Raw genomic sequence first — 114,090 nt, 5'->3', positions numbered from 1 at the left:
CATTATTTTTAAAAATAGGACCAGAAAAAAAGATGCAGACCCTCTAGTAAGGAGATGGGATCAGGAGTGATTCCATGGTTAATTTAACCCACATAAACAACTAATCGTAAGTATGGTATGAGCATTTATGTAAAGACTGTGGCAACAGGAAATATCTGTCTTTGAACCAAAGGTTATCTAACCAGCACACCAATGGTGAAAGATTAACTTTGTCAGAAACCAGGAACCATGAAGCAGAGGTCACTGTTTCCAACCTGTGTGTTTTCCACGGTAATTGGCAGCCTCCCACTCCTAAGTTTATACCCAAGGGAAATTAAAACATATGTCCACACAGAAATTTGAATGCAAATGTTCATAGCAGCATTACTCATAATAGCCCAAAGTTGAAACAGCCCCAATGTTCCACAGTGGATGAATCGATGAACAAAATATAGTGCATCCACAGAATGGAATACAAAGAAAGAAAGCGTGGACACATGCTGCAACATGGATGAACCTTGAAAATATTGTGCCAGGGGAAAGAAACCAGAGACAAAGAGCCACATGTTGTAGGATTCCATGTATATGAAATGTCCTAATAAGCAAACTCATAAAGACAAGAAGCAGATTAGTGGTCACTTAGGGCTAGGGTGAGGAGTGACGGTTAGTGGGTACTGAGTTTCTCTGGGGGGAACTGAATTAGATAGTGGTGGTGATTGCACAATTCTGTGAATAGACTAAAAACCACTGGACTGTAAGAGGGTGAATTTTTTGGTATATGAATTACATCTCAATAAAGCTGTTACTTAAAACGTGGAAAAAATAATAAGCAGTCACTAGCTATTCTCAATAAAACAGAAACCACATAGGTAAGACCAATATTGTCACATTTTGGTTTTGGCTGAGAATGGGGCAAGTGAGCATAGTCACCCTTGCCATAGGATTTACCATTTACAAATAAAAGTTTCTGTGGAATGACAACCTTTTACTGTGTGCCAGGTACTGTGCTAAGCACTTTGTATATACCGATTCATGTAATCCTTGTGACAGCCCCGTGATGCCCCTTTTTAGATGGGGAGATTGAGGTTAGGAGAGTTGAATAACTTGCCCATAGCTGCACAGCTTCCAAGTTACAGAGACAGGATTTTCACCGAGTCTTATTACAAACTGCCTCATATTGTGTGGACTGGAAATTCTATGTTGAGGTTAATTTATTCATTTGTTGTTTAGTTCTTTTCATCATTGTTGAGTTACCAATGGCAGTTCCAGAGGATTTATCATTTACCCCAAAGCTACTGCAAATCTAAGAAAAAACAATGTTCTTGCTGCTAAAATTTAATGTACAGAAAGGTAAAATCATGACTGTCTTGCAAATAAAACATGAACATGTATCCAAGCTTTTAACTCACTGATTAATAAGGAAACCAGTAAGACGTCAAAACCAGTTCAAATGGGAATTTGATGTACAGAAATTTATATTCTAACAATTTATTTAGTTCACTATAACAAATCATTTGCTTTGGCAGATTAGGCACTCAGCAGAAGCACCAGCCAGCTCAGCCTTTGGAGGGAGAATTACATGTTGTTGGACCCATACATATCCTCTGTCCCTGCTGCCAAGAGCTCTTTGTTCATCAGCCCGTTGAGCAGACACCACAGCAGCTGCATAGAGAGGCTGGCTGACAGCCACAGAGCATGTAATTCTGTCCATCTGATTCAGGGTCTTCTCTGCAGTGGATGCCCTTTGGTGGGCATTCAGGTGAGATGCAAATATCTTCAGTCTGCCCATTCGGAGGGATTCAGCCACATATCTCTTTCCAAGATTTTCTTGTCACCAATCTTCCAGTCCTGTTCTTTTTAAGGTCCTGACCATCCAGCTAAACCATCAGCAACTGTCCATGATTCAATTTAGGTCTGTATTCTGGCCATCTCTCACTCCAGACATAGTGGACAGCCTTGAATTTCTGCTCACTGGAAGGATTCTCCTTCACCACTGCCCTTCACAGTCACCCCTGAGTGAGCGTGAGTGAATGCTGCAGCTGTTCTCTTTCATGTGGTACCAGCACATCATATAGACCCATCTATAATCCAGGCTGGAGGTTTTTCTCCCTCAGTCAACTGGACATAGGAAGCATCCCAAGAAGCCATAGTTGTAGAATGAGGGAGAGGAGGCAAAACAACAGGAGTTGATGTTGGAAGAGTCTGAGCCGCCTGCTCATACAATTTACTTATACCTTCTGAACCTGCCTGGGCTGTTTCTAATACGCCATTTCCATTTGATGATAGGTGGCTGCTGTATACATCCAATTTTATGGCTACGTAGGTCAGATGACATCCAGTTCATGATGGGAGCTCAAGCTTCATGGTCAGGCATTCTGCCTCTATCAAGGCAGAACCTGCTTCTCAGAAGGAGAGTAGTTATCTTCAGAAGAGGTTTTAGATTTACTTTAGAATTCTAGAGGTCTGTACTCTCTCCTGTTAGTGCTTGCCAGAAACCCCGTTTCCACTAAACAATCCAAAAAAATTAGCCAGGTATGGTGACGGGCGCCTGTAGTCCCAGCTACTCCGGAGGCTGAGGCAGGAGAACGGTGTGAACCTGGGAGGTGGAGCTTGCAGTGAACCGAGATCGCGCCACTGGAGCTAAATAACCCAGTCTCACAGTGCATCTAATTGCTACGCGAACACGTGTGCACCACCAGGCCTTGCCTTGGGGACTGGAACAGGTACAGGTGGGATTCCCATCAAAGGCTCTTCTCTCAATCCTGAAAAACAATATACCGGGGGCTGGGGGCCGGGGGCCGGGGGCCGGGGGCCGGGGCGGGGCACGGCAGCCCTACCCTGGGGGAGGCGCGGCCGGGCCAAGAAAACCAGCGAAGGCCCGGCGCCCCAGCAGAGGCCGGACCATGGTTGACCAGTGGCGGGAGCGCACCACCATGGCCGACCCGCTGCGGGAGCGCACCGAGCGGTTGCTGGCCGACTACCTGGGGTACTGCGCCCGGGAACCCGGCACCCCCGAGCCGACGCCGTCCACGCCCGAGGCCGCCGTGCTGCGCTCCGCGGCCGCCAGGTTACGGCAGATTCACCGGTCCTTCTTCTCCGCCTACCTCGGCTACCCCGGGAACCGCTTCGAGCTGGTGGCGCTGATGGCGGATTCCGTGCTCTCCGACAGCCCCGGCCCCACCTGGGGCAGAGTGGTGACGCTCGTGACCTTCGCAGGGACGCTGCTGGAGAGAGGGCCGCTGGTGACCGCCCGGTGGAAGAAGTGGGGCTTCCAGCCGCGGCTAAAGGAGCAGGAGGGCGACGTCGCCCGGGACTGCCAGCGCCTGGTGGCCTTGCTGAGCTCGCGGCTCATGGGGCAGCACCGCGCCTGGCTGCAGGCTCAGGGCGGCTGGGTGAGCACGCGGCGGACACCGGGACACGGGGCGGGACGGGCAGCCGGGAAGAGCCCACGAGGCTGGCACGATGAGGAACCCACCGCGCCAGGCCCCTGGAACGAGGTTTCGTGAAAGCAGAAAGGCTCGTTCCAGCGGGCCTGGAACGTTCGGTGTGAAGTCTGGGGTTTCTCCTCCCCTGGCAGAAAGGCCGGCAGAAATCGGCCTTGTTACACGGCTATGAACCGTTCCGAAGCAGCTGCGCAGGCTTAGGTCTGCTCACTTGGACCTTGCCCTGGCCTTAGCCGTCGGGGACTTTTAGGGGGGCACCCACGTTAGGTCTGAACGTTTTGCTCATATAGAAATCCCCAACCAATGAAGTCAGCAATGGCGGGGCCCCGGCCAGGTGGGGTGTTTTTCTCCTTCGCCTATTAAATGCGCCTTTGGAGAGACTCAGGCCCATTGATCACAACCCCCTACGCCTCTCAGCCTGGCCAGAGAGGTTGTGGAGTGTGGTGGTCGCCCAGTGGTGGCGCTGACCCAGGGTTCCTTAACTTCTAGTCCTCTGCACCCAGTCCTCGGTGAGAACGTTCTAGGCCCCTGGCTTTCAGCTGCAAGCCTTCATCTCTGTGGTCAAGGTTAGAGGGACAGGCCCTTGCCCTGCAGTTGATGATCGAGGAAAGCCACCTGGTGATGAGCCCACCGCATGCCTCTGGGGCTCTGAGATAGACCCCATTTCTTTCCCCACAACCTTATTGGCGTTGATTCAATGACTGAAGTGGCCCATGTTATCGGATACCTATAGCCAAACTATTAAAACCAGCAAGTTTTTTGATCCGAAATGTAGCCTCCTGGGGGCAGTTTCCATTTAGACCTTTTTCTTTTTTTCTTTGAGGCGGAGTCTCGCTCTGTGGCCAGGCTGGAGTGCAGTGGTGGATCCCAGCTCACTGCAACCTCTGCCTCCCGGGTTCAAGGATTCTCCTGTCTCAGCCTCCGGAGTAGCTGGGACTACAGGCGCGCCCCACCAAGCCTGGCTGTGTGTGTGTGTGTGTGTGTGTGTGTGTGTGTGTGTGTGTGTGTGTGTGTGTGTGTGTGTGTGTGTGTGTTTTCAGTAGAGATGGGCTTTCACCATGTTGGTGAAGATCTCGATCTCTTGACCTCGTGATCTGTCTGCCTCAGCCTCCCAAAGTGCTGGGATTACAGACGTGAGCCACCTCACCTGGCCCCCATTTAGACTTTCTATAGTGACAAGTTGGGTTCTATCTGAGAAGGGAAAGGGAGTGGGAGATGTGTTAGCAGGAACTCCTGCCTTGTTCATAATGTTAGTGTTGGTCTTCAACCCTCTGAGCCGGTGAACTCCCTTCAGCTGCGTGCCTAAGAGCCTCACCTGAGCCCTGTCTCAATACAGCATCTGGCCCCTCCAGGCTCTCTGTACCTGAAGAAGAGATTAGAATTGGAAAGGGGCCGTTGAAGCCTTTTTTTGTTTGTTTTTGGCTAATCACTGTTGATGAAAGAATAATCTTGTAATACCAAGGAGCTGAAATTCTTGGCTGGGTGCAGTGGCTCGCACCTGTAATCCCAGCACTTTGGGAGGCCAAGGCAGGTGGATCACCTGAGGCCAGGAGTTCAAGACTAGCCTGACCAACATGGTGAAACCCCCTCTCTACTAAAAATACAAAATTAGCCAAGCACGGTGGCAGGTGCATGTAATCCCAGCTACTAGGGAGGCTGAGCAAGGAGAATCGCTGAGCAGGAGGTGGAGATTGCAGTGAGTTGAGATCTTGCCATTGCACTCCAGCCTGGGCACCAAGAGCGAAACTCTGTCTCAAAAAAAAAAAAAAGCTGAAATTCTCAAATTGGGTAAACATAGTTCACCCTTGTCTCTGCCCATTGCAGTTAAAATGCCACAGCCTGGAGTTCAATTCCCTTCCTAAATGGGGTTGGTGCTTGCTGTAGTCTCAGGTGATAACTTTTCAATCTAGTGACTTGACAGTTTCCCAAAGGGCATCTCTTCTTTGCTCAGAAAGAGCATAATAAGCTACCTTCCTCTTGGTTTTGAGTCAAGATATGAGTGTTCCTGCACCAAGTGACAAAGTTAAATGCTTGCTTCTGTTCACTCTGTTAGACTTACCAATCCTCACTCCTCAAGGGCTCCTCATTACTGGATGTGTATTGGTCAGAATTTCCTTTCCTTTTACTTTTTAAATCCAAACTTTACTTTGCTGTTTAATCTGGAAGTTCCTGCGTGTTTTGAGTGAGGTTTTCAGCATCATGAGGCAATCTAACTTTTCTCTCTCCCCCCTGTAGGATGGCTTTTGTCACTTCTTCAGGACCCCCTTTCCGCTGGCTTTTTGGAGAAAACAGCTGGTCCAGGCTTTTCTGTCATGCTTGTTAGCAACAGCCTTCATTTATCTCTGGACACGATTATTATGAGTTTTAAAACTTTTAACCCGCTTCTACCTGCCCAACTGTGACCAACTAAATGACAGATGTGTGAGAACAAGAACTGAGGGGAAGCACCTTCCCCCACCCCAGACGTTTTTACCTGAATGCATACAAGGAGTCCTGAGGTGGTGATTTGGCCAGTGTTTTAACTTGTGACAAGTACTCAGGTGTGAGGACAAGAATGCAAATAGCTCTTCCTTGAGTGAAAGAAATGGGGAGTCTAGAGCCTCATTATGCCAAAGAACCACAGAAGAAACTGCATTCCATTAAATGGGAAATACGGTGCTATTTGCTAAAACTTGGATAAGAGTGCGAACCTCTCATCTCTCCACAACTTCATGTGCTGCTGACTAATTTTAAACATGGCCACAGCTGGGGCAAAATAATCCCCAAAGTAGAAAAAGTCCCAGTTTAACAAAGAATGTAATGTTAAAATCACTTATAAGGAATTCTTTGAAACCAAATCCTTTGAAATCTAATTCCTGGGACTTCTAGGTTTTTATAGTTAACATACTAATTTCTTCAATAAATTGTTAACTGCAAAATTTTAATAAATTTGTACCTTTAAAAAAAACTTAGTTGTCTTTCCTATTTCGATAAGCGTTCATTCTTAGGAGTAAGTAGAATTGATGACAATTTGTTTTTATTGTCTCCTTAAATATACATGTAACAGTGCTTGACTTTTTTTCCTCAACACTTAACGCACAAGCTCAAAGTCCTTCCTTCCTCTCCCCCTTCCATTCTGCAAACTGTCACCCACCTGCAAGGTGGTTGACAGCATGATTCCCTGCAGGCCTTCCCGCTCATTATTATACTTGCATTTTATAAAACTTAACTGGACCTGCTCTTTTGACTTAATCTTATGAGGTCTTTCTCTCCAGAACATGCAGCTCTGCCTCACTGTTTGGACTGTTGCAGTGCATTCTTATCACAGGATATGCTAATTTAATTACCTTTCCACCGCTGTGTATTTCAGGGTGTTTCTCCTTTGGGGGCTACTAGAAACATTGCATGGAATTTTTTGTGCATAGCCTTGCACACATATGATTACATTGGTAAAAGAATCCTAGAATGAGAATATAGAGAATTTAGTCCCAATGGATGTGTATTAAAATTTGGCTACTCCCAAGTTATTACTCAAAATAGGCTCGACCAGTCCAAACTTACATCAGGGCATGAGAGTGCTTAGTTCTTCACTCTTGGCAGTGTTGGATTTTTTTTTTTTTTTTAACTTGCTCTGTTGCCCAGGCTGGAGTGCAGTGGCAAGATCTCAGCTCACTGCAACCTCTGCCTCCCGGGTTCAAGTGATTCTTGTGCCTCAGTCTCCCGAGTAGTTGGGATTACAGATGCCGGCCGCCATGCCCAGCTAATTTTTGCATCTTTAGTAGAGGTGGGGTTTCACCACGTTGGCCAAGCTGGTCTCAAACTCCTGACCTCAAGTGATCTGACCCCCTCAGCTTCCCAGAGAGCTGGAATTACAGGTGTGAGCCACTGTGCCTGGCTAGATCGTTCTAAATGTTTGCCTTTATGGCTTCAGGGTTTGGGGCCTTCTTGAGGAAGCTCCTTATTCCAAGAGTATAAAAAGTATACTATGTCCTTTGTCATGAATCCATTCTAAATTTCTTTCAGTGTAATATGAAGTAGGACTCATTTCTTGAAGAGCTGGGGTAGATATTTCAGCATTATTCATTGACAGTCCTTTTTTCCCCTGCTGATTTGAATACATGCTCTATTCTGTTCTATTATCTTTTCATCTACTAATAGCACTGTCTGAACTGCTATGTGTTCCCAGTACATTTGAATATCTGATGGGATAAGTCTAATCCCTTCCTCTCTTCTTCAGAAAAATCCTTGGCTCTTTTAGTAGTGTAAGGTGAATTTTTAAAAAATCAGCTTATAAAAAATCCCTTCAGGGGCCCAGCTCAGTGGCCTGGAATCCCAGCACTTTGAGGGGCTGAGGCGGGCGGATCACTTGAGGTCAAGAGTTCAAGACCAGCCTGGCCAAAATGGCAGAACCCCATCTCTACTAAAAATACAAAAATTAGCCAGGCGTGATGGCATGCGCCTGTGATCCCAGCTACTCCAGAGGCTGAGGAAGGAGAATTGCTTGAACCTGGGAGGCGGAGGTTGCAGTGAGCCAAGATTGCACCACTGCACCCCAGCCTGGGCGACAGAGCAAGATTCCATCTCAAAGAATCCATTCAGGCCATGTGTGGTGGTTCACACCTATAATCCTAGCACTTTCAGAGTCCAAGGCAGTGGGATCACTTGAGCCCAGGAGTTTGAGACCAGACTGGGCAACACAGTGAAACTGTCTTTAGAAAAAAAAATTTTAAACTAGCCAGTCTGGTCTGAAGAAAAAAACAGAATAAAGGAGGAACAAAAACCCAAAAATTAGCCAGGCGTGGTGCACGCCTGTAGTCCCAGCTACTGAGGAGGCTAAGGCAGGAGAATTGTTTGAGCCCAGGAGGTTGAGGTTGCAGTGAGCCGAGATCACACCATGGCACTCCAGACTAGGTGACAGAATGAAAGTGGATCAATTTGGAAATATATAGTATCTTTACAGTATTGTCTTCCCTATTTTTGTTGTGTTGTTGTGTTTTGTTTTTTGAGACGGAGTTTCACCATGTTGCCCGGGCTGGTCTTGAGCTCCTGAGCTCAAGCGATCCACCTGCCTCGGCCTCCCAAAGTGCTGGAATTACAGGCATGAGCCACCACACCCGGACTAATATTGCCTACCCTTCTAAGAACATAAACTCTTGCTCCATTTATTCAGGTCTCTTACGGTTTTCTCTATATAGGTTCTATTTAGACGTTTTCCAGCTCTTTGGCTTCTGTCGTTATTGGGAATGGACTCTGTAGAGGATGTCTGCCTTCCCCAAAGCCATGTCCTCTTGTGATGACAGCTCAGTTTTCCTGTGGGAACCTACCCATCCTCTGTTCTTAGACCATGTGGCTCTGGTGGGGTTGACTCACTTCATTCCACCCAAGATAGGGACTATGACCCAGATCTGGCCTAGAGAGCTGACCCCTAAGCAAAGCTGGCAGGAGTCGATGTTAGAGTTCCTGTAAACACTATCAGGTGACACTTCTTTTCCACTGGAGTATGGAGGGAACCTGCCTGCGGGAGAACAGCGCACAGGAGAGAGTCTAAAATTCGGAGGCGGGATGGGGTGTGGAGAAACAGTTCTGGTGACATTACTTAAATCTCACAATTTGGCTGTGCCTAAAGCTACTTGGGACTCAGATTTCCTTTTCTGCTTTGTTGTTGAAAGTGAAACTCAATTCAGTCCCAAATCCGATTATCAATTTTTCCCTATTACATTTATTATTCGGTTATGGATGCCATAAAAAGAAACTTAATGTAGATTCTAAACTGGCTATTTTGAACTACCATTAGTTCTGTTTCTTTTTCAACACAAACTTTCTTTTTCTTAGGTAATTGCATAGGTTCATGAAGGGTAGTGATAACGTTCTCTATCTACCAGGAATTCCCTCAGTTGCTGGTCTATTGATGGCCACCTTTTCTTCTGGCATTCTTTTTTACTTTAGCGTTTGAAGAGGAAGAAGACATGGAAGCCTGGCCCAGACCACAGTTCAAGCTAGACTCCCTCTAGACATACGTGGGTTTATCCTGCAGCAAGAACCCATCTCCTAACAGTGTGCTGAGCTGATGGCACAGTGGTGAGGCCTGCCAGGGTCAGGGAATGGTTTTGACTAGAATGGCTGCAAGAGAGAGTTATTTTTCTGACGTGATAATCACGTCATTGTTTTCTGGTGTGTAGATGCTTGCTCCACAAGCTAAATATTCTTGGCTCATGAGAGGAAGGATGATTAGTATGATGCAATGCTGATTGCTAGGACAATTTCAATTCCCTCAAGATACAGATTCTTACACCCTGAGATACCATTACCCATCAGCCTGGAAATCACAGGTCTGTCCACTTCAATAGCAGTTCTCAAGGGGTGGCAGTCGTGAAGTCTTGGAGACTTTTGGCCTGATACACGACCATTTGTCTACTTTGAAAACTGCTCTTAAGTTTTTCCTGCATTCCTGGCTTCTAGCACTTCTAGGTAAATGCTGTTTGCTTCACTCATTGTTTTTTTCCAGTTATACTTTCCCTATAACTTTGGAGTCCTTCTGGACCTGCCTCCCTCATCTCCCTGCTGTTTTTCCCCACCAGCACCTGATCATTCCCAGGACATATTCTTTTTCTTTGTTAATCAAAATGTCTTCCATTCTCCCTCTAGTATCCTCGGTGTTCAAATACTTACTAATGATCTTAGTAACGACCTTCGTTATCGTTAATGGCCCACAGGTGCACAAAAATCACATTACTCATTAGTTCATAACATTCCTAGTTGCTTTATGCATGCATGCTTTTTTAAAATTTTTATTTATTTCTTTATTGAAATGGAGTCTCGCTCTGTCTCCCAAGCTGGCGTGCAGTGGCGTGATCTCAGCTCACTGCAACCTCCACCTCTCAGGTTCAAGTGATTCTCTCGCCTCAGCCTCCCAAGTAGCTGGGATTACAGGTGTGCACCCCCACGTCTGGCTCACTTTTTGTATTTTTAGTAGAGACAGGGTTTCACCATGTTGGCCAGGCTGGTCTCGAACTCCTGACCTCAGGTGATCCACCCACCTTGGCCTCCCAAAGTGCTGGGATTACAGGTGTGAGCCGCCGTGCCCGGCTCAAGCTTCCCAATTTTAAGTCCTATAATGGTGACCCCCAACTTTCAGATATAGTTCAAATTGCTGAAATTAATTCACAAGGGCCTATGTGATCAGCATTTTATTCAACTGTTTTTTCTTTATTCTAAAAAAAAAAAAACGGGATACATGTGCAGACTGTGCAGGCTTGTTACATAGGTATACGTGTGCATGGTGGTTTGCTGCCCCTATTGACCCATCCTCTAAGTTTCCTCCCCTCAACTCTTACCCTTATTCAAATTTCTGGTCTTACATCCTGCTATGCACAAACCACCCCACCACACGCTGTGCCTTCTCCGCCTCCAGGCTGGGAGGTGGAGGTTGCAGTGAGCCAAGATTGCACAACTGCACTCCAGCCTGGGCAACAGAGCAAGATTCCGTCTCTTCCCTGCTTCCATCTGCCCTTCTACCTACTGCATTAGTTTTACAGCTGAATCCTGCTTGCTATTCAAGTCTTCTCTTCTAGAAGTCCCCTTGGGAGGACCCTGTCCTGCACAACATCCTGTACTGTGTGCTCATTCATGGCTCAGACTGTGGCTCTTGACTTGTCTCACCCCGTGTGAACCATAACGTCCTTGAGGGCAGGACTGTGTCCTACTTACAGCATTTGTATACCCAGTGCCTAGCAGTGTCTGGTATGGGATGGAGGAAGGGACCTATGGAACGAATCTGAGCACCAGTACTGACTATACACTCCCAGGCTGGGTGAGGTGGCTTATGCCTGTAATCCCAGCACTTTGGGAGGCCGAGGCAGGAGGATCATGTGAACCCCAGGGGTTTGATTGAGACCACCCTGGGCAACATAGTGAAACCCCATCTCTACCAAAAAAAAAAAAAAAAAGAAAGAAAAAGAAAAATTAGCTGGGTGGCCAGGCGTGGTGGTTCATGCTTATAATCCTAACACTTTGGGAGGCAGAGCAAGATGGATCACTTGTGCTCAGGAATTTGAGACCAGCCTGGGCAACATGGTAAAACCTTATCTTTACAAAAATTCAAAAATTAGCTGGGCATGGTGGTGCATGACTGTGGTCCCAGCTACTTGGGAGGCTGAGGTGGGAGGATTGCTAGAGCTCAGGAAGTTGAGGCTGCACTGAGCTGAGATCGTGCCACCGCCCTCCAGCCTGGGTGACAGAGGAGATCCTGTCTCCAAAAAAAAAAAAAAAAGAATTCAGCTGGGTGTGGTGGCACATACCTGTAGTCCCAGCTACTCAGGGGGCTGAGGTTGAAGGATCTCTTGAGCCCAAGGAGGTTGAGGCTGCAGTGAGCCATGAGCACACTACAGCACTGCAGCCTGGGCAACAGAGTGAGACTCTGTCTCAAAAAAAAAACAAAACATATACCCCCATTTCAGCTTCTAAGCAAGTAGCTCTCTTGGGGCTGCTGTGGGCCCCTGTTCAGATGGTCACAGGAACATCCTTTCCTACTGATCATGCAGACCTTTCATGAGCTGGCCCTGATTTCTGAGCTGTCTTACTAATGGTTATGACTCAGCCTCACTCCTGTGACCCACTGCCAACAATTGCATTCTGCCTGGGAACACATCCTTTCTTTGTACAAAACTAACACCAGGATGGGAATCAAATCTACAGTCTGGGTTTCAGAATTAATTATTTAATTGATGGAGTTAAGGAGGTAAGAATAACATTAATACTGTTGACAACTACAAGTTCCCTGCCAGGCTGCAGTCCTGGAAGTGAGGTGAAGAAAGTGTTTAGGGTGGAAGGAATGATAACTATCCAGTTTAGTTGAGGGTCATGTAAGATAAGGACTGAGAAATAACCACTGGATTTAACAATGTGGAGGTCATTCATGATCTTAAGAAAAGCAATTTTGCTGGAATGGTAGCGGGGGAAAGCCTGAATGAAGTGGGTTCAAGAGAGTATGGGAGGAGAAAAATCAGAGTCAGCATGTAGAGAAACGATTTCAAGGATCATTATTATAAAAGGAAAGAAAGAATGTAATCACTGGAGAGGAAGTAAAATTGAGATGATTTTTAAAACCTTTTTTCATGTACATTTTCCAACATACAAAAGAATAGAGAGAAAAATAAAATGAACCTACATGTACTCATTATGCAGTTTTTTGTTTGTTTGTTTTTTGAGACAGGGTCTCATTCTATTGCCCAGGCTGGAGTGCAGTGGCGCGATCTCAGCTCACTGCAACCTCCGCCTCCCAGGCTCAAGGGATTCTCGTGCCTCAGCATCCCGAGTAGCTGGGATTACAGGCTCCCACCACCACGCCCAGCTAATTTTTGTATTTTTTTGTAGAGACAAGGGTCTCATTTTGTTGCCCAGGCTGGCCTCAAACTCCTGGGCTCAAGCGATCCACCTGCCTTGGCCTCCCAAAGTGCTGGGATTACAGACGTAAGACACTGCACCCAGCCAAGAAGGTTTTTTGTTTTGTTTTGTTTTCAGGGAGAATTAATAGCATGCATGAATGCAGATGGAAGTGATGCAAGAGATGGAGCATTTGATGATGCAGGCAGGAGAGGAGAGGAGATCTAGTGCTGTGAGGAGGAGCCTTGAAGGTTCATCCACAATAAGACGACAGAGGCCAAGTACAGTTGACCCTTGAGCAACGCAGGTTTGAACTGCGTGGATCCACTTACAGGCAGATTTTTTCAACCAGTTGCTGATGGAAAACATGGTATTCGAGGGCTGTAAAACCTGAAAGGCTGATCTTTCGTCTACACTGGTTTCTGTAGGGCCCACTGTGGAACTTGAGTATGTCTGGTTGGGGTATTTTGGGGGGTCCTGGAACCCATCCCCTGCAAATACAGAGGGATAACTGCATATGGATACAGATGCAAGGTATTAGGAGATGTAGAAGAGAGAGCGTGTGGATGTTCTGTTCAGATGGTTTTCATTTTCTCTGTGAAATAAGAAGCAAAGTTCTCATCTGAGAGCCAGGATGAGCCAGGCATTAGAGGTCTGAGGAGAAAAGAGGAACTGAGAGAGCAGGGGCCGAGTGCTAATTATCCACCACGCCATCCTTAAGATGAGGAAGAGGAGGGCAAGTCCATCAGCTTGGCCGCCATTAAAACACAGTACACAGGGAACATCTGGGGCATGTGGCATGGAAGTGAAATCTCATCACCTCAGGGTTCGGGAATTTATCTTAACTTTGGACGTGATCTGAATGCCAAGTCACTGGAAATTTTATTTTTAAAGAATCAGCATTAATTAATGAGCCATTTCAAGGCCTAATGAGCTAGTTATTGCAAAGTTCTTTCCGGTGAGCATGAAAGGGGAGAAACTGCCTTTGCTCCTGTTTTATTCCTTGAGGTTCTGTTTTCTGATTTGAACATTTGCAAAATCAGGTTGGGTGTGGTGGCTCACACCTGTAATCCCAGCACTTTCGGAGGCCGGGGCGGGCGGATCACGAGGTCAGGAGTTCGAGACCAGCCTGGCCAACGTGGCAAAACCCCATCTCTACCAAAAATACAAAAGAAAAAAAATTTTTGCAAAATCAACATGGAATTTTTCTGAACTGTTTGTTTCATAGTTAATTGGAAATAAAAGATTATTCAAAGTATACATGATTTTTCCTTTCTGTTTCCCTCCTTTACCTTTATCTCTCCTCTATATATTCCTGCCTCCTTTCATGAGGATCAGTAACTTATGATGGTTAATTAATATTTATTCATCATTGACTCTATGCTGAGTTCTACTCATTTGAGGAAACTGAGACCCAGAGGTTGAGTAACTTTCCAGAAGACATGTAGTTGTCAAGAGGACAGTTCTTGAACCAAAATCATCTGATTTCCAAGACAATTGTTTTAGCCATGACACTATTTTTTGCTTTTGTTTTTTTTTTTTGAGACAGAATCTTGCTCTGTCATCTGGGCTGGAGTGCAATGGTAGGATCACAGCTCAATGCAGCCTCGACCTCCTGGGCTTAAGGAATCCTCCTGCTTTGGCCTCCTGAGTAGCTGGGACCACAGGCACAGCCACACCCAGCTAATTTTTTAATTTTTCTTTTGTAGAGACGAGGTCTCGCTATATTGGCCAGGCTGGTTTCGAACCCCTGGGCTCAGGCAATCCTCCTGCCTCAGCTTCTCAAGGTGCTGGGATTACAGGCATGAGTCACCGCCTGGCCCTCAGCCATGACTCCGCGTCTGCCTGGTTCTTACCCAGAGGTTCCCCTCTGGGTTCCAGTCATGAGATGACATGCTGAAAGCAAACTAAGAAGACATGGCTGGCCTGCTGACCCTGCCTGCTCTCATCTCAGCCCTGATACTTTTTAACTGAATGACATTGGCCAAGTGTCATAAATTGTTTAATACAGTGGCTGCCTCAGCATCCATTTTCAGGCCTGACCTAAGTTGTCTGAAGCCCAGTCTCACTGTATCACCTCTGGTCTGGGTAACACTTCCCCTCCCTGAGTGGTTGTTTGTAATGCGGCCCATTTGTTCTTCATCCCACTGACCCAGAACCCACACATCACACAGCTGCTGACCACGATCAAACCTAATGGCCAACACCAGACTCCTGTAAATAAGCCCCGCTTTGCACGTGTTCTTCTTGAATCAGCCAAGCCACACCCCCACGGGAAAGCCCCAGGACAAAGCTCCAGGCCCTCCCTCTGCTCTCTGGCTTCCCGTGGCCTCTGGACTCCCCCTCGGGCTCCTTCCGCTCGCCGGACCTCTCTGGGATGTGTAAGTAAGAGATTTCTTCTGTTACTGCGTTTTGGTTTCGCCTCCTCCTTATGCCTCACCTGACTGACACCCTAGAACCTACCCTTTCCCCTGGCCACGGCTCTCCTGGAGAGTGGCTGGTTTCTGACCCCCTCCAAAGAGAGACCTCAAAACCAAATTAGAGAGACAGCTACATATATAAATCACAATACCACGTTATTTAACCTTCCTTAACTTCTGTAACCTCATCGGGAAAATAAATGCCTATTAATATTTATCCCAGCACTTTGGGAGGCTGAGGCAGGCAGATCACGAGACCAAGAGATGGAGACCATCCTGGGCAACATGGTGAAACCCCATCTCTACAAAAAATACAAAAATTAGCTGGCGTGGTGGCGGGCACCTCTAGTCCCGGCTGCTCTGGAGGCTGAGGCAGAAGAATCGCTTGAACCTGGGCGGCGGAGGTTGCAGTGAGCCGAGATTGGGCCATTGCACTCCAGCCTGGCGACAGAGCGAGACTCCGTCTCAAAAAACAAAACAAAAACAAAAATTTATAACATGAGTTTGTCTTAAAATCCACAGCCAGGCCTATAACAAGTGCTAAATAAGTGTTACCTGAGACCATTGTTGTTCTTACCGCTCATCAGTTTTGGGCAAGAGACTTCCCGTCTCTGAATATCGCCTGCCTTGTTTGTAGAACGAGCCTCTAATACTCCCTTGATTCACCTGACAGAGTTTTGGGAATCGCTGTACAATGTAAGGTATGACCAGGGTGATCATGCGCCCTGGTTTTGCCCTGTTAGAATGATAAACTATAAGGACACCCAAATTTCCCTTTTTCTGGTGGTCCTATGAACTCATATCTTCTTCTCTTACAATGATCACGTTTGTCCTGGTGAGCTGTTATAAACTATCTGCCTGTTTATTTGTGGGTACAGTACAGAGACTTTTTACTTCTTGTCAGTGTTGCTTTCCTACAGAAAAAGATTAATTCTAAGAAATAAGCCATGCAAGAGTTAAAAACAAAAATCAAAGATGCTTTTTAGGGAGAGAGGTACATAATATTCAGGTCACCAGAGATGAAAAATGTAGCACACGAGCTCAGCGGTGCCCAGTTCCATACAGTAATCAGATAGGTAGAAATAGGCAAAAAGCGAGGACAAAGGAAAGGCTTTGGGTTGGGTTTTTTTTTTTTTTTTTTTTGAGACGGAGTCTCGCTCTGTCACCCAGGCTGGAGTGCAGGGGCGTGATCTCGGCTCACTGCAAGCTCCGCCTCCCGGACTCACGCCTTTCTCCTGCCTCAGCCTCCCAAATAGCTGGGACCACAGGCGCCTGCCACCACGCCCGGCTAATTTTTCTGTATTTTTAGTAGAGTCGGGGTTTCACCGTGTTAGCCAGGATGGTCTCGATCTCCTGACCTCGTGATCCGCCCGCCTCGGCCTCCCAAAGTGCTGGGATTACAGGCGTGAGCCACCGCGCCAGGCCCCTGCTTTGGGATTTTGAAGGGAGGGGCTTGGTCTAAAGTCCTCGGCTCTTATTCCACCCAGAGGTTCACCTGGACTTGGGCAGCGGAGCAGATGGGCGCCCCTCTGCATCTTCGTTTGAAAGGTCCACCTGGCAACAAATGGTCTTTACAGCACCAGGAAACCATTTTCTTGCTTTGTCTTCAAAGCTCATTTTGGAATTAACTGTTACCGATCGAAGAATGACTCAGGCTTTAATAGTTGACTTTGGAAGAGGAGGGTATCTGCGTCTTTAGACACCTTGCACACAAGACTTTTGGTCTTTAAAAATGCTCAGATTTTTGTACTTTGAGAGGTAAGACCCCTTCATTTCAATATGGTTGAAAGTTACATTTCTTTTTAAATCAAAATCATAAAGTTATCTGATTCCTCTGGGGAAAATGTACAAAGAGATCTGATAGTGTTCGGTAGTTGCGCAACCACTTACTTGGGTCTTTGGTCTTGAAGGTTTAAATTATCTGGACTTTAGCTTCCTCACAGTGGTTGTAAAGTTGAAATGCACTCATATGAAAACTACCAGCTGTCATTAGTATTTCAAAATGGGAAGAGACTGGATTTTATTTTAAGACACTTTAGGAAACAAGTGTTGGCCATTTCTATATTTGTGCTGTAACAAATACACCCAAATTCCCTAAAAAAAAAAAAATGGTTCTTCCTCACTCAAGTATCATTAAGTACATCTAATAATGTACTAGGCAACATGGTTATTAGCAGTTTAAAAAAATGAGTTGTCCTTTTATTCCTTATGTATTATTTATTGGATATTTTATTTAGATTTCTAAACATGGAGAAGGATACGTTTAAAGGTGGTGTTCTCGTAACCAGTTGTAAAGGTACTTAGTCGAATGAAATTTGAATTTCATGGTTGTGTTTTATCTTTACCCACTTTTCTGTAAGAGGCCTCCACTGGCCAAATTTGGGACAATGTGAGCATCGAATAGGTAATAGGAAAGGATTAGAACCCACTGATAGCATTGGCTCATGGTTTTGTTTTTTTAACTAATATAAATAAGTGAAATAGGAAACACTTTCTCCAAGGAGTCCTGGTTCCTTTTAGTGGCCAGTGGTATTAACATCTGAGCTGCATTTTACTTTTATACATCTGTATTCATTTGACCTTAACATTTTAATTTTGTTAGCAAGATTACATTTAATGAGATAAAACTTAGTGTTTTATCTTTATTATCATTTTTATCAGAAAATTACTTGTATCAAATTTGATAATAGGAAATCAACTAATCTTTTTCTGAATGTATTTGCAAATAATTGAATATGTGTTTTAAAGCTTTAGTTTAAAGCATAAGTAGTGCTCATTTTTTTCAGTTGGATTATATCTTATCCTCCCTCTTTTCAAATTCTATTGAAAAGATCTATTACAGCTCAATAATCAATAGTAGCATTAACACACTGGAGGTGGGCGGGTGCCATCAGCAATGTGGAATTTCCAGATTTAATGTCAATGGGAGTAAACTGACAATAGAACCCAGCTAGAGGGATCTCTAGCCCACTTCAGGCAATAAAAAGCACCTCTCAAAAAAGTGAAAGTTTTCTCTTACAAAATGATGGAACAATGCCAAGATGGGAAGCAGCAGTCCCCAGCAGTTGGCTGGGCCAATCTTCCACCCCACACATCTTAGCTCTAGCTATTAACTGACCCCAAGGATCACCAGATATTGAAAGAAAACTAATTGCATGGGAGAAGTAACAGACTCAGCAGAAAGAATACTCTCAAGGATGCATAATCAAAGAAGAAACTAGAATAAAACTCTAAAGGAAACATGGATATCTCAGATTTGGAAGAATCTCCAGCCATTTTTTTTTTTTAATTTCTGTCATTACAGTTCTTGGAAATCAAAAGTATTGCTGAAATAAATTTGCTGGGCATTATTTTTTTTCTTTTTCTTTTCTTTTTTTTTTTTTTTGAGACAGTCCTGCTCTGTCACCCAGGCCAGAGTGCAGAGGCACGATCTCAGCTCACTGCAACTTTCACCTCCCGGGTTCAAGTGATTCTCCTGCGTGCCACCATACCCAGCTAATTTTTGTATTTTTGGTAGAGATGGGGTTTCACTATGTTGGTTAGGCTGGTCTCAAACTCCTGATCTCAGGTGATCTACCCACTTCAGCCTCCCAAAGGGCTGGGATTACAGGCGTGAGCCACCACACCCAGCCTGGGCATTACTTTTATGACAACTTTTTATTAAAGTATATTTTGGCCAGGCGTGGTGGCTCACCCTTGCAATCCCAGCGGGGCTGAGGCGGGCGGATCACCTGAGGTCAGGAGTTTGAGGCCAGCCCGGCCAACATGGTGAAACCCCACCTCTACTAAAAAAACAAAAATTAGCTGGGCGTGGTGGCACGTACCTGTAATCCCAGCTACTCAGAAAGCTGAAGCAGGAGGATTGCTTGGACCTGGGAGGTGGAGGTTGCAGTGAGCCGAGATCATGCCACTGCACTCCATCCTGGGTGATAGAGCAAGACTCTGTCTTAAAAAATAAAAATAAATAAGGTATCTTTTAAGGTGGTTTTTTCTTCCATGATTTTTGCAATTTAAAAATTTAGATAAAATTTATATAACATAAAACCATTTTAAATTATACAACTCAATGATTTCTAATATATTAACAATGTTATGCAACCATCATCTTTAATTCCAGACACTTCTGTCATCTCATAAAGAAACCTCATACCCATTAGGAGTCACTCCCAATTTCTCCCTTCCCTCACCTCCTGGCAACCATTAACCTACTTTTTATCTCTATGGATTTGCCTATTCTGGACATTGCATATCAATAGAATCAGACAACACATGGCTTTTTGTGTCTGACTTTTTTCATTTAACATATTGTTTTTATGGTTTGTCCACATTGTGGCATACGTCTGTACTTGATTCTTTTTTTATGGCTGAGTAATACTCCACTATTTGAATATACCAAACTTTGTTTATCCATTCATCAGTTGATGAACATTTGGGTTGTTTCACTTTTTGGCTATTATGAATAATGCTGCTATGAACTTGAGGCTTTTGTGTGGACATGTTTTTAATTCCATCTAGGAGTGGAATTGCTGAGTCACATGGTAACTCTGTTCAATGTTTTGAGAAACTACTAACCTGTTTTTCACAGTGGCTACGTTATTGGTTTTTTTTGTTGTTGTTAAGCAATCATTTTATTGCTTGAGTACATAGACAAATTTATGCTACCAGGGCAGAGGCTGTAGATGATTCATATTTCCAATTGGGAGGGAGGACTCGTTTGGTCTTGTAATATTGAGCCAAGTGGTGAATCCAGCTCTGTATCAGAATCAGATGGAATTTAGCATTCTTATCCTTTCTGTTCCTCTCAAGATGCTTTTGAACAGCAACTGCTTTCTTAATTAAATGGTAGAGATCTTCGGGGAGATCAGGAGCAAGTCCCTTAGACTTAAGATTTCTTAAGATTTTATTGCCTGTCACAAAACATACTTGTGCGACACTATGTGAATATCTCAGGATCACACCGATTTGTGAAGGAGTCAGGCCCTTCTTGGCCACTTTGTAAATCTGCTCCTTCACGTCGTCAGATGTCAACTTCAGCCAAGTGGGGATGCTGTGGCGATAGGGCAAAGCCAACCGGGACAGGCCCTTCCCAGGAGCATGCATGCAACCCATGATGGTGGCAGTCAGGCAGTGAAGTGTGGCCACGTTATTAAATGTTCCCACCCGCAATGTAGGAGGGTTTCACCTCCTCCCATGTTGAAACCTCAGGATTCTCAAGGAGAAAGGGAAAGGACTCACCAGGCAAGACCTGGAGAAGAAATACCTGTGCCTTTAAAATAGAGAGGACGGGTGACTTCTGGCCACTTGGCTTTCCTGACACCACAAGGCCACCCACCCTCTCTTGCCAACACCACAGCTGAAGGGCAGGGCAGCCACCCTAGACTAGGTCAGAGGTCAGCTGCGCTCCATCCTCCCTCTGCCTCTTACACAGCCAAATGGTGCTGCTTCTAACCCTCATCACTCAGCTGCTTCTCACCCTAAGGCCTCCATCTGGCACTGTTTGCCATCCAGCTGCTGTTCCAAGTTCTGCTCAAGGAGCTAACAGTGTCACGTTTCTAAACCATGCCTTTTGTAATATTTGAAACTCAAAGGAATTGAAAATGTGGGTGACGGTAGTCCATAAGAACCCAGAGCCAAAGCACTACAGTCCCCATGTAATTAAGCATTCCCTTGGGGGCTGGGTTCGTCCATCAACCCCCTTGAGCATGGCTTGTGGAAGGACTATGCTTATGATGTACTGGCTGTAACTCTCCAAGTCTGGCCGATTGAGTAAGGCATCCCTGAGTCAGAACAGCTAGATCTGGATGGTACCTTCCTCTGCAGTACTAACTTCACAGAACTGCATTTTAGCAACCTTCGGAAGCTTGTCCTGAGGTGCAAGGCTGTGCAAAGCAGCCACATTGCATTGCAATCCTTACGTAAGTGCTTCCAGCTGCAAGGCAGGCCACCTCTGTCAGCCAGACTGTCCTCTCCAGTCTGCTGGCTCCATAGACCTTGGCACCAGGGTGGAAGCCACTTGCCTCCTGCTGCACATTGACACAGCCATACACATCAGGCCAGAGGGGTGTGGCTGATGCTGGAGTATTCCAGGCCCCAACAGCCGGGATGTTTTTCCAAGGAAAGGATGAGAGGGCAAGAGGCTGAGATGAGCTGTGACAGGCAGATGGGGAGGAGAGGAGCCAGGAGTGGGCCACCCGGCAACACCATCACCTCCGCCTCCTATGGCCTCCCAGCCTCCCTCCTGACCTATTTCCTAGCTTTCCTTTTTCTCCATGGATATTTAACCTAGTACTGTCCCAGCATGAGCCTTATACTGTGAATTCTGGTTCTTATTTGACCATGATGTGGCATTTGGCAAGTTAGCAAGTGTGGTTCACCCAAATACCTCAGGGGTGAGGATATGCACGAAGCACTTAGAACACCGCCTGGCACATGGCGCCTGCGAAATGTTAGCCATCCTGGATCCTGGGGCTACCATCAGGCAGGCCTCATCATGCCAGAAGGGAGAATTAGACTCCTTTGGGGAGGTGGGATACTCCATTTTGCTTAAAAGCCAGTTTCCATCCTGTGCCTCAGGTAAGGACATTCCCTGAGAATTGAGACCATATAGAGGCCATCGCTCTTGACTTGGAATGTAAAGATAGTGACCTTGACTTCCTGACACAGCCCTGAATATCCGGCATGGGCTTGCCTCCAAGTGTTTTCTGCATCTGATTTATGAAATATGCCAAGTGGGAAGGAAGTTTCTGCTGACCTAATGCTTGCCCATAAAATGTGTTTTTAAAAATCAAGCGCAGATCTGATGAATCATAAAGTCATTCTGCCTCCGAGACTAATAGAGGGTGGTTCCAGCAGCCCAAAGAGAGGGAAGGGATTGTGAAGGGACCATTGGTTTGCACTTATCATCTGCTAAACATAATTGTTTTGAAGATTTGGTTTTATGTGTTTGTGTTTTTAAGAGTCACAGGCTAACTTGTGCTCTGAACACATGATAAAGAGGAATTCTTCCAGCATTTTGTTTTCTTCAGGAGGAAGAAAATAAATCCATGCCCTGCATCGCCACTCTTTGCCCTACGCTAAGGCCATGAAGTCTACTGCTCTCATGACTTAAGGATTATATTTAGTAGCAACACTGAAATTGACTTCCTCGTAGAGCCTGGTTTCTCTGTTGTGTTCCTACCTCCAAAGTGGGGTCTTCATCTTCCACCTAGCCTCCCTTTCTTGGAAGTGGGACCAAAACTTAGATTCCATGCTGTTAAGTAAGTATCCTATGAGTTGCATTTAAAGGCAACTTAGGAGTGAATTTAAAAACATTTCCTCAGGTCATCATTAGAACTGTGGTTCTTAATCTTGATACACATTAGAATTTTTTTCTTTTTTCTTTTTCTTTTTCTTTTTTTTATTTTTTTCAGATGGTGTCTCGCTCTATTGCCCAGGCTGGAATGCAGTGGCGGCAACCTCTGCTCACTGCAACCTCCACCTCCTGGGTTCAAGCGATTCTCTTGCCTCGGCCTCCAGAGCAGCTGGGACTACAGGCGCAGGCCACTACAACTAATTTTTTTACTGTTAGTAGAGGCTAATTTTTGTATTTTTAGTAGAGGTGGGGTTTCACCATATTGGCCAGGATGGTCTCGAGCTCCTGACCTCAAGTGATCCATCTGCCTCGGCCTCCCAGAGTACTGGGATTACAGGTGTAAGCCACCAGGCCCAGCCACCTGAAGGACTTTTAAAACTAGGAATGGGCCACGTGTGGTCAACTGAAGGACTTTTAAAACTAGGGATGGGTGGCCGCGTGGGGTGGCTCAAGCCTGTAATCCAGCAGTTTGGGAGGCCGAGGCGGGCAGATCACAAGGTCAGAAGACCAAGACCATCCTGGCTAACATGGTGAAACCCCATCTCTACTAAAAATACAAAAAAAAAAAAAAAGAAAAGAAAAAAAAAGCCAGGCGTGGTGGCACATGCCTGTAGTCCCAGCAACTCAGGAGGCTGAGGCAGGAGAATGGCGTGAACCCGGCAGGCAGAGCTTGCAGTGAGCCGAGATCACACCACTGCACTCCAGCCTGGGCGACAGAGTGAGACTCTGCCTCAAAAAAAAAAAAAAAAAAAAAAGTAGGCAGATCACAAGGTCAGGAGATCAAGACCATCCTGGCTAACACGGTGAAACCCTGTCTTTACTAAAAATAGAAAAAATTAGCCAGGTGTGGTGGTGGGCGCCTGTAGTCCCAGCTACTTGGGAGGCTGAGGCAGGAGAATGGCTTGAACCTGGGAGGCAGAGCTTGCAGTGAGCCGAGATCGCGCCACTGCACTCCAGTCTGGGCAACAGAGCAAGACTCCGTCTCAAAATAAATAAATAAATAAATAAAAAACTAGGGATGGGCTGGGTGTGGTGGCTCGTGCCTGTAATCCCAGCACTTTGGGAGGCTGAGGCGGGCGGATCACTTGAGGTCAGGAGTTTGAGACAAGCCTGGCCAACATGGTAAAACCCCATCTCTACTAAAAATACAAAAATTAGCCAGACATGGTGCCGCGCACCTGTAGTGCCAGCTATTTGCGAGGCTGAGGCAGGAGAATAGCTTGCACCCAGGAAGCGGAGATTGCTGTGAGCCAAGATTGCACCACTGCACTCCAGCCTGGGTGACAGAGTGAGACTCTGTCTCAAAAATAAAATAAATAAAAATAAAACTACGGATGCCCCTGTGAGCCCTAGAGGCTCAATTTGAGTGGCTTGGATGCGGCATGGCATGAGTAGGCTCTAAAAATTCCCCTGGTGGTTCAATTGTGCAACCAGGGTTGTGCATCTGGGGTTGTGAACCATTGCATCAAACGAATATCTAATACTCAACCTTTTTATAATACTGCTCCGTTTGAGCTCAGTCAAGCTAATTGACCCAGTTAAGATTTCTCTTAACTTTTAAGATACTTAAAATAAGGACGCCCACTTGAATTAGATGAGTATCAACTTTTTATTTTTCAAAAGTATTCATAGTCATAATTTAAAGAGCCAAATGGTTTAATAAGGTCTCTTAGGAAAAACAGCAGTGCCTAGTCTCCCTCCCCCAATTTCCCAGCCCCAGAGGTAACTACTTTTAATTATTATTTTTTTGTTGTTGTTTTGTTTTTTGTTTTTTTTTTTTGAGGTGGAGTCTCGCTCTGTTGCCCAGGCTGGAGTGCTGTGGCACCATCTTGGCTCACTGCAAGCTCTGTCTCCCAGGTTCATGCCATTCTCCTGCCTCAGCCTCCCGAGTAGCTGGGACTACAGGCGCCTGCCACCAAGCTCGGCTAATTTTTTCTATTTTTAGTAGAGATGAGGTTTCGCCGTGTTAGCCAGGATGGTCTCCATCTCCTGACCTCGTGATCCGCCCACCTCGGCCTCCTAAAGTACTTTTAATTATTTTAACTGATCTTTTTAGTATTTATCTCTATATCTTTAAATAGAATGCTTGGATGACTGTGTCTTGATTTACAGTTTGGGACAGTATCAATTGTCTTTGCACTGTGATAAGTAGGGATTTAACTCTTTCATCTCCTCCTGCCCCATATTATCTGCCACACACACAATTTCTATTTCCCAACCCCATCCAATATAATTATATCATAATTTGGGTTAAATCAGTATCATTATTTACATTGACTTTGTATGCTATTCAGAGCTGAGCCATGTAATTAATTAACTATGATTACTTTTCTTGTACCAATTTTTTCCTTGAGTTAATTGTCTTAATTTTTTTTACTTGACTTTTGACTAGCTTTCTGTAAACTTTCAGGAAACTACGTTTAAATTTTCTAACAGTTATTTAAATCTCTTCTCAAGACATTTATCTACCTCAGGTATTTTGTATATTTTATCTTCCTGAAGAACTGTCTCCCATAGCCTTCTAATCTTCTCAAATCTGAACTGATTGTCCTCTGTGACTGCTATACAATTGTTATCCTGCAACATCCCTTCAGTATCATTATCCTGGGATTTCTTTTGCTTTCCCCTGTGTTGGATCTCTTGTTTCTGTATCCCTGGCCTTTCTCTTTCTTGGTTTGCTCCCTAATTTTGATGAAGAATATCCTCTAATATCTTTCTCAGAATAGGTAGGAGGCAAATATTTGAAACCTTGTACATCTGAAATGTTCTTTATTCCACCTTCGCAGTTGAATAATACTTTATCTGGTTATAACATTCTATTTTAAAAATTTTTTTAATTTTTTATTTCCATAGGTTTTGGGGGAACAGGTAATGTTTGGTTACATGAGATCTTTAGTGGTGATTTCTGAGATTTTGGTGCACCCATCATATCTGGGTATAAAACTCTAGATCTCAGATTATTTCCCTTCAGAATTTTAGAGGCATTTCTCCATTTTATTTTATCTTCCAATATTGATAACATTCTTCCATGTTATTTAGCTTCCAGTGTTGATTCCTGATTGTGTGTGTGGTCTGTTTTCTCCTGTCCAGAAGCCTGTAGGTTCTCTCTCTTTGAACTCAGAATTCTGAAATTTCCCGATGATATATGGGTATACTTTTGTCCATTGTGCTGGGCACTAGGTGAAGCTTTTCAATCTGGAAACCCATGTTCTTCCATTCTGGGAGATTATCTTGGTTCATTCCACTGACTTTCTTCTTACTGCTTTGCTGTTTTCTTCCTACTGCTGTTAATATTTGGATGAGCTTCGTTGATGGTATCTAATTTTCTTATCCTTGTACTACTATTTTCCATTCCTTTGTTTGGCTTTTTTGTTTTGTTTTGTTTCAGCTAGATTTATCTTCCAGTTATTCTTTTGAATTTCTTATTTCTTTACATTCTTTGTTTCCTAGAGTTATTTTTTGTTCTCTGAATGTTTTTGATAATATATTCCTTTTCTTTTGTTCCATGGATGCATAATATTATCTTTCTGTGGATATTAAATATATTCTCCTTGTAGTCTTCATTTATCCCAAATACTTCAAACCCCCACCCCTCAATTTATTATTTTTTTTTTTTGTGCTTCGTTTCTTTAGTGTTAGAGGTTTTCCTTGGATGTTTTGTTATCTTAGATTCTTGGCCTGTATCTAAGAGCAGGGCCTGAAATAAAATGCTGATTGAAAGCTTTGAAGGTATTTATTAGCATGCTTCACTTAGGGTGATCTGGTTGGTCTATGTGTTGGGGGATCTCAAAAGTTGTTATCCCAAGGTCCTTGGGAGCGTCAGAGTCCCTGAAGAAGACATTCTCAATCTCCTATGAGCCGAGATCAAAACAGACAAAGAGCCAGGTTTGGTGGTATACCTGTACTCAGGAGGCTGAGGCAGGAAGATCATTTGAGCCCAGGAGTTTGAGGCTGTAGTATACTATAATCACACTGGTGAATAGCTGCTGCACTCCAGCCTGGGCAACATAATGAGACCCCATCTCTTTTTTTTTTTTTTTTTTTTTTTTTTTTTAAAAGTTCTGGCCAGGCACGGTGGCTCACACCTGTAATCTCAGCAATTTGGGAGTCCGAGGCAGGTGGATCACAAGGTCAGGAGATTGAGACCATCCTGGCTAACGCAGTGAAACCCCATTAGTATCTCTACTAAAAATACAAAAAATTAGCCGGGCGTGGTGGTGGGTGCCTGTAGTCCCAGTTACTCAGGAAGCCAAGGCAGGAGAATGGCGTAAACCTGGGAGGTGGAGCTTGCAGTAAGCCGAGATCACGGCACTGCACTCCAGCCTGGGAGACAGAGCAAGACACCATCACAAAAAAAAAAAAAAAGTCCTTGACCTCATGAAACCTATGTTGTAACTGGAAAAGACAGACAATGAATGAAATTAATAAATACAGTATGTCAGAAAGCAGTGTGTGCTATCAGAGGGAGGGGAAGAAAAGTGGAGTAAAGGGGATCAAGAGTAGGTAGGGAGGGGTTATCCTCATTGAAAAGATATTTTTATAAACAGTTGAATGGAGTTAGCCAAGCAGATATCTGGGAGAAGACTATTCCAGGCAGATAGAAGAAAGAAGCATGCATGGTGTGTTGAGTGGTATAACGGCTAGTGTGGTCAGGAGCAGAATGAGCCAAAGGTACGTGGCAGTCACTGAGGTGAGACAGGCAAAGGGCTGTGAGGGTGCAGATCATGTATAGCCCTCAGGACTGTGGTGAGGACTTTGGCTCTCACTCTAGGAGGAAGGGAGAACGAATGCAGAGTTTGGAGCAGAGTGGTGATCTGATGTGACTTAAATTTTAAGTATTGTCCTTTGAGAATAGAGGGTGATGGGCAAGGACAGAAACAGATTAGTAAGGAGGGGGCTATTGTAATAATGCAGGTAGTGAATGATCATGGCCGTCATCACAGCAGTGACACGTGTTCAAATTCTAGATATATTTAGAGGTTGGAAGTGATAGGATTTTCTGATGAATAAGAGACCGGAGTCAAAATGACAAGGATTTTGGCCAAGACAGCTGGAGGAACATAGTTGCCATTATGAGATGGAAAGCACTAGGGAAGCAGAGGTGTCGGGGTAGGGAGAGGACATCAAGTTCAGTTTTGGATTAACATAAAAGATTTGTGATTTAGGCCCAGTGCAGTGGCTCACACCTGTAATCTCAGAACTTTGGGAGGCCGAGGTGGGTGAATCATTTGAGGTCAGGAGTTCGAGACCAGCCTGGCCAACATGGTGAAACCCCGCCTCTACTAAAATTACAAAAATTACCTGGGCGTGGTGATGGTCACCTGTAGTCCCAGCTACTCTGAAGGCTGAGAATCGCTTGAACCCAGGCTGTGGAGATTGCAGGGAGCCAAGATTGTACCACTGCACTCCAGCCTGGGCGACAGAGCAAGACTCTGTCTCAAAAAAAAAAAAAAAAAAAAAAAAGATTTGTGATTTAAAGAATCATCTTGGGCTGAGGGACCGAGTACTAATGGGGAGACTTGTTGGGAGGCTGTGCAATGTCAGTAGATCAGAGAAAAGAAGAGTCCAGCAAAGAAGACCAGGAAGAAGCAACCAACTGAGGTAAGAGGAAAATCAAGAGTGTGATGTCCTAGGGAGCCCAAAAAGAGAAGGGCATCCATGCCATTCATTCCAAGATGGCCAGCTGCACTGTTTAGGTTCAGTAAATTACTATTGTACTTTCTTGAATAAACATATATATGTACAGTCATTAAACAACTTGGGTTTGAACTCTGTGGGTTCACTTTTGTGCAGATTTTTTTCAACCAAATAGGATTAGAGGCCAGGTATGGTTTAAACCTTCACTGGAATTAAACTTTGACTTAAACTGCCAGGCATACACATCTTATTCAATGCAGTTCTTCCCCCTCACATACACTGAGTCCCTTAATTGCCCTTCAAAGAGAGTTTGGCCTTTCTAGTTCATCACTTATCTTGAGCAGATAATCTCCCATAAGCCCCTGTTCTTCTCTGTCACTGTATTTGTCATCTATTGTCTGTAAGTCTATGCCCCCACCCAACACACAAACACGCGTTAAGAAACTGGTGATAGTGGTGACTGAGAAAAGGAATATCATAGCTACAGACAGCCTCAGAGTTACATCATTCCAAAAAACCAAAGGCCAAAGAAAACATCTCTCAGCATATACAAGTAAAGATTTTTAGAGAGAGTCTCTGATTGGCCTTACTGGTCACATGCAAGTCACTGTAGCCAAGGAGATGGGGCAATGTGATTGGTCAGTAGAGTCATATGTTCGGTCTTTGGCCAGGGGGTGGTAAGTACTGTGATTGGGAGGCCTTTTGAAGACCACAAGATGTCCGAGGATTCTCTAAGAGAAAGAGGTGATGTTACCAGAAGTGGGTAAGGAATGCTGGCATCCCAAACCAATAGATGTATACTGTTACAGGACCAACAGTTTTGTATGCCCACTGTGAAGTGACATACCAATACACCAAGACAGCAAGGTTTGCAGCAGAGAAAGCCTTTAATGATTGCAGGCTGGCTGAGCAAGGAGATGGAAGGAGACCCTCAAATCCATCTCTGAGGAGTTCTGGGCTGGGGTTTTTAAGAGAATTATGAAGGGCAAGGGGCTAGAAAATTGTGGTTGTTGATTGATCGAGGAAGGGGTATGAAAATCAAAACATGGAAACTGCGTTCTTTGAGTCAACTGCTTCTGGGGTCCTTTAGACCAGCCGATGTCACTAGTTTCACTGGTATGCAAAACCTGAAAGAATATATCAAAGGGAAAACTTAATATTTCATATTGTTCAAGTTGTTATCTATAGAGCTGTTAAGGGGAACTATAGGGCTTATGTGATTATAGTATAACAGGTACCAAACAACTATGAGGAAGCGGGTCAGAGAGCAAGCTGACTGAATGATTAATGCTGAATGTGCTGCGAGCATAGTTTATTTTTGTTTCTTTCTCTCCCTTATTCCCCGATTAATTTTATAAAGTTTTTTTTGTTGTTGTTTGTTTGTTTGTTTGTTTGTTTGAGACGGAGTCTCACTCTGTAGCCCAGGCTGGAGTGCAGTGGCGCAATCTTGGCTCACTGCAAGCTCTGCCTCCCGGGTTCACGCCATTCTCCTGCCTCAGCCTCCTAAGTAGCTGGGACTACAGGCGCATGCCACCACGCTCGGCTTATTTTTTGTATTTTTAGTAGACACGGGGTTTCACCGTGTTAGCCAGGGTGGTCTCAATCTCCTGACCCTGTGATCCGCCCACCTCGGCCTCCCAAAGTGCTGGGATTACAGGTGTGAGCCACCGCACCTGGCCAATTTTATAAAATTTATAGGGACAGTTTCATTAACAGAGTCCCATTCATTTATGCAACAAACATCCATGGAGAGCCTATATGGACCAGGTGCTTTACCAGGACATTTCACGTATGCCTATTTCAGCTAATTCTCTCACCAGCCCTGTGCAGTAAGAAATATTAAGAAATATGTTACAGGTGAAAAAAATCAAGGCTCAAACTATATGCCACCCAAGATTGCAAAGCAAGCCATCTTTGGAGTTTTGACACAGTGACTTATTTTCTGGCTTTAAGCCAAGATTCCTCCTGCTCTATTAATCAAGATGAGTCTATAGTTGTTAACTCTTCAGCAGGAGGCAGGAAAGGGCTAGCTAATAGGTGGTAGGAAGCTAGGAAGAGAAGATGAGTTGGAGGGTAAGGAAATCTGAGCTTGACCTCACCAGACCATCTCTAAAGCACATGTTAAATTCCAATAAGAAACTCAAAACACAGTTGGAAGGATCTCACTCTGCAGATCTCATGGTTTGGCTGCCCCATACCCATTCCCAACTTCTTTCTTTCTTTGACTCTACATTTGGAATTGGAAAAGCCAAACATTTGCATTCTCAGCCACCTTTGCAACTAAATGTGGCTATGTGACACATTCTGGCCAATTACATATTAGCAAAAGTCTGTTGGGAGGTTCTGAGAAATCTTTTGCTTTTTTAATATAAAGGGATGAACAATACCAGCACGATCCTTTCTTCCTTCTCCTTGCCTTGAATATGGATTCATATGGATGAATATGTAATAGTAACAGATAATGTAGTATGAATATGTAACTGTAATAGTTGCCTTGAACCCATAAGGGAAAGGCAAAATAATCACAGATATTATCCCTGATATATATTTTTTATCCCTGATAATTTTTAGCCACTGAACCAACATCAGAAGCTGCATGTCTCCTGAATTTTTGCTACATAAGAAAAATGAATCTCTTCTTTTAATGGAGTTTTTTTTTTTTGAGACAGAGTTTCCCTCTTGTTGCTCAGGCTGGGGTGCAATGGCGCGATCTTGGCTCACCGCAACGTCCACCTACCGGGTTCAAGAGATTCTTCTGCCTCAGCCTCCCAAGTAGCTGGGATTACAGGCATGTGCCACCATGCCTGGCTAATTTTGTATTTTTAGTAGAGATGGGGTTTCTCCATGTTGGTAAGGTTGGTCTTGAACTCCCAACCTCAGGTGATGCGCCCAGCTTGGCCTCCCAAAGTGCTGGATTACAGGTGTGAGCCACCGTGCCTGGCCCAAGATTCTTTTTTTTTTTTTTTTTTTTTTTGAGATGGAGTTTTGCTCTTGTTGCCCAGGCTGGAGTGCAATGGCACAATCTTGGCTCACTGCAGCCTCCACCTCCCAGGTTCAAGAGATTCTCCTGCCTTAGCCTCCTGAGTAGCTGGGATTACAGGCATGCGCCACCATGCCTGGCTGATTTTTTGTATTTTTAGTAGAGACAGGATTTTTCCATGTTGGTCAGGCTGGTCTCAAACTCCCAACCTCAGGTGATACCCCCACCTTGGCCTCCCAAAATGCTGGGATTATTAGGCCTGAGGCACTGTGCTCGGCCCAAGATTCGTTTTTAATAAGGCTCTAGACAGAATGATTTTTTTTTTCTGTTACTTGCAGCCAAATATCCTCCTAACATACATGTCTGCTGTGGCAGTAGGTGCTTGACCAATGTTTGGCTGAATTCAGTGTTTATTTGGAGATGAGAGCTTTGAGCTCATGGACGTCATGTCTGCAATCATGTCATCTCTGAGTGGGGAAAAACTGAATATCTTCTTGGTGTCTTCAGAATATCTGTAGAAAGGGATTAGGAAAACCAAGAAGAGCTTTTCTTAAAGGGAAGCAAATGAAGATACCAGAGGAGCTTGGGGAGAACAAGAAAATATCAGCGTCATGGCAATGAAAGAACACCTGAAACCTCACCACACTCAATGCCACGTTTTCTCTTTACAAGCTCAGAGTTTTATAGTATTTGGACAACAAGGGGAGGCATCTGTTAAAGCGGCAGGAGAGAAAAAGACCCAAGAGGTCTGGCAGAGGTTGTCTCTAAAGCACAGTTGTATCCATGTGTGCTACTTCCTTGTTATATATGTTGAACCAAAATAATAATCACCCTGTAATCTGTGCTCCCGAGGTAGATCATCCTGGAATGAAGGTTTTAACAGGGAGCAAAAGAATGCGTAAAAAGTAAAGCTTATTTTATTCTAAAAATCAAACATTGAAGCTTTCTAAAAAATGCAGTTCAGCATGATTGTAATTATATGTTTCCATTGCCCCAAAAAATCAAGCAGCTAGAGCAAGAGTAAATTTGATTTAAAAGATATGTATTTAGCACCAATTACACAGTCAGAACAGACCCCATCTGGCTAAGAAGTTGGTTTCCTACTGAAAAATCAGGTCAGATAAAGAGAGATGAGGGCTATCACCCACTCACAGGATTGTGTCATTCATGTACCTTTAGAAACTGGAGTTTTCCCCAGTGGAGATAGACCAGCTATTCAACGGGAGAAGAGCATTTCTCAGAATCAGTTGTCAGGGCTGGGTGTGGTGGCTCACACCTATAATCCCAGCACTTTGGGAGGCTGAGATGGGCGGACCACCTGAGGTCAGGTGTTCAAGACCAGCCTGGCCAACATGGTGAAACACTGTCTCTACAAAAATAGAAAAAGTAGCTGGGCATGATGACAGGTGCCTGTAATCCCAGCTACTCAGGAGGCTAAGGCGGGAGAATTGCTTGAACCTGGGAGGCAGAGGTTGCAGTGAGCAGAGACTGCACCATTGCACTCTGGCCTGGGGGACATGGTGAGACTCAATCTCAAAAAAAAAAAAGGGAAATCAGTTGTCAGGAGGGAAAAGTTGGGTATTCCGTGGTTTGACAACTCTCACAAGTGCAATCTTTACCACAGCTATTTATATTTTTAAGGCTGCTTTCCAGTAACTGAGCAAACCCTCAAGGTTGGCAATTGTCCTGGGAGGCCTGCAACTACCAAGACCCTTCTGCCAAGGCTCACAGCTGGCTCCACCAGGAGGTGGGAGGTGTGGTGAGCTGGATTTTTAAAAGGGGCCAAAAGATAGTAAAAAGCAATGTAGTGAGGGAGGGAGGGAGTACCCCATAGGCTGAATACAGCCTGGTTACCTGACACAGTCTGGGCCACAGCCTGGGATGACATGCCAGGCATCTGTGCTGCCTGATGAGGGGCACTCAGACACAGCCCTGCTCTCCCAACACAACCTGCTGCTGGGAGCTGCAGAGTTGAGAAGCAGCTCTCAAACAAATTCTAAGTAACTCTGGCTCTCTCTTTGTGTGGGATAGGTAATGCACCCTAGGCTGTTGCTTGCAGTGAGGTAGAGCGCTAAGCAGTCCCCAGTAGCCCTGGATATGCAGCGGCAGAAAGGCTGCCTTTGCCTCTAGACTCACAGTGTTGGTCTTCTGGGAACCCAGCATGCTTGGCTTGCTGCTTTTCTGCTCCTAAAGGAGAGAACAGTGGAGAACAGAGGCACCTGGGCATCTCAAGATTGCCAGTATGTTTCCTCCTTTGAGCAGAATTTAAATTCTCTCTCACCCTGAACTCTTCATCTGTTGAAGCCAGAGATTCCAATTACTTATTCATTTATACATATGTAGAATTGGGTCCCTGTAATTTTTTTTTTTTTTTTTTACAACTCAGTCTTTTTTTTTTTTTGAGATGGAGTTTTGCTCTTGTTGCCCAGGCTGGAGTGCAATGGCTCAATCTCGGCTCACCGCACCCTCCGCCTCCCAGGTTCAAGCGATTCTCCTTCCTCAGCCTCCCGAGTAGCTGGGATTACAGGCATGTACCACCATGCCTGGCTAATTTTGTATTTTTATTAGAGATGGGGTTTCTTTATGTTGTTCAGGCTGGTCTCAAACTCCAACCTCAGGTGATCCACCCGCCTCGGCTTCCCAAAGTGCTGGGATTACAGGCATGAGCCACTGCGCCCAGCCAACTCAGTCTTCTTTATATCCAAGTTTCTCAAATTCCCAGCTTATATAACAGCATATCTTTAAAATATATTTAAAATACAGGCCGGGGGCAGTGGCTCACGCCTGTAATTCCAGCAGCTGGGGCGGCCAAGGTGGGCGGATCACTTGAGGTCAGGAGTTCGAGACCAGCCTGGGCAAAATGGCAAAATCCCATCTCTACTAAAAATACAAAAAGTAGCCGGGCATGGTGGTGGATGCCTGTAATCCCAGCTACTCTGGAGGCTGAGGCAGGAGAATTGCTTGAACCTGGCAGGCAGAGGTTGCAGTGAGCCAGATCGCACCACTGCACTCCAGCCTGGGTGACAGAGCAAGACTCTGTCTAAATTTAAATATATATATGTATATATATTTAAATATTTATAATAGGCTGTATAAATGACTCAATACTTCATGTCGCCATCTAAAATTACCATTATGATTCTACACCTCTGCTGGAGGGAATGGAAATTGGTATAGTCACTTTTTCTTTTAATATTTTTAGACTTTTTTTATGAACAATTTCAAAAATGCAAATTTAGAGAAAATAACATAGTGACTCCCTCACATACCCATCACCCAGCTTAAATCATCATCAACTTACAGCCAATCTTGTTACATGTCTACCCACACTCACTCCCCATCTCTTCCTATGAGCAAAGCTCAGCCTTTCCAGGCAAGTGCCTGAGTCCTCTGATATGAGCACAGTGGTCTTCAATATGTTCCTCGCTTTCTGGTATGACAGGATGTTCCAGGTTCATCCGTACCTTTGCTGCCCCAGACTAGAATGAGCTGTTTCCTTTCCGTGGAGAATAGTACTTACAGAACATAATCTGGGTTCCTGGGGTGCTATTCTTCCTAGGATGGTCACTGTTGCTAGGTTACAATGCCCACTTTGGAGTTCTTCTCAGGGTCTGTTAGACACTAGGACTCGCATGACTACAGCATGACATGCTTGGCACTAACTACTTATTTTGAGATGGAGTTTTGTTCTTGTTGCCCAGGCTGGAGTGCAATGGTGAATCTCGGCTCACTGCAGCCTTCACCTCCTGTATTTGAGAGATTCTCTTGCCTCAGCCTCCCGAAAATCTGGGATTACAGGAGTCCGCCACCACGCCCAGCTGATTTTTTGTATTTTTAGTAGAGACAGGGTTTCATCATGTTGGCCAAGCTGATCTCGAACTCCTGATCTCAGGTGATCTACCCGCCTCGGCCTCCCAAAATGCTGGGATTATAGGTGTGAGCCACCATGCCTGGCCTAACTTAATTTAGAATAAGGATGCAAAGGCATGAAACAGCACGCCAGCTGCGTGATGGCAGGTGTCTCTCTAGCTCCTTTTCCTCAAGTAGGGTTGCCAGATAAAATACAGGATACCCGGGTAAACTGAAATGTCACATAAACAGCAAATTAAAGCCTTATTCCAATGAGAGACTGATATTTCTAGTAAGAGTCTCATGGGAATAGCTTCCTTGTCTCCTCAAGGGGCGTGCCGAGCTCCAAGAGTCAAGATTCAGAACTCCAGAGCCACAGCTTCCCACCAGGTACTTATGATTCATTCACGGCCCTCGCTGTCCAGATGAAGTGGATCATTTTTACCATGAGCATTGTTGCTTGGTAACACAGCCAACGTTCCACCTTTATCAGGTTTCCAGGAGAACGGAGCTAGAAAGAAAATGCCAAGAGAATGAGAAATGAAGTTTTAAGATTAATTATTAGAGGGACTTTTTTTTTAATGAGAAATGAGGATTTTTTTTTTCTTTATTTTTTTTGCCCTCTACATATATAGGCCTTTTTACTGGTCAGAGCTAGGAATGTAGAGAGATAGTTGGTAGGTAAGTAGATAAATGATGGATATTGAGATTAGTAATATGCCAAATTATAATCAGCCTAGATGACTTACAAGAGGGGAATGGTAAAATAAATCATGATATAACAAAAGGGTGGAATATTATATGCTCTTGTTGATTACATAGGTTTACAAATAATTTTTAAAGATGAAAAACAGCAGATTTATATAATCTTAAGTCATCTTTTCACAAATGCTGATTTAGTACCTACTGTGTGCTTCGAGCTATTCTAGGCATTTGGGGTGCATCATTGAACAAAACTGACAAGGATTCTGCCTTCTTGGTGCTTATATTGAGGCGCGATTGAGAGACGCACAGTAAACATGATACATAAGGAAACTGTATAGAGGGGAAAGGTGGTAAGTGTTGAAGAAAACAAAAGTAGAACAGGATAGGGAAGCTGGGGTGCCAAGGTGTTGGGGGAGGGCAGGCTTCAAGGCTTCAGGCTGAGTAAGGCGGGGGGTGTTCAAGGCCAGAGGGCTCAGCCACGGTCTGGAGGAGGCATGGCCTCAGCCGCCAAATTTATATTTTAACTTCTGTGTTATGTATACCCGTACATAGATTCTTTACATATTTCATATATTTTCATAGAAAAGGGACTAGATAAAACACCAAAATGTCAATAGTGGCTGTCTGTGGAAGGTAGGATTGTGGTAATTTTTTTTTAATGGGATCTTTTTTATAATTTGCCTCACTTGCTAAATTTTATGACATGAATAGGCACAGTTTTATTATCAGTAATAAAGCACATGCATTATTACGTGTTTTTAAAAGCAGAGCGAATCTACTCTCTAATCTTAGGAAGGGTTTTCTGTCAGGGGCAACGTGTGGTTTGCAGGCAACGAGCGGCACTTGACCTCTCTGAGGAGAAGGCGTTCTTCCACAAGGGGGCGCCTGGCTTTAGGGCAAGGAGGCGACTGAGCCCTGATTTTGGGAGTGGGGTTTTAGGGGAGGAGTGTGCCATGGGTACATCTTGGGTGTAGCTCCACCAGTGCGCCTAAGAACCACACTCAAAGTGGTTTGAAAGCTTTTGGCCCTCTAATGCCTGCCTCTTTGGTCACTGATAACATACAAGTCGATGTTCCCTGAACTCAGCCGGTGGAGTATAGGAGGTTTGCACTCCGTAAATGCAAGGAGGAAGAGTGTTCTCCTCGTCCTTGCAGGGAGTTCGCATCCAACCAGAGAGACCAGACTCAGGGTTACCCTCGTACGGTGCAAAGACCTGTGGGGCGAGGGAAGACCCCAGGGAGACCAATACATGCAGAAGCAAATGTGAGTCGGTGAGAGGTCCTCAGATGCTTGGAAGATGAGTGCATGCAGAGGGAAGGGACCTGGGTCAGGAGAGCAGGTAGAGCTGGAGAGATGCCAAGGCCGGTTGTGTGGGGAGACATAGATAGTGCTGGGAAAAGCAATCAACCTGATGACACTGGGGATTTTGCAACCTAATGACCCCAAGGACTAAATTGCCAGGAATTGCACTCCTGGCCCAGGTCTCTTAGCAAACCTGACCTACGTGAACCCAAAGAGAAGTCCGTGGCTCACAGCCAGTTTGGCTTGCAAGTTTTCTGGTCTGAGGGAAGCTGGATGCATCCCCCACCTCCACTAACAAGGCTTGCTTCACTGCATGCCTGGGAAAACAGGGAGACAGGCCCTGGCCAGAGGACTGCGAAACAAAGCTGGATCAGACATAACCCCAAGGGAAAATGTACCTTGTACCAACACAAGGTGCTATGGGAAGAGAGAAGAGAACCACCCAACCCAATTTGAGAGGTCAGGGAGGGCTTCCAGGAGGACATGGCACTTGAGCTAATCAGGAAGGACATTTGAGAGTTTTCAGAGAGGAAAGGGTTCCATGCAGAGGGGACAGTACGGTAGCAAGAGAGAATGGGCCATCTATCCATGCAAGTAGCTCAGTATGTCTGGAGCCTGGGGTGAGTGTGTGGAAGTGATAAGAGATGATGCCGGGTCGGGCTCGGTGGCTCACACCTGTAATCCCAGCACTTTGGGAGGCCGAGGTGGCTGGATCACAAGGTCAGGAGATCGAGACCATCCTGGCTAACATGGTGAAACCCTGTCTGTACTAAAAATACAAAAAATTAGCCGGGCATGGTGGTAGGTGCCTATAGTCCCAGCTACTCAGGAGACTGAGGCAGGAGAATGGCGTGAACCCGGGAGGCGGAGCTGGCAGTGAGCCGAGACGGCGCCACTGCACTCCAGCCTGGGTGACAGAGCAAGACTCTGTCTCAAAAAGAAAAAAAAAAAGAAAAAAAAAAATGATGCCAGAACGAAGGGTACTCTATCTGAAAGGCACTGGGGAGTCTTAAAGGATGTTAATTAGTGGAGTTACCTGATCATGGACATGGAAGTTTGCTAAAGTCACCAATTATCTTTCTGTTGCCAAGTCCATTGTGTATCTTTTAGTCGGCTTCGTATGTGAATTCTCTCAGCAGCATTTGATCCTGCTGGCCTCATCCTCCAGGCTGAAGCACTTTTGTCTCTTGACTTCTGAGTCCTGTTCTCCTGATTTTCTGTCTACTTCTTTCATCACTTCTTCTTGGCTTCCCTTGCTGACTGTGCCTCCTGTCTCTGGCCTCTGACTGTTAGTGTCCTACAGGGGTCAGTCCTGGTTCCTTCTCACCATTCACTCTTGTTCTCAACCACCTCATTTCTTCCCATAGCTTCACATGCATCTATTACATGTGATTGTATCAGGGGAAGGGGAATACAGAATCAAGCTGAAGGCCCTGTCTCCTGGGTGTCATGGCTGAGTGAGACATGTTCAGACTGAATCGTGAGCAGTTGTGGGATGAGTCAGGATGAGTTGTTCAGGGATAAGCAGAAACATGTATTAGAGGCTGACAAGTTGCTGATTAGTATAGTTGGTGTCCTGGATCTGAAAGAAAGCAGCATCCAGGACTCGCTGTTCCCAAGGGTAGAGGGGAGGGGTGGACACTGCAATATGCTTTAAAAAGCCAAGTCCAAGGTCTGAGAAGAACACGAAAGCAGGGAGGGGCAGGGAAGATGGGCAGGCGTGGCAGGGCAAGCGGACTACAAAGTCCAGAGAGACACCAGAGTCAGGGACCTAGGACCACTGGATCCAGGGGATAGATTGAGGAGTGACTGCTAGTGGGGACAGGGTTTCTTTTAGGGAACATGAAAGCTTTCTGAGATCAGAGTGTGGTGATGGTTGCACAATCTTGTTAATATAGTAAAAAGCATGTCACTGTATACTTTAAGGGCAAATTGTATGGTATATGCATTATATCAAAATTAAGCTGCTAAATACATTTGAGGTGGGCCAGGCACAGTGGCTCATGCCTGTAATCCTAGCACTTTGGGAGGCCAAGGTGGGTGGATCACTTGAGGCCAGGAGTTTGAGACTAGGCTGGCCAACATGGTGAAACCCCATCTCTACCAAGAATACAAAAATTAACCAGGTATGGTGGCACATGCCTGTAATCCCAGCTACTTGGAAGGCTGAGGCAGAAGAATCACTTGAACCCCGGAGGCAGAGGTTGCCATGAGCTGAGATCGTGGCACTGTACTCCAGCCCGGGTGACAGAGCCAGCCTCTGTCTCAAAAATAAATAATCTGAAGTGGATTACAGATATACATCTACAACATTAAATATAGAAGACTAGTTCAATAATTTTGTTATGGGGAAGGCCATGCCAAGTATGGCTATATAAAAGACAATATTAACAGATTGAGCTACATTGAAACAAACAAAAAAAAATCTTTGCGAAAGACACAAGAAAAAATATTTATCATGGACTTTTGCAACCTGTGTGACATATTTAGAGAGTGTTCCTTAGAATCATTATGAGGCCGGGTGCGGTGGTTCAGCCTGTAATCCCAGCACTTTGGGAGGCCGAGGTGGGCAGATCACGAGGTCAGGAGTTCGAGACCAGCCTGGCCAACTAACATGGTGAAACCGTGTCTCTACTAAAACTACAAAAATTAGCCAGGCGTGGTGGTGTGTGCCTGCAGTCCCAGCTACTCGGGAGGCTGAGGCAGGAGAATCGCTTGCAGTGAGCCAAGATCGCACCACTGCACTCCAGCCTGGGCGACAGAGTGAGACTCCATCTGGGGGGAAAATACATATATAAATATATATATAAATATATATATATATATATGTATTTATATAAATACATAAATACATGTAGTATTTATATAAATACATAAATACATGTAGTATTTATATAAATACATAAATACATGTAGTATTTATGTAAATATATAAATACATGTAGTATTTATGTAAATATATAAATACATGTAGTATTTATGTAAATATATAAATACATGTAGTATTTATGTAAATATATAAATACATGTATTTATGTAAATATATAAATACATGTATTTATGTAAATATATAAATACATGTATTTATGTAAATATATAAATACATGTAGTATTTATGTAAATATATAAATACATGTAGTATTTATGTAAATATATAAATACATGTAGTATTTATGTAAATATATACATGTAGTATTTATGTAAATATATACATGTAGTATTTATGTAAATATATACATGTAGGATTTATGTAAATATATACATGTAGGATTTATGTAAATATATACATGTATTTATGTAAATATATACATGTAGTATTTATGTAAATATATACATGTAGTATTTATGTAAATATATAAATACATGTAGTATTTATGTAAATATATGTGTATATATAAATATATATAGATATGTTTTTAAATATGAACTCCCTGATAATATGCAGCACTGGCCAGAGTGAGGAAAAGTGGGTACTTGGGTGGAGAAACAGACTGTTTGTGGATATAAATTGGTACAGCCATTTAGAGGACAATTTGGTATCCAGGAGTGAAATGCACAACATTTCCGACGGGTATGACACAGCCTGGGTCAGAAGCACCAGCTGGCAATAACCCATTTGCTGCACTGGGGCAGACAGGCTAAAAGCCTGTGGGAAATCCACTGAAATGTTCAGCATAAACCGACTCTGTTCCAGAGTTTCTGCTTCTAAAAGCATATCCTCAGAAATGGCTCAAAGACACACAAAGAACGTTTATTACAGTGTTGCTTGTGATAGTAAACAATGTCCACTCATAGGAAATTGGTTCTACAAATGATGATGCATCCTCATAATTACATACCCTACGGGCATTAGAAACAACAAAGTCAATTACTACCAACATAGAAAGATGCTTGAAATGTATTGTGAGAAAAGAAAGTTACAGAACAGTAAGCAGAATAACCCAATTATAAGTACATATATGTTTGTATATACATTTGAAAAATTCTGGATAAATGTATAATAAACTATTAACATTGGTTACCTGTGGAGATAGGGATATTTGGAGGGGAGAGAATATAGAGGGAGGGAAAAGAGGAAATTATTTTATGCATCTTTGAATGATTTTTACCTTTGTATATATGAAAAAATAAAGCAATTAGCTTGGAAGGAGTGGAGGGGAAGAGGAAAGACCCAAAATATTAATAGTAATTAACAGTGATCATACCCAGGTAATGGGATTCTGGGGAATTTTTCCCACTTCCTTACCTGCATTTTCTAGTTTCTCAACAATGAGCTTTTATTTCTTTTTCTTTTTTTTTCTTTTTCTTTTTTTTTTTTGGAGACAGAATTTCACTGTAGTTGCCCAGGCTGGAATGCAGTGGCAAGATCTTGGCTCACTGCAACCTTCACCTCCCAGGTTCACACAATTCTCCTGCCTCAGCCTGCTGAGTAGCTGGAATTACAGGCACCCACCACCATGCCCGGCTAATTTTTATATTTTTTAGTAAAGACGGGTTTGCCATGTTGTCCAGGCTGGTCTCAAATTCCTGACTTCAGGTGATCCGCCTGCCTCGGCCTCCCAAATTGCTGGGATTATAGGCATGAGCCACCACGCCCGGCCCACTTTCTTAAAAGTTAGAAATAAAACAGTGTCCTCAGGCTTTTCTGCTCAGCAGCTGGACAGATAAGGAAAGCCCTGGTGATGCAGGAGTGCAGGAGACAGATTCTAAATAGTGAAGCCATTTAGAAGATAGTGCTAAGGGAGTTGGTGATGGAAACATTTATAAAAATGAAACACCCTAAGTCACATATTTAGTATCATGTTAGTGTCCTTGTTAAGTCCTCTCTGAGACATCATAACATCAAACTTTAATGTATATTTTGTGAAACATGGACTTGAACCTCTATAGTTCTTTTATGCTAATTGGTCATTATGAACAATAGAACCCAAATGACATCTGAATGCAGATGGTACATAAATTAACATTTGTTAGAAGTCTTAGAACTCCGTTGTCTTTTCTCCTGTTGAGCATGATGGTAGCTAAATCAAGGACTCAGGCAGGTTCTTTGTCTTAAAGCAGTATGTACAAGAATGTTGATTCCAACATTCTCATTTTTGAAAAACAATCCTTTAATATCTGCAAAGTGTATATGTGTGTGCATGTGTGTATATACATACACATATGTATAAAATAGGAGCACTGTGTTAGGATAAATATGATTACCTGGCATGTATGGTGGGGTTTTCTGATAGTGAGGGAAGTAGTAGGCCAGTCGTGATAGCTCATGCCTGTAATCTCAGCACTGTGGGAGGTCAAGGCCAAGGTGGATCACCTGAGGTCAGGAGTTCAAGACCAACCTGGCCAACATGGCGAAACTCCATCTCTACTAAAACTACAAAAATTAGCCAGATGTGGTGGCAGGCACCTGTGGTCCCAGCTACTTGGGAGGCGGAGGTGGGAGGATGACTTGAGCCTGGGAGGCGGAGGTTGCAATGAGCCAAGATTGTGCCACTGCACTCCAGCCTGGGCAACAAAGTGAGACCCCATCTCAAAAAAAAAAATAGTTTTATCACATCTTTGAGGGTTTATGTTATGATTTGCAGGTCTTGTTCTAGGTGTTGAGGTCCATCAGGGAACAACTCTGACAAAGATTCCTACCCTCGTGGAGCTTATGTTCTAGAAGATAATAAACCATGAACAGAATATAGTTGGTAAATCGTAAATTACCCAACTGTGATGTATAAAGAAATTAGCCAGGCACAGTGGCTCACACCTGTAATCCCAGCACTTTGGGAGGCCGAGGCGGGCGAATCACATGGTCAGGAGATCGAGACCATCCTGGCTAAACGGTGAAACCCCGTTTCTACTAAAACTACAAAAACTTAGCCGGGCGTGGTGGAGGGTGCCTGTAGTCCCAACTACTCAGGAGGCTAAGGCAGGAGAATGGCGTGAACCCGTGAGGGAACCCGGGAGTGCAGTGAGCCGAGATCACCCCACTGCACTCCAGCCTGGGTGACAGAGCAAGACTCCGTCTCAAAAAAAATAAGTAGTGCCAGGCACAGTGGCTCATATCTGTAATCCCAGCACTTGGAGGAATGCTTAAGACTAGGTGTTTGAGACTAGCCTGAGCAATATAGTGAGACCCTGATGCTACAAAAAAAAAAAAAAAGAGAAAAGGGACACCTGTTTTGAAAGATTACCTGGGAGTAGTGGCACACACCTGTAGTCCCAGCTACTCAGGAGGCTGAAGCAGCCAATATCACTTGAGCCCAGGAGTTCAAGGTTGCAGTGAGCTATGATGGTGCCATTATATTCCAACCTGGGTGACAGAGTGAGACCCTGATTCTAAAAAAATTAAAATTTAAAAATCAGTAAGCTGGGTGCAGTGGCTCATACCTGTAATCCCAGCACTTTGGGAGGCTGAGGTAGGCTGATCACTTGAGGTCAGGAGTTTGAGACTAGCCTGGCAAACATGGTGAAACCCCGTCTCTACTAAAAATATAAAAATTAGCCGGGCGTGATGGCACGACCCTGTAATCCCAGCTACTTGGGAGGCTGAGGCAGGAGAATCACTTAAACCCAGGAGGCAGAGGTTGCAGTGAGCTGAGATTGCTCCATTGCACTCCATCCTGGCTGACAGACTCTGTCTCAAAAAAAAGACAAGTTGGTAACATCAATGCCCGGAGGACCCCAGTAGGTCTGGCTGGAGAAGCAGTGCCCTACAGAATAATATGTCTGACAGCTGAGTATAAAAAAATAAGCAGGAAGAGATAATTTATTGCCATGTGTTGCAGGTACATTTGGAGACAGCCAGCTAAAAATGATTCTCCTACCTGCCTTCCATTCCCTATCAACAAGGGTTGACTCCCAATAGCAGCAGCAATCCCTCAACATAACCCTGCCACCTGGCCATAGCTAACTAGACTAGTGGGAGGGCCAATATGATTTGCTTTCAGAGAAACCTTGAATTGGGAGAGAGAAATAGGCAGAGGGATGGAAGGGATGGACAGACAGAAGAACTCTATATAGCTGGAGGGTTACCATTTGAAGTTGAAGCTGTAAGTAACCGTCTTCTAGCCACTGTTGGGATCAGAAGCCCAGCTGGCTGAAAAAGAACAGAGCAGAGATGAGATGCAGAGTCCTGCTTGGGCTGCTGGTGCTCCCCCACCCCTGGCCTGGTTCTGGTTCTTCCTGAGATCCAGTTCTTGGGCTCCACAAATCACACTGGAATCCTGATAAATTTACTGTTTTTGCAAAGGCTACCGTGAGGTGGTTTCTGTTGCCGCAGATCCTGAGTTAGATGTATAATCTAGGCTTGGTTCGGCTGGCAGGGCTACGAACAGCAATAGCGCAGAGGCAGTTGAAAACCAAACTGCATGGCACTGTCTTAACTGGGTCACGAGTATGTTGTGCAATCCTAACAGGTACAGTCATCCCAGCAAAGAGAACAGGGAAGCAGTTGAGCAGCTGACTCAGGAGCAGTACAATCGTTCACCTAAACCGCACCTACACGCGACAATGCAATTAAGGATAATAAACCAGTCCAACCAGCCTTACGTATTCCGAGAATTTCTAACTGCTCTTGGGTTTGCAACTTGGAGCTTGCTGGTTCAGGAGAGTGACATCTAAGGAATCCCAAAGTTAGATACCCCTTTGCAAATTACACAAAGTTGGAGAACTACGAATACTATAACCCAAAAACTAATAAGCAAACCCCAGCCCTATCTACAGAGCTTCACTGTTCCAGAGCACCATCATTCCAGAGGGAATTTACAAACGAGACAGTCAGCATTAGTTTCCTTCATGCCTTCATTCAGTAAACACAGTGTGCTCACCATGTCCCACACCCTGTGTCAGGGGCTGGGGAAAGAGCCAAAGTTCCTGCTTTCAAGAAGCTTATATTCTAACAGGGGAAGACAACCTGTAAATAAAGATATACCACGTCAGTGGTTATGTGCTGGAAGGCAAAATCAAGCGGGGCAGGGGCATATGAGTGATGGGATGCATGCTATTTTATATGCGCTGGTCAGGCACAGTCTCTGTGATAAAGTGACATTTGAGCAAAAACTTTTTTTTTTTTTTTTTTTTTTTTTTTGAGATGGAGTCTCACTCTGTCGCCCAGGCTGGAGTGCAATGGCGCTATCTCTGCTCACTGCAAGCTCTGCCTCCTGGGTGCACGCCATTCTCCTGCCTCAGCCTCCCGAGCAGCTGGGACTACAGGCGCCCGCCACCATGCCCGGCTAACTTTTTGGTAGAGATGGAGTTTCACTGTGTTAGCCAGGATGGTCTCGATCTCCTGACCTTGAACAAAAACTTCTAATGAGGGAGGGAGGGAGTGATGCAGCTTTCTGGGCCGAGAGCTTTCGAGGCAGCCAGAAGAGCATGTAAGAAACCCTAAGGTGGGAGCAACTGTGGCCCAGTGCTGTTGGAGCCATGCGAGCACAGGAGGGGGCAGTGGAGAGGTGCCTGTGAGCCTGGGTAAAGACATTGATATTTACCCTCAGGAGGGGAGTCATTCAAATTTTGAGAAACTAGAGGAGTGATGTGGTTTGACTTAGGACTTACAAGGATGACTCTGCTGTACTGACCATAAACTGCATGGTGGCCAGTTAGGAGGCTATTGGCATGGTCCAGCAGACTGGGAGGGTGGACTGGATCACAAGGCAGCGGTAGAGATGGTGAAAAGTGGTCAGATTCTGGATATGGCCATGGGATTCACTGATGGATTGGATGTGAGTTTTCAGAGAAAGGAGTCTAAGATGACTCCAAGGCTTTTGGCTTCTAAATGAAGATGCTTGTTCTGGGGGGTGGGGTGGGGGAAGCAATTGCAGACTCATGGGCTCAGTCTAGTCTTTTGGAGTCTGAGAGCTGCTACACTGAATTCGTTTGGGCAAGGGTTTGACTGGTGAGAAAGGACCAGAAGCTGGAGCCAAAAGTTGGATAGAGCTGGTGGGCACTATGGCTAGAGCAAGAAGCCATCTGTAGGTCAAGGCCAGAAGTTTAGATCGATAGCAGAATGCAATACTGAAGGCAGTGTCAAGGTCAGAATCCAGTGTTCAGTACAATTTGGGTGGCATGGGCAGTAATTCAAACAGGACAAGGGCAATGGTGATTTATTAAGTACCAGGCATCATGCTAAAAAGGCTTTGTGTACAGTATCTCATTAAATTCTTACAACTCTACGAATTAGGTATCATTAGCTCTACTTGACAAATGAGGAAAATCAGAAGGTTGAATAACCTCTACAAGGCCACAAGGCTTGTAAGCAGAAGAACAGTTTTAAGCTTTGATTTGATCTGACTCAACACTAAACACTATGTGTGCCTAAACACTATGCAATGCTGCAAGGTTCAATGTCCCAGCTGGTAGCTGAGGTTGCCTCAGAGGTTCAAGTCAGGAGGGTGTGGGATTGGTAAGTCCGGGTGGAAGCAGAGTCTAAATGTACAGACGTGGATCCAAGTTTGTGGTTTACATTGGGCATGAAGAAACAGGCTTGGACTGGACTTTGAACCAGGAGACTGGGAGCAGCATCTCAAATCTGGCACCAGCGTTCCCACTCACCCAGCTACAACAGCACTAAGACCTAATTAAGCAAGATGTTGCAGAGGCTGACAATTGTAATGGAAAGTCAGTATTCTGCTTAGCTAGGTTTGTAACACTACCACTGTATTATACTAAGATAAACATGCAAATCCAGTGGAATTTCTTTGTTAGAGCTCTGCATTATAACTGAAACAGTGCTCTAACGTGGATGATCAAACACCCTTCCCTTCTGTAAGATATTTTTTACATAGATGTTGGAATCTATGTTGAAAGAGCTCACAAAGATCCTTCTCTTCACCTGGCTTAATTAAGGAGACTGCCCTAGATCCTACAGGAAAGAGCTTAGTGAGTTTACACTGCTCTTTCAAAGGCAAACAACCCTGGAGTTCTAATACTTTTGCCTTTTCCTCTACCTGTCAACTGGTAAAGGTGCACTGAACACAAAATTTCATTCTCAATCTGCTTAAAAGGCACATTTAATGCAGCCAGTTAAATAAAGATATTATAGAAATAAGATCTATAAGCAACCATATCCTGGCAAGAGCTAATCGCTGTGCTATTATAATGGGTTAGAATTGAGTAAGACACTGTCTGGTTCAGAAGTTGTTCCAGGTCAGTCTCGAGTAATACGCATTTCTAGTTTAATAAGGAACTTAGGCTCACCAAGATCGTGACACCCAAGTGACAGAGAGTCAGTGGTAAAACTGGGTCCAGAACTCAGATCTCCTGATTTCCAGTTCAATCTTTCTTCTCTACTCAGAAGGTACTAGGATCTGAATGATAAACAATGCTCACATGGAGAGGCATCAGGTAAAACTGCAATTGATTAATATGCCATACATGATGAACCTACTTAGGGTAGAGCTTCTATTGGTTTTTAATTCAATAGTAAACAGGTACTGAAAAGGCTGGGAGCAGGTCAGTGGTTCAGACAACTGTCCACTTGCTGACTAGATCACTAACTAAATGTGCTCTATATAAAACACACCAAAGTATCAAATGGAAAACAGTGCTTGCAAATAATTTCATAACCAATACTATGCAGGTGTCTTAACTGAGAAGCAAAGGTGATATTTGCTTGGATTTTATTTGAAAACCCGATTTGATTCATGATCTACTTCTCCTTAGATATGGACCCCAGTGTAATTACATAATTGGCTCAGCCTTTAAGATTGAAAGCCTCTGTTCCCAAGCTGCAGTGGCTGGAGCAATAGGAAATGAGAAACAAGGCAATCTCACATTGAAGTGGCCACTTAAGGATCCCTAAGGTGTAGTCATGATTTCCAGCCATGCAGTTGTTTGGAATTAGAAATCGTGATTCCTACTGTAAACTGAACATTGCAAAGCTGGTAGGATTAATTCAATGGAAGAAACTTGGTTTCTTGCTTGGAGGCATGTGGATGAAGAGGAACTCTTGTGCATTGCTGGCAGGAATGTGAGTCAGTACAATCACTTTTGGACAGGGATATGGCATCTTCATAGACTTGAAGATATGTAGCAACTCTACTCCTAAGTATCTGCCCTAAAGACACTCTTACACATGTTCACAAGAATTCTCACTGCAAAGATGTTGGTAGAAGCAAAATTTTGGAAGATGTTTAAGAAATACGTTGTGGTGTAGCAATTAAAACTAAAGCTATCAGGCAAATGATAAAGCAGGGGTGGCCATACTCATGTCAGAAAAAAATGCTTTACCGTCAGGCACAATGGCTCACACCTGTAATTCCAGCACATTGGGAGGCTGAGGAAGATTGCTTGAGCCCAGGGGTTCAAGACCAGCCTGGGTGACATGGGAGAGACCCTGTCTCTATAAACAAATTTTAAAAGTACTATAAAAAAATGTAAAAACTAGCTGGGCATGTTGACTCATGCCTGTGGCTCCAGCTGCTCAGGAGGCTGAGGCAGGATTGCCTGAGCCTGGGAAGTCAAGGTTGCAGTGAGCTATGATCATGTCACTGCACTGCAGCCTGGGCCACAGAGTAAGACCCTGTCTCAAAGGAAAAAAACAGTCAAAAACTGTCACAAGAGACAGAGTAGAGAACCCAGAAATAAATTCTCATCTATATGGCCAAATGATCTTTGACAAAGGTGCCAGCTACTCCTAGGTACTCAAGAGGTTGAGGTGGGAGGATCACTTGAGCCCTAGGTTCAAGGTTGCAGTGAGCTGTGATCACACCACTGCACTTCAGCCTGGGTGGCAGAGAAAGACTTTGCCTCTTTGAGTATTTCATCTTCATTACCCTATAAAGATACTTTGATTGCAAGTGGAGACAAAGTAAATGGCACATAAAATTTTTATTGGAAATTGACTTTACAACTTAGTACTCAGCCTGGGTCACCCTAAAGCAAGCATATTTTATATAAGGGGTTTCAGTTTTACTTTCTTCTTCCTTTGATGACTATGTTTGGACTTCTTAATGCCAACAAGTCAGATCATTGTGTAGATGGCCACTAAACTGCCAAGGTGACAGTTTAACGAATGTGGATTAAGTCCAGGAGCCAAGTTTCCCAGTAAGAAAAATCCTAGGCCTCCTTCAGGGAAGACAGCAGTTTAGAGTCAAAGCTAATTATTCTCAAAATTAACATACGTTTGCAAAAAATTGGTTATAATGGAGCATCAGCGACCAATGTCTGCTGCCCGCTGCTTCCTTTACATCCTGTCTGATGCTCTCATGACACTCAAAGCCTCTGCACTTGTCACCCCACCCAGCTCCAACTAAAAGTGTCAAATTTTTTTTTCCCCCACAAATCAATTCTCATGACTGCACTTCAGAGCTTGTCCTCTTAAGGTAATTTGAGTATGTTTAAATTCATAACGTGACAGTATTCAACCAGAAAATAAATGAATATATATATATATATATATATATACACACGTGTATATATATGGCTTTGTGAATCCAGATGAAGTCAGTTGTTGAGAAGGTAGGTGCGCAGATATTAATAGAATTGGTGTTGTACAAAACAAGGATGAAAGAAAAGTGAGGTGAAGAGGAGGATGGTTTTATAGCTGGATAGGTAAAAGGGTAAGTTCTTATGCAAAGATGTATTACAGAGCAAATACTTCTCAAGTTTTCTGACTGCTCAGTTCAAAGTTTCAACTACACATTTTACCTAACAGTTTTGAAATATTATAAAGCTTTATTCCATTCTAATATGTGATGGTTTAAGTCAAAAGACTTGAACCTTCTCAGCCTTTCAGACTAGCAGCAATTTATGGCCATAATTCAAAGTGATTCTGGTAGTAATTTTCATTCTAGCAGAAAATTTTCATTAACCCAAGAGTGAAACAGGAGCTGTATTTGCTGGCCATGTTTTATTTGTCCTTTTTCTTCAAACAGGATAACCAAAGATACAGACAGTATTCAATAAAACAAAATAGATGAAACAAATTCTAAGAGACTGCGATGCCACATGCTATGTTTAACCTAATTTTATTCATGCTTGCCTTGGGATGGGGAATAGATCATTCAGTAAAAACATACAGTAAAAACAAAATGTCTTATCATGTACAACTTTCAAACTACAATAATGATGTACCTTAATTACTTCCATGCACACAAGTCTAACATTTGTTTTTTTTAAAAATAAACACAATTAAGACTTCTAGGAGCATTTTATAATAAAGTAATTCCTAATTAATTTTTCTTTGTAGATAGATCAAGCACCTCCAAAATACAAATTCCTATACACAGTGAGCACGTTACTTAAAATGAACACTTAAGTAAATTAAGTACGTGGACAGCCTTAGGATAAGCTGACATTATAGATTCAGCTAGGTAGGCAACAAACCATAGTGCCAAATGGAAAAAGTATATTTGCAAATAAATTTTAAAAACTAAGTTAATTTTTTATAATTAAATACAGAAAATATACTGATTTGCTAAAATAAATAAGATGTGATGTATTAACACTTCACTATAAAGAATGCATACCAGAACATTTATAAACAGTGAATGAGTTTTATTAAGAATAGTTTACTACAATAAACGCTGGCTAAATAGAAGTGCATTTTGTGAAGCACTATGGGTGGTATATGTTTTGCCACATACTCCTGTTACCTTGAGGTAGATAACACATGTGTACCAAATTCGGCATTCATTTTCAGTTGCTGCTGGTATCATGTGTTTTAAGAAATGTGTACAGTATGAAAAACTTGAAAATACTCATGAATGAAAAATGTCTTAGGAAAAAAATAGCTATTTTCATGCAATTATGTACAGTCTCACTGTGTAAATTTCAAGGCAAGGTTTGTTTCCTGTAAAACAGATCAATGTTCTATGAGAGAATGTTCTTGTCTTAGTGCATTTCTTTTCTCCTCCTGCGTTGCATTATTTTGCTCTAGTCTTTATTTTTGTGTGCAAATGACATGCCAGTTAAAATGAAAACTATCTCACATGTAGAAAAAGAAAGTCTGGATTTTAAAAAACAAGAACTCATAAAATCCTTACTAAATGACACCATCTGATTCAAGTAAAAAATGACTTAAACACTAGTAATAAAGACAAAACACATTTCATGAAGAATACAAAGATAAATGTCTGCTGAGTGTTTTAGTTCAGATGTTTCAGAATGCTGCTGTATGTTTGATGAGGAATTTGAGGGGAAGATTTCATAGCAGAAGGTGTTAATGTGGCCTGTATTGACTTAAGTGGTGACCCAACTGGACTGTGAAACTGCGGGATGCCTATGGACTCGAGCTGCTTGTTAAAGAGGAACTCCCCACTGTTGTTCAGAAATCCTTCCTCATGTCCTCTCTCCCCAAGCTTCCCATCCTCTACTGGCTCAGTTTCTAGCATTTCACTATCTTCTTTCCTGCTAAAGAACTTGTCCAAGTAACTAGTGTAAGTGTTTTCCTTCTCAACGTGTTCATCCTTCCTTACCTCACAAAACTGATTTATGAAAAAACAGTCCTCCCCACCACTCACAAACTGGCTGTCCCAAGAAGACTGGTACAAGGCTTCTAATTGAGCTAGATTTGCCATTCCTTTTTCCTGTTTTTCTTGGCTTACTGACTTTGATATCAAACTTTTCAATTCTAGTTGGGACACTGAGCTATTCAAGTCATTTAATTTATCAACAACATCAGTAGGCTCATGCTGGGAACTAAGCTGAATAGTTCCTGCAATAAAGGAATCAAAATCAAATCCCTGATTCTTTTCCCTTTCTTTTCCAGCCAGTTGCTGTGATGCTTCCTCTAGCGCTATCTGGGCTTTAACCAATCCATTCCTTTCACATTTTGATTTGCCTTTCTTATCAGATTTTTCTTTGCTTTGTTCTTTCCAATTGGAAAGATCTATAATAAGCTTGGGTTCATAGTAATGGTTAACTTCACTCTCTCTCCAAACTAAGTTATCTAAATATGATGATGACCTCGTTTTGTAGTTACAAGTATGGCTACACTCCAGATCACAATATTTGTTTTCATGATGATCTGAGTATTGCCAACAAGGCTCAGTAGAGTAATTGGTATCAAAAGCAGGATCCTCCAGATACTTTTCCCGATCTCCATCCAAATATTTTCGGGGATCAACTTGTACTTCTTCTTCATCAGTGACATCGGACAGAGCTCTTGGATCAAGCTGAACTTCATCAATATCAAAGTTGTTATGTACAGGCCAATCATGCTCTGAAAACTGACAATCATGATACCTGAAAAAAATCAATACACCAGTGTTATTCTACGTATATGATTTCATTTTCAAATTCACCCAGTACCTTTTATGTGACAGCACTGTGCTAGGTCTATGAGGGGATAATTATAGAAGAGTAAATATGCCTGCCTTGCCCTACCAGAACTTAGTCTTGATAGGAAAGCTCTGTTAATATATTCGGTAATTGCCAATGAAGTATGTAACTTCGTTTCCAATTTGTTTTTTGTCCACCAGTTCCATGCAAACAAAAGACTTCATAGCCACAAAATGCAGATCTCAAATCTCAATCAGGTACCTTACAAATTTTTACTCTACAGTAAGGGCAACCAGAAGACGAGGAGGTTTGCTGGAAAACTCATCACCATGAATAGCAAAAATCTCCCTGTGTATACGTGTTGCTGAATGTGCTATCCTATTACTGACATGCATAATCACTGAGGGAAAACAAAAGAGATTAGATGACTTAGCTAGGTATAATAGAAAATGCAGGTCAGGTGCAGTGGCTCAGGCCTGCAATGCTAGCACTTCAGGAAGGCCAAGGTGGATGGATCACTTGAGGTCAGGAGTTTGAAACCAGCCTGGCCAACATGGTGAAACCCTCACTACTAAAAATACAAAAATTAGCTGAACATGGTGGCGGGTGCCTATAGTCCCAGCTAGTAGGGAGGCTAAGGCAGGAGAACTGCTTGAACTCAGGAGGTTGCAGTGAGCAGAGAGATGGCGCCATTGCACTCCAGCCTGGCAACAGAGTGAGACTCCGTCTCAAAAAAGAAAGGGTATTCAATTAGGAAAAGAGGAAGTCAAATTGTCCCTGTTTGCAGATGACATGATTGTATATCTAGAAAACCCCATTGTCTCAGCCCAAAATCTCCTTAAGCTGATAAGCAACTTCAGCAAAATCTCAGGATACAAAATCAATGTACAAAAATCACAAGCATTCTAAATCACAAGCATTCTTATACACCAACAACAGACAAACAGCCAAATCATGAGTGAACTCCCATTCACAATTGCTTCAAAGAGAATAAAATACCTAGGAATCCAACTTACAAGGGATGTGAAGGACCTCTTCAAGGAGAACTACAAACCACTGCTCAAGGAAATAAAAGAGGATACAAACAAATGGAAGAACATTCCATGCTCATGGGTAGGAAGAATCAATATCGTGAAAATGGCCATACTGCCCAAGGTCATTTACAGATTCAATGCCATCCCCATCAAGCTACCAATGCCTTTCTTCACAGAATTGGAAAAAACTACTTTAAAGTTCATATGGAACCAAAAAAGAGCCCGCATCACCAAGTCAATCCTAAGCCAAAAGAACAAAGCTGGAGGCATCACACTACCTGACTTCAAACTATACTACAAGGCTACAGTAACCAAAACAGCATGGTACTGGTACCAAAACAGAGATATAGATCAATGGAACAGAACAGAGCCCTCAGAAATAATGCCACATATCTACAACTATCTGATCTTTGACAAACCTGGGAAAAACAAGCAATGGGGAAAGGATTCCCTATTTAATAAATGGTGCTGGGAAAACTGGCTAGCCATATGTAGAAAGCTGAAACTGGATCCCTTCCTTACACCTTATACAAAAATCAATTCAAGATGGATTAAAGATTTAAACGTTAGACCTAAAACCATAAAAACCCTAGAAGAAAACCTAGGCATTACCATTCAGGACATAGGCATGGGCAAGGACTTCATGTCCAAAACACCAAAAGCAATGGCAACAAAAGACAAAATTGACAAATGGGATCTGATTAAACTAAAGAGCTTCTGCACAGCAAAAGAAACTACCATCAGAGTGAACAGGCAACCTACAAAATGGGAGAAAATTTTCGCAACCTACTCATCTGACAAAGGGCTAATATCCAGAATCTACAATGAACTCAAACAACCCCATCAAAAAGTGGGCAAAGGATATGAACAGACACTTCTCAAAAGACATTTATGCAGCCAAAAAACACATGAAAAAATGATCATCACTAGCCATCAGAGAAATGCAAATCAAAACCACAATGAGATACCATCTCACACCAGTTAGAATGGCAATCATTAAAAAGTCAGGAAACAACAGGTGCTGGAGAGGATGTGGAGAAATAGGAACACTTTTACACTGTTGGTGGGACTGTAAACTAGTTCAACCATTGTGGAAGTCAGTGTGGCGATTCCTCAGGGATCTAGAACTAGAAATACCATTTGACCCAGCCATCCCATTACTGGGTATATACCCAAAGGACTATAAATCATGCTGCTATAAAGACACATGCACACGTATGTTTATTGCAGCATTATTCACAATAGCAAAGACTTGGAACCAACCCAAATGTCCAACAATGATAGACTGGATTAAGAAAATGTGGCACATATACACCATGGAATACTATGCAGCCATAAAAAATGATGAGTTCATGTCCTTTGTAGGGACATGGATGAAATTGGAAATCATCATTCTCAGTAAACTATCTGAACTATCGCAAGAACAAAAAACCAAACACCGCATATTCTCACTCATAGGTGGGAATTGAACAATGAGATCACATGGACACAGGAAGGGGAATATCACACTCTGGGGACTGTGGTGGGGTGGGGGGAGGAGGGAGGGATAGCATTGGGAGATATACCTAATGCTAGATGACGAGTTAGTGGGTGCAGCGCACCAGCACGGCACATGTATACATATGTAACTAACCTGCACAATGTGCACATGTACCCTAAAACTTAAAGTATAATAAAAAAAAAAAAATGTAAAAAAAAAAAAAAAAGAACCATATTTAGGGGGTAGAAATGGACACATGGAGAAAAAAAAGTAGTTTGCAGATTTGTGTAAACATACCATACCAATACATCGACATTTGAGGAGGGGGAAAAAATTTCTTCTTAAAATCTTAAGATTAAAAAGATTGTCATTAGTGGTTCCCAAACTTGGCCATACATCAAAATCACCTGATGACTCTATAAGCTACCATCCTACTCTGAAGCAGAATTATATCTAAACTTCCCCAGAAATGTGTTTATTTATTTGAAACGGAGTCTCGCTCTGTTGCCCAGGCTGGAGTGCAGTGGTGCAATCTCGGCTCACTGCAACTGCTGCCTCCCAGGTTCAAGTGATTCTCCTGCCTCAGCCTCCTGAGTAGCTGGGACTACAAGCGCCCGCCATCAAGCCTGGCTTATGTTTGTATTTTCAGTAGAGAAAGGGTTTCACCACATTAGCCAGGCTGGTCTCGAACTCCTGACCACAGGTAATTGGCCTGCCTCAGCCTTGCAAACTGCTGGGATTACAGGCATGAGCCACCGCGCCCAGCCAAACTTTCCTAGAAATCCAATTATTTCACTTTATGAAACATCAAAATATGGATAACATTATACACTAATGTTTAGACCTAAAAAAGTCTCTTTTACTGAACCTATGTTAAGTGTCCCCAAATTAATTTTGTCATTAGGAAAACAGATTCAAATACTGGCTGAGTACGGTGGTTCACGCCTATAATTTCAGCACTGTGGGAGGCCAAGGCAGGCAGATCACCTGAGGTCAGGAGTTCGACACCAGCCTGGCCAACATAAAATCCCACCTCTACTAAAAATTAGCTGGGTACCTGTAATCCCAGCTACTCGGGAGGCTGAGGCAGGACAGTGAGCTGAGATTGCATCACTGCACTCCAGCCTGCACTCCAGCCTGGGTGACAGAGTGAGATTCCATCTCAAAAAAAAAAAAAAAAAATCCTGCATCTAACATGAGTCAAATAATTTTTATGTTAAGATGTAACTACCACTGAGACACTGGAGATACTTTATTGGATATGACTGAGTCTTGTCATCTAACATCTTAAATTTTTGACATTCATAAAATCAGTTAAAGGACTTTACAAATATGCCTTAATGACTTTGAAAATGTTTCAAAGTAGCATTTAACTTTTCCCATATATCATCTAACCAGTAATTACTTTATTAAATGTTTTAATTAATGTCTATTTATAGATATAAATATTAAGGACCATTACTAAATTTTTCTTTGAGATGGAGTCTTGCTCTGTTGCCCAGACTGGAATGCACTGGCATAATCTCGGCAGCCTCGGCCACCTGGGTTCAAGTGATTTTCCTGCCTCAGCCTCCAAGTAGCTAGGACTACAGGCGCCTGCCACCACACCTGACTAATTTTTGTATCTTTACATTACTAAATTTTTAAGACTTCTACAATGTCTTATACATAATTTTAAAGAAACTCACTACATATGGTCCACTGAAAGTTCAGTAAATATTATTTTTCTAATTTAGGATCAATTTACCTTTCCCAGTTATAAATGTGACTGTGAGTTTCATCCATAAGCAAAATATCATCAACTTCATCTTCAATATGAAAAGGATGGCTTGAAATTGGCTCATCCATTGGAAAAGAATATATGCTCATGTAAGGATGGGAGAGTGCTTCTTCTGCTGTTAACCGATCCATGGGGCTAAATGTCAAAATTTGTTCCAGGAAATCCAGTGCTGCAGAGGAAAAGGTAAAAGTTTTTCAGAAAAGAATTGCTTACCTTTAGAAAAACAGTAAATGTTGATCTCATTTATTTCAATGACTAGCTAAGTGATTACCTTAGCACTACATACTACACAACAGGAAATGAGCATCTTAATTGTACTAACAGGTCCCCATCTTATAAAAGGGAAAAATGGACTACACAATTAAAAAGTTAATTTGTCAGAAATAAAACTTACCTGATTTACAACTTAAAAACGATTTTCGGGCTGAGTGTGGTGGCTCACGCCTGTAATCCCGGCCTAATATATAGGTTTTAATCCTAGCTCTGCAAGTCACTGGCTTAACTCAATTACTAGCACTGTAGTGCTGGATAGGCTACTAAACCTTGATGAACATCAGTTTCTTCATGCATAAAGTAGACATAGATATTTCATAAGGTACAAAAATGAGATGTAATCATAGTGTCTGGTATGTAATAAAAGCCCTTTCCCATCCTTCACTGATGAGCTGTTGTACTAATTTCTTGATCTCTGCTTCACATCACACTCCAGCATAGTTCACACACTGCCCTTGCACATCTTAGGACTCTGGTTAACCACAAATCCAGTTCTTCCCATAAAATAGTCTAGTAGGCCTTCCTTAGTTCCTCACGCAGCCTGAAAGCTATATTTACACCAGCCACACACTTCTATGCCTTATGATATCAACCTTCAACCCTGGATCACCACCACCATTTACTCTCTCTGCTCCCTGGCCACACAAAACTGATGAAAACTAGCTGCAATATCCCATATCTGGCTCATTACAAATTCATACTAAACAATTTCATTGTGACCTTTGCTATCTGGCCTTCTCTTTATGCTCTCGGTCTTCTTTATCATTCTCAACAGATAAACCCACTTCACATTTGTCTCAATCCCTACCTCTTCACTATGGTCACTCACACATCCTCTTATCCAAGTGAGAAAGATGGCCTTTCTCTCTCAAGCCAACCTGTACTCTAGAAATAACCCTTTTCTTTTCTTTAGAAAGATAATTTTAAGACACAGCATCTTTGCGGTTGCCCAGGCTGGAGTGCAATAGCATGATCATAGCTCATTGTAGCCTTGAACTCCTGGGCTCAAGGAATCTTCCTGCCTCAGCCTCCTGAACAGCTAGGACTACAGGAATGCTACAATGGTGCTGAACCATGCTTAGAGAAATATATGGTATACTACAGAAAGGATGAGAGGTAAGTATTGAGGGAAATTAACCAGAGTAGGGCTCCTAGGAGTCTTATACGTTCACTCAGATGTACTTAATCCTGTTTGCTTTTTTCCTTCAAAGATCATAAAGAGTGTGGGGTGAGAACATGTATTCTTTTTACCAAGTTGCCACTGCCTCAGAATGTGCTCTGTCCCAAAATAAAACTCCACTGTTAAGAAGAAAGTAGTATGGAGCATTAATTGATAAATCTTTAGTCTCAGAAGCTCCATCCACTCTGCATTCACTTGCTTGCAAGCACAGTGCTGCCACATGTGACCACCAAGGATCTTTGCTCAATGGTTAATAAACCCCAGTCACTGGCCAAATATTCAGTTTAATTCAAAGATTAAAACATGGTCCCCACCCTAATGAGGGTACAAAAAAGATTGAAATAGCATTATACAGCAAGGTGACAAATGCTTCACCAGCACCATCCTCTTGATTAGTGACAACTACTCTGAAGTGGATCCAGGTTATCACTGCACACAGTGTCTTCACCTGGCTGAGCAGAGTCACACCTTACAGAGGGTATGCAGACACCCACCCTGTTCCCCACTCCACCTCCCAATTCAGAATTACTAGTTGAGCATTTTAAAAGTGCTCCTTGGCCAGGTGTGGTGGCTTATGCCTGTAATACTACCACTGTGGGAGGCTGAGGCAGAAAGGCTGCTTGAGCTCAGGAGTTCAAGACCAGCCCGGGGAACACAGTAAGACTCTGTCTCTATTTTTCAATAAAAAATAAAAATAAAGTGTTCCCACAGAGGACTCATTTAGTTATGAACAGGGATGTTGTGACAGTGGCTACAGGGTTACGAGCAAGGGAGCTAGCAATGGAATTTGTGAAGACAGACTCAAAGACTGATTAAGAATGTGGAACTACTGAAAAGCCTGCAAAACCTGCTGAAATTAAATACAGCAGCTTTCTTTTTATCCAGGCATTTACAGGAGTTCCAAGTATATCTGAGGGAAAAAATGCCATCATGATTTTGCCCCCAGTGCCTATATTCAAAATACTTGCTACTTGCTCTGGAAAGTGATTCAGAGGAACCAAAAAAACAGATCATAGCCCAAGTAACAGGACAAAAAAAGGGAAAATGAGAGTTGAAGTTTTACGTACACCTTAAGTGTATAAAGACTATTTTGGAGAAAGCCCCATATCCAAGGATAAAAAGCTCCAGCTTCCCTACACAGATTCTGCCTCACACACAGGCATTAACGTGAGGGTTCCTCTAGAGTCACAATACCTTCTCGACTAATTCCTGGAAGCAGTTGAGTTAAAGGTTTGTGTGGCTCAGTCATGTCATTTCTAATGTAAACTGGAATTACGCTGAGAAGCTCCTGACGATCTTCCTCATGTACAACAGGAATAGATTCTAAAATCAGCTGCATCTGTTCAAGTTCATGTGCACCTGAGGTTAAAAAACAAACAAAAAAACACATTCCTCAATGTTTACTTATTTCAAAATAAACATACTAAACTAATTTAAATATTATAATGACCAGTGGGGGGAAAAGTTTGAATTGTATCATCAGCAGGTTTCATTGCTTTGACTATCACCAATCTACTTGTTTTTGCTGCTTTGTTTCCATAGGGAACTGACTCTAAGTTTGGTCTCATATTAAGGTTATCACAAACTAGTGGAAAAAAAAAAGCAACTGAGATTCAAGAGATCTGGATTCTGGTCTTAACTGTACCACTAATTAACTGGCTATAACTTCAGAGACAATAGCTAACATCTCTTAGGACTTTATTTCAACATCAATGAAATGAAGGGTTGGACTAGACTTGTAAAACGGGAAGTTTTATAGTTCTATGTTAGGGCTCAGTTAGCATTTCTAGGCTGTTAGGCAATGAAAGAAATAAAGGGGGAAACTTTAGGCTAAATAGGTGGTGACTTTTAAAAATTCCATTTGCTGTACTCCAGCATGGATGACAGAGTGAGACCCTGTCTCAAAAACAAAAAATAAAAATTCCACTTGCCTTTCCTTTAATGTCTATAAATTCATTGAACATTCAAAATTCTTTTTAGTTCCTACTATGAGCAGGACACTTGAGAATACAGTTATGAAACAAAACAGACCAAGTGCCTGCCTTCATGGATCTTACAATCTTGTGGATAAAGACATAATTCTGTAAAGTAGGTCTTATGGTGACATATGCTATAAAGAAAAAGAGAGTAAGCTAAGGGTGATAGCACTGTTGGGAAGAATAGGGTTGTTAATACTTTTTTAAAGTCAAGAGTTCGAGACCAGCCTGGCCAACATGGTAAAACCCCATCTCTACCAAAAATACAAAAATTAGCCGGGCAAGGTGCATGCCTATAGTCCCAGCTACTTGGGAGGCTGAAGCACAAGAATTGATTGAACCCTGGAGGAGGAGGTTGCAGTAAGCCAAGATCATGTCACTGCACTCTAGCCTGAGCAACAATGAGACTTTTTTTTTTTTTTTTGAGACAAAGGAAGGCCTCACTAAGAAGTGGAAAATTAAGGAAGGCAGGAATACACCAAACATTCATATGGAAGAAAGAAAGGAGTTCTAGGAAGATGGAGAGAAGCCCAGAAGAGAGAGGCAGGTTGGTATGTCAAAGAAACAACAATTAGACAAGTGTAGCAAAAGTAGAGTAGCAGAAACAACAATTAGACAAGTGTAGCAAAAGCAGAGTAGCTTGGGGCAGATAATGGGAGATAAGTCAGAGTGGTACTAGAACAAAGGGTTTGCTTTACCCTGAGTTTGATGGAAAGCCATCATGCAGTTTGAGCAGAGATGACATGATCTACCTTGTCTTTCAACAGGACCACCCTGGCTGCGATGTGGTAACTGAAGACAGCAAATACTGAAGCAGGAAAGAGAAGGTCCTTTTAACAGGAGAGACATAATGGCTGACTGGACTGGGGGAGGGATAGTAAGAGCCACAGTAACAAGCCGTTAAGAGTCTGGATATAGTTTGAAGAAAGAGCCCACAGGATCTGTGCTAACAGAAATGAAGGACAATGACAAGATTTTTGTCTAAGCAACTGAAAAATGGAGGTACTGGTTTGCTAACATGAGTAAAAACAAAGTATGAGGAAGAAATATCAGGGGCCCAGTTCTGGGTAGGTTAACTTTGTTATTAGACATCTGAGTGGAGATATTGAGTTAAGGAACCTGGAATTCAGACGAGAGGTCAGGGCTGAAGACACAAATTCAGGAGTCATCATCAGATATAGATAATTCTTAAAGGAATGAAAAGGAATGAGACTACCCAGGGAATAAGTGAAGCTAGAGAAGCAGGGAGCCCAAGGACTGAATCTGGGATACTTCCAACATGAGGAGAAAGAGAACCGGCAAGGGTGACTGGAAAGAGGCCAGGGAAGAATTCAAGAGTGGCGTGCCCAAAGACAGGTGAAAAAGCACCTGAAGAGGTGAAGATCAATTGCAACAAATGCTGGAGATGGCTCAAAATGAGGACTTAGAATTGAGAAGGGATTTAGCATTATGGAGATCACTGGTGACCTGTGGAGAGTGGTTTCTGGTGGAGGACCAAGCCTGACTGGACAGGGTGAAAGACAGAATGTAAGCAGAGGAATTAAGAGCAGCAAGGATGCACGCATCTTTTGAGAAGTTTTACATCCAAAGAGTACAGCAGTATGTGGCAGTAGCTGAAGGACTGTGGGGTCAGGACAGATTATTTTGTAAGACTGGAAAAATTCTATCAATGTTTGAATGAATACTGATAAAAGTGATCTAGCAGAAGAGGTAAAGTGAAGAAAGAGAAGTGCTACAGCAGGCAAGAGGGAAAATATCTACTGCCCAAGTACAAGTGTTAACCTGGGACAGGAACACCTACAGAGAGACAATCTGGACACACAAGAGAAATGCACCAAAAAATAAGACTATATAACACACAGGCTAAAAATACACTGATTTCCAATGAGTGCTTGGTCCTTACCTTTTGTTGCTCTGTTCATTTGCAACTTACACCTAATAACCACTCAGATTTCCCTTCATGTTTTTATTGAATGGTTCACTGAGAAAAATCAATAAAGCACCTGGCAACTAGAAACAAACTACAATCTAGATCTTTCCAATCATTTCACTGCAAATTATTCCTATTAAATGTAAAACTATGCTACTTAAGAGTTTTAAAACAAATCCAATTATTTTTATTCCTATATTTAATGTCCGAATGTGCATTGAACATTTAAAAACAAACATTTAAGAATACACAAATACAGCCAAAAGCAGTGGCTCACACCTGTAATCTCAGCACTTTGGAAGGCTGAGGCAGGTAATGACCTGAGGTCAGGAGTTCAACACCAACCTGACCAATATGGTGAAATCCTGTCTCTACTAAAATTTCAAAAATTAGCCGGGCATGGAGGCATGCATCTATAGTCCCAGCTACTCGGGAGGCTGAGGCAGGAGAATCGCTTGAACCCAGAAGGAGGAGGTTTCAGTTAGCTGAGCTCATGCAACTGCACTCCAGCCTAGGCGACAGAGCGAGACTCCTCCAAAAAACAAACAAACAAACAAAAAAACCCTTTGTATAATCCATGCAGCAGCAGTAGGTACTGACTCACTTCTATGACTTGGAGCATGAACAAATGATTTTTCATTATATAGACTTAAATTTGTTTTTGTTCTAAGACAAAGTCTTGCTCTGTTGCTCAGGCTGGAGTAAGTGGCATGATCACAGCTCACTGTAGCCTTGACCTGCCAGGCTCAAGCAATCCTCCCACCTGAGCCCCTTGAATAGCTGGGACCACAGGTGTGTGCCACCACACCCAGCTACATTTTTGTTTTTTGTCGAGACAGGGTCTCACTATGCTGCCCAGGCTGGTCTCTAACTCCTGGGCTCAAGTGATCCTCTGGTATCAGCCTCCAAAAGTGCTGGGATTACATGTATTAGCCACCACACCTGGCTTGTTTTTCTGACTCGTTACTGTGGTGGCTTTAAAATGTGTCCACTTGGCCGGACACGGTGGCTCTTGCCTGTAATCCCAGCACTGTGGGGAGGCCAAGGCACACAGATCACCTGAGGTCAGGAATTTGAGACCGGCCTGGCCAAAAGGGTGAAACTACTAAAAATACAAAAGTTAGCTGGGTGTGGTGGCAGACGCCTGTAATCCCAGCTACTTGAGAGGCTGAGGCAGGAGAGTCGCTTGAACCTGGGAGGCGGAGGTTGCAGTGAGCCAAGATCGCACCATTGTACGACTGTTGCCTAGGAAACAAGAGCAAGACTCAGTCTCGGAAAAAAAAAAAAATTATATATATATATGTATGTGTATATATATGTATGTGTATATATGTATGTGTATATATGTGTGTGTGTGTGTGTGTATATATATATGTATATGTATATATACTTTACCCTTGTTCATTCGAGAAGGTAAAAAATGAAAAAATAAGGTCCAAAAATTCTTTTGATACTCCTCCCTTTAAAGGGTGGAACTGAACTCCGCTCCCATTGACCATGAAGTGTACTTAGTGACTCACTTCTAACACATAAAGCTAAAGTTGACAGTACGTAACTTTTGAGACTTGGTCACAAAAAGATATTTTACATGTGTGGTCAACTGATTCTTTATGAAAGTGTCAAGATAATTCAATGGGGAAAGAATCTTTTCAACAAATGGTGCCAGGACAAGAGGATGTCCACATGCAAAAGAATGTGTAAAAGTTAATCCCTTCCCCTCCCACCCACCCCCAATACAGAGTCTCGCTCTGTTGGCCAGGCTGGAGTGCAGTGGCGAGATCTCGGCTCACTGCAACCTCCACCTCCCAGGTTCAAGCGATTCTCCTGCCTCAGCCTCCCAAGTAGCTGGGATTGCACGTGCGCGCCACCATGCCCAGCTAATTTTTGTATTTTTAGTAGAGACAGGGTTTCACCATGTTGGCCAGGCTGTTCTCAAACTCCTGATCTCAGGTGATCCACTTGCCTCCGCATCCCAAAGTGCTGGGATTACAGGTGTGAGCCACCGTGCCCAGCTGTATAAGTTAATCCTATAAAACTGTCAGAAGACAACACAGGAGAAAACATCCATGACCTTGGGTCAGGCAATTATTCCTCAGACATGACACCAAAAACAAAAGAGACAAAAGAAAAAGGTAACTGGACTTCAGAATTAAAATCTTGTTTCAGGCCTGGCATAGTGGCTCACACCTGTAATCCCAGCACTTTGGGAGGCTGAGGCGAGTGGATCATGAGGTCAGGAGTTCGAGATCAGCCTGACCAACGTGGTGAACCCCGTCTCTACTGAAAATACAAAAATCAGCTGGGCATGGTGGTGTGTGCCTGTAATCCCAGCTACTCAGGAGGCTGAGGGAGGAGAATTGCTTGAACCCGGGAGGGAGAGACTGTAGTGAGCCGAGATCATGCCACTGTACTCCAGCCCAGGCAAGAGAGCAAGACTCTGTCTCAAAAAATCAATCAATCAACCAATCAATCAATCTTGTTTCAAAAGACACTATAAAGAAAGGAAAAAAAAAAACTGCAGAATAGGAGAAAATACATGTAAATCACAAAAGATTTGTATTCAGAATTATGTAAAGAATTCTTACAACTCAATAATAAAAAGACAACCCAATTTAAAAAATGGGCAATAGATCTGGACAGACATTCAATCATCCATTAGTTATTAGGGAAATGCAAATCAAAACCACAATGAGGCCGGGTGCAATGGCTCCCACCTGTAATCCCTGCACTTTGGGAGGCCAAGGCGGGCAGATCACTTGAGGTTAGGAGTTCGAGACCAGCCTGGCCAACAAGGTGAAACCCCGTCTCTACTAAAAACACAAAAATTAGCTGGGCGTGGTGGCGCATGCCTTTGTAATCCCAGCTACTCGGGAGGCTGAGGGCAGGAGAACTGTTTGAACCTGGGAGGCAGCGGTTGCAGTGAGCCAAGATCACACCACTGCATTCCAGCCTGGATGACAAAGCGAGACTCTGTCTCGGAAAAAAAAAAAAAAAAAACCACAATGAGATACTACTTCATACCCCATCGGATGGCTATACTCAAAAAGACAAAATTTAACTCTCATGCATTGGTGGTGGGAATGTAAAATGGTACAGCTGCACTGGGAAACTGTTCTTCAAAAAGTTAAACAGTTACCACACAACCCAGCAATTCCACTCCTAGGTATATATACCCAAGAGAACTGAAAACATATTTTCACACAAAAACTTGTACACAAATATTTACAACAGCATAATTCATAACCAAGAAGTGGAAACCCAAATGTCCATCAACTGAGGAATGGATAAACAGCATGTGGTATATCCATATAGCAGAATACTATTTGCCCGTAAAAAGGAAAAAAGTACTAACATATGCCACAACATGGGTAAACCTCCAAAATATTGCTACATGAAAGAAGCCTGTCACAAAGTCCAAATGTTATCTGAAACGACCAGAGTAGGCAAATCCACAGAGACATAAAGTAGATTAGTGGATGCCAGGGGCTGGGGGAAAGAGGAAATGAGAAGTGACTGCTAATGGTTTGCAGGATCTTTCAGGACCCAAGACGGTGTTCCAAAATTAGATTGTGGTAATGGTTACATAACTCTGCAAATATACTAAAAAATATGCAACTATATAATTTAAATAAATTGTATGATATGTGAATTATATAACAATACAACTTTTTAAAGAAAGATATACTGGCTTTCTCCTTGCTGTCTTTTAGATCACTGGTTCTAGAGGAAGCCAGCCACCATATTATGAAGACACTCCAGCAGTCCTATGGAGAAGCCCACATGGTGAGGAACCGAAGCCTCTTGGTAACTGTCATGTAAGTAAGCTATCTAGAAGTGGATCCTCCTACCTTGGTCAAGACTTCAGGGTAACTGCTGCCCTTACCAACATCTTGACTGAGAAAACGTAAGCTAGAACCACCCAGCTAAACCACTCCCATATTTTGACACACAGAAACTGTAAAACGTTAATAAATGTTTGTTGTTTAAGCTACTAAGTTTTGGGGTAATTTGTCACACTGCAACAAACAGAATTGTTTATATATGCTGGAAGGCACTTGATATCAGGAACCTAACCTCTAATCACAGTATTGTTCCTAAGCAAAAATCAATCCATTTAATAATTTAGTTTCCAGGAATCCCTCCGAATTTCAATTTAGAAAACTATCATACATCTTAGAAATTTTTTTTTTTTTTTTGAGACAGAGTCTCTGTCGCCCAGGCTGGAGTGCAATGGCGCGATCCCAGCTCACTGCAACCTCTGCCTCCCAGGTTCAAGCGATTATCGTGCCTCAGCCTCCCCAGTAGCTGGGATTACAGGCGTGCGCCACCATGCCCGGCTAATTTTTGTATTTTTAGTAGAGACGGGGTTTCACCATGTTGGCAAGGCTGGTCTCAAACTCCTGACCTCAAGTGATCTGCCCGCTGCAGCCTCCCAAAGTGCTGGGATTACAGGCGTGAGACACTGAGCCCAGACAGAAATTTTAGATAAATATTAGAAAAAAATTATAAAGAGCCGGCTTGCTGTTACATAAACTAAGTACTGGCATTAACATACTTAAAAGACATTTATGCACGCTGTCCTTTCTTCACCAGTGCTCTCCTATGTACACTAATCTTTCTTATGTAAATAGACTCTGGCCTATTCCTTTCCTTCTGCTCTTAGCACCGTCTGGGGATTGGGGAGAACCACTCTAAAAATGGGTATAGAGGGCCTGGTGGGGTGGCTCACGCCTGTAATCCCAGTACTTTGGGAGGCCGAGGCGGGTGGATCACGAGGTCAGGAGATCGAGACCATCCTGGCTAACATGGTAAAACCCTATCTCTACTAAAAATACAAACAATTAGCCGGGCGAGGGGGCAGGTGCCTGTAGTCCCAGCTACTCGGGAGGCTGAGGCAGGAGAATGGTGTGAACCTGGGAGGCGGAGCTTGCAGTGAGCAGAGATCGCACCACTGCACTCCAGCCTGGGTGACAGAGCGAGACTCCGTCTCAGAAAAAAAAAATGGATATAGAGGGGAAAAAAGTTATGTCAAAAGACAGAAAAAGTCCTTAATCACTATCACACCACTTCCCCAACTAAAAAATCTTCAGTACCCCTACTATTCCTTACTTTTCCATATGGAAAGTCCTCTGCCTACTTTCTAAATACTTTCTAGTATTCTGACCCCATCTTAACTAGTCATAAATATGTTTATTATTATTTGACAACTTGCACAAATCTCAGATTCATGAATGCACCAGGCTTATACTCTTATTTATATGGGTACCCTTAAATAACACATTTTCTCTCTTCCCCAATTAAAATTCTTCACTATTTCTAAATAGTGAAAAATCTATTTGACTCCATAATGCCTTCCATTCCAGCAATCACTGATGCATAGCTTCTCTAAGTTTATAGCTCTAGTCTATACTAAATAATTTTATACAGACCTATGCTTTGCTTTATGACACAAGACATTTTTCATGGATTACTCATCTCATCTTGACAAAGTCCTCTCTCACACACTTCTTTAGACTTCTAAATAGCACCAAACTTAACAAAAAATTACTTGTTTGGTTGTTTATAGGGGGAGGGGACCAAGAAAAATTTGTTGGATTTTCAATAATGGCTTAAAATTTTCACCAGGAAGTGATGATACTGACAGAATTATGCAACTCAAGTATCAACACAAATTACCAACAAGTATTATGGGTCCACAAAATATGAAATTATATTTAAACAGGAGTTCTGATAATTTATGAAGTGACCAATTTAGTGAATATGTGAATAAGTTTTCTCAATTTTTTTTATTAAAAACGCCAATTTATCTGTTCATTTTAGTATTACAGATCATAACAAATTATTTTAAATCTTACATGAATCTTGCTTCAGAGATAAAATGCAAAATTACTTCTCTTTGACAAAATTTTTCCCCCCACAAAATACTAACCTGCAAAAAGGGTTTTACCAGTCAGCATTTCAGCAAAGATGCAGCCTGCAGCCCACATGTCAATGGCTTTAGTATAATTATTAGGAGAAAGTAAAAGACGTGGAGATCTGTACCATTTAGTGACCAATCCTTCAGAAAGATGACCCTATAAAAGAAACAAAAAACATACTTTTTTTACTTTAGCTAAAGAACAGTACTTACAACTTGATTAAAGAATCCTTAATTTGCCGGGCGTGGTGGCTCATGCCTGTAATCCCAGCATTTTGGGAAACCAAGGCGGGCAGATCACCCAAGGTCGGGAGTTCGAGACCAGTCTGACCAACACGGAGAAACCCCATCTCTACTAAAAATACTAAATTAGCCAGGTGTGGTGGTGCTTGCCTGTAATCCCAGCCACTTGGGAGGCTGAGCCAGGAGAATCGCTTGAACCCGGGAGGTAGAGGTTGCGGTGAGCCGAGATTGCGCCATTGCACTCCGGCCTGGGCAACAAGAGCGAAACTCCATCTCAAAAAAAAAAAAAAAAAAAATCCTAATCTTTAACCCCAGCACTTTGGGAGGCCGAGGTAGGTGGATCACTTGAGGTCAGGAATTTGAGACCAGCCTGGGCAACATGGTGAAACTCCGTCTCTACTAAAAATACAAGAATTAGCCTGGCATGGTGGCACACGCCTGTAGTCCCAGTTACTTGGGAGGCTGAGGTGGGAGGATCACTTAAGCGCAGGAGACAGAGGTTGCAGTGAGCAAAGAGCAAGACCCTGTCTTTAAAAAAAAAAAAAAAAAAAATTATATAACTCTAGGCCACACATTCAAAGCATTTTTCAGAAGATGAGCTGGTTTACACTCAAAGTCTTGAGATAATCAAAGAGCAAGTATGCTTCAAGTCAGAACAGTATGGAAGAGCACCAGAGGTGCTACTTATAAACCGATGTCTACCTCCTTATTGACCTCTACTATAAATCCTATTCATAACCTATTCAACTACTTTACAATTACAAAGCACCTTACAAAACCTTATACATATATTGCCTTATTTCATCCTCAAAACTACCCTGAGAGATTGTGATGGTAGAAATTAACTCCATTTTATAGGTGTGATGACAGAGAGTGAGATCTGCTTCAAGTCATATAGCTAGTTGGATGTAGAAATGGAGTCAATTTTATATAGTATAAGTCTTATTAGTTCAGTGCTCTATCCACAATACTTCACTGTGGATACAGTGCTCTACCCACAATATTTCACTGTGGACGTCGTCAGTGTAATACTCATCTCTTTTTCTTTTTCTCTAGGAAAAAAAAGTTGTCTGTGTTGCCCAGGTTGGTCTCAAACTCCTGGCCTCAAGTGATCCTCCTGCCCCGGCCTCCTAAAGTGCTGAGATTACAGGCAGGAGCCACCGCGCTTCCAGCCTAGAACTCATTTTCTACAAAATATCTTTTTTGTTTTGAGATGGAGTTTTGCTCTTGTTGCCCAGGCTGGAGTGCACTGGCGCAATCTCAGCTCTTTGCAACCTCCACCTCCTGGATTCTCCTGCTTCAGCCTCCCGAGTAGCTGGAATTACCGACATGCACCACCAGGCACAGCTAATTTTGTATTTTTAGGAGAGACAGGGTCTCACCATGTTGTCAGGCTGGTCTCAAACTCCTGACCTCAGGTGATCCGCCTGCCTCAGCCTCCCAAAGTGCTGAGATTACAGGTGTGAGCCACTGCACCTGGCCCAAGTAAAAATACCTTAATGTGGGCTGGGCGTGGTGGCGGGCGCCTGTAATCCCAGCTACTTGGGAGGCTGAGGCAGGAGAACTGCTTGAACCCAGGAGGCGGAGGTTGCAATGAGCTGAGATCACACTATTGCACTCCAGCCTTGGCGACAAGAGCACAACTCAGTCTCAAAAAAATAAATACATAAAAATAAAAATAATCTTAACGTGAAACAACATGTATGAAGATTTGTCTTAAGCATGTACTGTGGAAAGCTAACAAAGCAGGGCTCCCAGGGCTTCTTTACAACCAAAGCAGCTCCACCTCTCTATTTTAAACATCAGGGTCCCACATAAGATTTCATTTCCAAACTAAAAGACCAAGGTTCAGCTTGAAAAATATTAAATTCTTGTATGAAGGCAATTTGCTATCTAAGACGAAGTTGCTGTGACATCTTTTTGGCTATACTTATTACCAATTGTTTATGTGAATTTAGATTTCAAGCTAAATTTAGTTTAAACAAAGCAGAACTGAATAGTACAGGCTCAAAGAGACAAAAGAAGACATAAGCTTGGGTGTGCTGGCATGCACCTTTAGCCTCAGCTATTCAGGAGGCTGAGGCCAGAGGATCACTTGAGCCCAGGAGTTTGACGCCAGCCTGAGCAACACAGCAAGATCTTGTCACTAAAAACTAAAAAAAAACTAAAAAAAAAAAAAAAAAAAAAAAAAAAAAAGGCTGGGCATGGGGGCTCACACCTGTAATCCTAGCATTTTGGGAGGCTGACGCAGGCAGATCACTGGAGGCTAGGAGTTCAAGACCAGCCTGGCCAACATGGTGAAGCCCTGTCTACTAAAAATACAAAAAAATTAGCTGGGCATGATGGCACGCACCTGTAATCCCAGCTACTTGGGAGGCTGAGGTACAAGAATCGCTTGAATCCAGGGGATGAAGGTTGCAGTGAGCCGAGATGGCGCCACTGCACTCTACCCTTTGTGACAGAGTGAGACTCTGTCTCAAAAACAAAAGACCTAAAGTTGAAATAGCATACCCTCTTACCACAATTCTGTCCCAAAGAAAGAAGAGTATATTCCACTTTTAAATAACTAAGGGAGAATTTCATTTATAATAAATAACCATATACTTTAGAACTTCATTATAATAACCATGTATTTTTAGAAATTTGTATTTAATTATCCCACTCCACCTTCATTTCAAAGAGAGACTTGTTTCAGAAAAAAGGCACTATGTAAAGTTTAATAAGATTAAAAATTCTGCCACAATATACAAAGAAAATATAAGTACCTATTCCTGATTAGATGTATCAGTTTAAAGATCTGTCTCAGCTGGCTTTCTCTACATACCTTATGGGAATAATGAGGATCCATGATCCGTGCAAGACCAAAGTCACCTATCTTCAGCACCAAGTCTTCCGTATTAATGAAAAGATTAGCTGGTTTGAGATCTCTGTGCAGTACATTTGCAGAGTGAATATACTTGAGCCCCCGTAGCAGCTGATACATGAAAAGCCTGGCATGCTCTTCCAGTAAAGGGCCCTGCTCCAGCACATTAGCCAAGTCTGTCTCCATGTACTCCTGAACAATGTAAACACTGTTCAGTTCCGTAAGAGAGCCCACATCGTCTGTTAATTGGCTTCCACTGGGACCAAGAATTTCAAACACTTTCACAATGTTATCATGGTCAAGTCTTCTAATAATTTTGATTTCACGTAGAGCATGTTTGACACTCTGGGGATCAGTAAGGACAATTTTCTTGATGGCTACTCTTTTGTCACAGTCATTGTCTACAGCAGAAAAAACCAAGCCATTGCCTCCACAACCCAATGGTTTTAAGTCCATATACCTAGAACCCAGATCAAAACCATGAATGTTCATGAGACTTTCAAATTTCTCTGCCATTTTGAAACCCTTACTATTGCCTTTTCCTTTCAAATTGAACTGTGTAAACAAGGAAGAAAACTGGCATCAAAAGGAAAGATCTTTCAAAAAGGGAGAAGAAAAATAATTATGCTTCCACAGCAAGATGGTTTCTTGATGTTCATTGCATATGCCAAACAGGCCTGTCGAGTTCCCCTTAGATTTAAAGCTCAAAAAGCTCTATTCATATTGAGAATTAAAAAGATTGCAGTACTCATAGTTCAAGAAAGGGGCAGCAACTCTGCAGACATTTAACGAAAACAAGAAACTCAAACGGAATGAAATGACATACTGTGCACTCAGATTACCGTGCTAAACGATTTAACATTTAACAAAAATGTGAATAAATATGCACACAACAGGCTTCTATGAACATTCTCCTCACAGTGCAGATACATTCAGTGTTGGACTGGTCCTGAGCAGCATCATTCTAAGGTGCTGGTAAGCACTATTTCCGTTTTGCTTCTTTTTTTCCTTTGTTGCTATATATTTATTTCAACAGGAAGCCCTGGCGGCTGTTGGTTAACAGAAGATGTCTTTTGTTAGTGATCAGGTGGCTCCAGCTCACCACAATCACAATCAAAGCTACCGTCCATCTTACTCTGATACAACCTGGGGGGATGAGAAAAAGAAGAGAGTCACCATTGCAGGAAATACTCTTTTCTTCAAATTTGTAGTATGACACAAACTAGGCATTTAGCAATAAACTACTACTGGTACATTAAACTTAATTATGGTCATTAAGTGACAAATTACCCTTAATCAAAAATAGCTTACAAAAATGTTATGAGCAATTCACACACGTTGGCCCAGGCTCCAGATTTCACTACACTAGATTCTTGGTAACAGGCTCATTAGGTTGTACCATTTCTGAAATGCCAACAAGTATGGGAAGGTTCATAATATTTTTATAGAACTTGAGTTTTATGAGGGGTAAAACATTAGTAACATCTATCTAAATATCTAAAAGAATATATAAGAAGCCTGAAATGTGTTAGTTTGTTAAAAAGCATGTTTACTTATTAACTATGCCTATCAATATCCAATGAACAAAAATCTAACAGCACAAATATGCAAATAATGTTCTTCAACTTATAAGAGTAAACTTGAACAATGAATAATACCTAGGAAAAGGTATTTAATGTGACTGATAGGAAAAGATTACCTTAAGAGAACATTTCAGATTGAAAAAACATGCGTTTCTGTTAATGCCAAGTCTGAGGAGTGTAGAAAAACAAACTTTCACACAATAGTGGTTGGAGTTTAAATTAGTAAAAACTTCAGAGCAATTTGGCATAAACATATAAATGAATAAATAAATAGCGTACTCTATGACCCGGCCATTTTTCTTCACAGTAAACTCCCTAGAGAAATGCTCATTTTTTTTGGTAAAGAAAATTAGAAACAACCTAAACTTCATAAAATAGGAGAACAGATAAGTAGTTATATGCATGCAAAATAGTTTTTTTTGGTAAGTACATATGTATATTGCAAAAGTAAAAAAAAAAAAAATGAGACAAATACCAAATTCATAATGATTACCTGGAGATTAAGGAAAGAGACCAGAATCATTTATCTGCGTTTTAATGTGTTATTGATTTTAAAATAACAAACATGGCAGATTACTAGAATCTTATAGAGCTGGGTGGTATATATATGAAGGTTCATTATATTGATCTCTGTACACTTAAAATATTTCATACTTTAAAAAATATCCTATAAAAGGGCAGGAAAAAATAGCCTCAACTCCAGTAGATGGTTCCCTAGCCAGCCTGAAAAAAAAAAAAAAATGCAACTTGGTTCTTTCAGTTTCTTAATGGCCTAATTGCAGAGTACCCAGAGTACCAGATATGAGGCATTATGGAAAATCAGGTGGTCAGAATTCCTAACAAATAAGACCAGACAATATTTTAGGCAGAAAGAATAAAGCCACCAATTTATTCGTTTAATATATAAACATATATTGAGCAACTACTATATGCTAGGCAGGAGCAAACCTGATATGAGCAAAAGGATTCTGGCCCTCAGTAAATGAAACTCATTGTCCAATAGGAGAAAGACAGCTTTAATAAAAACTGATACTTACTAAATCCCTCAGTTCTTTTAATAAATAAGAACGGGTCTTGTATCTGCTTATTATCATGAAGGATACTAATAGTATAATAGCTTTCTTTTACTGCAACAGAAACGGCTTCTCCTGTCTACAAGTTTTTCTCTGCTTCTCAGAAATCAGCCCTCCCAGCCCGCCAAAAAAAAAAAAAAAAGTCCTAAAAATTCTGTAGCTTACCAGTCTATCTGTAATAAAACACTTAAAAGTTGAAGTTTGTGAATAAACTTTTGAATTAAAAAAATATCTCAAGGCCGGACACAGTGGCTCACGCCTGTAATCCCAACACTTTGGGAAGCCGAGGCAGGCAGATCACAAAGTCAGGAGTTCAAGACCAGCCTGGCCAATACGGTGAAACCCCGTCTCTACTAAAAATACAAAAAGTAGCCAGGCGTGGTGGCGCATGCCTGTAGTCCCAGCTACTCAGGAGGGTAAGGCTGGATAATCGCTTGAACCAGGGAGGTAGAGGTTGCAGGGAGGTAGAGGTTGCAGTGAGCCGAGATCGTGCCATTGCACTCCAGCCTGGGGGACACAGCGAGACTCTGCCTCAAAAAAAAAAAAAAAAAAAAAATTCAAACAACTTAAGTCCAACATATCATTTGCTATTATCTAGCTGAGCCATTAGTCTGTCTTTGGTCTTTAGCCAGTGGATTTTCAATGTTGTTATATGATCTAACTCATGTGATAGTGGAAATAAGTAATAAAAATAAATTTTTGTGGCCAGGCGCGGTGGCTCACGCCTGTAATCCCAGCACTTTGGGAGGCCAAGGCAGGTGGATCTCCTCAGGTCGTGAGTTCGAGATCAGCCTACCAACATGGAGAAACCCCGTCTCTACTAAAAATACAAAAATCAGCCCAGCATGGTGATAGGTGCCTGTAATCCCAGCTACTCGGGAGGCTGAGGCAAGAGAATCGCTTGAACCTGGGAGGTGGAGGTTGCAGTGAGGTGAGATCACGCCACTGCACTCCAGCCTGGGCAACAGAGCAAGACTCCGTCTCAAAAAAAATAAATAAATAAAAAATAAAAATAATTTTTGTATCGGTAGAAAAGTTTCAGATTTTTAAAAAGGGCTTTAATACTGCATGTTTCCCTCCCACCAAGTTTTTTTCTGTTTGTACACATCTTGATTCTTCCTGCTTGCTCCCCACTAAATACCTTAGGAAAACCAGTTTGTTTGTTTTTTGAGACAGGGTATTGCTCTGTCACCCAGGCCAGAGTATAGTGGCGTGATCACCACTCACTGCAACCTCTGCATTCTGGGCTCAAGCAATCCTCCCACCTCAGCCCCTCAGCCCCCCAGGTAGCTGGGACTACAGGCAGGAGTCACCACAACTGGCTAATTTTTGTATTTTTTGAAGAGACAGGGTTTCACTATGTTTCCCAGGCTGGTCAAGAAAACCAGTATTTCTCAAAGGCTCCACTATATCCAAAATTTTACATCTCTAGTCTCTACCTGAAATAGAATGCTTGTTCACGCTTACCTTCTTGCCTTAACGTAGACAATTCCTTAAAGCTCAGTCATGTTTTAAATTTCTGATAAATGTACACTGTAAAGTCAGTTCTATAGACAAATGAAATGAGAACAGTAAGATCTCCAAGTTCTCTCTCAAACTTCTAGTTCTCTCTCAAACTTCTAGTTCACTAGCAATCTAGTCAAGCACAAATAATGCTTTGTCAAAAATTACACCACTGTTATCTGACAGAATAGCACTATAGTAGGAGTTGTAGCCAGATTAGGAAAGCCATGAAAATGAGAGATCCTTACTCAAGACCCCCATCCACATCTGCCCCCCTTAAATTTTATTGAGACCAAGCCTCACAAACTAGAAACTTCAAGGATGCGAGTGCCTTTTCAGAATTCTCAGTGACTGGTCAGCACTTAACGAGGTAAAAGTGGGTAAAAAGTGATACTAGGGAAGGTAGGAGCTTTGCCTACACTGAGAACTGCAGAGTCATCACTATGTGCTCAGATGATGATGACTATACATTCTAACAAGAGAAGGTAGTATTTATAAACCAAACTAATTCCACTAGACAATGAGGATTATACTAGTTAAACATCTGGGGGAGAAAAAGATTTACAATGGCAGTGCTTGTTCAGTGATTCTGCGTCACTGCTCTGTGAGTAGTAGTCTTCAGGATCCTTCACTATCCATTAGACCAAATGCTGCTAGAGTGCCTTTTCAGCCAGGATCTTGGAAAGCAGACCCACCTTAATTAGTAAGTTGCGAGTAATGCTGTACCTCTATATCATACAGTGGATCCAATAAGTGTTTCCAATTCAGTCACGTTCCATTATTTGGTAAGTATTTGATAAGTATTTGTGTCAGTCAATCTCTTGGCAATGGGGATAAAATGGTGAGTAAAGAGAGACTTGGGCTCTGCCCTCATGGAGTTTATCATGTGACTAGAGACAAACAATTTTTTTAAAAAGAAAAGTAAACAAAGAAATGAAGAAAGGACAAGTGGTACCAAGGAATGCTACAAGACACTACTGAGAATCTGCACACTGGGGGTCTGACCTAATTAAGAAAGTCAAGATGTGTGTGCCTGGTAGCCATAAAAAAGGCAGAGGCCTCTCATGCTCTCCTAGTGACCTTAGAAAGAAAACTGTTCCCTCCTTATCACCTTAACTCTTAGGGCAGGTATATTCCAAATTCTGATCTCTCTAACTACCTCCAACTTTCACATCAATCATGGAGCTCCTTGGCCTGACTAAAGCATATATAAAACTCAGTTGGACCAGCAGATGGTCACTGCATCCTCTATCCACATCAGTGTACTATTAATTGCCATTATCTCCACCATCTTTCATGCTTAATTTCATAAAGGCAAAGTTAAGGCCGGGCACTGTGGCTCACGCCTGTAATCCCCGCATTTTGGGAGGCTGAGGCGGGCGGATCACCTGAGGTCCGGAGTTCGAGACCAGCCTGATCAACGTGGAGAACACCCATCTCTAATAAAAATACAAAATTAGCTGGGCATGGTGGCGCATGTCTGTAATCCCAGCTACTCCAGAGGCTGAGGCAGGAGAATGGCTTGAACCCAGGAGGCGGAGGTCGCTGTGAGCCGAGATCACGCCATTGCACTCTAGCCTGGGCAACAAGAGCAAAATTCCATCTCAAAAAAAAAAAAAACAAAAAACAAAAAACAAAGTTTAAAGCTTAGACCCAGGAAAAAACTGGGGTTCCATATTCTTTTTACACATTCTACACACTTCAACAAGGAAGTAAAAAGGAAGGTAACATAAAGGGACCCTTTCCAGCATCTTTCCAATTTCTCTGCTTCCAAATAAATGTTACCCATTCCTACCAACCATTGCTGATTCTGGGTTGTTTGGGGAGTGATCATTAAGTTTAATTAGCTGGTTCGATATTGTTTTGTTTTTAAAAATTTGGTGAATAAAATGAAGTAAAGAGAATAATTTATAAGAATAAAAGTTGGCTTTTTGCTTTTTCTTTGGCTTTCTGTCAGTGATCTACCATGTCATGGAATTAAAAGCTCTTTATAATGCAGGCTGGATACCAGCTTCCTAAGTTTATAAGGCAGTTCCCTGAAACTGCATTAGCCACAACTGTCTGCTCAAGCACTGCTCTCTTTGCTACATTACCTCCTGCTCCCTGTCACCTGGTCTACCCCCACACCAAGAGTAATGCTGGTACTGGGAGTCAAGCCTAAGTGTATAAAGTAATGAAATGCAAACAAAAGAAGTAACTTTACTTTGTCCTATCTCGCCAGAATTTTCTTTTTTTCTTATCAAGGAGCAACTTGGCCTACTTATGTCAAAAAGGAAGTCTAGATGTGCAAAGAAAGTTTGAAGTAAGGGCCATAAACATAAAGGTTATTTTTTCTGGTTTTCTCCTCAACCTTCTGCTCTGCTGCTTCTCAGGATAAATGCTGACATGGGTCATCTGGCCTGTTCACATTCACTGACAGCACAGCACTTCCCCCATCCCCTCTCCACAAAGGCTCTTATTTTGCTCTTCTCCATAGTCAAGGGAGTAATTTGAGTTAACAGGAACCTAGCCAGCCTCACATCTCCTCAGCCAAAACCCAGTTGCTTTTGGACAGAAGGGAAAGGTTGAGCTTTTCTTATATTCACCTAGGGCTATCTCCTAACCCTGGCACAGATAAATGTAGCTGTAGCAAATTCACTCTTCCCTGAGATCATGTCTCAAGCTCTCATCAAAGCTACTAAGTTTTTCGGGCAGAGAAGGCCAAGTGCTACAGCTTAGCTGCTTGCTCACTGCATTCTTGACAAAGCCCTTGCTCCTAATGTATGGTGGGCGGCCATAAGAGTTATCAGGGGCCCTTTCAGGATTTGGACATCAAGGAGGCTGGGAGTATAAACTATTAACAACAAATAATCTTAGGAACCTGTGAAAAGACACGGGACCTTAAATCTAAAATGCCAAAGTCTGAAAGGCTTTGGGTAGTATCAGTAACTATGCTTATCTACAGAGACAAACTTTCAAAGTCAGAGAAGACAGTAACAAAGTATCCAATTTAAAGACAAAACAGGCTGGGCGTGGTGGCTCACACTTGTAATCCTAGCACTTTGGGAGTCCAAGGTGGGCAGAACACCTGAGGCAAGGAGTTGGAGACCAGCCTGGCCAACATGGTAAAACCCCTGTCTCTACTAACAATACAAAAACTAGCCAGGTGTGGTGGCTCACACCTGTAATCCCAGCTACTCAGGAGGCTGAGGTTGGAGAATCGCTTGAACCTGGGAGGCGGACGCTGCAGTGAGCTGAGATCGCACCACTGCACTCCAGCTTGGGCAACAGAGTAAGACCCTGTCTTCACAAAAAAAAAAAAAAAAAAGACAAAACACTCACCTACTACTACCAATTTGTGTTCTTAAATTGTTTAAGCCCTTGCCTACGTGCATTTTAACATTAGGTGCTTTCATTTGTCTTTGGCCATTTAAAAAGCCATTGTAAAGCACATACCATTATGTTTATTTTGTTGCTTATCTCTAGTTGTTATTTTCCAGTATGGATGACTTACAGTAAATCTGTAACTAGATTACAACTAGTAAGTCTAGTTACAGCCAGGCGTGGTGGCTCACGCACTTTGGGAGGCCAAGGCAGGTGGATCACCTGGGACCAGCCTGACCAACATGGTCAAACTCCATCTCTACTAAAAATACAAAAATTAGCTTGGCATGGTGGTGCACTGCTGGAATCAGCTACTCAGGAGCTGAGGCAGGAGAATCGCTTCAACCTGGGAGGTGGAGGTTGCAGTGAGCCAAGATCGTGCCACTGCACTTCAGCCTGAGGGACAGAGGGAGACTCCATCTCCTAGTTACAGATTTACTGTAACCCATTCATATTAGAAATTCAAAAATTCATAGACCAGATAAACTAGTAATAACATCCCTATAGACTCTTCCAATTCTAAGTCTATGATTTACAAGTCTTATATTTCTTTAGTTTTATTCCCAAGCCCTGTGGTGGTATGCTCAGAATGGGAGAGATGTTATTCAAATTGCTGTATACTAAACAAATATAATCCCTTCTACAAACTTATGGCTGGAAATTTTTAAATAATTATAATAACCCTTGATCCCATTTCTTATCTTCCTCCTGGCAGGAGGCTTTATTCTAAGATTCCTAACCTAACTAACATTAAAGAAATATTGGAGCAAATATAGGACAGGAGACATGTGCACAGCCTCTTTCTTCAAGCACCTTTGGACACCTGAGGATTCTAACCAGATGAAAATATAAATTTTCAAAGCAGTCAGGATAATAGATGGCCCCCAAAAATCTAAGTCTTGCTCATGCCACAAGTCCAACGTAGCTGTCAGCCAAGCTGTTAAAGTACCCACCATCTCTACCAATTACATGCAATGTAGCAGAGAAAAGTAAGACTATCTCACTGGCAAAACAGCTTCCATCCAAAAACGACACCATTCACTTCTCACATTTTACTGACTAAAGTAGGTCACATGGTCATACGTATACCCAAGGGAGTGGGTAAATGCAATCCCAACATGGGCCCAGAAGCAGAATGAACCAAGATGTTTTTAAAACATCTTTTAAACAGACTAAACAGATTCAACTCTCCCATCCATCCATTACGTTTCATTCAACATTTTACTGAATGCTTACCATGTGCCAGGCATTGTTTTAGGCATTAAGCTATAGCAGGTCAATTTTTTTTTTTTTTTTCAATCTTGAGCTCATAGGAACACATTATTACTCCTGGAGCACAGGGGCATGTAGTGGATTCCTCCCTATCTAACATTTCACTTTTCTTTCTCCTCTTTCTAATAACATTTTCACTCCCTTTTCTTTTGCCATCCTCCCCCAATCTAATCTAATCTGATTCTTCAGAACCTCTACTCTTCATTTTCCAGGGCACCATTCCCCTCCTTTTTTCTGTGGCTTTGTCTATTATAAAAGGTTTGGGACTAAGTAGCTTTGGGGACATTTCCTAAGCATAGTACCTGGTAATTAGTAGGTACCCTAAAATATGTACTGAATGAATCAATGTAAATAGCATATTCTACGTGAGTAGAAAGCTTTGGAGAAGGGAAGTCCTATCCTCGAATTTTTCAGAATCTGATCACATTCTGATCTACCACTAGAAAACATCAGTGAAGATTCCCAGATATGGTATTTTCCTTTCCAGGCATTCCACCAGGACCCTCACTCTATGCGAATGCACAGGTCTGCCAACAACATGAAGAAGGCAGCTGGTTTCAACCCACTCAGAATGAAGAAATAAAACACTTCAGCTTTGTTACAGCTCTCATCTTATTTTGTTGAGGTGATGGGGAGGGACTGTGCCACTGAAATTGCATCCTATATAATCAGTCAAGCAGGACTCTAAAAAGTCCTATCAGCCCATGTAATACCAAAGAAGGTATAATGAAGATATGCAAGACCTTGACACTATTCTTCAGTCCATCCTAGCAGGGTTTAGCACCACAGCTTTTCAGACTACAGATCAAACGTGACTGCTGTTGTTTTTGAGCTAACTCTGGTGAGAGTCTGAAGAAGGTCACATTATGCAAGGCCATATAAAACATCTCTGGACTCTCAAACGGAGAGAACCATATGCTTACTTGGAGATTCTCTTTAAGAGACAGGGTCTCACTCTGTTGCCTCAAACAATTCTCCCACTAAGCCTCCTGAGTAGCTGGGACTATAGGCACACGCACCACGTTCAACTTTTTTCTTTTTTTTTTCTTTTTTTTTTTTTTTGTAGAAATGGGGTCTCACTATGTAACCCAGGCTGGTCTTGAACTCCCGGCCTCAAGTGATCCTCCCACCTAAGTCTTCCAAAGTGCTGGAATTACAGATCAGCCCTGCATCTGCCAATTTCCTAATTTTTAAAAACAATTCAGAATGGCATGTAATTTTTTTGGAATATCCTTCCTCTTTATTTCTCATTTTCTCCAAACTGAAGAAGGCTTACAAGATTTGGCTGCCCTGCCTATGGAGTAGCCATTCTTTTATTCCTTTACTTTCTTAATAAACCTGCTTTCACAAAAAACAGGGGAGGGGAGAGGAGGGGAGGGAAAGAAAGGAAGAAAAAAAGAAAGCTTGCAAGATTTAAAAACAAAATTTTAAGTTTGCTATCAGACCCATACGAGAATTTGGCCCTACTGAAAGAGTCCAGTCTGATTTCACTAGGCCCGTGCCATACTTTGAATGTCTCCCCCAAAGTTCATGGGTTGGAAGCTTAATCCTCAATGCAAGTGTTAGGAGGTGTGGCCTAATAAGTGGTGATTATTAATCACTAGTAAGAAGCAGATGGGTTAATGTCATTATTGTGGGAGTGGGCCTATTATAAAAGCAAATTTGGCCCTCTCTTTCTCTTCCACCATGGGCTGATGCAGAAAGGAGACCCTCACCAGATGCTGGCACCATGGTATCAGACTGCCAAGCCTCCAGAACTGTAAGAAATAAATTTCTCTTCTTTATAAATTACCCAGTCTCAGGTGTTGTTTTAGCAACATGAAACCAAGAGGGACAGCTTATATTAAAGGAAATAAACCATAAGTTTAAAGATCTGGGGTCTACTCTAGGATCTGTGGCTACATCAGCTGTGTAGTCAAAGAATTTCACATTTTTATGTCTCAGTTCCTCATCAGGAAAACAAAGTGGCTAAGCTACAGGATTTCTTCTTTTTTAAGAGACAAGGTCTTGCCCTGTCACCCAGGCAGAGCCAGGTAGTAGTTAGGAGTACAGGCGCACACCACCCCACCTGGCTTAAACTACATGATTTCTATGGTCTCTTCCAGCTCTCAAATTTTGTAATTCTAACAAAAGGCTCAGGATTTCCACTTCTGACTAGAACGCTCAAAGTTGCAAGATATCAAGCCTCACTCTATAAACTGCAACAAGCTGGATAAGCTACAAAAATCATAGTTTAAGGAAAAAAAAATCAGAGAGCTAAGCACGTAAAGAAATCTAAATAATAAACAAGCTAAATCAGAGAAAAAGTCAAACCCTTTAGAAGGGAAGAGACCATGGCTATTCTCATTCCTGGCAAAGTGGCAGAACCAGGAATCCACTGACAGGAATAAGGAGAAACCAGCCAAATAACAAACTTAATTTTAATGGTTGCATGTGGACTCAGATAAAATATCAGAGAATCTGGAGGAGGCCCAACTACAAGCCCCAACTGCCAACTCTTCCCTATGGATTTTTTTTTTTTTTTTTTTTTTTAAGATGGTGTCTCGCTCTGTCACCCAGGCTGGAGTGCAGTGGTGTGACCTCAGCTCTCTGCAACCTCCGCTTCCCGGGTTCAAGCGATTCTTCTGCCTCAGCCTCCCAAGTAGCTGGGACTACAGGCGTGTACCGCCACGCCTGGCTAATTTTTGTATTTTTAGTTTCACCATATTGGCCAGGCTGGTCTCAAACTCCTGACCTCACGAGATCCACCCGCCTCGGCCTCCCAAAGCGGTGGGATTACAGGCGTGAGCCACTGCCCCGCCCCCTATGGGTTTTCAATGTGTCCAAGTTTGAGGGCAAGGCAGAAAAGCAGAGAGAATCCCATGAAGAAAAGAGCCTCTACCATGTTCAAGGCAGCGGCCCTCTCTGTAGAAGGGGATCAAGACAGGAAGCATGGAATAAACACCTCTGAGACATTCTGAGTCTTCAAAGAATGTAAGACAGATATTCCTCCTAAGGCCGAGTCAAAGAATTAGGGCAAAATCAAGAGATAAGGAAAATCTTGGCTCAGACTAGAGAGCAAAGAGAATTTCCCAGCAGTCCAAAGAACCAGAATCTAGACTGAAAAGCAGAGCTCAAAGGTTCAGTAAAGCAGGAGCATATGAAGAGATAACAAGGCCAGGCGCAGTGGCTCATGCCTGCAATTCCAGCACTTTGGGAGGCTGAGGCCAGCAAGCAGATCACTTGAGTCTGGGAGTTCGAGACCAGCCTGGGCAACATGGTGAAACCCCATCTCTATAAAATATACATAAAAATTAGCCAGGCATGGTGATGCACGCCTATAGTCCCAGCTACTCAGAGGACTGAGGCAGAAGGATTGCTTGAGCCTGGGAGGCACAGATTGCAGCAAGCTGAGATCAAGCCATTGCACTCCAGCCTGCACAACAGAGTGGGATCCTGTCTCAAAAAAAAAAAAAAAAAAAAAAAAAAAAGATAATGGACAAAAACTTTAAGGCAGCAACCCACAAATCTACAAGTTTGATGAAACCCAAGCAGGATAAATACAAAAAAATCCATACCTGGGCCGAGCGCAGTGGATCACGCCTATAATCCCAGCACTTTGGGAGGCCAAGGCAGGCAGATCACGAGATCAGGAGTTCAAGACCAGCCTGACCAACATGGTGAAACCACGTTTCTACTAAAAACACAAACATTAGCCGGGCGTGGTGGTGCACACCTGTAGTCCCAGGTACTTGGGAGGCTGAGGCAGGAGAATCACTTGAACCCGGGAGGAGGAGGTTGTAGTGAGCTGAGATCACACCACTGCACTCCAGCCTGGGCAACAGAGGAAGATTCCATCTCAATAAACAAACAGACAAACAAACAAAAATACCTACACACAGAGTGAAATTGTTGAAAACAAAAAGAAAAGTGAAGGAAGGAAGAGAAAGAACAACTCTTCGCCAGGGCACAGTGGCTCATGCCTGTAATCCTAGCACTTTGGGGGGCCGAGGCAGGCAGCCTGAGCTCAAGAGTTTGAGACCAGCCTGGGCAACATGGTGAAACCCCGTCTCTACAAAAAACACAAAAATGAGCCAGGCATGGTGGCATGCGCCTGTCCCAGCTACTTGGGGGGTTGAGGTGGGAGGACTGCTTGAACCCGGGAGGCAGAGGTTGCCGTGAGCCGAGATCAGCCATCGCGCTCCAGTCTGGGTAACAGAGCGAGACTGTCTCAAAAAAAAAACGAACGACAAAAAAGAATGATTCTTAAAAACAACCAGGAGTCCAGGCATGGTGGCTCACGCCTGTAATCCCAGCACTTTGGGAGGCTGAGGCAGGCGGATCACCTGAGGTGAGGAGTTTGAGACCAGCCTGGCGAACATGGTGAAACTCTGTCTCTACCAAAAATACAAAATTAGTTGGGCATGGTGGTGCACGCCTGTAATCCCAGCTACTCAGGAGGCTGAGGTGGGAGAATCGCTTGAACCCGGGAGGCAGAGGTTGCAGTGAGCCGAGATCACACCACTGTACTCTAGCCTGGGCAACAAGAGCGAAACTCAATATCCAAAAAAAAAGCAACCAGGAAAAAAAGAAACAAAAAACAAAAAAGCAACCAGGGAAAAGAGAGAAAGTATATACTGGAGAAGAATAATAAGAATGATAGCTGATTTATCACTAGAAACAATGAAAATCAGAAGACAATAGAACATGTTTTAAGTACCAAAAGAAAAAAAAAACTATCAACCCAAAAAGAAAATAAGGAAAAAATAAAATAAAAAACAAAGCCTATTAACCCAGATGTATTAGTCACACTTCTCCACAGGGACAGAAATAATAAGTTTTATGTATATATGAAAGGGAGCTTATTAGGGAGAATTGGCTCACACAATAACAAGGCGAAGAAGTCCCACGTCAGGCCGTCTGCAAGCTGGGGAAGAAATAAGCCAGTAGTGGCTCAATCTGAGCCCAAAAGTCTCAAAAGCAGGGAGGCTAACAGTGCAGCCTTCAATCTGTGTCTGAAGGCTGGAGAACCCCCGACAGACCACTGGTCTAAGTCAAGAGTCCAAAGCCCAAACAATCTGGAGTCTGATGTTCAAGGGCAGGAGGAACAGAAGGAAGCATCCAGCACGGATGAAAAATGAAAGCCAAAAGACTCAGCAAGCCAGCTTATCCCATCTTCTTCCACCTGCTTTGTTCTAGCCTCGGTGGCAGCCAATTGGATGGTGCCCACCCACACTGATGAGGGTGGGTCTTCCTCTCCCAGTCCACTGACTCAAAGGTCAGTCTCCTCTGGCAACACCCTGACAGACACACCCAAAAACAATACTTTACCAGCTACCTAGGCATCCTTCAATCCAATCAAGTTGACACCTAATATTAACCATCACACCAGAATTCTGTATCTAAGAGAAATAACCTTCAAAAGACCTTTTCAAAGAAAAGACAAAAGTAGAAAGATGCCAGGTGCCGTGGCTTATGCCTGTAATCCTAGTTACTTCTCAGGAAGTGAGGTAGGATAATCACTTGAGTTCAAGACCAGCCTGACCAACATCGTGAGACCCTGTCTCCATTAAAAAAAAGGAGGCCGGGCGCGGTGGCTCACGCCTGTAACCCCAGCACTTTGGGAGACTGAAGCGGGCAGATCATCTGAAGTCAGGAGTTTGAGACCAGCCTGACCAACATGGAGAAACCCCTATCTCTACTAAAAATACAGAATTAGCTGGGTGTGGTGGCGCATGCCTGTAATCCCAGCTGCTAGGGAGGTTGAGGCAGGAGCATCACTTGAACGTGGGAGGCGGAGGTTGCAGTGAGCCGAGATTGTGCCACTGCACTCCAGCCTGGGCAACAAAAGCGAAAGTCCGTGTCAAAAACAAAAAAAGAAAAAAAGTATTAAAAAAAACTGGATAGAAATCTGTCTCCAGCAGACTTTCACTTCAAGAAATGCTAAAAGAAGTCTTTTAGGATGAAAGAAAAATACACCAAATGTAACTAATCCCAGATCTACAGAGAGGAATAAAAAACTCAGAAAGGGTAAATATCTCGAAAATATAAAAAGCCTATTAAAAATATCTATCCACAGCCAGGCACAGTGGCTCACGCCTGTAATCCCACCACTTTGGGAGGCCAAGGCAGGTGGATCACCTGAGGCTGGGAGTTCAAGACCAGCCTGGCCAAAATGGAGAAACCCCATCTCTATTAAAAATACAAAATTAGCTGAGCATGGTGGCACATGACTGTAATCCCAGCTATTCGGGAGGCTGAGGCAGGAGAATCGCTTAAACCAGGGAGTCGGAGGTTGCAGTGAGCCGAGACTGCACCACTGCACTCCAGCCTGGCGACAGAGCAAGACTCTGTCTCAAAAAAAAAAAAAAAAAATTAAAAATTGTTGGGCTGGGCATGGTGGCTCACGTCTGTAATCCCAGCACTTTGGGAGGCCGAGGCAGGCGGATCATGAGGTCAGGAGATCGAGACCATCCTGGCTAACATGGTGAAACCCCATCTCTACTAAAAATACAAAAAAAATTAGCCAGACATGGTGGCGGGCACTGCAGGAGAATGGCATGAACCCGGGAGGCGGAGCTTGCAGTGAGCCGAGATTGAGCCACTGTACTTCAACCTGGGCGACAGAGCGAGACTCCGCCTCAAAAAAAAAAATTATTTGTTCATATTATAAAGAAAGTCACAGCACTGAACATGAAAATAAAATGGTTAAATTTTTATTTTATTTATCTTGAGACAGGATCTCGCTTGCCCAAGCTGAAGTCCAGTGGCATGAACATGACTCATTGCAACCTCCACCTCCATTACTCAAGGTGGGTGGACCATCTCAGCCTTCTGAGTAGCTATGACCACCGTGCAAGGTGCCACACCCGGCTCAATTTTTTATTATCTTGGTAGAGACAAGGTTTCCCAATGTTGCCTATGCTAGTCTTGAACTCCTGGGCTCGAGCAATCCTCCCACCTTGGCCACCCAAAGTGCTGGGATTACAGGTGTGAGCCACCACGCCTGGTCAACATTTTAAAAGAATATAAGCAAGGTTTTATTGAGACTGTATTATGTGTGAAGCATTGTGTTGGACATATACCCTTACACTAAATCTTCCCAATAGGGAAAATAGGCAAAATATAATCTTTATTTTAGAGAACTTAAAAAACACATTCAAGATCACACATGAATGAGAGAGCCAGGATTTGAACCAGGTTTGTAAACCAAATTCCATTATCTCTCACTGGAACTTATTTTTTTATTGACAAGTATAGTACATATCTCCCTTCACTCCCCAACCTTTTGAGTAGAGTATATTTCCTATAGACAAAGACCTTCTTCTGGCCGGGGGCAGTGGCTCATACCTGTAGTCCTGGCACATTGGGAGGACAAGGTGGGCGGATCACTTCACGTCAGGAGTTTGAGACCAGCCTGGCCAAAAGGGGGAAACCCTCTCTCTACTAAAAATACAAAAATTAAGGCCAGGCATGGTGGCTCACACCTGTAATCCCAGCACTTTGGGAGGCCAAGGCGGGTGGATCCTTTGAGGTCAAGAGTTTAAGACCAAACTGACCAACATGGTGAAACCCTGTCTCTACTAAAAATACAAAAAAATGAGCCAGGCATGGTGGCACATGCCTGTAATCCCAGCCACTCAGGAGGCTGAGGCACAAGAATTGCTTGAACCCAGGAGGCAGACTGCAGTCAGCCGAGATCACGCCACTGCATTCCAGCCTGGGTAACAGACTGAGAGCCTGCCTCAAAAAAAAAAAAAAAAAAAAAATTAGCTGGGCATGGTGGCGCACGCCTGTAGTCCCAGCTACTCAGGAGGCTGAGGCAGGAGAATCCCTTGAACCTGGGAAGCGCAGGTGGCAGTGAGCCAAGATTGCACCGCTGTACTCCTTCATCCTGGGCAACAGAGTGAGACTCTGCCTCAAAAAAAAAAAAAAAAAAAAAAAGCCTTCTTCTGCATAACTAAAACACAACCATCAAAATCAAGAAATTAACGCTGGTATAGTACTACCATCTAATAATCAGACCCCATTTAAGTTTCTGCAATTATCTCAATCATGTACTTGGGAGGTAAACGACCCAGTCCAGAATCACGTTACACTGGGTACAATGCAATTATTATGCAGTTTTTCCCTTCTGAGATTTAAAGGAATCAAACATTTTATACAGTCCACAAAAATTTACTGAGCACTTAGCATGTGCCAGGCACTGTTTGACGATATAGTAGAGAATAAGACAGACAAGGTTCTTCTGCTTCCAAAGAGCTTGCATTCTAGTAAGGAAAGACCAACAAACAAGTTAGCTAACTAACAAATTCAGATTTGGCCTAGTAGCTGGGAAATGGCCCTCTGAGGAGCTGAAACCTGAATAAGAAGCTACCAGCACTGCTAAGAGATGGGAGAAGGGCATTCCTAACAGAGGAAACAACAAATTGAACAAACCTAAGGTAAGACAAAACTTGGCATTTTGGAGCAAAAGAAATGCCAGTGTAGCCACAGCATCTACAGCAAAGGGCACAGGAAAGGAGGTAGCAATGAGGAAGGAAGGAACACATGAGGCAGGATTCTGACTCTCATAACTAAGACCAAAGAAAAACTATGAAACCATTTTAAGCAGGCAATCTACATTATTTCATTTACATTTCTGAAAGAAGATTCTTGTTACTGGGAGAAGAATGTCTGAAGAAGGTAGCTGAGTAAAAGCAAAGACCAGTTAAGAGCTATTTCAGTAAGCCAGGTGACATAATGGTGGCTGAGACTAAGGTGGTAGAAATAAAGATGTAAAACAGATAATTGAATAAACAGATTTAAGTGATATTTTGGAGACCAAAAGAACTTGATGATGGATTAGCTATGGGGATAAGGGAAAAACAGGATTCAAGGATAAATCCTAGGTGCTAGTTACGGAAGAGGGAAAGACTGGAAGAATATTATGGAAGAGAGTTCTATTTTGGACATGTTAGGTATATTTAGACAACTGCCTACTAGGTTACTAAGTGGTAATGTCTAGCAAGGCAGTTGGATAATATGTCTGGAGCTCAGGCAAGAAGTCTAAACCAGAAACATAAATATGAGAATTATTCACATACAGATGGCATTTAAAACAATGAGTTGAATGAGACCATCTAGGGGAAGAATTTAGAAAAAGAGGGTGAAAAAAAAACCCAGGAGTTTTATCCTGTCTTAGGTATGCCAATACTTAGAGGCAGGTAAAGGAGAGAAGCCTGTTTAATAATTAAAAAAAACAAAGCTGGGTGCAGTGGCTTATGCCTGTAATCCCAGCAGTTTTGGGAGGCCAAGGTCAGTGGATCACCTGAGGTCAGGAGTTCCAAGACCAGCCTGACCAACATGGTGAAACCCCATCTCTACTAAACATACAAAAATTAGCCAGGCGTGGTGGTGTGCGCCTGTAATCCCAGCTACTGGGGAGGCTGAGGCAGGATAATCACTTGAACCCAGTAGATGGAGGTTGCAGTGAGCCAAGATTGCGCCACTGCACTCCAGCCTGGACGACAGCGAGACTCCGTCTCAGAAACAAAAAAAAGCATACAGTATAACAAAGTGTAAAGTAGAAGCAAAACAAGAACATATGTCTCATAAAATGAGAAGTAGATGAATAGGTGAAAACAGTGGTCAACTATATTGAATGCTCCTACAAGAGCCTGTAAGACTAATTTAGTAAATAGAAACCACTGGCAACCTTGACTAGAGTAGTTTTAGTGGTAAGAATGGAGGCCAATCTGTAGTAGGTTGAGAAGCAAAGGGAAGTGGAGAGAGCACAAAAAGACAACTTTTGAAAACTGGCTTAGAAGAGAATCAGAGAAATGAGGCTGTAGCTAGAGAATAATGTGGAATGGTGAGAGGGCTTATAAACAAGGAAGCCACACTTAGTGCTGTCCAATAGTGCTGTCTGCAATGATAGGGATGTTCTATATCTGCACTCTCCAATAGAGTAGCCATTAGCACCATATATGGCTACTGAAAAACTGAAATATGACTAGCATCACTGAGGAACTAGATTTTTTAAATTTTTCTTTTAACAGCCACACATTTCATTGCAGAAAGCACTATTGATTAGTAGCTACCATACTGGACAGTACAGCTCTAAAGCACATCTGCATATTAATAAAGATAATCCAGAAAGGGAAAAATTCATGATGTAGGCAAGAACGAGGTAAGTCCTTAAGAAGTCAACAGGCTGGCAGGGTGCGATGGCTCACTCCTGTAATCCCAGCACTTTGGGAGGCCAAGGCAGATGAATCACTTGAGGTCAGTAGTTCAAGACCAGCCTGGCCAACACAGAGACGAATCCTTGTTTTTACTAAAAATACAAAAATTGCCGGGCGCAGTGGTTCACACCTGTAATCCCAGCACTTTGGGAGGCCGAGGTGGGCGGATCACAAGGTCAGGAGATCGAGACCATCCTGGCTAACACGGTGAAACCCTGTCTCTACTAAAAATACAAAAAATTAGCCGGGCGTGGTGGCGGGCGCCTGTAGTCCCAGCTACTCGGGAAGCTGAGGCAGGAGAATGGCGTGAACCCGGGAGGCAGAGCTTGCAGTGAGCTGAGATCGCACCACTGCACTCCAACCTGGGCGACAGAGTAAGACTCCGTCTCCAAAAAAAAAAGAAAAAAGAAAAAGAAAAAGTAGATTCTAAGATTCTAATTCAGTAGGACCGTAGGACTGAGATGGAGTCAAGATTCTAACGTCTATCAAGTTCCCAGGTGATGCTAATACTGTTGGTCCAGAAATCACACTTTCAGTACCAAGATCTTAGATCTCTCCAGGCCTTGGTTTCCTTAGCTGTCAAACGATGTACATGAATGAAGCAAGATAATGCCCATGACCCCTCCAAAACACTAATATTTTAAAGTTTTATGATTGTACAGAATTAAATGCATACAGATTTGCACTTTCTGCAGAGGCAGACTTTTCTGAGGTAAATGCTAGGATTCTAAAAAACAAGTTTTATGATACCATTTTTTTCTGTGAAAAAATACCAAATTTAACGAAAATCAATGGGAAATTGTATTTGCTATATAAACATTCAATCTCTGAACAATTTTTTAGAAATGGACTTAGAAGACTGACATGTATAAAAGACAAAACTTTTAGAACTCTATCGGCTGGGCGCAGTGGCTCATGCCCATAATCCCAGCACTTTGGAAGGCCCAGGCAGGCGGATCACAAGGTCAAGAGATGAGACCATCCTGGCCAACATAATGAAACCCTGTCTCTACTAAAAAAAAATACAAAAATTAGCTGGTCATGGTGGTGCGCACCTGTAGTTCCAGCTACTCGGGAGGCTGAAGCTGAAGAATCGCTTGAACCTGGGAGGCGGAGGTTGCAGTGAGCCGAGATGGCGCGACTGCGCTCCAGCCTGGCAACAGAGGGAGACACCGTCTCAAAAAACAAAAACAAAAACAAAAAAACTCTATTAGAGAGCCACACAGTATTTTCCAAATACGCAGTTCATGGAGGTGAAAAAACCAATCAATGCTGGACTCGGCCCAAACCACTGTCACCTTAAAAGCATCAGCTTCACATGAAAGCAACCCCTGGAAAATGCCATTAACTACAGTAACATTGGAGTTGTTTCTGTGAAGTCTCAGTCAAGGCTTTCAGCAATAAAAATGAGCAAAATTCCCACACCACAGGCAGGTTGTAGTGTAATGTAACAGCCCACAAAACAGGCTGAAGGAACTAATGAAGGCAGCCAACAATGCCACACAGAATTTACTTCTGAGGCATCTTCTTTCCATTTTAACAGGGGACCTAGAGTAACACAAGGTTCAAATGTAACAAGGAACTGGATAGCAGTGGTGAGAAGGCTCAGCATTTCATAAAGCCGTACCTTGGAGACAGGAAGCAGGCTAAGATATCCAGTTATTTTGTTTGTTTGTTTTTCGGTTTTTTTTTTTTTTTTTTTTTTGAGACGGAGTCTCGCTCTGTCGCCCAGGCTGGAGTGCACTGGCACAATCTCGGCTCACTGCAACCTCTGCCTCCCGGGTTCAAGCGATTCTCCTGCCTCAGCCTCCTGAGTAGCTGGGATTACAGGCGCGTGCCACCACACCCAGCTAATTTTTGTATTTTATTAGAGACGGGGTTTCACCATGTTGGCCAGGATGGTCTCGATTTCCTGACCTCGTGATCCGCCTCCTCAGCCTCCCAAAGTGCTGGGATTACAAGCGTTAGCCACTGCCCCCAGCCTCAGTTTGTTTTTAAACTCTGAATTATGCACTACAGCTAATTACCTATATTTGAAAACAATGCCAAAAATACGTTAAACCTCTAAGTAATGTGATGCTCTGAAAATTTTCAATACTTTTATATTTGTATTTTTATGTTTCCTTTAGTAGGAATTTTTTTTAAGTTTGAATTAAACTTTGTAAAAAAAACCTCTAGGTATAAATCATGCAATACTCTTCCAAAATAGTTCCAAAAATTTAATTCACATTAACAATACATTTTATGGGCTGGGAGCAGGGGCTCACACCTGTAATCCCAACACTTTGGAAGGCTGAGGCAGGCAGATCGTTTGAGCCCAGGAGTTCAAGAACAGCCTGGGCAACATTGTGAAAATTCATCTCTACAAAAAATACGAAAAACTAGCCAGGCATGGTCGCACACAGCTGTAGTCCCAGCTCCTCCGGAGGCTGAGGCAGGAAGATCACCTGAGCCCGGGAAGTAGAGGTTGCAGTGAACAGTGATCGCACCACTGCACTCCAGCCAGGGTGACAGAGCAAGACCCTGTCTCACAAAAACAACAAACACTTTACTGTCCACAAACTCCTCAAATCCCTTTGGAAAAATAAACAGTATACACAGAAAAACCAGAGGATGGGGTGGGAAATTTTTTTTCTTTTATTTTAAAAATTGAGACAGGGTCTGGTTATGTTGCCCAGACTGGTCTTGAACTCCTGGCCTCAAGCGATCCTTCCACCTCAGGCTCCCAAAGTGCCGGGATTACAGGTGTGAGCCAACGCACCCAGCCCCACTCTTAAACTGCCATTCTCAATCTTTTTCCCCCTCTCAATCTTATTTTAAGCCACCTTGCTAAACGTTGGCTGTTTTAAAATCAGTCAAAAGATTTATCTTATTACCAAGTTTCAACTTAGAACTGTACATTCAGCTTATCTTTAAAAAAAAACCATGAAAAATAGTGACTAATACCTATTTCAAATTGTCTTTATTAAAACAGAAAATTCACATAAATCACAAAGCACAATATATAATCATGTTTTAATAATTCTGAGTGAAACTTTCATATTCACAGCCATATCTGATTAAATATTAAATATAAAGATAACTTTCACATAACCAATAAAAACATAAGGTCAATTTCTACCGACACCATAAAAGTACTATCTGTCCTTCATAAATAACCTGTAACAAATCTCTCTCAGCAGTAGCCAAAAAACTGCTAGTATCAAACATTTAATTTCAGCACCTGACCAGCAATTGGTTTTACCTTTCCTCTCAGCAAATGTTACACAATTCCACCTGTAGGGTATATGATATCCTTTTAAAATGCAATTTAAGAAGCCATTACTTTTTTAGAGAAACTGCTGTTCCTCTTCAGAAAAAATGAGAGAGAATTTCAATGTGGACAGGAACATTTTAGCCTATCATTTAGAAAAAAATACAGTGTATTTAAAAAAAAAAAAAAAAAAGCCACGTAGCAGTCCGTGGGCAGCATGAGTCATCATCCAACTCAAAACTTGCAGCAGCACTTGTAAGCTTCCTCCTACCCGACCCCATCCCCTTCAGCAAAGTACCCTGAGTCAGCAAACCTTACTATTTTGTCAGTTATGATTCTCACGATGCTTTAAATGAATTTATGTAAAGCACTGCAACACTTTTAGTGCTAACATTTGTCTTTAGAATGTGTGCATTTTTTTATTACAAAATTAACTGACTTCAAATCACTCTTCTCTGGATTTTTTAATAACAGAAAGTAGCCAACGACTACTTCTAATCCTCTTTTGCAAATAACTGAATTCCAGAATATCCTCATATACGAAGTTTTTTCTAAAATATTCTCCATTTTCCAGTGTTTTCTTCTCAACAGTAATACCTAGGTGATCAAATATGTTCTGCTCAAATCTGGCATATTTTCTAGATTAACTGCAATTACTGAATTCAGGACATCAATGAATAATTTTACAAGCTTAACAAGGCAATTCTTAATAAATGATGTAACATATGTGAAAAGACTTTACAATCCCTGGCACATAGCAAACACTTCATAAACATGTTTGAACAACTACTATCTAAAGACAAAGTTCCTCTCACCCAATTCAAAATTATTTTTTAAACATTAAAATCTGATATTTCTATGAAGAAATTCCTGATTTCAGGGCCAGGCCCTGTTTGGACCCTACATTCTTCTGGTCAGATCATTCTTTCCATCTCAGTTTTCCAGCGTTAAAGAGAGAGGACATGTCCAATTGGAACTGTAAGAGACAGGCTAGAAGAATCAGCCATCAGAAAATTACTCTGAAGCTGCTTGCTCTTCATTGTACGGCGTGTTAATTTTTCCCCTTGACAAATCATCTGTATCCGTTAAAAAAAAAAAAAAAGTCATTACTGAGACTGCATCTTTAGCAATGAACACGAATTCTGCCGTTAATACAAGTAGGCTTCTAATTCCAACTCACCAGTCCCTTTCACTGGACCTTTTCCAATGAACAAGCAAAAGAAAAAATAAAACAAGAAAGGAATCAAGAAGCTCCCGCTGCACAGAGATCCCCCTAACACCTAAACCGGTTGGGTCCTACACTCGCCAAGAAACAAAAGGATGCCAAAACACCTTTACTTTTCGACACAACTCACGAGGCGGACTAAAATGCACAGCAAAGTGACAAGGCCCTTTTTGGTGAACCGACAAAACAAGCTTTCATTTGGGCACTTTTACAGACCACCACTTAAGGTCCCGAAAGAAGCTAAGGAAAGACTGTAGGGCCGAGGGAGGAAATTAGGAATTTCGTCTCCGAGTTTTCAGTACCTCATTCATGGCTAGACTCAAAACTTGGGCGGACTTCAGGGCTCTGAGACGAGCCGGGTGAGCGCTGCGCGCTACGCCACTGGAGACTTTGCCCGGCCGGAGTCAGCTGAGGCCGAGTCACCGGGTGGGATGGGGGAGGAGACGCGGGAGCATTTCGAAAGGCAGCGTGCCAGGAAGGCGAGACTCCACGCCACCTCATGTTCCCCGGGCCGCCGCCCCTCGCTCGCCCGCCCTCCGGTCCGGCTGGGTTTCGAACCCGCGGAGCCAGGCGCAGGCGGCGCGGCGGCAGCAGGCGTGCGGGGCCAGGAAGCGGGCGCGGCCCGGCAGGGCGACCGGCGAGGGGCGTGCCGGGTGGGAGGGGCGCGCTGGCCGCCTCGCCGGCCCCACGCGGGGACCCCAGCCCGCCGCCCGCCGGCCCGAGCGGGCGGGCAGGCGGGCGAGCAGGGGGCGGGCGGCAGACCGAACAAAAGCGCCTTTGTTGAGCGGCAGCCGCCGGAGGGTCACACACAATGGAGGAGGGAGCCGGCTCCGCCGTCGCCGCCGCCGCCGCCGCCGCCGCCGGGCCCGCCGCGGCGCCCTCCCGAGCCGCCCCGCCGGCGCACCCCGCACACGTACACACACACACTCACGGGACTTCTCCGACTCATCGAGAGAGTGCGGGGCCCGCGGACTGCCCCCAGTGTCGGCTCAGGTCTCCGGCTGTGCTGGCGGCAGCGGCGTCTCCGAGGCTCTCGCTTTGCCGCAGTCGCCGCCATGTAACCCCGACCCGCGAGAGAGGGCGAGGAAGAGGGGGCGGGGCTTCGCGATGCCACGCCCCCCACGTCACAGGCTCACTCCACGGGTTCTCCCGCCCCCGCCCTGCCCAGCGCGCCTGCACGCGCCGGAATTTCCAGCGCCCGTGACTGGGCTGCGCGCGCCGCGGAGGCGGTGGGAAAGGCACGCGGCTCGTCCGGCGTCTCCTGGGGGCTTTGCCTGCGGGCGGGCAGGGAGGAAGACAGCTGGGACCGTTTGCTTTACTACCTGTCCTGGCATTAAGGGAACAAAGTGACCAAACCCAGTGCCAGCGTTTACTAAGCACCTACTACGTGCAAGGCACTGGGCAATCCGAGAGGAAGAGGCCTCAGTCTCCAGGAAGGGTGGACCTTAAGATGGATTGGCTGGAAGGCGACAGCCCGAGCACAAGACAGACGCGTTACAGGCCAAGTACTAAGGTCATTCATTCTGCCAGAGTATGGAGGAAGGCTTTCAGGAGTGGTCGCCAAGGTGGCCTTTCAGCTGGATCCCGGAGGAGCGGATATAACCAGGAGGTGGGGAGGGTGTTTCTGTGAGCAAAGACTGGGAGGCCAGAGTACCTGGTTTGTTGCAGGAACTGGGATAGGACAATTTGAATTTGGGAAGGGATGCACTATGAAACGTAGAAAGGTGGATGGGTGCCTTCTTGGGCCCACTTCTTGGCTAAAAGCAAACTTACATTACTTATCATGGCTTATTGAGTCCAAGGAGCCTTTTCAGTGTTTATGTGAAATTTAAGTATTTATGAAATTAGAGACGCAGGTCAGCATATTTTTTCAATGACTTCATCACCATCTTGATGAGAACCAGACATAGAATAGCCCTTCTAGTCATTATTATGGGCATCTTCAAGAAAGAGGCAAAGACCACTTCAAAAAGATCACAAAGGGCCAGGCGTGGTGGTTCACGCCTGCAATCCTAGCACTTTGGGAGGCCGAGACGGGCAGATCACCTGAGGCCAGGAGTTCGAGACCAGCATGGCCAACATGGTGAAAGCCCCGTCTCCACTAAAAATACAAAAAGTAGCCGGGTGTGGTGGCTCACACCTGTAATCCCAGCTACTCGGGAGGCTGAGGCAGGAGAATAGCTTGAACCCCGCGGGGGGTTGCAGTGAGCCGAGATCGCGCCAGAACACTCCAGCCTGGGCGAAAGGGCGAAACTCTGTCTCAAAAAAAAAAATCACAGAGTAATGAAGTGGTTGGGGTGAGCTTGAATGCTTTATATTTTTTAATATTTAAAACAACGTCAGCTGAGTACCAGGTGTGAAGAAGAGGTAATGAGTGAATAAAACCAAGAGAAAGGGGAGACTTGTTTCAACCGCAGAATTTCCAGCTTCTGCAACGAGAGCTCGTACCTTCAGCCCCACTGCCCCTGCTCTAGGCTCTCCTCTGATCCTCAGGACATTTTTCCTCTCACCCTTTGAGAACTCGTTTACCTTCCTCTTCCATCAATGTTTGATCACCCAGAGAAGGTGGGAGAATAAATACCAAGCACTGTGCCTTCCCTCAAGGAGCATTTAATCCAGTGTCACTGCTGACTTCCTGTGGATAATGCAAAGTTGGCTTACAATAGTAAGGGAGACCACTAAATTGACAGAATCTTTGTAGCATTTCAAAAGGGTGTCAGGCCTCTGAGCCCAAGCTAAGCCATCATATCCCCAGTGACCTGCACATATACATCCAGATGACCTGGAGCAACTGAAGATCCACAAAAAAAGTGAAAATAGCCTTAACTGATGACATTCCACCATTGTGATTTATTTCTGCCCCAACCTAACTGATCCATGTACTTTGTAATCTCCCCCATCCTTAAGAAGATTCCTTGTAATTCTCCCCACCCTTGAGAATGTACTTTGTGAGATCCGCCCCCTGCCCCCAAACCATTGCTCTTAACTCCACTGCCTATCCCAAAACCTGTAAGAACTAATGATAATCCACCACCCTTTGCTGACTCCTTTTTCAGACTCAGCCCGCCTGCACCCAGGTGAAATAAACAGCCTTGTTTTTCACACAAAGCGTGTTTGGTGGTCTCTTCACACGGACACGTGAGACAAAGGGGAGGTCAAGGATGGAATAATTACAAGATTTGGGGGATCTGGTTTTTGTTTATTTTTTGTTTTTTGTTTTTTTGAGACAGAGTCTCGGTCTGTCGCCAGGCTGGAGTGCAGTGGTGCAATCTCGGCTCACTGCAACCTCTGCTCAAGTGATTCTCCTGCCTCAGCCTCCCGAGTAGCTGGGACTACAGGCGCGCGCCAGCACACCCAGCTAATTTTTGTATTTTTAGTAGAGACGAGGTTTTACCATGTTGACCAGGATGGTCTCGATCTCCTGACCTGGTGATCCACCAGCTTTGCCCTCCGAAAATGCTGGGATTACAGGCATGAGCCACCACACCTGGCCCAGGGATCTGGTTTAAGACTGGTTTTTCAGTGAGGGGTCCTGATTGGGTTTGGGACAAATTTGTGATATAATAGTTTAAGGTGGGTGGGCAGAGGAGGGGGAGAGTTTTGAAGAGAGCCTAAAGGGATAAATAGTTGTTAAACTCAGTAGAACAGAGGGCTGTTTACCCTGACGAAGGCAAATTCTGTGAGTAACTTAATGAGATAAATGGATTTTAGGAAGTTCCTGAAACCACAATCAAGTTATTTGCAACTCCACCTTTTTAGGCAAGAGTTTCTTGGAATTCAAGTTATATTTATTGCAGATAGTTGAATTGTAAAGTCATGTCAATGTAGTTGGTTTTAGTTTTTTTGGTGTTTTTTTTTTTTTCTTTTTTTGAGATGGAGTTTCGCTCTTGTCATCCAGGCTGGAGTGTAGTGGCACGATCTTGGCTCACTGCAACCTCCGCCTCCCGGGTTAAAGCAATTCTCCTGTGTCAGCCTCCTGAGTAGCTCGGATTACAGGTGTGCACCACATGCCCAGCTAATTTTAGTATTTTTAGTAGAGACGGGGTTTCACCATGTTGGGCAGGCTGGTCTCAAACTGACCACCCGCCTTGGCCTCCCAAAGTGCTGGGATTACAGGAGTAAGCCACCATGCCCGGCCAGTTTTAGTTTGTGTGTGTGTGTGTGTGTGTGTGTGTGTGTGTGTGTGTGTGTGTGTGCGCGCGCGCGCGCGCGCACGCGCACACGCGCGCGATGGAGTCTGGCTCTGTGGCCCAGGCTGGAGTGCAGTGGCAGGATCTCGGCTCACTGCAAGCTCTGCCTCCCAGGTTCAAGGTATTCTCCTGTCTCAGCCTTCCAGTAGCTGGGATTATAGGCGCGCGCCACCACGCCCAACTAATTTTTGCATGTTTCACCATGTTGGCCAGGCTGGTCTTGAACTCCTGACCTCAAGTGATCTGCCCACCTCAGCCTCCCAAAGTGCTGGGATTACAGGTGTGAGCCACCACGCCCAGCCCGGTTTCAGTTCTTAATCCCATTCTGGGCTGGGCGCAGGCTCACGCCTGTAATCCCAGCACTTTGGGAGGCTGAGGTGGGCGGATCACCTGACCAACAGGGTAAAACCCCATCTCTACTAAAAAATACAAAAAAAATTAGCTAGGCGTGGTGGCGTGCGCCACCCAGCTATTTAGGAGGTTGAGGCAGGAGAATTGCTTGAACCTGGGAGGCGGAGGCTGCAGTGAGCCGAGATCATGCCACTGCACTCCAGTCTGGGTGACAGAGCGAGACTCCCTCTCAAAAAAAAAAAAAAAAAAAAAAAAAATCCCATTCTGTGGCTATAAAAATTTCAATGCTTGGCCAGGTGTGGTGGCTCAGGCCTGTAATCCCAGCACTCTGGGAGGCCGAGGCAGGTGGATCACCTGAGGTCAGTAGTTCAGGACCAGCCTGACCAACATGGTGAAACCCTGTCTCTACTAAAAATACAAAAATTAGTCAGGTTTAGGCTGGGTGCGGTGGCTCATACCTGTAATCCCAGCACTTTGGGAAGCTGAGGCGGGTGGATCACGTGAGGTTAGGAGTTTGAGACCAGCCTGACCAACATGGTGAAACCCCATCTCTACTGAAAATACAAAAATTAGCCGGGCCTGGTGGTGCACACCTGTAATCCCAGCTACTCAGGAGGCTGAGGCAGGAGAATTGCTTGAACCCCGGAGGCGGAGGTTGCAGTGAGCCAAGATCACACCATTGCACTCCAGCCTGGGCAACAAGAGTGAAACTCCGTCTCAACAAAACAAAAAAAGTTTCAATTCTCAGCATTTTTTCAAACTGCAGATTATGATCCATTAGTGAGTAGTGAAATCATTTTAGTGGATTACAATTTGCATTTTGTCTTAATAGAGCAAAAAACTAAATAAGAGAGCATTGCCCAGAAGAAAGGGCAAACATTGTTTTGTGCAACTTTTGTCTTGGTTATGTAACATATTTCAACAGATCTAAAAATGTCATTCATTATGAAACATGCCATTATTTTATGTACTATTAAGAAAGTAAAACTCTATCAAAATACCTCATTGCTACATCCTTTTTTTTTTTTTTTTTTTTTTTTTAGAAAATCTCACTTTGTTGCCCAGGCAGGAGTGCAGTGGTGGGATCATGGCTCACTGTAGCCTCAATCTCTCGGGCTCAAGCAATCTTCTTGCCTCAGGTCCCTGAGTAGCTGGGACTACAGGCATGCACCACCACACCTGGCTAATTATCTTCTGTAAAGATGAGGTCTCACTATGTTGCCCAGGCTGGTCTCCAACTCCTAAGCTCAAGTGATCCTCCTGCCTCAGGCCTCCCAAAGTGCTGGGATTATAGGGATGAGCCACCGCACCTGGGCTAAATCCTGATTTCAGGCATTAAAATGGAGGAAGTACTTAAAATTGATGAAATATATAGTTTATATGAATGTGTCTATTGGGTCATAATGTAAAATGTATTTCTATTTATTGCTAATTATTGTTGTGAGCTATGCTATTGCTAAAAGTTTGAAAGTCACTGCCATAGTGGAGGAATGCAGGAGAGAAAAAATAAGTACAGCGAGAGATAGATGAGTGCTTCCTGAGCAGAGATGCAAATTATTTGCTGTTGTTGGACTATAATGGAAGGAACAATTGATAAGAACCGGGGACATCAGGGAGAGAGAGTATTTGAGCTGGGCTTGATTCCATCGGGTAGTATCTGGAAAAAAAAAAAAAAATCCCAGATGAAAGAATGTACAAAGACATGAGCATGCAGGGCACACCTTGGAAAATGGGAGAAGTCTGTTAGGCCTGGGAGAATGAAGACAAGTTAGCACCAGATTGAGAAGGCCTTGATTACAAGGCCAAAACTTTTGGATTTTCCACTAAAGAGAGTAGGAGAGGAACGTAAAGGATACAACTAGTATTTTAGAATATAACACTGGCATTAATAGGAAGGGTAGATTGAGCAAGAGATTGGAGACCTGGAGCAGGTAGAAGAATCCATTGTTTTTTCTGCCCTGTATCCAGTGTACGGTCTTCTGGTAACAGTACTCCCACGTCTTCTAAGGAGGCTCCCCTTCCTGTGTAAGTAAAAATTTTTTCTGTTGCAAGTAACAGAGAAGCCAAACCAAACTGTATCTCATGAGAGAGACAGAATATATTTAGATGGTTATTGTACCTTTACTAGGTGAGGAAGGAGATGATAATACAAGAAAGATTATTGGGTAAAGTGGACTTGGTGAATGCTTAGATGAGTCAGAGATGTGTCTTAAGTCACCCAGTTGCTCCCACATTACCTCTTTAAGTTCCCTCTTTAGGCTTCTTGTTGTATCTTTTTCCAGTTAAGTTACCCTATGAAGACAAACTACCAAATACCTTGATTTTAAAAATGGATGGAAAATAGAGTTTAGCAATACAAACTACTACATTTGATGGTAAACCCTGGAAAATGTCTGATATAAATCATTAAAGACAGTATGTTAGGGAAAATGTAAGAGGTCATCATGACTTCTCTTCAAGTGAGTCATTACAAAGAAATACCACTTCCTTTCTTGATAGGATTATTACATTACTTAACCAAGAGGTTGGTCATTTCAGGAAGGCAAGACATCTTTGTGGATAAGATGGAGTGATGTAGGTTTAGATTATAGCAGAGAAAGGTTTATTCAAAGAGTGCATGACAAGGAATCTTGAGAGAGTTCTCTAGAAAAGCAATACAGATTTTCCCCTCTTTAGTCTTGTGTAATATATATATATATATATATATATATATATTTTTTTTTTTTTTTTTTTTTTTTTTTTTTTTTCAGATGGAGTCTCACTCTGTCGCCCAGGCTGGAGTATAGTGGCACAATCTTGTCTCACTGCAACCTCCACCTCCCGGGTTCAAGGCATTCTCATGCCTCATCCTCCCGAGTAGCTGGGACTACAGGCACCCGCCACCACGCCCGGCTAATTTTTGTATTTTTAGTAAAGACGAGGTTTCACCATATTGGCCAGGCTGGTCTCGAACTCCTGACCTTGTGATCCGCCCACCTCGGCCTCCCAAAGTGCTGGGATTACAGGTGTGAGCCATCGTGCCTGGCTGAGTAATATTTTTATCAATGTTTTGAGTTAAGGTACTTATTAAACTTAAGGGAGATATAAAACATAGAGTGTGATGGATTACAGGATGATTACTCAAAATCATTTCCATAGGTTGCAAAGAATCTTTTTAAAAAGATGATATTTGACTGCAATAAAGTACAATATCTTTGTTCAGAAAAATCATTTGAAAAGGGCCAGGATTTGGGAGACTTGGCTTAACCTGGTAATGTGACAATAAGGGTAAAATGCAGTTTGAGCAGATGCCAAAAAAATGTAACAAAATAGAACAAAATGTGTGAATAGGAAACAGCGTCCAAGTCCCAGGGGGTACCACACCTATGCTATTCAGCTCAAGATTTCTCAACTTATGTGTTCAAATACAGACACCACATTTACAAAAGCTACCACACATAGCAAATTAGAGTAATTCATTAGGAGACATTCAGGCAGGGTGTGGAAACCGTGTTCTCTGAAGAAAAGATGTGAGAATTGGGTCTGATTAACCTGCAGAAGAGATTTGCTAAAGGGTTGTTGTGTGCAGAGGAGAGAATGGTTGCTCTGGATTTCAGATCTAAAACCACTGAGAGGGCTATTACGAGAGGCATTGGCTCAGCATAAGAAAGGACTGTTTTGGATATTGGAACTGAGCCACAGTGGACAGGACTTCCCTGGTGAAGTGAATGCTACATCACTGGAAGCATTCAATCAGAAAAAAATGGCCACCTGTCAAGGAGGGTCTAAAAGGAACTGCGGAGGAGAGGAGGGGCCTACAGCCAGCTGATAACTTCCATGGTCTCCAACTTGAAGCTTCTGTGTGTCTGTTTATAGTCTTAATTTAAAATGACTGCTCTCCTAGACACGGTTTATAGAAGAACACGTTGTAATTTGATTTGTAAATAAACAAAACAGCCTTCCACTGAAGAAATTCATTGCCAAGTACAGTTCATCCTCACAGTGGATTCTCATTATTTGTGGTACTTATGTTCTGCAAAGTGATCATGAACAGTAAATTAGTGAAAACTGAACCCTGCTCCTAGGGGAAATACAAGGCTAGGTTCCTGCAAACCTCTGGCACAACATTCTCATCAGCCAGTGAATATATAATCTTGTTTCATGTGTATTTCTGTTTAAAGACACCTTTTTAAATACTTATTGTTGATTCATTAGCACTGAACTCGCTGCCAAAAGCACTGTAACTCATGTCTGAATAAAGCTTATCTAACATGTATTTTCTCTGTAGGGCACTTCACAGCCTTCTGTGCTTAGGAACTCTATACAGCACTTCAGCAATACATTTGGGGGCCACTTTAAACAGCAAAATCACCAACGGAAAGCAAAACATGTGATGGCTCGGCACAGTGGCATGTGCCTATAGTCCCAGCTACTCAGGAGGCTGAGACAGGAGGGTCACTTGAGCCCAGGGGTTTGAGTCCAGCCTGGGCAACATAGAGAGATCCTGTTTCTAAAAACAAAAAAATCGTGGCACCAAATAGACCATGGAAAGGACACTTGTTTACAGTATGAGAGTTGAAACAAGAAGGCAGAATCTTGTCTTGTTTGGCCTCAGCTGGCAACGTTCACGTAGGGTGACTCAAGTATCTCGTTACTGTGCACGTTCAAAAGTGACTACAAAGGTGCTATGACTACTTCGAGGTTACAAATAAGTTTCAGCAATAGGCAAATTTGCAAACAGAATCTGTGAATAATGAGGACTGGCTATAGTTAAAGATTATGGAGAGAATGTTTTCAGTCAAAACCCATCAAACCTGTACATAAAGTTTTATGAGAGGCAGATCACACGAATGATTTTTGGAAATGCAAGACTACCTGCAAACAAAACTAGGATCCCACATTTAATTGGATGGGGCAACAAGAGTATCCCCTCCGCCAGGCGCGGTGGCTCACGCCCATAATCCCAGCACTTTGGGAGGCCAAGGTGAGTGGATCACTTGAGGTCAGGAGTTTGAGACCAGCCTAGCCAACATGGTGAAATCCCATCTCTACTAAAAATACAAAAATTAGCCTGGCCTGGTGATGCGTGCCTGTAGTCCCAGCTATTCAGGAGGCTGAGGCAGGAGAATCGCTTGAACCCAAGAGATGGAGGTTGTAGTGAGCCAAGATCGTGCCACTACACTCCAGCCTGGGCAACAGAGTGAAACTCTGTCTCAAAAAAAAAAAAAAAAAAAAAAGGCTGGGCGCAATGGCTCATGCCTGTAATCCCAGCACTTTGGAAGGCCGAGTCGGGTGGATCAGCTGAGGTCAGGCGTTCAAGACCAGCCTGACCAACATGGAGAAACCCTGTCTCTACTAAAAATGCAAAAATTAGCTGGGTGTGGTGGCACCTGTAATCTCAGCTACTCGAGAGGCTGAGGCAGGAGAATCGCTTGAACCCAGGAGGCAGAGGTTGCAGTGAGCCAAGATCATGCCATTGCATTCCAGCCTGGGCAACAAAAACAAAACTCTGTCTCAAAAAAAACAAAAAAACAAAAAAACAACTTATCCTTCAGGAGAATGGTAATAGCAATCATTTATCAAGTTCCTACCAAGTAGCCCGTTTCAGGTAAACACTTTACAAACGTTCTATCATTTTCTCAGACTATGACAAATGGGATTTCATTGAAAAGCTGTAAGAAATTACTTAAGGCCGGGCACGGTGACTCACGCCTGTAATCCCAGCACTTTGGGAGGCTGAGGCAGGTGGATCACAAGGTCAGGAGTTTGAGACCAGCCTGGCCAAGATGGTGAAACCGTGTCTCTACTAAAAATATAAAAAGTAGCCGGGCATGGTGGCGGGCACCTGTAATCCCAGCTACTCGGGAGGCTGAAGCAGGAGAATCACTTGAACCCAGGAGGCAGTGGTTGCAGTGAGCCAAGATTGCGCCACTGCACTCTAGCCTGGGCGACAGAGCAAGACTCTGTCTCAAAAAAAGAAAAAAAAAAATTACTTAAATATTTTAGACAAAACCTGGCTTTCCTTGTAATAAAATCAATTTCTGAGACAAAAACTATACATTTACTTTTTAAATAATGGTTATATAATTAAACATTTAAAAGTACTGGGAAATATCTATTGGGATAATTTTATAAAACCAAATAAATAATCCAAAGAGCCCCTCTAATTTATCTGCTTTGGAAGTCAGTATTTTCTGGAAGCAAGGCAAATTTGTAGAAATGGTAGAATTAAACTAGTAATACAAAACTTACAGCCTCTCCCAACGCACACTTTTTAAGAGAAGCATAGAGAGAGTGACACTTTCTGGCTTCAGGGAAATTTAGTCCAAAGGTTTTCTTATTTGCATTCTGTCCTTCCTTCTATCTTGAGAGGCCCAATACCTTGAGGAGAACAGATACTCCTAATTTCTGGAGACAGTGTCCAACTTGAACCTCTTGAGACTACAAAGCCTTCTATAACTAGTCTCAGATTTTGAGAACAACCTGGGTCTCTGCCACATGACCAGAGTAAAAGGAAAGAATAGACATGATGTTTGTCAGCCCATGTGCAGGGAATGATAAATATTTTGAGTTGTGGAGACAAAGCAGCTTTCAACTCACAAGGTCATGCTCCTCCCCTTTGCACTTCAGTAGTCAAGCTATCCTGTCCTTTGAGGAAGAAGGTAATCACTTCCTTTAACTAAACCTGTACCCAACATTTGCTTTCACTGGTCATTCTGAGTGCTCCATTTATCAATTAGTATATAATATGGTAGGCTTAGTAGGTCTGCCTTCCACAATCCTGCCTCTCACCCCCCATTTGCCACTTGATAATTACTACCACTGGAACTCCCTTCCCAGAAGATGTCATCATCCCCAGAAACTGATAATCACCTCTGGAGTCTTTATCTGCATTCATCATTGCCTCTGGCAATCCCCTAGGTCTGGTGTCCTGGAAGAAAAACGGCCAGGGGCTCAAGAGGCCTAAGATTCATCTGCCCATCCTGGCCTCACTCTAAACCTATGGGTGCCCATCCCATTCCCTCCCACAACCAGGGCATTGCACAGGGCCCTGCGTGCAAAAGGACCCCATGCTTGGTTTAATGCTCTGCTATGACCATCTTGACATGCCTGATGATTTTATCTTTGAACTCGTGTTGTGTAGTGAAGTCAGATGTGGCAGTGGAGCATGCAGGTGAGCAGAGGAGATAGATGCAATAAGTATGTTCACTATTTCTTGCCACCCTGTTCATGTATAGTGTTCTCCATGACCCGTGTGCACAGGATTCTGATGAGCCCGCGGTGCATCAGAATTCAGCAAGACAAAGCAAATAAGTATTAATACAAGGTAAGCCTGTTTTGTCTACAGCTGAGTAAGTGGGGGTCCTGATAGTTCTGAGAAGTCATGTTTTCCACTGGAACCAGAACTTCAAACAGAAAGAAGGCAATGGCATTCTAAGACATAAAAGACCACGGTACCCTATCATATCATTTCTTTCTTTTGTCACTTCCCTATGTTAGCTGACTGCTTGTGCTGAGGACATTTCCTTTGCCTTTCAGTACTTTCTTACTCCTCAGTAAGTCAAAGGTGGAGTGTTAGTACAATGTGTGTGCATCAAGAAGTGAAATAAGGGCTGGGCACAGTGGCTCACACCTGTAATCCCGGCACTTTGGGAGGCTGAGGCGGGTGGATCACCTGGGGTCAGGAGTTCGAGACCAGCTTGCCCAACATGGTGAAACCCCGTCTCTACTGAAAATACAAAAATTAGCCGGGCGTGGTGGCAGGTGCCTGTAATCCCAGCTACTTGGGAGGCTGAGGCAGGAGAATCACTTAAACCTGGTAGGTGGAGGTTGCAGTGAGCCAAGATCACACCATTGCACTCCAGCCTGGGTGACGGAGTGAAACTCTGTCTCAAAAAAAAAAAAAAAAAAAAGGTGAAATAACAGTTGAGGTAGTTTTGTGTAGTTTTTATACTGTTCTGGTAATAACCAACTATATATATATGTAAGAGCTAAAAAATAGAAATTATGTCATTTTGGTGAGTCCACAAAGGAATTAATTTTTTTTTTTTTTTTTTTTTTTTTTTTTTTGAGATAGAGCTCTAGCTCTATTGCCCAGGCTGGAGTACATTGGTGCAAACACAGCTCACTACAGCCTTGGCCTCCTGGGCTCAAGCAAATCCTCCTGCCTCAGGAATTAAATGGTCTTATATTTGTATTTAAAACTGGCTTTGCACAGTATAAAAATGAATTATAACATTCATACTAGTAATTTAAATTTTTCTTTTTTCTTACGTAGAATAACATTAAATCACATATTTAAAACACTGTAACAAGTCGAGAGAGACAGCAGAAGAAAGGAAAAAAAGTTTTCTTCTTCACTAGCTTAGCAGCATTTTTATTTTTCTGCCTTTTGAACCAAAGGGCCCCAGAAATTATGTAGCCAGTCTTGCTAGAACCCCACCCCCCCAGAAGATAGCCCTGAAGAAGATGGGTCAGGGACAGACTCTCCACCTGCTCCCACTCCCCTCCCTGCCAGAGCTGGGGCAGGAGAAGTGAGAATATCTCTGCCCTTGGGGGTAAGTGTCCAAGGCTGCCTCAAAGCCCAGCCGCCCACACTTGGGAGCGGCACTTCCTATAATAAACACACAGGCTTCATTACACAGGGAGGTAGGAAGTGGGGTAGGAAGGAAGACCTTGTTCCTTCTGGGGCACATTTTCCCATAGAAACAATGTCGTAGGTCACAGTTCTATAGTCTCAAAGTCAAGCTGCATATGGGCTAAATGGCCTTCTAAGAGTTGGCCTGAGAACAGAACCAGTATTTCTAACATTGATTCTCTGGGGAAAATACATTTTCAGTTTCAAACAACCAAGTTAGAAATCAACTTTTGGGAACATAACTCAGTCACAAGCAGGGACTGTCTGTACCTTCCTAGCTTAGAAGTGCTGAGACCACAGAGAAGGATGGTATTTGTTAGACCCAGGTAAACAACTAAATGTTAATGATGCTATTAATAAGTCATAACTTCACTTTATGCTCTGGTTGATATGAAGGGTCCAGTTCTTCAGATTTGCTGCTTGAAGAACTTGATTGCAGGTTTACCAGGGTTGATTGGCCCCTGGCAACCAACACATACCAACCAAGTTCAAGAGATTGTACCCTAGACCAGCTGCCCATCCATTAAGCACACAAGAATAGCTGTGCTGAGTTGTACTCATGATTCATCCCGGCTGATATTCTCACACAATGATTGTGAACTTCTGTGTTTTAGTCATTGTAAACTCTAGTGTTGAGCACAGTGTCTGAATGTAGAGGTTTCTCAAAAAAAAAGTTGAAAACGAAAGGTGAATAGGGGTTTCCTTCAAAATTCCCCTTATTTAATTCTACTTTTAAAGCAACTTTCTTCTTAGGAAATCTATTTGGTCATTTTAGTTACCTCTTTCTATGACCTGGTATATCTATTAAATACTAGACTCTTTTTTACGGTTTCCAGGGAGAATTAAATGCATGATTCCAGGTATAACTTCATTACCATTTTGTCAAATGTAAGACAAAATAATGCTTTCAGTTCTGTTTTCCACGTTCTTAGCAAACAGGCCTAGCATATTGTTATATGACTTTAGGAAACAGTCAACAATAACTCATGGGTCTCTTTCTTAGAATAAAGCACAGCTCCAAACTCATCTTCTTTTAAGTGACTTTAGACTAACAATACTAAATGCATTATTCCAATTCAGTACAGAATGAAACACATTTGCCATATTTTTGTCCACTCACATAAGCTGTGTGAAGCTTATCTTTTCAATTTAGACCCATCTGCTTGGTAGTTACTACTCTGGAGAGCTTAAGGCCATTTCCTACATGGGCCTGCTTCCACACAGTCTATGACAGTTTTAAGTAAGACAAGTCCCCCAGCAGTAATCCTTGGGGGCTCCACTGTGAAACCAGAAGAATCTCTCTGATGTCTTGGCACCAACGGTAGTCAGCAGACCTAGGTGTAAGCCCCAGTTCTGCCACTTAGTTGTTTGATTCCAGGCAAGTCATTTAATCTCAACTTTAAAATGGTATAAATAGCACCTGCCTCCCTTCCCTCGAAGGGTGGGGTCTGTCCAAGGAATACATGAGATAATGTGTGTGGAAGCACTCCTAAAATGCTAACCTACTCTAAATAAGGGGTGCTGTTAGTATCTTCAGCCAGAAGCTTGCCTGTTTAAACTATCATTCACCTAACTTAAGCCAGATCTCTCTCTCTCTCTTTTTTTTTTTTTTTTTGAGATGGAATGTCACTCTTGTTGCCCAGGCTGGAGTGCAGTGGTGCAATCTTGGCTCACTGCAACCTCCACCGCCCAAGTTCAAGCAATTCTCCTGCCTCAGCCTCCTGAGTAGCTGGGATTACAGGCACCCACCACCATGCCTGGCTAAGTTTTGTACTTTTTTAGTAGCGACAGGGTTTTGCCATGTTGGTCAGGATAGTCTTGAACTCCTGACCTCAGGTGATCTGCCCTCCTCAGCCTCCCAAAGTGCTGGGATTACAGGCATGAGCCACCGCACCTGGCCCAGATCTCTCTTCATTCATTCAAGTCATTCAACAGATAGCCTTTGAGTGCCTATTTTATCCAAGATAGAACTTTCTCCCACCTTTTGGGGTAACTTATTTGGGGGGTTTTGTTTGTTCTTCTTTGTTTCCTCAGTGTTTAATGTGTAAATTGGTAGAGATATTTTTTAAAGTGTAGCGTTCACATGCTTATTTACCCTTCAAAGAAATGTGGTCCAACAGTGAAACATGAGGCATGCTCAAGCATGTTGCTGCAAAGGAAGAAGGTCAAACACAGTCTCTGCCTGCATCTCTCCACAGAAAGCAGGAGTGCCTTCCACGCTCAGCCTCAGAGCGACAGAAGGGAAAATCCAGAGTGGGGTTGCTATGGTTTGAACGTGTTCCCCAAAAAGCATATGTTGGCAACTTAATCCCCAATGCAGCAGTGTTGGGAGGTACGGCCTAATTGGAGGTGTTTAGGTCATGGGGGCTCCACTCTCATGAATTGAATAATGCTGATTATAATAAAGCTGGAAGCTTCAAGTTCAATGTCTTGCCCTCTGGAGATCGTTCTTGCCCTCTTGAGATCACTCTTGCCCTTCCACCTTCTACCATGAGATGATGCAGCAAGAAGGACCTCATTAGATACCGTCCCCTCTTAGACTTCCCAGCCTCCACAACTGTGAGCCAAATAAATTTTTTTCCTTTATAAATTATTCGATCTCAGGTATTCTGTTATAAAAAGCACAAAACAGACTAAGACATGGGTGTAGCTGAGGGGGCCAGTGAGAAAGGGAAACAGGGGCAACTATATAACCCCTCAGATCCCAACAACCACTATAATAATAAATGGATCTACTTACATGAAAGCAGCTTATAGCAATCTCCTTTAATTTAGCCCGTGGTCCTTTCTAACAAAGAAAAATTCCTTCCACTTTTAGAAGCTTCTGATGAAGGGTTATGGATACTGCTTCCAAAGGAAAGATAAAAGGCAAAGCATTCCTAGGGAAAAGGAGGAAAGACGTATTTGTAAAATGATTTAGCTGTACAGCAGGTTATGAAGGAGTGAAAAGGAAAAGATTAAAATGGTTCTTTCCCTCCTCCCTCTGTGACTCAGATTAATCCTAAAAATAATCTTCATCCCAGTATGAGACGCTTAGTAAAGACTCACATCTCCACAGACCAATTTTCATGATGGTTGTGGGGAGGAAAGGAACAAAAGGAAGAGGGAGATAGGGAACAGGAGCTACTAAAGGTAGTCTAGAAGAGACTTCACCTACTCAGAAGAGGTGAGGTGAAATTAAAGGCCAGTGTAAATGTGAGGCAATAAGCATTCTGCATTCTTGCCCTATTCTGAAGTCTTGGAATTATATTGCATCAGCAAAGATGAAACTTCAATTGACTGTTTCACTCTTATCTCTCACTAATTCTTCTGGCCATCCATATTTTACTCATTCAAATGAATTTTCATCTCTTCAACATCATGCTCCTTTCTTTGCATCAGCAACAGGAGGCTCTTGACATTTTTTCAGTCACATTTAATTTGTGTAAGTCTGTCCATTTGTTTTAAAAGCATTTTATTTTTAAAGTTTTTCAAACTAACAGAAAAGTTGCGCACATAGCATAATGAATTTTTACCTGAACAATTTGAGAGTCAATTGCTGACATGATACCTGTGGTGGATGTTGAGATGCTTTGACCAGATCCCCCTCCAAGGAAAGACTTGCTGCCCTGCTGTGGGGACTGTGCTCAGCACACAGCTGTCAGCTACCATTTCCTTCCGGGTTTGCCTCATGTGCAGAGAGCTACCTTGCCCAAGAAGATGTGCCTTTTCTGGGTTGCCCAAATCTGATGACTGATCAAGGCAGAAGTAGAAAGGTGATATGGTTTGGCTCTGTGTCCCCACCCAAATCTCATCTCAAATTGTAATCCCCATAATCACCATGTGTCGAGGGAGGGACCTGGTGGGAGGTGATTGGATGATGGAGGCGGGTTTCCCCCATGCTGTTCTCGTGATAGTGAATGAGTTCTCATGAGATCTGATCGTGTTTTTTTTTTGTTTTTTTGTTTGTTTTTTTTTTTTTAAGACGGAGTTTCCCTCTTGTTGCCCAGGCTGGAGTGCAATGGTGCAATCTCAGCTCACTGCAACCTCTGCCTCCTGAGTTCAAGCAATTCTCCTGCCTCAGCCTCCTTAGTAGCTGGGATTACAGGAATGCACCACCACACCCTGCTAATTATTATATTTTTAGTACAGACGGGGTTTCACCATGTTGGTCAGGCTGGTCTCGAACTCCTGACCTCGTGATCTGCCCACCTCAGCCTCCCAAAGTGCTGGGATTACAGGTATGAGCCACCATGCCCAGTGATCTGATGGTTTTATAAGTGTTTGACAGTTCCTCCTTCACATACACTCTCTCTCTGTCTCACCTGCTGCCACCTAAGATGTGCTTGCTTCCTCTTCCGCCATGATTGTAAGTCTCCTGAGGCCTCCCCAGCCATGCGGAACTGTTGAGTCAGTTAAACCTCTTTTCTTTATACATTACCCAGTCTCAGGTATTTCTTTACAGCAGTGTGAAAACACTAATACAAAAGGCCTAGCTATTTTGTCCTGTCAGAACAACTCTGATGATCCATTTCCTCTGGAGAGATTCCTGTGTGGGGTTAACTGAGGCTATCAGCCTGCATCTCAGATCAACTTCACTCTCTGCCCAATCTTATTTCCTTTCCCTGCCATTCACAGATGTCGATCCCAAGGGCCCTCCCTAATAAATATCCTGTACACTGAAGTCCGTCTCAGGATCTGCTTCCTGGAAAACCCAAACTACCACAGTCAGAGCCAGGAGAGGTCTGAGAAAGCACAGATAGGATGGAGTTTTGGAACTGGGTCACTCATCCACCTAGCTGGTAGTGAGGACCTGTTACTGGTAATAGATGGAACCCAGATAACCCCTGGCACAAGGTGGCGGCCAGGTATTAAAACTTTCACCAGTGGTGAACTGAGATTGTATACCAATGGAAGAGAATGTATTAGCTCAAGCAATATATGGCAGAAATAGTAATTCTAAGGACAATGGGATTATATGGTTATTGCTTACCTCTGTTGAAGCTCTAGGAAAAGAAACCAAAAGGCCGAGAGAGTAAACACCAGGCAACTAGAGCCAAATGAAAGCTTTCGCCAGAGGGTCTCTGGTAGCATGTAAAGAGACTTTCGTGACCTAAGGTGGGAAGGCAGAGAATGCTGAGGACAAGACCCAGGCTAAATCATCAGTGTAGCCAAACTCCAAAGAAGATTAAACTACCAACCAAATTAGGTCAGGGCTCTGGTTGGGAAAGAATGAGACTCTGACACATGGGACAGGGACATCTGGGTTGATGCCCCCCAAAATCTTGAATTCCCAGATTCCTCTTGACCCTCTGAGCCTACAGAATTGAGTCATTCTTCCCTATTAAGGTCTACATGAGGCCAGGAGTGGCGGATCACGCCTATAATCCCCCCACTTTGGGAGGCTGAGGTGGGCAGATCATTTGAGGCCAGGAGTTTGAGACCAGCCTGGCCAACATGGTGAAACCCTGTCTCTACTAAAAATACAAAAATTAGCCAGGTGTGGTGACTCGTGCCTGTAGTCCTAGCTACTCAGGAGGCTGAGGCAGGAGAATCGCTTGAACCCAGCAGAAGGAGGTTGCAGTGAGCCGAGATTGTACCACTGCACCCCAGACTGGGTGACAGAGTGGGACTCCATCTCAAAAAAAAAAAAAAAAAGAAAGGAAAAGGACAACGGTATACCATTCAATTCCCAGTTTCGAAACTTACTACAAAACTATGGTAATGAAAAGTGTGGTACTAGCAAAAGGATAGACATACAGACCAATAGAGTAGAATTGAGAGAGTCTAGAAATAAACATGTATATCTATGGGTGTCTTAATTTGCTTATGTGCTATAACAAAATACTTGAGACTGGGTAATTTATAAAGAACAGAAACTTTTTTTCTTGCAGTTCTGGAGGCTGAGAAGTCCAAGCTCAAGGTGCTGGTAGGTTTGGCTGTTTGGTGAGGGCTGCATCCTCTGGAGAGGAGGAATGCTATGTCTTCACATGACAGAAGGTGGAAGGCAAGAGGCTGAACACTGCATGAAACGTTTTTCATAAGGGCCGTAACCCCATTCATGAGAAAGGACCCCTCATAGCCTCAGTCACCTCTTACAGTCCCCACCTCTTAATGCTATCACATTGGCAACACCTGAATTTTGGAGAAGACACATTCAAGTCATAGCAATGGGCAATGGATTTTCAACAAGAGTGCCAAAACAGGGAGGGTGGTAGGGGGGTGAGGGATAAAAGATCACCCACTGGGGACAATGTATGCTACTAGTGTGATAGGTACACTAAAAGCCCAAACTTCACCACTATACAATTCATCCATATAATCAAAAAACAACTGTACCCCTAAAGCTTTTGAATTTTTTTTTTTTTTTTTTTTTGAAATGGAGTCTCCCTCTGTTGCCCAAGCTGGAGTGCAGTGGCGTGATCTCGGCTCACTGCAACCTCCACCTTTTGGGAGATTCCCCTTCCTCAGCCTGCCCAGTGGCTGGGACTACAGGCATGTGGCACCATGCCCGGCTAATTTTTGTATTTTCAGTAGAGATGGAGTTTCACCATATTGGCC

General features: G+C 43.2%; 3 protein-coding genes and 1 long non-coding RNA gene across 9 annotated transcripts; 1 reads left to right on the top strand and 3 right to left on the bottom strand.

Moving 5' to 3' along the window:
• Nucleotides 1-2,725: 2,725 nt before the first annotated feature.
• On the top strand, nucleotides 2,726-6,369 carry BCL2L10 (BCL2 like 10). 2 transcript variants are annotated; one of them, XM_004056198.2, is made up of 2 exons: nucleotides 2,726-3,371; nucleotides 5,658-6,369. In XM_004056198.2, exons 1-2 carry the CDS (start codon nucleotides 2,883-2,885, stop codon nucleotides 5,781-5,783), a joined length of 615 nt encoding a protein of 204 aa, XP_004056246.1. In that variant the 5' UTR covers nucleotides 2,726-2,882; the 3' UTR covers nucleotides 5,784-6,369. The 2 variants fall into 2 exon arrangements, with proteins under 2 accessions (XP_004056246.1, XP_018866051.1); XM_019010506.3 differs by having other exon boundaries at nucleotides 2,726-3,440; nucleotides 5,657-6,369.
• Nucleotides 6,370-19,844: 13,475 nt separating this feature from the next.
• LOC101144070 (small ribosomal subunit protein uS15-like) lies at nucleotides 19,845-20,311 on the bottom strand. Its single transcript, XM_055363059.2, has one exon. The coding sequence runs from the start codon at nucleotides 20,309-20,311 to the stop codon at nucleotides 19,856-19,858; it is 456 nt and encodes a 151-aa protein (XP_055219034.1). The 3' UTR covers nucleotides 19,845-19,855.
• An 8,782-nt stretch (nucleotides 20,312-29,093) lies between these two features.
• LOC109023415 (uncharacterized) lies at nucleotides 29,094-38,501 on the bottom strand. Its single transcript, XR_002002801.3, has 4 exons — nucleotides 38,063-38,501; nucleotides 34,472-35,530; nucleotides 33,307-33,357; nucleotides 29,094-29,317 (listed from the first exon to the last, which is right to left on the bottom strand). It is a non-coding gene; the product is annotated as an uncharacterized lncRNA (long non-coding RNA).
• Nucleotides 38,502-49,848: 11,347 nt separating this feature from the next.
• Nucleotides 49,849-95,530, bottom strand: MAPK6 (mitogen-activated protein kinase 6). Of its 5 annotated transcripts, none has more exons than XM_031002284.2 (6): nucleotides 95,310-95,530; nucleotides 70,877-72,061; nucleotides 67,822-67,966; nucleotides 59,181-59,345; nucleotides 56,501-56,702; nucleotides 49,849-52,203 (listed from the first exon to the last, which is right to left on the bottom strand). In XM_031002284.2, the coding sequence occupies exons 2-6, from the start codon at nucleotides 71,429-71,431 to the stop codon at nucleotides 51,105-51,107; spliced, it is 2,166 nt and encodes a 721-aa protein (XP_030858144.1). In that variant the 5' UTR covers nucleotides 71,432-72,061; nucleotides 95,310-95,530; the 3' UTR covers nucleotides 49,849-51,104. The 5 variants fall into 5 exon arrangements, with proteins under 5 accessions (XP_030858144.1, XP_030858143.1, XP_055219023.1 ...); XM_031002283.2 differs by lacking the exon at nucleotides 95,310-95,530 and adding an exon at nucleotides 94,695-95,030; XM_055363048.1 differs by lacking the exon at nucleotides 95,310-95,530 and adding an exon at nucleotides 75,039-75,113.
• Between the last annotated feature and the right edge of the window lie 18,560 nt (nucleotides 95,531-114,090).

This window comes from Gorilla gorilla, chromosome 16 (assembly GCF_029281585.2).
Source record: "Gorilla gorilla gorilla isolate KB3781 chromosome 16, NHGRI_mGorGor1-v2.1_pri, whole genome shotgun sequence".
In the NCBI taxonomy this organism is placed as follows: Eukaryota; Metazoa; Chordata; class Mammalia; order Primates; family Hominidae; genus Gorilla; species Gorilla gorilla.
Note: the sequence above shows the minus strand (reverse complement) of the source record. Positions and strands in the feature narration are given on the sequence as shown.

Bases quoted from the DNA above. Each gene is read 5' to 3' on its own strand.
- LOC101144070 (XM_055363059.2), bottom strand. From the start codon at position 20,311: ATGGGTTGCATGCATGCTCCTGGGAAGGGCCTGTCCCGGTTGGCTTTG.
- MAPK6 (XM_031002284.2), bottom strand. From the start codon at position 71,431: ATGGCAGAGAAATTTGAAAGTCTCATGAACATTCATGGTTTTGATCTG. The intron at 59,346-67,821 runs GTTAGTATTTTG...TTTTAACCTCAG, and splicing joins TGGTAAAACCCTTTTTGCAG to GTGCACATGAACTTGAACAG. The intron at 52,204-56,500 runs GTAAATTGATCC...GATTTTTTTCAG, and splicing joins CACATTTATAACTGGGAAAG to GTATCATGATTGTCAGTTTT.
- BCL2L10 (XM_019010506.3), top strand. From the start codon at position 2,883: ATGGTTGACCAGTGGCGGGAGCGCACCACCATGGCCGACCCGCTGCGG. The intron at 3,441-5,656 runs GATGAGGAACCC...CTCCCCCCTGTA, and splicing joins AGAGCCCACGAGGCTGGCAC to GGATGGCTTTTGTCACTTCT.